General features: G+C 38.7%; 11 protein-coding genes across 17 annotated transcripts; all 11 read left to right on the plus strand.

Annotated features, from left to right (window-relative positions):
• Window positions 1-1,192: 1,192 nt before the first annotated feature.
• LOC109147768 (myosin-11-like) lies at window positions 1,193-3,196 on the plus strand. Its single transcript, XM_019295426.1, has one exon. It carries the CDS (start codon window positions 1,193-1,195, stop codon window positions 3,194-3,196), a length of 2,004 nt encoding a protein of 667 aa, XP_019150971.1.
• Window positions 3,197-16,258: 13,062 nt separating this feature from the next.
• Window positions 16,259-23,092, plus strand: LOC109148095 (centromere-associated protein E-like). 3 transcript variants are annotated; one of them, XM_019295873.1, is made up of 4 exons: window positions 16,259-16,621; window positions 18,460-18,643; window positions 18,837-19,356; window positions 19,471-23,092. In XM_019295873.1, exons 2-4 carry the CDS (start codon window positions 18,553-18,555, stop codon window positions 22,745-22,747), a joined length of 3,888 nt encoding a protein of 1,295 aa, XP_019151418.1. In that variant the 5' UTR covers window positions 16,259-16,621; window positions 18,460-18,552; the 3' UTR covers window positions 22,748-23,092. The 3 variants fall into 3 exon arrangements, with proteins under 3 accessions (XP_019151418.1, XP_019151416.1, XP_019151417.1); XM_019295871.1 differs by having other exon boundaries at window positions 16,260-16,621; window positions 18,837-23,092; XM_019295872.1 differs by having other exon boundaries at window positions 16,260-16,621; window positions 18,473-18,643; window positions 18,837-23,092.
• Window positions 23,093-36,129: 13,037 nt separating this feature from the next.
• Window positions 36,130-39,101, plus strand: LOC109147697 (protein trichome birefringence-like 23). Its single transcript, XM_019295331.1, has 3 exons — window positions 36,130-36,619; window positions 37,420-37,706; window positions 38,081-39,101. Exons 1-3 carry the CDS (start codon window positions 36,382-36,384, stop codon window positions 38,888-38,890), a joined length of 1,335 nt encoding a protein of 444 aa, XP_019150876.1. The 5' UTR covers window positions 36,130-36,381; the 3' UTR covers window positions 38,891-39,101.
• A 5,122-nt stretch (window positions 39,102-44,223) lies between these two features.
• LOC109147769 (uncharacterized mitochondrial protein AtMg00810-like) lies at window positions 44,224-45,138 on the plus strand. Its single transcript, XM_019295427.1, has 3 exons — window positions 44,224-44,694; window positions 44,776-44,931; window positions 44,977-45,138. The coding sequence occupies exons 1-3, from the start codon at window positions 44,224-44,226 to the stop codon at window positions 45,136-45,138; spliced, it is 789 nt and encodes a 262-aa protein (XP_019150972.1).
• A 1,320-nt stretch (window positions 45,139-46,458) lies between these two features.
• On the plus strand, window positions 46,459-48,651 carry LOC109147973 (high mobility group B protein 6-like). 2 transcript variants are annotated; one of them, XM_019295661.1, is made up of 6 exons: window positions 46,459-46,976; window positions 47,059-47,175; window positions 47,278-47,561; window positions 47,634-47,976; window positions 48,050-48,229; window positions 48,342-48,651. In XM_019295661.1, the coding sequence occupies exons 1-6, from the start codon at window positions 46,518-46,520 to the stop codon at window positions 48,462-48,464; spliced, it is 1,506 nt and encodes a 501-aa protein (XP_019151206.1). In that variant the 5' UTR covers window positions 46,459-46,517; the 3' UTR covers window positions 48,465-48,651. The 2 variants fall into 2 exon arrangements, with proteins under 2 accessions (XP_019151206.1, XP_019151207.1); XM_019295662.1 differs by having other exon boundaries at window positions 48,053-48,229.
• A 3,499-nt stretch (window positions 48,652-52,150) lies between these two features.
• Window positions 52,151-55,819, plus strand: LOC109147974 (probable GABA transporter 2). The gene is made up of 7 exons (XM_019295663.1): window positions 52,151-52,426; window positions 52,565-52,795; window positions 53,686-53,783; window positions 54,130-54,316; window positions 54,481-54,611; window positions 54,753-54,989; window positions 55,210-55,819. Exons 1-7 carry the CDS (start codon window positions 52,342-52,344, stop codon window positions 55,597-55,599), a joined length of 1,359 nt encoding a protein of 452 aa, XP_019151208.1. The 5' UTR covers window positions 52,151-52,341; the 3' UTR covers window positions 55,600-55,819.
• Window positions 55,820-60,438: 4,619 nt separating this feature from the next.
• On the plus strand, window positions 60,439-65,152 carry LOC109147976 (protein SEH1). Of its 3 annotated transcripts, XM_019295665.1 has the most exons (10): window positions 60,439-60,640; window positions 61,151-61,168; window positions 61,262-61,485; window positions 62,148-62,259; window positions 62,377-62,477; window positions 63,284-63,361; window positions 63,946-64,101; window positions 64,351-64,463; window positions 64,555-64,681; window positions 64,824-65,152. In XM_019295665.1, exons 3-10 carry the CDS (start codon window positions 61,327-61,329, stop codon window positions 64,953-64,955), a joined length of 978 nt encoding a protein of 325 aa, XP_019151210.1. In that variant the 5' UTR covers window positions 60,439-60,640; window positions 61,151-61,168; window positions 61,262-61,326; the 3' UTR covers window positions 64,956-65,152. The 3 variants fall into 3 exon arrangements, with proteins under 3 accessions (XP_019151210.1, XP_019151211.1, XP_019151209.1); XM_019295666.1 differs by lacking the exon at window positions 61,151-61,168 and having other exon boundaries at window positions 60,456-60,640; XM_019295664.1 differs by lacking the exon at window positions 60,439-60,640 and having other exon boundaries at window positions 60,950-61,168.
• A 21,414-nt stretch (window positions 65,153-86,566) lies between these two features.
• LOC109147978 (DNA replication complex GINS protein SLD5-like) lies at window positions 86,567-89,500 on the plus strand. Of its 2 annotated transcripts, XM_019295669.1 has the most exons (7): window positions 86,567-87,008; window positions 88,044-88,166; window positions 88,451-88,533; window positions 88,633-88,742; window positions 88,893-88,968; window positions 89,058-89,180; window positions 89,297-89,500. In XM_019295669.1, the coding sequence occupies exons 1-6, from the start codon at window positions 86,826-86,828 to the stop codon at window positions 89,155-89,157; spliced, it is 675 nt and encodes a 224-aa protein (XP_019151214.1). In that variant the 5' UTR covers window positions 86,567-86,825; the 3' UTR covers window positions 89,158-89,180; window positions 89,297-89,500. The 2 variants fall into 2 exon arrangements, with proteins under 2 accessions (XP_019151214.1, XP_019151213.1); XM_019295668.1 differs by lacking the exon at window positions 89,297-89,500 and having other exon boundaries at window positions 86,568-87,008; window positions 89,058-89,284.
• Window positions 89,501-97,271: 7,771 nt separating this feature from the next.
• Window positions 97,272-101,571, plus strand: LOC109147770. The gene is made up of 5 exons (XM_019295428.1): window positions 97,272-97,620; window positions 97,700-97,844; window positions 97,946-98,062; window positions 98,198-98,528; window positions 101,473-101,571. Exons 1-5 carry the CDS (start codon window positions 97,272-97,274, stop codon window positions 101,569-101,571), a joined length of 1,041 nt encoding a protein of 346 aa, XP_019150973.1.
• Window positions 101,572-108,509: 6,938 nt separating this feature from the next.
• On the plus strand, window positions 108,510-110,212 carry LOC109147980. The gene is made up of 2 exons (XM_019295671.1): window positions 108,510-109,084; window positions 109,984-110,212. Exon 1 carries the CDS (start codon window positions 108,541-108,543, stop codon window positions 109,069-109,071), a length of 531 nt encoding a protein of 176 aa, XP_019151216.1. The 5' UTR covers window positions 108,510-108,540; the 3' UTR covers window positions 109,072-109,084; window positions 109,984-110,212.
• A 7,289-nt stretch (window positions 110,213-117,501) lies between these two features.
• On the plus strand, window positions 117,502-121,422 carry LOC109147772. Its single transcript, XM_019295429.1, has 2 exons — window positions 117,502-119,376; window positions 119,479-121,422. Exons 1-2 carry the CDS (start codon window positions 117,502-117,504, stop codon window positions 121,420-121,422), a joined length of 3,819 nt encoding a protein of 1,272 aa, XP_019150974.1.
• The last annotated feature ends 3,817 nt before the right edge of the window (window positions 121,423-125,239 follow it).

A 125,239-nucleotide genomic window follows, 5' to 3' on the forward strand; every position in this document is an offset into this window, starting at 1 on the left:
ATTCATAATGATGCAAAAAAAAAATAGCTGCTTTTAATTTTCATGTCTTCCCTGCAGATTATAATGGGCGCATAGCAGCAGCTTTTACATGAAATTCAATAATCTGCAGCAAGAACTGTAAGTAACGAATTGAACCGGATTCTTGAAGGCCGCATCATATCATATAATATACAGTGTGTGAGAATTCTGAGGATTATTGAAGATGCCGAAGAAACGCTGGAAGCTATCCGTGAAGAGGTTTGCCACTCACATCGACCCGCAGAAGGAAGAAGAGCTGAAATGGATCAAAATAGGTAACAATTCAACTTCACAACAACATATGCATGCCTTTAACTGCAGATGTATGTTGAAGTTTTTTTTGGGGTGACCAGCTTAGGAAACCCGCAGTCACTACTAAAAATATGTAGTAGGTAAAATCGATCTTGTGACCTTAGCTAGTCGGCAAACCAGCCTAGATTGTTCATAACTGACTGGCTTAAACAAAGAAGTTGATCTCATTAGGATCAAATTTGTAAATTGTAACTTGTGGTTATCAAGTTAACAGCCAGACAAACTTGTCTAGGGTTGTCCTGAAGTTTTCATACCCCCATACCCCTACAACCCTTCTGACTGTGAGTAAATCCAGCCCTGGTGACTCTAGCTGGCAAAGGACTATAAGGAAGTAAACCTACCTAGCTAGATTACTAATAGCTGACCGTCTCAAATCAAATTAAAAGATAATATTCAAACTCGTGACCTTATAGTTACAAGTGTGATGTTTTGATGGTGTTTGTTTGTTGCAGAAATGGAGAACAAGGTGAAGAGGATGATAAAGCTGATAAAGAGCAATGTAAACCAAGGCAATCGCGATTCAAACCAGAAGAAGAGATACGAGCTGATTCAGCTGGTGGAGGATTTGAACAAGCAGTACCAGTTTCTCTACGACCAGTACGATAATCTGAGAGGGGAAGTGAGGAAACAATGCCGCAGAAAAGACGACGACGACGACGGCTCTTCTTCCGCTTCCAGTTTGGATTCCGAGTCATATTTCTCGCCGGAGGAGGCCAGCCGGGGCGGCTCATCCAGCGGCGACCTCCGGAGGAAGGCCAGCAACCGCAGCCTCAAGGCGGCTGCAGAAACAACGCCGCCGCCGCCTGACGCCGCCGAGAATGTCATCCTAAAGGACACATTAACATCCACCACGGAAGTAGTGATGAAGGAGACCGTAAACGTGGCTACCGTTTCCCGGCCGGGATCGCCGACGTCGGTGCCGGCAACGGAACAGTTCATCAAAGACCTGGGCGTTCAATCTGAAGTAGCGGAGAGCATGACGAAGAAGCTGAGGGAAGAATGCTCCACCTTAAAGGACAAATTGGCGGAGAAAGAAGAACAGATTTTGTCTGTCACCAAAACATACGAGCTACGAGCGAAGGAATTAGAGGATGAAGCTGCCAATTTGAAGCAGAGTCTGGAAACCTCCATGGCTCAAACCAGAACCCTAGAGGAAAAATTGGAGTCCAAATCAAACGATGTAAAGCAATTGGAAGAGAGTAAGCTACAAACATTGGCTCAGGCGAAAACTCTAGAGGATCAAGTTGCAGGTTTGAAGCACAAACTGGACACTTCATCTGCTCAGAAGAAAGATCTAGAGGAACAAGTTGAAGATTTGAAGCTCGAGCTGGAAACTTCATCCGCTCAGAAAAGTGACCTGGAAGAGAAAATGGAATTCAAATCATATCAAGTAAAACAGTTAGAACAGAACTTGGAAGAGTCGCGCGTAGACAAGGCTGAACTGGATTGCAGATTGCTCGAACTGAAACAATCGGAAGAAATCAATTCCATATTACAAGCCAAGATCGCAGAAATGGAAATAAGATACGAAGCAAAAGAAGACGAACTTTTAGATTTCATAAGAAAACATGAGGAAAACCAGAGGCGTTCAATTTCCAGGATTGATGAAATGACAAGAGAGGCAAACAATCTGGAACAACAACTGGAATCTCTACGTCTAGAGAAGATCAAATTGGACGAAAAACTCGAGACTGTAACCAAGGAAAAATCCGATCAAATCCAGGACTTATCAGAAAAAATGGAGATTCTGCAAGAGGAGCTACTCTCACTGGGAAACCAGAAATCAGAGCTGGAACAATCCCTTAAGAAGAAATCACGCCAAGTATCCGAATGCGAATTGGAGATAGAAGCACTGAAACAGAACATAACAAGCATGTTATCATCATCAGAAGAAGAAGATGACGAAAGCCTTGAAATGCAGGAAACTTCCATGGAAACAGAAGATAACAAAACCCCAACAGAGAAGGTGAGTAATCTCCAGAAAGAGCTAATAACCATAGAAACCGAGAAAAGCATCCTGCAACTAAAACTGGAGAAAGAGAGACAAGAATCCACCCAGGACCTCACAGAGATGGAGAAGAAGACAAGAGACTTAGAAACCAAAATCTCAGAGCAGCAAACCCTAATCAACAAACAACACCACACCATAAACAAACTAAACAGACAACACATACAAATGCAGGCCAAACACGAAGAAGCCAGCACCAATTTCCAGAACGCAGAACGCAAAATAGACGAAATGTTAGAAGAGCTACGCAAGAAATACGAAGACAGCCTGAGAATCCTAAGCAGAAGGATCCGAGTAGCCGAACAGCTCCACACAGAGAACAAGGAATGGTACCTCCAAACCCGAGAAAAATTCGAGCAAGAAACCAAAGAACTGAAACAACTCACAGAGAAACACGAAATCGGAGTCCAGAAGATCAAGGAAATGTCAGCAGTGGCCAACGACGCACTCACTTCACTCGACACCGTCTCTCTACGCTTCGAGAAATGCACATCCAACTTCATAAACCGAATCTCCAGCATGTCCTGCGAGCTCAACTTCGCCAAGGAATGGGTTTCCAGGAAACACAAAGCCATAGCGCACGTGAAGGGGGACCTGGACTGCTTGCTGGCCCAGCTGGACGAGAAAGAAGAAGAGATATGGCAGTACAGGGAGAAAGTGTGGAAGTCGGAGAACAAAGTGAGGGAGTTGGAGAAGATGATCAAACACAGCGATGACGCCATGTGTGATCTCAAAGAAGAGAAGAGGGAGGCCATTAGACAGCTTTGCGTGTGGATCGATTATCACCGGAGCCGCTGCGAATACTACAAGAAAAGGCTCGTCGAAGTTGGCTTCTTCAAAGGTCCATTAGGATTTTAAGAGTATATATATATATATATATATATATATATATATATATGCATGCATGGGTACGGTACGTGGTTTCATTTGCTTTTTTCATTTTTGATTATTTCAATTCTTCATCATTCTGTTAGTTCACAGTTTCTTTTTGCTTCTTTAAACAACACATACAAGACAATTAAGCTGAATAAGCAGATTTAGGCTCTTAATTGTCTCAGCAGATTATTTCTGATGTTGTAGTTGCATCATATCAAACATTATTTACTGATTTAATCAAATTCTTGTTTGCATTTTTACCAATTTTTATCACCACTTTCATTCTTATATATTACCTTTATTGCATCAGCAAAACTTAATCATATATCTTTCATTCTCATATATTACCTTTATTGCACCAGCAAAACTTAATCACATTTTTTTTTTTTTTGTGTAACCTTAGAAATTCGCAATCACTATCTAATTATGTGTAGGGGTAAACTGGTCTTAATTATAGCAATTTCATTTGTGCATTTTGGAGATAAAAGAGGTTTTTTCAGGAGGAAAAAAAATGATAGTTTTTTAACAAATGTGAAGGTAGGTTCTTAAGGGTTTTTATCGGTGCAAATATTAAGGTTTTCATGCGCCCACTTGTTAAGAAAATTGGAGAAAGAAATGTGCAAATGCCGCGTGAACTGCACTTCACCGCGTCCAGCTGGACGCATGCACTTGCTCTTTTCATGTTTTTTTTTTCCTCCTCATTTTCTCTTTTCTTGTTAATTGTTATCCCAGCAAAAATTCACAAAAAAAAAAAAAAATATCAAGTAATAAACTTTCTCTTATAATTTTAAAGTTCTACTACATAGACTCCTAAAGTTCTACTCCCTCATTTATACTCTCTAAGCTGGCAATCTAAGATTGATTATTTTCATCATGTGGATCCACAGAAAAATGTCTACATTAAAAGGAGGGAGTACAAGTTGAGAGTTTAAAATGGAAGTACACAAATATTTTTCATAATTTTAACCAACAAAATTGTCTAGCTGATAAGTTCAAATAAAAAAGACCAAGGAACCGTTTTTATGAGAGTCAGGTCAATAATTTGACGAATGTCGTTTGAATTGTTCCAAACATATGTGTTCTTTAATGTTGTATGAATTGAAGCTGAAGAAATTATTAATTATTATTCTTTTAACAGAAAAAAAAAATGAACATTCGTTACCAAATCACCGTACTATTAATAATAATATAATATTATAATTCTTGAAGTCACATCGATATATGCAAGTTATTTTAGGATATGTAATATTATAATCCGTACAGAATTCAAAGGGGCTGTTGACTTGATGAAATACATGTTGAAATTTGGAGCATCCCGAAATCTCTCGAAAACAATTATCCTAAATATTGTCATTGACAGTTGTCCTGTCATTACCAAAATGCCGCGTTTGTATTTTGTAAATTGTAACTAGCAAATCCAAGAAATTCAACCTTAACTAGGTAGTAGATGGATGGCGATGTTGCCGGCCGGAGCTATTAATCTTGAATCTTGAATTCGAAGAATAAAAATTAAAAGAATAATTATTAATTTTAGAATAAATTTCACTTTTAGTTCGTGACTCGTATACATGAACCACATTGAAGCTTTGATTATTAGAATTTTATAATATGTAATTTGTATTACATTTGGTCTTGCCGTTTAATTTTTCGACCAACTATCATGTGCTCCTTTAAGAAGGAACACTTCTGGAAGGAGCATTGCATTTGCTTCTTTCAATTCGAAAGGAGCATTTCTATAAAAGCACTGGATTTGCTTCTTCCGAGAGCTAGGGAGGAGCAATTCTGACAATAGTTGATCGAGAAATTAGACAGCATGACCAAATATGATACAAATTATATAGTCATGCACACACCTAATTAGAAACTTTTAGGGGTCGTTTGGTTCACGGAATGTCTGATTACCTTAGGGAATGTTAGATTGCTGGGAATGTTAGATTACTGGGACCTGTGTTTGGTGAAAATTGGGGTATGTAATATAATCATGTTTGGTTTAAGGTTATCTTTTATACACACTATAATATCCTTAACATATTTTCATATATTTTAATAAATTTAAAAATTAAAATAAATAAATAAGATAACGGTATCATATATAATTACATAATTTTAAAATATTAACTAAAATCTTGAACTAGAGAAACAAAATTATTTTATATGCTAACCTAACATAATAAAAATAAAAAATATATATAATTACAAAAATAATTATATATATATATATATATATATATATATATATATATATATATATATATATATATATATATATATATATATATATATAATAAACTAATATAACCAATGTTATCTTACATTACCTAACAGGGCGTTTAGTTGGAGGGATTTTAAATTCCCTTCCCACTTAATTCCCACCTAATTCCAAAGACCATTAAATTTCGTAGTTTGGTTAGAGGGAATTGCAATTCCCCCACTTTCATAGAATTAAAATCCCATGTCCCCCCGGGATTTTAATTCCTGGGAAAAAAAAGATAGTGATGAGTCAAAATTACCCCTTTATTTTTTAACCTAAAATTAATGTCTAACAACAATAATGGACATTTTTTACTTTATACTACTTATTCCCTTTCAATTCCCACGTATACCAAACATTGGAATTGAAATTCCTAGTAATTCTATTCCTGTCAACCAAACACTGGAATTTAAATTCCCACTTTATTCCCAGTAATTCAACTCCCATGGAATTACAATTCCTTTCCCACATAATTCCCCCCTCCAACCAAACGCCCTGTAAGATTTTGAAGGGAATCACATTCCCTTCAAAATCCTATGTGGAGGGAATGTGACATTCCTTGGGAATGTGACATTCCTTGGGAATGTTAGATTCCCTAAGATAATATGAACCAAACACCGGAATATGAGCTTTGGAATGTCATATTCTCTTGGTTATGTTATATAACCTGAACCAAACGCCCCCTTAATAATTAAGGACCAAATGTAATCATGTATAATAGTTAGGGTCCAAAAGTAAAATTTCCTCTTAATTTTAAAGTTGGTGATTTTTTTAGAATGTGAATGGAATTGAAAATTTTAATTGCATCTTATGCATGGTAAATTATTGTGTGGACTATGCATGCAATATACATTTTTAATATATTAAAAGTACATTATTTATGTACTGAATGTACATTATTTGATAATATATTAAAAATTATGTACTTTATGTACACAAATAATATATTTTTAGTATATTAGAAATGTATTTTTTATTTATGATTCACACAAATGTGTGGACGACGGTTTATAGAATAATGATTGCTTATAAATGCATTGTGCTCACTCCAAGACGGAGTCACCCCACGGCCCAGGGTAAGTCAATGTGGGCCAACTTGATCTGAGGAAGTTGGGTCACTAAAGATGACTACGGTCGGCTCGAGATCAATGGCGGAGTCACAATGGAGACAGTGGGGTCAGTTGTCCCTCCCCCTCCTCCCTCTTTTTGTGTGTGTGTGTGTGTGTGTGTGTGTGTTACTAAGTAGTTTAGTTGCTCGGTTGGTTGAACCTTGAATTTGACATTAAATGTCATGGGGTTGAACCCTATTTACAACAATTTTGACCCTATTGTTTTTGTGTGTGTATTTAGCTTCTTTTCTTTATTTAAACCCTTCTCACCCTTCAATAAATTAAATAAGTCTATATTTTTTTTTTGTCTGAATCATTTAGTTAATGTAGTCAACAAGTTTATAGTATCTTTAATCGTATTCAAATTAATTTAGAAAAATTTAAGTTGATCTAATTAAAAGGAAATTAAAATTAAAGTATTTATGAATATAATGTCTTTTCTATTCAAACTATTTTATCTAATCGATTATGTTTTATATTTTGCCATAAATATTTTTATAACATTTCAATGTGTTTTTAAAATTTCACCCTACGCAAGTATAGTTTTGGCTCCGACCTTAAATATCATGTAGTCTATCATAAATATTGTTTTATAATTTATAATGTATTTAAACCATATTAATAAAGGTGTTTGATATTTTATTATTGACAATTCTAAAATCATTTTGAGTATGTCCCTACTCACTCATTTTCTAGATCCGTCACTGCTCGAGATTGTTGTAACCACCTGCTTCATATGAGGGACGTTCAAATTGTGCAAAAGATTGTTCGAGTAGAACATGTATAACTAGCTATCTATTTGTCCCATTTAGACAATTTATTATCTCATTAGAACACTACTCTTATTATCCATTTGTCCCGTTTGGGGCAAGAACACTACTCTTATAATCTTTTAACAATAAACACAAAAAAAAAAAAAAAAAAAAAAAAAAACACAAAAAATTTGTGATTCTCTCACTCTTATTATCCATTTGTCCCATTTGAACCAAGAACACTACTCTTATAATATCTGAGCAATTAATACAAAAGATTTGTGATTCTCTTAACTCTCTTATCTTGTTCAAACATACTTCTTTCTTGTTCTTTACACTTCTTTTGTACTTTAGTTTAATTGGGTAAATTAACGTGAGCCTCCCAAGGTTAATTTTCTCCATAAGCATCATATTTTCATTTATCCTCTCAACAGTCAACACAATGCCTTTGATCTCCTCATTTTGGATCTTAATTTGTATCTCTACATGCACACTAAAAAAAATTACACTCAACTTGAATGTGCACTTAGTTAATAGTTATCAATGAATGTAGAGTTTTGGCACTTTTGGTCCCACGACTATGGTGTCACTAACAACTTTGATCCACGACTTTTAAAACTTGTAGAATTGGTCCACGGCTATGACTTTCTTAGCAAATTTGGTCCTTCCGGTACATTTTTCGTTCAATTTTTGACGGAACCCCATTTTAACATGGGTAATATTGTTTTTTTCATCTCACAAACTAATGACACAAATAAATAAATAAATAAATAAATAATTAATTAATTAATTAATTAATTTTGGCGTTTAGCGAGTAGGGTGAAACTGAAAGTGGAATTGGAATTGAGTGACTTTTAATTTCAATCACTGTACCACTGGCAATGTTTAATTAATTAATTAATTAATTAATAATCTATGTCATTAGTTTGTGAGATGAAAAAGACAATATTACCCATGTTAAAATTGGAAGTCAAATTTTTCGACAAAAATTGAACGGAAAATGCACCGAAAGGACCAAATTTGCTAAGAAAGTCATAGTAGTGGACCAATTTTACAAGTTTTAAAAGTCGTGGATCAATGTTGTTAGTGACACTATAGTCGTGGGACCAAAAGTGCAAAAAACTCAATGAATGTATTTTAAAACTTGTCTCCATGCACAGACGAAACTTGTAATAATAGGAAAATGTCACCATATTTTTTTTTCTCATTTTTATCTCTTTTTTTTTTTTTTTTTTTTTTTTTTTGGTCATTAGATATCCCAAGATAGATGAACGCGATTTGCCCGCACTTCTCATATGAGGCAATATTCTCATCACTTGATCCTAATTATATATACTAATCCAAATTCACATATATACATTGACAATCAATTTATCGTTCACATATTAACTGTATGAATCTAGAAATAAAATCATATTCTCACGGATAATCCAAATCCATATGATTTGATAAAATTAGTTAGTAAATCTCACTCAATATAATCATTCATATGTCAATTTTTCAACAAGTGCTAACTCACAAAGTATTTGAAGGCAAGGGTACTTTAACAAGCTGAGTGCAATTAAGGAAAAATTCAACTTCAATCAACTTGTGCAAAGCAGTGCTGTTACTCTCTGATCTGTTAGTGGTTAGGGAGAGTTAACTAATTAAATTACTTATAATTTCTCCGCAAAGAGAAGATTTTAGAGTTGAATATTATCACCCGGCCTGACAGAGCATTTGAGAGGATATAAATCACGGTAACTTAATGACTCAATAAACAGAATCAAATGTGCCACTTTGAACGTAATCACCACACTGTGTCGCTGTCAAAATCTAAACATTGATCTTTTCTCCCATATATTATATCTACTGAATCAATGAGCTAAACCCGTACGTAATCATCACCTCAACCTATTTGACATAAGTAGTGGATTGTGATTTTGTATGTCAATTATATTTATTGATAGAGTCGGTTGTTTGACTTTTTTCTTTTTATAATTAAAATAAAGGTTTGATTGAAATTGTACACCAATGTTTTAAATTCGAATGTGAAGTCATCACCAAACATAAAATAACAATTTAGGTCCAAAAAGTATACATTTTAGTCATTTAATTATTAGTAAAGTAGCGTTTTTTACTTTGAAGTATATATACATAATAAATAAAATGAGATGGAAGATGTTGAAAACCTGATTTTCTAAGGACAAACATTCATGTAATTCTATGCCTATTTTTGTCTTATCCTCAAACAGTTTAGGGTGTGTTTGAAAACCCAGAAAATGATTTCTGAAAATCATTTTTCGGGTTTTGGTGTTTGGCTAGGCTGAAAAATAAATGGTCAAAAGAAAATGAAGAGAAGTCAATGGAAAATGAGCCCAAATTTCTGGAAAATGACTTCCCCTTTTTTTGGGGGAAGTCATTTTCCATCTTCTTCACACACTTACTTATCTTCAATTCCGCCTCCTCCTTCAACGCAGAAACAACTCCATGTCTCCACCAACAATGTTTCCGGCGGAAACCTCCGCCGGAAACATTAATTAGAAAAAGAAAAAAAAAAGTGAAGATGGAAACCAGAGAGAACTTCTCTCTGGTTTCCCTCGCCGGAAGAAACCAGAGAGAAGTCCTTCTCTCTAGTTTCCGGCGAGGGAAACCAGAGAGACGTTTCCGGCGAGGGAAACCAGAGAGAACGTCTCTCTGGTTTCCCTCGCCGGAAGAAACCAGAGAGAAGTTCTCTCTTGTTTCTTCCGTATTCTTTTTTTTTAATTTTTTTTTTAAACTTTTTAATAATTAATATTATTTGATTTTAAAAAATATATTTTATTATAGTTTTTTTATTTTAAATAAAATAATTAATTATATAAAATGGTTAATTATACAATTCTATCTCATTTTTCGAAAATGAACCAAACACACAAAGACTGTTTTCTGCCGTGCTGCCAAACACAAGAAAGGAAAATGTTTTTCGAAAAATGACTCATTTTCCAGAAGTCATTTTCCTGCTTTCCAAACGGACCCTTAGTCTAATATATTAATAAACATGTGAAAGACTATGTATTGAAGAAAATTAGCATAAATTGACATTTTAAGTGATAATTTTGAATGAGGTCAACTTTCAATTTGGATCGATTCAAATTCTAGTTGAGATGATAAATTTGACATATTATATGCTCAAAATAGATGGTGGGATGGGTGAAAGCTTGTGGTAAGATTAACGACAACGTCCGAATTCTCGTTGTCCACCACAATCATAGGTAATTGCCTATCCCCTCGGTTAGGCTCCAGGCGAGATAGGAGGGGGGGGGGGGGGGGGGGGGGGCATTTGGATTAGCCATACCGACCATCAATTCTATGTTGGCAGTATAGATAAAATAGTCATGGTCCGTTGGGATCTACTAGTTACCTGAATCATGATTAGATGAGTGGATTTCAACAACCTCTTTCGCCCCCTAGCATTATGTGGGGGTGCTCACGACTCATTTGTGGCATAGTCTGGCAGCTATTCACGAAGACCAAAGTTGCTTGAAGAAAATATTGGGTCTCTTGCTTACAGGGCCTCGAAGATCTCGACTTACATGTCCTTCATGCCCTTGTAGTAGTTATCTTTTGCAACCTCCATAATGTAAGTGGTGCCCTCCTTAGTGCTCAACCACTCATTGGCCAATTCAGCTAGTTAGCATCTAGCCACCTCTAGTGCCTTAACCTCATAGCGAGGGGAACTCTTGTAAATAATTCAAACAATACGAATAATATCAATGGGTAAAATAATATTGGCTACCTTACCTCCTAAATCATAATAGGATAGATTTGGATAGTTGATAGTCGCATTTGAAACGATTTTAGATAATAGTGAAATTCTCTTGCTTGATACTCAATTGTGTGTGTATGAGCATGCATGTACATTAAATAGGTTTTGAGGTGATTTCGAGTTCGTACTATATGAGTATGTAGTGTCAAATAGGTTTGGAATGCGTATGGCCGGTATGCGTGAAAGTTGAGTTTTATTGGAAGGTTTAGTGTATATTAGATAGTATCCTCACACCGAATATCATCTCACGAAGTGGACTGAAAGAGGGTTGAATAGTAGGTGGTTAAGTACAAAAGTGTCTAGTGTTTTGAATCTAGCTCGAATCATTAGCTTGAGAGTGTAAATGCAAAGTAACAAGCAAAGCAAATCACAAGCAATAGGTAAAAGTAAGGGCTTGGATTAAGCTACTCTTGCCTAGATGCCATAGAGTTTCCTAGGATAGCAGGGATCATGCAATAATTTAACAAGTTCTCTAGGAAGAGGTTACTAAGCGCCATTCTCATGGCCATTGGACTACTAATTAGATTGAATCACATTCTCATGGTAAGAGAATCTAATTGGAGCGTTTTATCAAACACATATAGTGTTCATATATTCTTTCAACCTCATTTTCTCAAAGCAAGATTGAAAATGCGAATAGTGTGTCTATAATGTTGTCGCATTCTCATGGTAACAACAACATTTATGATTCTCGTATATAATTGGGTCCTAATCATACAATAATCCATACAAAGCACATACGACTGACAACAAGAATGTTGGAATTTTAGCATAAAATGACATAGAAATTGATTTTTGTGGTACAAATATATTTGTGTTCACTTCTGATTTGGGTCGGGACAAAACATATTTGAGTTCTTCGTAGTAAGACGAAGAGATTGATATACTGTACGTTCAAAACGGATAATGGGTGAATGAGAATTGATTCTCAAAGTAAACCCATTTGAGTTGAAAATTAAGGTGGAAAGACTTTGTAAAAACACTTTTCCCAAATTGGTTGGGAAGTGAGTTTGCACCACTATATATACAAGAGCTTTTTAGATGCATGTTGAATTGTATAGCATAAAGGCTCTCTCGTGCGCAGGGAGGAGTGCAAATCAAATCTCAAATGAGCTTGAAAAGAGTCAAAAGACTTGACTCATGCGAGCTAAGTTATGCCAAATTTTCATATATATTTTCCAACCTAGAGCCACTGTCTGAGTGTAAACTCTGTTTTACCATTCGGAACGTTGAACGAATAGTCACCATTCAGTTTTGTCACCATTCGGACTTGACTATTCTGTCGAGTAGTTACCATTCGAACGTGACTTTTCTGGACTAAGCTACTCTTACCTAGATGTCATAGAGTTTCTTAGGATAGGGGTCATGCAATGATTTAACAAAGTCTCTAGGAAGAAGTTACTAAGCGCCAATGCCATTCTCATGGTCATTGGACTACCAATTAGATTGAATCACATTCTCATGACAAGACAATCTAATCTGAGCATTTTATCAAACACATAATGTTCATATCTTCTTCCAACCTCATTTTCTCAAAGCAAGATTGGAAATGTGAGTAATGTGTCTATAGTGTTATCCCATTCTTATGGCAACAACACAGATTCATGATCCTCGTATATAATTGGGTCCTGATTATATATAAGAATCCATACAAAGCACATACTCACAATAAGAACTCTATCTAAGTCATAACATCATCCTACTTTGCAATTCAATTACTCAAGCATTAATAACAAGAGATCTTAATCCAAATCTCTAAGAGAATCACTTGATTTGGACATTTCTACACTAAGATATGATTAAAATACCGAGACGTCACTTGGTTGAGGAAAATAGAGCATAATGCATTGCGTTCACACTCATGAGCATGATAGGCCTCGTAAGTCCTGATCTTCACTCTCAAATGCACCTTTTTCATTTCATTTGTTCATTTGGATCTCCGGGTCATGTCATGATACTTTTAACTATTTGTTCATTTGGATCTCCAGGTCATGTCATGATACTTCTAACACGATATTTTCACTTTTTTTACCTCACAACTCTCGAGATACACATTTTGTGTCAATATGACTTCAAGACACATTCGATTGAGCTCCAATAACATGCAAAATCGATCCTTCTTGCTTAAAAAAAAAAAGAAGAAGAAGAGAAATTATACCTAATTGAACAAATTAAGCAAATGTGAATCCTTTTAAAACATAATATCTACATTTAAAGCACAAAATAAAAGATAAACACGGGGTAATACGTGATAACTTATCAACGAGTAATATTCATTCATATTCAGGTAATTCTAAATGTATTATGATTCAAATTTGAAAATAATTAAACCAACAGTACAATTACCTACATATTATCATTCCTTATAACATGGGTAGATTAAATATTATATATAGTCATAGTGGTGAATATATAGATCATGTGAATAATAACGGTGATGCTAAGGTAATTAGTAAATATAGGTGATAATAGAATAGGTAGGGGGGAGTTAAATGCCTTGTGGACGAGCGACATAGCTGTGACCCCTCAAATGAGAGGTCTCAGGCGTGGGGCATTGACTCTTTGTGCTTCATTATGTATGTATGAACAGATACTGCATTCTGATAGAGTTAATAACATTCAAAAAAAGAATATGTAGGATTGATGGTAGATATATATTGATAGGTGGTTAAGTAAATGATATAAATAGATAGACAAGTGAAGTTTGCACATAAAATGAAGTTATGTGTGATTTTGTATTTGAAAAAATCTTTAAAACAAAGAAGAAATGTTTTTCAAATCTTTTGTTAAATTAGAGAAATGGAAAAACACTGTTCCAAATGAAAAAGTGTTAAAGAACACATTTAGCTATTTTCTATGGAGTATTTTTTTTTTTATATAGAAAAAACAGAAAGGTCCAATTTGGTAAATGATTGTTAGCTGATAACTGTTAGCGGTTAGCTGATTGGGTTAATTAGATGATATAACTAGTTGATAATATTAGCTGATTGTAAAATGATATTTGGTAAATTGATTGTTAGCTGATAGTTGTTTGGTATAATTTCTTTTCTCAAAAAGCTAATTGAAAAAGTTGTTTGGAATAGCTTTTCAAAAGAGTTTTTTTTTGCACTTTTGGTCCCACGACTATGGTGTCACTAACAATTTTGATCCACGACTTTTAAAACTTGTAGAATTGGTTCACGACTATGACTTTCTTAGCAAATTTGGTCCTTCCTGTACATTTTTCGTTCAATTTTTGCCAGAAAATTTTACTCCATATTTTAACATGGGTAATATTGTCTTTTCCATTTCACAAACTAATGACATAAATAAATAAACACAACTAGTGAAACGGTGATTGAAATTAAAAGTCACCCAATTCCAATTCTACTTTCAGTATTTTGAAATTGCAGACTTTGAGCTTAATTGCAGTATTGTGAAATTTTAGGCTAAAAATTATTGAGAAATTGCAGGCTTAGTTAAAAATTTTTTACATTTAGCGAGGAAGGTGAAACTAAAAGTGAAATTGGAATTGGGTGATTTTTAATTTCAATCATCATACCACTGATTGTGTTTATTTATTTATTTATTATGTTATTAGTTTGTGAGATGGAAAAGACAATATTATCCATGTTAAAATAGGGAGTAAAATTTTTCAACAAAAATTGAACGAAAAATGCACCGGAAGGACCAAATTTGCTAAGAATTGAAAGTCATAGTCGTGAACCAATTTTACAAGTTTTAAAAATTGTGAATCAAAGTTGTTAGTGACACCATAGTTGTGGGACTAAAAGTGCAAAAACTCATTTTCAAATTTAACATTTTAGAGTTGCAAAAAACTAATGAACCAAACACGATTTTTTAACCAAATTAAACAATTAATAATAATCAAATAAGTTAAAATTGGGTTAACTATTTACCAAACAGGGTCAAAATCTTTTCCAAAAAGTAAACGCACCTAAATAATTACGGAGTATTTCTGTTTGATTTTCCTTACCAATAATATTTGAATCGGATTTGGATATATTTAGCATTGATTGATTTAATTTCATTAATGGGTGAGGAACTTATAGTAAGTACAAAAAGCACTGCAATTAGCCTAACTGGCACCAGTCAGATAAGCATATGATTGCGACAATAATTTCGCGTTCGCGACCCAGCCGGCCAGCCTGCCAAATTAACAACCAACCAAAATTCAAATTCTAACAAAAACAATAATTCAAAAAAGGGCTCACTTAACTATTGTTTGGTTAGATATAATTACAATTCAATTACAATATAATTTTTTGGTCACTTGAATTACGTGTTTGATTAAAGAAAAAAAAAATAACTCTTTTACTCTTGATAATTCTTTATTATTATACAAAGGATATTTTAGTTATTATATCACTTTTTTTTTTTCAATTCTCAATAATTATATTCCTGCTTAGGACATCTACATCTGTAGATTTTGTAAGGTTTTTACACGGTTTTTAAGAAATACAAAGTGATACGGAGGAGTGATAATATGGGGAGAGAAGAAAAATACCCCCGACAAGGTATTAGATGTTTGCAAATTTATGGGTCCCAACATTTCTATTTACTGAGCATTTAATGTCACGCGAATACCAAAATTGCGCCCAGCAAGCACTGCACGCGTAGTTAGGCTTGTTAAACAAGCTAATCAATTTTTTATTTTTTATTTTTAATTTCAACATTGTTTTGTTTTTTTCTCTTCTATCATATTTTCTCTTTCTTAATCACACTTATCAAATTTCTCAAAAACCATTAAAAGAAAAAACGCACTATTACGGATGCTTTTAAGAAATAATGTAATTTGAATTCATACTTTATTATCACCTTATTCTTTTCTTACCGAATTATAACGCTCTGTTACGATTTACTTTTGGCAACATGGTAGAGATTTGATTCCTATCACGAATATTATAAATTCGTGTATGAGTTGAATTTCTTATAAGCATCAGTGGATAATTTGCTGTTGAGTCTTAAAAAAATGATATTATATTTTCAAAAAAAGAAAAAAAACGATATTAACTTAATTTATTTCTTCCTAAACTCAAGGGTGAGTTTATAGAGTTGAAGATATAACTCGGTGAAGTCGAGAAACTTGATTTATCAAAAAAATAAAATTCGGAAAATGGCAATTCTGCAATAACACAAAAAATCCAAGCCCTATTTGAGAAACAGAACCTCCAAAGATTCCATCCCCTTGCCGATCGGAATTCTGTCAAAATCACCAAGAGAGGCTCCCATACCAGACAAAACCACTTTTTCTCCACTCATTTTTCTTCATTTTTCTTTTTCCACCCCAGAAAAGGTGATCTGTTATTCTATTTCGTATTTATTTATTTTTTTCTGGATTGCAATCTCTCCCTCTCTTTCTTTCTCTGTCCGTTTTTTTCATTAATTTTGGACAGAGCTTTTCGGTGTTTCATCTCTATCTCTCTTTCCGGGTTGATGTCTGTCTGTTGACTGATCAAGCTTCTTCCGGAACTCGAAAATCCGAAATTTTCGAGCTCTGATTGTCAGGTAATAGTTTGATCACGCTTTCAATTCCATGTCTTGAGCTTGGTTGCTGCGCATGATTTGATGCTGAGTTTAGTTGATCACTTTAATCTGTTTGTTTTCTTCTGATCTTTTTTTCGTTTATTTCGTTGTGATTCACGTGAAGGATGTTTATATGGTGGAGCTTGAGTTTGAAGCTCGTTCAGTTCTTCTGTGATGCGATTTTTAGTTTTTTTTTTTTCCTAGTCTTGTAGTATTACTTCTGGATTCGTTGGATTAAGGGAAAAATCACGTTATTCTTTTAATTATTTTTATTTTATTTTGTTTTATTTTATTTTTTGTGGTTTAACTTACTCCCGTTGATGTTGAAGGGGATATACTTAATTCAATGATTCAGTAGGTAGTATTTGAAAGAAGAGACCAATGTTTGAATCTCGGCAGCAGTGTGGGGTTATGTCCAAAGTAGACAGATCCCTTGTGTTCACCGGTACTTGTCCCGGTCTGTCGAGTCATTGAGTCATCGTGATTTACCTCCTATTTGTTAAAGATATGTGGCTGATATCTTTTGTTATTATATTTAGTCCTAGTCTAACTCCTGTATAATAGTTATTAGGCTAGTTGTTGTAAATAGCTATCTTCTCTCTTTGTAAGGCTATTTATAGCTGCATGTGGATTCAACCTTTTGGGAGAAAAAGAAATTAACATCATTAATTTATATTGGTGTTTTCATTAATATTTTCTCCCCTTTCTTTTCCTTTTTCTGTTTTTTTTTTTAATATTTTTGGTTGGACTGAGAATTTAAAAAATTAGTAATTAGTCCCACTTGAAAAAAAAGGGGATCTGTCCTTTGTAGCTCGCCAAAACCAGTGCATGTGTTCCGAATATAAGTATAATTGTGATTGTGATATTGGGTAGCAGCACTTTTAGTAAACTATGAGATTTGAATTTTTCAACCACTTATTTCAGTAAAAAAAAAAAAAAAAAAAAAAAGGAGAGGCTTGGATGTTGATTTGAGCATGGAAATTAAATTAAAGGAGAAAACTAAAAGTAGTCATCAATTCTTTACTTTTGTGTATGTTGGAATGGTGACATTTTCCATAGCTTTTTGGATTAGATGGGTATTAGAAAAGAAGTGGTTGACATGTCATGTGTGTGATAATCAAACTGTCTTTTCTTCATTCAAAATATTCCTTTGTTATTGTTACCTTGAGAAATTTGAATGCCAAACTAAAAATGTGTCATTTCTGATGAAGAATACTGTAAAATATTACTGTAGATTGCTTGCTGGATTAAATTGAGCAAACAGTTTTTTTTTTCCCCTGTTCAATATGGCAAAAAATGGTTAATTTTTCTGAACCATATTATTCTTTTCTGTTTAGTTTTGCCATTTGTGAGAATTGAACTCCTTGTGGTCTTGTGGATCATATGATCATATGCTTAATTTGCATCATCTGTTTATGAGCTAAGTATTTATTGAGCTTAACTTGTTATTATTGAGTTCCCACTACAAGAGCTGCTTTTGATACATGTCTTTTACAGTCATATTCACAATATCATGCTGAGTAGTATGGCTTTATTGTGCTAGGTCACTGACATGGTGACATATCCTTCCTTTTTTTTTTTTTTTTTTTTTTTTTTTTTTTTTCTTTACTGATCTCAAGAAGGTATTTCATCAAAATGACTTTCTGTTGAAGCACTTTATGCAGGGATATCCTTAAAAATTTCTTGTACTAAGCTCTTGGTTGAAGTTATAATGAGTTTCTGCATATTTTCTTATTAAATAATTAGCACCCTGTTAGACTTGTTTTATCTTCATCTCTAGATATACATGCTTCTTCCATCTCTAACAGATAAATTTGCAGTTTCGTTTACCAGGCTGCAGCTGTGGCCTGTTGGCGTCGAGATTGAGGCAGCCTCCTGAAAGTGAAAAAGAGAGAAGCTGAATACTTAAAAAGATGTCAAAACACCGCTTCAGGGAAAGAATAAAATCGTACTTTGGAAGTCATATTGATCCCCAAAAAGATGAGCTGAAAGGAACTAGAGAAGGTATTATGTTATTTAATGGCACGATTGTCTTCAAAATCACTAGAACTGTTGAGATATCAATTTCTTGGCTATTATAAATAACGACGAATTGAGAAGAACTGAAGTTTGGAAGTTGCATATCAGCTTATTCCCTCTCCCCCAAAAGAGATTAAGGCTAGAGAAATTATTCTGACATGCTTTCTGTGTGTTGTAGATATTGACGGCAAAGTTCAGACAATCTTAAACCTTCTGAATGAAGAGGATGGCAGTCATGGAAAAGAACCTGTGATTGATTTAGTTAGGGATTTCCACAGGCATTACCAATCCCTTTATGATCGCTATGATAATCTCACAGGATACCTAAGGAAAAAGGTACACGGAAAGCAGAAAAAGGACCACTCTGCTTCTAGTTCTGATTCTGATTCAGATTCAGATTATTCTCCTAGGGAAGAAGATGGTAAAAATGGAAAAGTAGACCATGAATTAGAGAAGGTAACAGATGGCATCAGGCAAGAACTTGAAAATGCAAATATTGAAGTTTCTGAATTGAGGACGAAGTTGACATCTGCAGTGGAAGAAAAGGAAGCAGTGAAATTGGAATGCCAGCAAGCTTTGAGCAAACTGCAAGAACTTGAAAATGCAAATATTGAAGTTGCTGAGTTGAGGACAAAGTTGACATCTGCAGCGGAAGAAAAGGAAGCAGTGCAATTGGAACACCAGCAAGCTTTGAGCAAATTGCAAGAACTTGAAAATGCAAATATTGAAGTTGCTGAGTTGAGGACAAAGTTGGCATCCACAGTGGAAGAAAAGGAAGCAGTGCAATTGGAATACCAGCAAGCTTTGAGCAAATTGCAAGAAGCTGAGGCAACCATCAGCGAAATTAATGATAAAGCTGAAAAATGTGATGAAGAAAGATCAAAACTTGTGGATGAGAATGTAGATCTCAGCTTAAAGTTGGAGAATGCTTGCAAGCTAGAAGCTGAACTAAACCAGAAGCTAGAGGAAATAAATAGAGAGAGAGCCAGCATAGTTTTGGAGAAAGAAGAGGCTCTGAACAGTGTTGAAGAGGGAAATAGAACTATTGAAGATTTAAGGACCACCATTTCTCAGTTAAAGGATGAGAAAGAAGCCCTACAGCAAGAAATGGGAGCCCTACAAGGGGAATTTTCTACACTGCAAGAGAAACTCAACTCTGCAGAAAAAGAAATAGCTCAGCTAAGTCAGACACAAAGCGTAATGGAAGAGGAAAATCACTCTCTATCCTCGAAGATTATACAGCTCTCAGATGCTTTAAAGGAAGCTGAAGAAAAGATTCAGGACTTTGTCACTGAATCTAGCCAGTTAAAGGAAACATTGTCTGCAAAAGAAAAGGAGCATTCAATTCACAAGGAGATGCTGGAGTCTCAACATAATGAAGCTTCTACTCGGATTAGAGGCTTAGAAGTGGAGCTTGATTCATTGCATGCCCACAGAAAAGAAATAGAAAGACAGAAAGATGAGTTTATTTCACTGCTGAAAAACCAAGAGGACAAGGAGAAGGATTCATCATCTCAAATAGAGGTTCTGACAACAAAGACCAACAATTTGCAACTTGAGATTGAATCTTTGCAGACACAGAAAGTAGAGCTGGAGCAGCAACTGGAGAAGAAAGCTCATGAAATTTCTGAGTTCTCAATTCAGATAGAAAGTCTAAAGGAGGAGATAGAAAACAAAAATGCAGATTGTCAGAGAATTGTAGAAGAGAAAGAGAACCATCTTTTACTGATGAAAGACAGAGAACTGGAACTTGACACAATACACAACCTAAAAAGTGGATTAGAAGAGCAGTTAAGTGGTAAAATCCAGGAGACTGCTCAATTGCAGAGTGAAAAAACTGAGATGCAAGATAAAATTTTTGAATTGGAAAGAGCAGTGACAGAAAAAGAGAATGAACTGTCCTTTCTACGAAAGGAATCTGAAAACAAAGAGTGTGAATTATCTTCTAAAATCACAGAGTTGACATTGCAGGTGACCAATCTGCAAGAAAAATTGGATACTTTACATGCTCAGAAATGTGAATCAGATGCCTTAGTTGAAAAGAAGATTGTAGAGATATCAGAATACCTTGTTGAGATGGAAAATCTAAAGGGGGAATTAGCGAGTAAAACTCTGGATGTACAGAGAATGATAGAAGAGAAGGAAGGTCTGTTGGTGCAGGTAAAGGACCTTGAAGAGGAAGTGAAGTGTCGAGGTGAACAGATTCACAAATTGGAAGAGCATACAAGGGAAGAGGAGGCTGGTTTACACAGCAGAATAACTCAGACTGAGAAAACATTAATGGAGAAAGTCCAGGAGATTGCTCAATTGCAGAGTGAAAAAACTGAGGTTCAAAATAAAATTTATGAGTTGGAAGAGCAGTTAAGTAGCAAAGTCCAGGAGATTGTTCAATTGCAGAGTGAAAAAACGGAGATGCAAGATAAAATTAATGAAATGGAAAGAGCAATAACTGACAAAGAGAATGATCTGTCCTTTCTACGGAAGGAATCTGAAAACAGAGAGTGTGAAGCATCTTCCCAAATCACAGCATTGACATTGCAGGTGACTAATCTTCAAGAACAACTGGATACCTTACTTGCTCAGAAATGTGAATCAGATGCCCTAGTTGAAAAGAAGATTGGAGAGATATCAGAATACCTTGTTGAGGTAGAAAATCTAAAAGGGGAATTAGCAAGTAAAACTATAGATGTACAGAGAATGCTAGAAGAGAAGGAAGGTGTGATAGTGCAGGTAAAGGATCTTGAAGAGGAAGTGAAGTCTCGTGACAAACAGATTCACAAATTGGAAGAACAAATGAGGGAGGAGGAGGCTGGTTTACAAAGCAGAATAACAGAGATGGAGAATACACTAACTGAGAAAGGGGTTGAAATCTTTGCACTGCAAAAGAAGTTGGATGATGCGCATAGTGAAGACACCACCCGAATTTTTAACTTGACAGAAGAGATTGACAATTTAAAGAGGGAGGTGGACTTCTTGCAGGCTGAGAAAGTTAAGTTAGAGATACAACTTGAAAGAGGCAAACAAGAATCTTCTGAATGTTTGGCTCAAGCGGAAAATCAGAACACTGAATTAGCACAGAAGATTGTAGATCAGGAAATACAGATGAAAGAGCAAGCAGAGGCATTCAGCAAATTGGCTGATGAGCACAAGCAACTTGAAATTGTGCTCCAGGAGTGCAAAACAAATCTTGAAGTTGCAGAAATGAAAATAGGAGACATGACAGCAGAATTCCAGAAGAATCTCGACTCCAAAGATCAGAAGATAAATGAAATGGAGGATGAAATTGAAGATCTGAAGAGAGATCTGGAGATGAAAGGAGATGAAATAGGGACTGTAGTGGAGAATGTCCGCAATACTGAAGTCAAGCTCCGCTTAGCCAACCAAAAGCTTCGGGTGACAGAACAGCTACTCGGTGAAAAGGAAGAAGACCATAACAAAAAAGAAGATAAGTTACTGGAACACCAAAGAACTCTGGTAGAGCAGATTGCATCATTGTCAGGAATAATAGTTGCTTATAAAGAAACCCAACAGAGGATAATGACAGATGTTTCAGACACAGTAACCGACACACTTTCTGGAATAGACATGTTTAACATGAAATTTGAGGAAGACTGTGGCCACTTAGAATCCCGCATTTACGAAATCCTGAATGAGCTTAAGGTAGCTAAGAACTGGATCAAGGAGGCTGGCCATGAAAAGGAGCAGCTAACAAAAGAAATTGAATCTCTTGCTCAGCAACTGAGAGGCAAAAAAGAAAGTGAATTGGTGTTAAAAGAGGAGGTTAGGAAACTAGAGAGAACATTGCAGGAGGATGGAGTTGAAAAGGAGAATTTGATGAAGACCATACACAAACTTGAGGAGAAGATGGAAACCCTTCAAAAAATGGTTGATGACAAGGATACAAAAATGGGAGAATTGGAAAGGACAATGAATGAAAAAGACAAGGGGATCACTGACCTTAGTGAGGAGAAGCGAGAGGTCATACGACAATTGTGTATCTGGATTGAGTACCACCGTAGTCGTTATGATCATCTCAAGGAGACAATATCAAAGATGACTAGTGGAAGAAGACAAATAGCAGCTCAATGAACATGCCATGACATTGAGCTGATCCTAAGAAGACCAGTAGAAGCAGCAGCACATTAGCAACTCAACTTTTCATGAACCACTACAACCATCTTGAACAGATGACCCAAGGTGCATCATGCATGAATGCAAGTATACACTTATATTTTCTCAGTGTTTTGTCATTTTTTATTAAATCTTTTTCTCTCATCAGTACTTAAGTTGGTCAACCATTTTTCTAGCTGATAGAACCATTTGTATATCTTTTTTGTGCACCATTCTTTTGGCTTTGTATCTATTGTAATTGAGTTGGTTTGCTTGTATTTATTCTTTTAAAGCCAATCTATTTGGCTTATTAGCCTGATTCAACCTTTCTTTTTGCACATATACTGTTCACTGACTACATGTATAGGCCGCACAGAAACTGGGGAAAGAGAGACAGCTGATACACAACCGACAACCTGCTGAAAATTGAACAAAGTTCATGTTTTCTCGGTGTGCTTTTTCACCCTTCTCAATACAACTAACTAGCTTTCATAAACTCAAAAGTACTCAAGGTTACCTCAACTAAGTTGGTGTTGAATTGGTAATTATAAAATTTTGAGATAAGGATCAAATAGGCCATTCAATTACACACAAAATTGCAATTAGGCCACTGAACTAAAAAAAACTATAATTGAATCCCTGAACAATGCAAATTAATGTAATTTGACCTAAAATGATTTGTTTACCTGTTAACGTGCTAACGTGTCGGTTCCTTTATTTAAAAATATTTTTTAAAATTTTATTTTAATAATTTTAAATAAAATAATTATAATTATTTTAAATTAAAATAGAGTTAATTCCAGCAATGGTCCTCTGACTGATATTTCAAAATTAGTCCTCGAGTTTTAATTTGGACATTTTAGGTCCCTTGACTTTCAATTTCTTTCCAATTGAGATCCTTTCGTCAGAATACGATTAGTTAGACTTTAAATGAAGGGGGTAAACTCGTCTTTTTACATGCCTATGTATTATTCTTCGTATTTCGATGTTATACCTTGTAAACATCTCAATAATGGAGAAACGCACACATGAGTAGTCAATAAATGGGGAACGGCGAGGAACATTCTAGGACTTTGACTGAGATTATCTTCATATATATCGCTTATACAAGGGAGAAATATGAAGAATAATACATATATAGGCAGGTGAAAGGACGAGTTGACCCCTTCATTTAAAGTTCAATTAATTGTATTCTGACGAAAGGACCTCAATAGAAAAGAAATTGAAAGTCAAGGGACCTAAATTGTCCAAATTAAAAGTCGGAGTTTAATTTTGAAAAATCAATATAGTCGGAGGACCATTGCTGGAATTAACTCTTAAAAATAATAATAATAAGAAGCCCCAGGCTTGCCGGAGACGAAGGAGACTGCTTCATCTCCGTTCCGACCATGGACCGTCACCATTCTAGATGGTAAAATTGTCCTCTAGTTTTTCATTAAAAAAAATTATAGAAAACAAAATATCAAAGGGAGGAATGAAAAAAAATTTTCCTCGTTTGAGAAAAACCATTTTACAGTTAAAAAGATTTTCTATGAACTAAATGAAAGAAAATCTAAATTTTTTCAAATTAAAAAAATATATATTTTTTCTTTGAAAAATGTTTTTCATCCAAACAAACACCACCATTAATCAAATAACAAAGGAGAAATGAACCACAAAAATGCAATGAACTTTTTAGTACCTACAAAAGCTAATGCATTTAATACATGTATAATATATTTTTTTTTTTTTTTTGAAGGGAACATGTATAATATTTATTAAAATCAATGAATATAACAATACGGCAGTCAAAATCTAAATAATAATTTACCAACCATATAATTCTTTTTAGATCACAAAATATCCTAAGCATACCATAACTATAGGATGTACCTTCAAATCCGTAGTATATTCAAATTAATTTTCGTTTGCACCAAACTGACTTAATTAAATAATAAAGTACTGGTCAAGTTAATTTTTCAATAGAGTTTTTTTTTTTTTTTTTTTTTTCAAAATAGTCCCTCGACTATTGCTCATTCTCAATTTTACATTTCTTTCGATTTTCAATTGCACCAAATGTGGTCCCTCGACTTTTAAAAACTCACCTAATTTAGTCCCCCATTAGGTTTTTCATCTACTCAGTGTTAAAATGAAAGACATTTTCGTCTTTTTACGTATTATACGCCTAATATACATTGAGAAATAGTTGAGGGACCACTTTAGAAAAAAACTCTTTTATTCATTTCATTTTTGTTTATTTTCATTTTAAAACTCTATCAAATTAGAATTTTTATAGATTTTTTTCTTACAAATATAATAGATAAAAGAGAAAATTACACTTTTGGTCCTATGACTATATTGGTCTTGTTAATTTCAGTACTTGACTTTAAAAACTAACAATTTAGTCCCGTAACTATGCAATTTTTAACACATTTGGTCCTTCCGGCCAAATCACCGGCCAAATGTCGCCGGAAAAATATAAACAATTTTTAATTATTTAATTATGTGGATAAATTGGTCATTTCAAATCATTTCTTCTTCTTCTTCCTTGCTGCACCTGCACCGTTTGCTATCATATGTTCCATGGCATCTTCGTTCTTCTTCTTCTTCGAGATGGCCATGGCATCTCACGACATAGAGAAAACCCCAAAAAAGACGGTAGCCCATTGACTTTGATCAAATCTGTACGTTTTTCCGTCTTCACATCTAGCAAGGCAATTACTCCGGTGTAGGATGATCAGTAAATCCCCAAGACACAATCTACTCTGTTAGCACCAAAGCAACCCACCGGAAAAGCAAAGCAAGGAAGGGGGTACGGTACCAATTTAACCCAGGCAAAACCCACCTTTGAATGATTTTATCAAAGAGAAAGCAAAACCCAAGCAAGAAATGAGGAAAAGAAATGCACAAATCTAAACCTCTATCAATGAACTCGATAAGCAATCACAATAAAATCCAGGCCACCGGTGATAACGCCGGAGACCGCAACTGTCGAACCAAACAAAAATCGCTTGAGATATTTATCATTTCCAAGCTCCGGTTAGGCAGTGCAAATTTCTAAATTTCTCAACTTTTTTCACCGGAACTCATAAGAGTAGCCGGAGAAAACACCATGCGAAAAACCGGTATAAGCATAACATAGACCCAAGTCGCTCAAAACCTCAAGCTGCTGCTCTCTAAAACCAAATAAAATTTAATCAAATATGTGACCAAGTCACAATTTGAAAGGACCAGACCCAGATGATGGGAAAATCCAAAAATAAGATATGTTTTCATCTTTTAATCCAATCTAAAGATTAATTCGGCAGTGGAGAATGCAAGGAAAACAGAGCTCAAGCCGGTGAAATCCAAGCCAACTTCCCCCCCCCCCCCCCCCCCCCCCTTCTTTTTTTCCACCTAGAATGACCATATTGTCCCTCAAATTAAACAATTTAAAATGAATTATAAGATTCCGGCGACATTTGGCCGGGAGGACCAAATGTGTTAAAAATTGCATAGTTACGGGACTAGATTGTTAGTTTTTAAAGTCAAGTACTGAAATTAACAAGACCACTATAGTCATAGGACCAAAAGTGTAATTTTCTCTAGATAAAATCACACAATCTAACTTCAAAATTTTAAACTTTCACTACAAACTTTTTCCCTCCGTCTAAGCATACAAAGTTTTCTTCTATCCCTATCAAATTTTACAATAAATTTCATAACTAACTTTCATAAATACTCATATACTTTTTATTTTCTATCTTTTTATGTTCATATATAAAATCATATTAAGGGCATCTTCAATAGTGGTAGGATTTTGAGGAGATTTTGCATGTGTGATTAGGAAAGAGAAATTGGTGAAAAGGAAAAAAAAAATCAAAAATTGAAAAAAAAAACCCCCCAAAATCCCAAAAATCCTTAAATAACCTAACAACCCCAACCTTCTCTCTCCTCTCTCCTCCAACACATCAACTTTTTCTTAAAATATGTGCAAAATCCTCCTAATGGGGATGCCCTAATAGTTCAATAAACAATCAATTATTATGTATCACATTAAATATTATTTTTATCGTTGAAGATAACATTTTTATTTTTTTTTACATACCTTGGTAAAAAAGTTTCGCTTTCAAATATAAGTTTATTAATATTATTCATATATAAAATACAAACAAACTTCAAAATGACAAGAATTTGTAATTTTGGTAAAGGATGAGATTTTAGGTTTAGGGTTATTACAAGTTATTGTCATTTTGAAGTTTGTTTGTATTTTATATGAATAATATTAATAAATTTAAATTTGAAAGCGAAACTTTTTTACCAAGGTATGTAAAAAAAAATTAAAAAGTTATTTTCAACAATAAAAATAATATTTAATGTGATACATAATGATTGATTGTCTATTGAACTATTAATATGATTTTATATATGAACTTAAAAAGATAAAAAAAAAAAAAAGTATATGAGTATTTATGAAAGTTATGAAACTTATTGTAAAAGATGAAAACTTTGTATGTTTAGACAGAGGGAATACGTTTGTAGTAAAGTTTAAAATTTTGAAGTTGAACTGTGTGATTTTATCTATTATATTTGTAAGAAAAAAATCTATAGAAATACTAATTTGATAGAGTTTTAAAATGAAAATAAACAAAAATAAATAAATAAAAGAGTTATTTTCAAAATGGTCTCTCGACTATTTCTCAATGTATATTAGGTGTATAATACGCAAAAGGACAAAAATACCCTCCATTTTAATATTGAGTAGACGAAAAACCTAGCAAAAGACTAAATTGAGTGAATTTTAAAAGTCAATGGACCATATTTAGTGCAATTAAAAATTAAAATACAAAATGAAAACGAGAAATATTCAATGGGCCATTTTAGGAAAAAAAATCTTTTTCGATATGATATGGGTACACTAATCATTTTTTATTCATCTCTAGTTAAGCTGTGTGACGATACAAAATAAATTTATTATTATTTTGCGTTCCTCATACTAATCGCACACTTGATGAGAAACATGAACAAAGGAGAAGAAAAACACCGTCAAGAGTCTGACGGCGTTATTGGGAGTGTATGGGACTGCGGGAGTCGGTTATATGATTCTTATGAGATTGTGGCGGTGGCGCATCTTGTGGAGCGGAAGATGAGGCGGCTGTCGTCCAGCGTCGGCAGTTTTCACGAAATCCAAGGATTTCGGAGAAGACAATGCAGCCGCAGTGGTGACGTCAATAAGGTTAAGAAAATGTTTCATAGGTTTTTAAGTACAATCGGCTTCAACAACAAATAGCATTCGTTCATTCATTCGTTCCAATTATTTCAAATTCCCAATCGGCTGCATGTGTTTCTTTTCTTTTTTTTTTTTTTTTTTTTTCTTCCAGAATTGATCATTGGGCAAAATACTATTAGCCTGATTTTGGTATTGGAAAAAGAAAAATATTGTGTATTATTTGTTCTTTTCATAGAGTAAATAAAACAAAGAGATCACAAAAAATAGTGATAGTGTCGCTTTAATTCAATACTAACCGTTGCAATAATTGGTCTCATTTCACTTGAAGGATGGTTTAGAAAACTTAACCGAAGTTGTCCATCCATTTACATGTGTTGTCATCTAATTTTAGTAGTCAATACCACTCTCATTGTAAATCGAACACATAACTTTACATTTGAGAGAGTCACTTCGTGACATTAGACCATAAGGTAACATTAATATGATTATGCACGTACATACTAGATAGTAGAGATAGAAATAGGCCAGGTCCATTTGTAGGGGTCTATGACTTAGCCTAATTTGGGCCTAGTTTGGCCTAACCTATTTAGTGAAAATGTCAGGCATAGGCCTATTTTAAAACTTATTTAACTAAATAGGCCCAGGCCTATATGTACGGCAAATTTTACTATGGACCGTGGTCCAAAATACATTATGGTATAGGCATCAAAACGGTGTCGTTTCTTTTAATGAAAAGAAACGGCACCCGTTCCACGCCGTTTCGCAAAAACTAACCCTATTTGTATAACATATGTAGTTCTATTTTATATACATTGCAGTTTCATTTCAACACAACTACAATTTCATTTCGATATAACTACAGTTTCATTCGACATTATACACTCAAATATGTAAATCTGTTATTCAGTTTCATTTTTTATACACTATGGTTTCATTATAATACAACTACATTATCATTTCAATATAACTACAATTTCATTGGACAATATACACTCATATATGTGAATTTGTTATTCAGTTTCATTTTATATACACTGCAGTTTCATTTTGATATAACTACAGTTTCACTAGACAATATACACTCAAATATGTGAAAGTGTTATTCAGATTCATTTTATATACATTGCAGTTTCATTTCAACACAACTACAGTTTTATTTCAATTCAATTATATATAGTTTCATTTGATAATATAAAAACAATATGTGAGGCAGTTTCATTTCAGAAACATTGTAGTTTCATTTTGTAATTAACACATAAAAAATACACGCTCCATTAACTAATATAATTTTATATTTACAATATAACATTTTAAGTATGTATGCGAATTACCAAACACTAACTATGTTAGTTATGTATTAGTTTGTGGTGATATACTTATGTTAGTTATGTATTATTGTATTATATATTTTTGAGAAAATGGTCAAATACACCCCTAAACATTATAGGAAAATACAATTAGGCTCTCAAACTTTTTTTTTAAAAAAAATGTCAATTAAACACATAAACTTCATAAAATCAATCAAATAGGTCCACTTAGCAAGTACCCAATAGGTTACCGATAACTATATCATCTTTGACCATCATCACCGCCATTGACCGCCATCTTCAACAGTAATCCCAAAAAAAAAAAAAGTACACCGAGAACCGCCGCCAACGTCCAACGGCCTCCTTCTCCAAGAAGAAGGCGAATGGTTGCCTTCTTCCAGAGGAGAAGGCGACGAGCGTCGCCTTCCTCTTGGAGGAGGAGGCGACGGGGCGACGTTTGGTCACCTCCTCCTCTAGGAAGAAGGCGACCAATCTTCTTCCCCAGTGGAAGAAGGCGACGTTGGTTGCCTTCTTCGACTGGGGAAGAACGCGACCGGTGACCGATTTAACTTTGTGATGTTTAATTACCGGTAGGTGAACGGCTATTGGATCTCAATGCATCAAAATGATAAGTTTATGTGTTTAATTGATTTTTTAAAAGTTTGAGGGCCTAATTGCACTTACACATATATATAGGCCTTAAAAAGACTGGTTTTAAATAAGCTCAAAGCTTATTTATGACTTACTTTGAAACTTTTTTCATGGCCCACATATTAAATACACTTTTAAAACGGCTTTAGGGCAGACCAAGTCAATTGTAGGTTCAGGCTTGAGCATAATAGAAAGGAAAATTATGTTGTGGACATGGGTCCACCTTGCAAGGTGAACCCAAGTCATATTTACAATTTTTGAACTCTATATTCATAATTTTAAAACTGAAACATTCACAATTTTAGATCTCAATATACAAAATTACAGAACTCAATATTCACAATTTCATAACTCTATATTCACAATTACAGAACTGAATATTTACTCGCTGAGTTGTTTTCAATAATTAAAAAAAAAAAAAATCATTGGCTGCGGAAACGGTGCCACTAACGACACCATTATTTTCAGTAATTGCGCCATTTTGGATCTAGATCCACCTTGCAATGTGGACCCGAATCAACTATTGTAACAGAAAGCCTACATATATACAGGCTCATACCTTAGATTTCTATAATAGACCTAGGTCTAATTATCTAAACCTCGATTCAACCTAGCCTATTTTCATTCCTACTTAATAGTTAATATCACATCTCCAATCTCATCTTTTACCAATTCTCGAATAACTCTTAATTACAGGGTGTTTGGTTGGAAGGAATTTAAATTCTATTCCCACTTAATTCCTACCTAATTCCAAAGGCCATTAAATTCCTTAGTTTGGTTGGAAAGAATTGCAATTCCACGGAATTGCAACTCTCTCATTTTCATGGAATTAAAATCTCATGTTCCCCATGTGATTTTAATTCCATGGATTTTAGGAAGAAAAAAAGGTAGTCATGAAACAAAATTACCAATCGTTATACACTGCACCCCAGTTCGGGGGGCGCGGAAGAGAGTTGACATGATTATGTGTATTTATTTATACAATTATGTCTATTTTTAGAGGCGCGGAAGAGAGTTGACATGATTATGCGTATTTATTTATACAATTATGTCCATTTTTATAGAGTTATGTGTGTTTGTTTATACAATTATGTGTAATTTTTATACAGTTATGTAAAACGACGTCGTTTTGCATCATGGCGCACAATGCAATGCGCGCCCTGGTGCACGATATAAATTGCCCAAAATTACCCCTATCTTTTTTAAACTTAAAATTGATGCCTACAACAACAATAGACATTTTAGACTTTATACAATTATACTACTTATTCACTTTAAATTTCCATGTGTACCAAACATTGGAATTAAAATTTTCAGTAATGATATTCCAATAAATCAAACACTGTAATTTAAATTCTCACTTTATTCTCAATTATTCATCTCCCATGAAATTATAATTCTTTTCTCACGTAATTCCTTCCTTCCAACCAAATATCTCGTTAATTCGTGAAAATGTCAAAATAAATAAGTAAAAGAAAACATTTAAATATACCTTATTCGTACATACTATGTTTCACGAGCGCTTATCAAGCCGAAGGTTATGGCTGCCATTGTTCCAATCAATGTTGGCTCGTGTGCATGAATAGCGGGTAATTACACATTTTACCATCACGTTTTCAGCTACCCAATATATATATATATATATATATATATATATATATATATATATATATATATATATATATATATAGATTAATACCCAAAATCGTTCTCGACTATAGTGATTTTTCTCAATTTCGTCCTAAACGATTTTGGTGACCTAATATCGTCCCAGACTTTTGTGTTTCGCTCAATTTAGTCCTAAACTTTTGTGTTTTTGCTCAATTTAGTCCCTCATTTGTTATTCTGTCCATTTGGTGTTAAATAAATAGACAATTCAGTAATTTTAATATTGGCATCTCTTTACTCATAGACATGTGAACTGCGAAATCTCTTTTTTTTTTTTTTTTTTTTTTTTACGAATTACTCCTAAAACTGCGAATATAAAATTTGATTTGCAGGTCCGGGAGTAATTCTGGGTGTAATTCGTACAAGAAAGAGGAATTTCACACTTCACAAGTTGAAAGTAAAGAGAGATCAATATTGACATTACTGAATTGTCCCTTTTATTTAACACCAATTTGACGGAATAACAAATGGAGGACTAAATTGAGCGAAACACAAAAGTCTGGGACGATATTAGGTCACCAAAGTCGTTTAGGACGAAATTGAGAAAAACCACTATAGTCGAGGACGATTTTGGGTATTAACTATATATATATATATATATATATATATATATATATATATATATATATATATATATATATATATATATATATATATATATATATATATATAATCGCAATCAGGTGCGAATGCTTCGCCCAGGCGCGAAATAGGAATGAATTCTGTTCGTCCACGTGTCCAGATTTAATGGATGAGAAACACTGATTTTTTTAAAAAACACAGTGGCATTTTCGTAATTAATTGAACATCGAAGTGCAAGTAAAATGTATTACAAGTGCATGTAAAATGTATTATAGTTGCAAGTAAAAATTTACACTGAGCATCAATACTTAGTTGCACCTATAGTGCTAAGTAGTTATACCTATAGTTCTACGTAGTTGCACACATAGTTATAAGTAGTTGCACCTAGGTGTATGAATGTTTGCGAGTGGTTTTCAGGGGTATTACTACCCGCTGAACTCAGATCAATGAATGTTAACAAGGTAAAATTACATGCACTTATAGGTGAAAGTAGGTGCACCTATAGTTATAAGTAGTTGCACCTATAGTTATAAATAGTTGCACATATAGTTATAAGCACACCCAAGTGCATGAATGTTTGCGGAAAGTGAATGCTAACAAGGCAAAATTACATGCACTTATAGGTGAAAGTAGGTGCACATATAGTTATAAGTAGTTGCACCTATAGTTATAAATAGTTGCACATATAGTTATAAGCACACCCAGGTGCATGAATGTTTGCGGAAAGTGAATGCTAACAAGGCAAAATTACATGCACTTATAGGTAAAAGTAGGTGCATTTGTAAGTGATTTTACTTGCACTTCGATGTTCAATTATTTACGAAAATGCCACCGCATTTTTTTTTTAAGTTATTAGATATGGACACGTGTCGCGCGCTGATTCGTTCGCATTTCCCTCCTGAGCACTTATTCGCACCTGAGTGCATCCCTATATATATATATATATATATATATATATATATATATATATATATATATATATATATATATATATATATATATTAATGATAAGAGGAACGTATAATCACTAATCAAAGGTGTATAACGGATAAATTTCATTCAAATGTAATAGTTTACAAATCACATAAAAGAGGTAAATCACATTAAAAAGACTTTGTATGCCAACTCAATCAACCAAGAGTATAAATTTATTTTTATTTTGATTAGCTTAATATATCTAATGTAGGTGAAAGTTGAAGTTGTAATTCTCTACAATCTACAAAATATTTGGTGATATTGCATTGAATAGAGTTATAGTATATTTACTCTTATTTTCATTCATCATATATTTGTTTTCTTACAATAAAACTACGACATGTAAGAAATTTTACTAGTTAAGTCATTGGGATATACTTATTATTTTCCTATCAAATGATATTAGTTGTATGCAATACGTATCATAGTCCTTTATATTTACCAATTATCTGTTAAAAATAAACCCATCACGAGTAAATTAAAAAAAAATATATTAAATCTAATAGTTTAGACGGTTGGTAAGCGGATTGCTAATACAAATACAAGATCCGAAGTAAGCTAGTCAAAAATACATTAAATGTTTTGTTAATAAAATCTAATGCAAATTTTTATCGTCCTAAGAAAAACTAATAATATTTTCCTTAATCTCTTCTCACAAAATATTGCATTACCTAAGGTGACTAGCGAAGCCAAATACTACAACATTTGATATTCATTAATTATGCATTATTTGGCGGATACCGTTATAAAATAATTAACATTACTTCCTAATATGTTTTCTCTCTCACAAAAAAAAAAAAAAAAAAAAACATTACTTCCTAATATATGACATCATTTAAATTTTGGAAAAGAAAATTTGTTCATTTTTGTTGTATAGGTTAATTTAAATTTTGATTTGGTATATTTTATTATCTTCTTACACTATATAGACTAGGCTAAATTACCTTATACTAACCAATATCAGGCAAATCTTTCAATTTTCAAGTTTTACAAGTTATCATCTGGTTACCATGTTAGTTGGCTGTCACGTGGCGTTTTAAATTACCTTGTCACGTTGCTTTCTTCTTCGGCCTTCCTCTGTTTCGTCCCTGTTTCACATTGCTACATCAGAACAAACAACTATCACGATGCGCTCCACAAGAGCATCATGTTCTTCGAAGGCCAATGCTCCGGCAGACTCCCCAGACCAACGCCTTCGCCGGTGTGGCAGGCATCCAAGGAGCACTTTGGGGACCCACCGGAACGTCTAGATGACGAGGGAGACGTGGTCATGGACCTCGAGGAGATATCTGCGCAGCGCAGGAGTGGAGGTATCATGGGTGCTTAATGAGCACCTCCGTGTGAGTTTTCTTCTGTTTTGTTTGTTTTTTACTTTGTTTTCCTTTCTTCCCCTGTTTTGTTTATGAATTGTATTTTTTGGAACTGTCAAGATGCAGGTGGTAAGCGTTTCCTCCGCGCCCTTAAACATCTTATCCAGAGTCACAGACCAAGAATGAAATTCAAAATAATGGATAAACTATACAAGTATAAATAGTACAAATTTCCAAAAAAAAATAGTATAAATAGTACAATTGTAGGGTCAAACATTCAATTCGGCGGTAAAAGAAAATTGTCTCTGTTTCAACTTTTCATTTGACTTCCTAAAGCAGAAATTCAAAGATTTCCCATCTTCTTTGCAACTGTAAAATGTTTATTTTTTATATTGGGAAAATGACACATTTTTCCTCTGAAATTATAAATTTACAGTATTTATTTTCTCTGAATTATTCATGTATCTATATTAGTTTCTTAAATTAGAGTTTTTTGCACTTTTAGTCCCACGACTATAGTGGCACTGGCAGAATTGATCCATGACTTTTGAACCTTGCAATTTTAGTCCACGACTATTGATTTTTTTGCAAAAATGGTCCTTCCGGCCACTTTTCCGTCAAAATTTCACCGAAAATAAAATTCTCCATTTTTAGCCGGGTTAAAATTGACATTTTACTTATCTCAAAAAATTAAAAGAAAAAAATTAATATTTGACTACATACAATATTACTGGGCTACATACTACTGCCCCAGGCGGCGGAGTTCCTAGAGTAGGCAGGGCTGTCAGTAAGCGGCGGAGCGGCCGTGACGTTCCTCGGGCTCCGACAGTAACATTGGAGTGGTACATATACTCCGCCATTAGATATCTATGAATTGACTGATGTTATTAATTTTTAATGAAAATTAAAATAATCAAACAAATATTACTTCTCCCTAAAGAAAAATTTTGAAAGGATAATAGGATTACTCTTTCCACATGTAGATAGTCTAAAAAGGTGATAAATTTAATGATTGAGTGATCGGCCAATGGTCACGGACTCAGGGGCTCAGGGCACTGGGACAGATTTGTCTCCACAGACCACAGGAGACAAATGAATTTCCCTTCTATTTATATCTTCTCCCAAAAAGTTGAATCCTAAGGTCCCACACTCTAAACAAAGTATTTAAAAAGATATAAATACTCATTGATCTTGTTTGGTAAAAAATTGGTTTATAAATTAATTTTGATTTATTTGACTACTATTAATTGTTTGATTTAGTTAAAATATCAATACACGTATTTGGTTAATTTACTTTTTGCAATTCAAAAATGCTAAAACTCAAAAAGCTACTCCAAACAATTTTTTCAATTAGTTTTATGAGAAAAGAAATTATATCAAACAGCTATCAGCTAACAACTAATTTACCAAAGATTTTTCTACAATCAATAATGTTATTAACTAGTTATACCTTCTAATTAACGCAATCAGCTAATAGCTAACAGCCATTTAAACCGGGCCAATGACTCAGCAGACAAGTCAAAATTTATTTGAGCACAAAAGCTCTGCTTACATTAAAAATAATCTTCACGTAAATTTAAATATTGATCTTTTCTCTCAAAAATTGATTGAATCAGTGAAATAAGCCCGAGTGAGGTAAGCCCTTTCGAGCTGCCCCTTATTTATATCTCAACACCAATTGGATGACTCCTTATTTACTAGTGTCACCTTCCTTCCGAATTTCCGCCAAAATTTGTGCTTACAATTGCCCCACTCTGTACTTGGCTATACATTTACATTTCTCAGGAACCCAAATACATTCTTTTGGACTTTTCATCACAGATTTGGGCTAGGCTACCATGTCTCTCTTAACACAATCCCATCACATATTTCACCCAAAAATTGCATCTTTATGCATCTTCTGTTAGAATTTCAGTGGAGGCGATTAAGAAAATGATGGTGTACTGGAAGTCCTGGTTGCGGTCTCTGAAGAACAAGCAGAGTCTGTTGGTTTTGAAGTTGGGGCTCTCTGTTCTGGTGGTCAGTCTTGCTTTTAGGATACTTTTTTCTGGAACCACTCCGATTCTTCAAATCCCTCAAACTACTCCGATATTTCTTGGTTACTCTTTGCCTTCACCATTGCCTGTTCATCTTCGTTTGCCCCAAACTGTTCATCATGATTTCCCTCAAGGTACTCAATTTTGCTTTTTTGCTTTTTTTGGTGCTTTGAATACTACCTTTCTTGTGATAGATGTTTACTTTGCCCAGCTTTTTCTACATCTATATATAAAGGGGAACTGTGATTTGATGTGTAGTTTGCTTGTTTGTTAGACTGAAAGCACAATAATGATGCATATACAACTTTCAAGTTTTTGTATAAATCTGGAAACTTTGCAATTGAAGAATGGCAAAATGCAAAAAGTAAATAAAGAAAACCAATGCTCTTAATAACTCTCTGTTTAATTTGTTTTTTTGGATTAGTAGTTTAACTTGCCCACAAAGGCGAAATTCCCTGACCCCCAGCCCTTACACCTTGGCCTGACAGTGACAGTATAGTAGAGTAGAGAGGTAAATCAGGGTTACTCATCGATACATTAGGTCGGAGGACCCGTGCCGGGGCCCACACCACACTGCGGTTACCCATGCTCAATCCTATGTCCTTGTCCACGATCTACCACTCAGAACTAACTGAAATTGTTTTTGTGTAATTGTGTGTCTGTTTGTATGACAACTGACACTGTTCATGTGGGAGTGAGAGTAATTAATTAATTATCATTAGGATGTGATTGTAATTATCTTTATATGGTTTTGGTTATGAATGGATTGAAATGAACATGATGAAGATTTGCTACCTGCATTCTTTTACAGACATTGTTTTTGAGGAATTCGTTTGTTTTGAAAAAGAACAGAAAATCGTCATTCTTTTGGGCTACAAGGTTATCCATATTGTCACAAACTGAACCAAATTTGCTTTTTTGGATATGTGTATAGAGAACACAGAGACGTGTGATCTCTTTGTTGGAGATTGGATTCATAATCCAGATGGTCCTTCTTACACTAATGAGACATGCAGTTTCATTGGAGGCCATCAAGATTGTATGAAGAATGGTCGACCAGATACCGAGTTTCTTTACTGGAGATGGAAGCCACGTGATTGCAACCTGCCTCGCTTCAAGCCAAAGAAGTTTCTTGAGTTAATGAGGGACAAAACCTGGGCATTAATCGGTGATTCAATATCCAGGAACCATGTTCAATCCATTCTTTGCATGCTCTCCAAGGTAAAAGCCGTCTGTCTGCTTGCTAGTAATATGATGAAGTAACACGATAACTCACTGAAATGATTCGTTTAAAAGATTTTCCACTTTTTATGTTTTGCATCTTAGTTGATTTGCTTCCATCACATTTTCGAGAGGTAAAGTACTTGACTTGACCCTTAACTGATCTCCACCCAACAATCCCGCTAGCCATTTGACTTGGTCCTTCACCGGCCTCTGCCCAACAAATCATATTGTTGAACCCATGACCTATAGTCTAGGTTTGACTCGAATATTGAAGAATGTGTTACTTCTCAACTAAAAGTCAGGCCGATAGAGTACAGTTATAGTTGGACTACACATTTATATTTTTATAGTAAAGATGTGGATTTTTTCAGGTGGAACAACCTATTGAAGTGTACCATGATGAGGAATACAGATCCAAAAGATGGATCTTCCCTGCTTTCAACTTCACTGTTTCAGTCATTTGGTCCCCATTTCTGGCAGAAGCCGCCATTTTTGAGGACTACAATGGGGTTTCCACGTCTGAAATCGAGCTGCATCTCGACAGGCTTGACAGGAACTGGACTCAGCATTTCGATAGCTTCGACTACATGATGTTTTCCAGCGGCGAATGGTTTGTAAAATCAACAATCTATTTTGAAAACGATACAGCATTGGGCTGCCACAACTGCCCCAAAAGGAACTTGACACAGCTCGGGTTCAACTATGCTTACAGAGAAGTTCTGAGGCACGTCTTCAGCTTCATCATATCATCAAACCACCGGGGGACGATCTTCTTCAGGACTTCCACACCGGATCATTTCGAGAATGGTGAGTGGCATAGCGGAGGGAGCTGCAGAAGAACAGAACCTGCAAAGGAAGGCGAGTTTGAGTTAACCGAGATCAACAAGATTCTGCGCCGCATTGAGCTGCAAGAATTTGAGAAGGTATTGGCTAATGCTGGTGAAAAGGGGGTGAAGCTTAAACTGTTTGATGTGAACCCGCTTTCGCTGTTGAGGCCCGATGGTCATCCCGGTCCTTATAGATTCTTCCAACCATTCGCGAAAGGCAAGAATGAGAGTGTTGGTAATGACTGTTTACATTGGTGTTTGCCTGGGCCAATAGATTCCTGGAATGATTTGCTAATGGAGATGGTTGTCCGTGATGGGGAGGATCAGTTTGCTGCTGCCATTGATGTTTCTTGAAGCTCATTATGCATTTGCCATTGTGGATGACTTCTCTGTTTATATATACTTCTCATCATTCATCAACATAAACTGGTCTTCATATATTATTCATCTTTTCAATCTAACTTCATAGAATGGTAGCATAATATTTTTTGATGGGTCAAGCAAGGCGTACAAATGTTTTTTCTCTTTTTGCTTACTCTAATACTAAATCAAAATTTGTCTATGGGTGGATCTCTTGTATGTTGGTATAGTCAAAGACTATTTGCTTTTAACTAGTTTCTTTATTAGCGTTTTCCTTTTATATATCAAATGGTTTGCGAACCATGTTGTTGATAAACGTGCTAGATCTACACTATTACCACTAGGACTTGAGGAGTGGCTTTCAAGCCCTCCCTCGTGTACAAGGTAGGCCAGCCTTGGCCTAAACCATGACTAGGACGAAGGTACATGGCATCTAATTTTTAGAGGTCCAATTTTTTTAAAAATAATTTATTTATGATTCATTATTTTTATATGGAGTACTTAATAATTTAAATTGGTTTTAGAAGATATAACTAGTTGATAACATTAGTTGATGGTAGAAAAAGTGTTTGGTAAATTAATTGTTAGCTGATAGCTGTTTGGTATAATTTCTTCTCTCAAAAAAGTTAATTGAAAAAGTTGTTTTGAGCAACTTTTTTAATTTTAGCATTTTAGAGTTACAAAAAGTTAATTAACCAAACATTTATATTGATTTTTTAAATAAGTCAAATAATTAATAGTTATCAAATAAGTCAAAATTGACTAATAAACTAACTATTTTACCAAATATAGCTTTTTGACTTCGTGGATTCAAGCAAGCTATTTAGATGATGGACTCTGGTTTAAATGGGTATGAGGTCGAGCTTAAGTGGAGGCGGTGTTGACTCTTTGTGTTTCAATAGGTTGAAAAAGTATAAATGGACACATACTACAATGACATAGAGTCAGTAGCATTCAAAAAATATAGGTATGAGATTGATTCCTTTAAGATATGTGGTTTGGGGTATTATTAAAAGATTTTTGTTTAAAGGGATTTTGCAGTAGTTTAATTCTACAAATTAATATGACGATTAGAATTAGATATTGAGGAGTAACAAATTGCAATATCAAACAAATAAGAAAATACAATACTATCCGTGAATCATTATCATTTATCACCACGCTTATTGTGATGATGTTCAAAGAAAAAAGTTGCATACATTTTCATTTTTGTACTCATTTGTTAATTTGGTGGAAGTAAATGGGTGATATAGTGGCATTAGCAATGAATGCATTCATGATCCATTATTACTGTTTGGACTTCTATGCAGGGACGGAACCAGAAAACTTGAGTTGGGGGACCGGTGTAGTAGAGAAAATTTACAATGTTAGTCGACATTATAATTAATCGCATCATATTATTATAGAGTAAATACCTAAAATGGTCCATAGACTATAGCTAAATTCACAAATTGGTCCTTGACTTTCAATTTCAACCAACTAAGTCCTTAACTTTGCAATTTTGACACGATTTGGTCCTCCATCTATTTGACCGTTTGTTGACTGTGATTTTTGAGGATATATATGTAATTTCATGGTCCACCGTCGGTTTTTTAAGGTTCCGGTTGCATTTCCAGACCGCACTGTTACATTTGAATCCACTGCCGAAAGCAATCTACCAAATGTGGTCGCCTTTCTTCATCCTCCCTTTGGATTCAATGTAGTTGAGTTCGTACTAGAGCGAAGAAGACGGCGTGTTTCTGAACCAGCGCAACATCATCCTGGAGGCCTCCACGTGCTCCGACGAGAGCTGAAGGTTTTTCTGGAGATCGTCGATCACGGTAAACAAACGGTCAAATAGATGGAGGACCAAATCATGTCAAAATTGCAAAGTTAAGGACTTAATTGGTTGAAATTGAAAGTCGAGGACCAATTTGTGAATTTAGCTATAGTCGAGGGACCATTTTGGGTATTTACTCATTATTATATTTACCATACATTATTGTGATTATTATTGATAATGATTTCTAATTATACTATGTGTAATAAAATATGAAATACATAATTATATGAGTACGATCGACATATGTGTCAATCATTACTTTAGAAATTTTTCACATACCACAAAATATAATCTTAATTATAATAAAGTCATATGGTCTTGTGAAAATTAAATGCTGATATTAATGGTTAAATGTTGGTATTAACAACATTTAATTTTCACAAGACCATATGGTGTGTGTGTGTGTGTATATATATATTAATTTATGTTATTTATATTATTAATTATTATTATTATTATTTTCATTAATAATAATAATAATGAAAATAATAATAATAATAATTAATAATATAAATAAAATAAATTTATATATATATATATATATATATATATATATATATATATATATATATATATATATATATATATATATATATATATATATGAATTGTAACTATGTTGAAATTAGGTTATGTATTTTTTTTAATAAATAATATTATTATAATGTTGTCCAATATTCATTCCGTGCATTGCATTGGTAACATACTAGGAGTAGACATACTCAAGATCAAATATGTATACCACTAGCTGCGATTAATAATAGTAACTTTTTGTATCATACTATTTTCAATTATTAAATTAAATATTGTAAATACAATATCATAATTATTTTGTCATATACTTAGTAAAAATGTAATTTTAAACAATTAAATTGTGGTTCATGTTTTCTTCTTCTGTACTTCAAATACCATTATTAAAAATATTTTTTACCTATTCTAACATTACAAACAAATCTTTAATATTTAGTCCGTGCATCGCACGGGACAATACTAGTAATAACAATAACAACAACATTTATTTAAATACTAGTTTTTTACGCGCATTGCGCGATTGGGATAATGCCCAATTTTTTTTTTTAAATAAGTACTTTAAAGTATATTAAGAATTTGCGTATTTAAATAGGTAATTCTTCTCCCAAAGGTTGAGTCCCCAACCCTAAGGGCCCCCCACACTCCGACCCGACAGAGCATTGTGGGAAGTTGTAAATCACGGTGACTCAATGGTTCAGCAGACAGGACCAAATGCCGGTGCGAACAAGGAATCTGCCCACTTTGGACATAATTCCCGCACTGCCGCTGCCGAGGTTCAAACCTTGGTCTCTTCTCCCAAATACTGCCCACTAAACCATTGAGCTAAGCCCGTGCGGGTTAAATAGGTAATTCTAAGTTTACAAATGCAAGATAATATAGTCAAGATTGATTATAATTGTCAATAAAATAATTGTATAGGTATGGTTGAAACCAAATACGGGACATAAGGGAGAACAAATAAAAATTAGGGCATAAAATATTAAATATATACTAATATTGTTTGAGGAGATTTCGACATTAGGATTTGTGGTTAAGTTCTATTAAGACTTTAATATTAGAATTAGATTAATGGTGTAATTATAATTCTATATTAGACGTTAATATTAGAATTAGACTAACGGTGAATTAACGGAAAAGTTAAATGGATAATCATATAATTAAGGATAAATTAGAGAAACTTTAAAAAAAATAAAACCTGAACAATTTGAACTATTCATTTGATTTAATAATTTGGCGGTCATTTTTTCTACCCAATGTTAATAATTAAATAAATTCGTCGGTCAAATCCGCTAATATAATCCGCTAACTGCGGATTGTCAAACAAGGACATTGCAAGATAGTTCTCACTTCAATTTGTTGTGTGATTTGAATACTCTCTTTGTCACAAAATCTCTCAAGTAGTTAATATAGTTGGTTTTATTAATTATATTTTTTTTTAATTTTTTCATGGTATTAATAAAATACTTGGTAAATAAATATATAACATTATTTTGTATTATAACTTTGATATTTAATTAGAAAAATAGTGCACAAAAAAGATAATAGACAATGTAGTGAATATAATCAATTGATGAATTTGAATGTAAAAATTTTTACATTTGAGAAAAATAAAGACAATATAACTAATGAAAATATTTCTCTTAATTAATTTATTGATAATGAATAATTTTTTTTCACTGAATTAAGACATTGTAAGGACAATGTAGCGAATATAATCAATTAATAAATTTGAATATAAAGAATTTTTATATTGTAGAAAAATAAAGACAATATAACTAATACAATTATTTCTCTTATTTAATTTATTGATAATGAATAATTTTTTTTTTGAATAAAGGCATTGTGGACACATAATTCTAAATTAAAGAAAAGCATATCTATAATTTTTTGTTGTAGCTACTAAATTATTATTTATATAATTTAATAAGAGTAAAATAGAGTACTAATTATGTCAATTTTTGATTGGGATGAGGTTCGAACCTAAGACCTTTTTTTTTATTGAAATCAATGAGTAAGTTAACGGTGAATTATCGGTAATTCTTAAAATTTTAACGGAATTAGTAACGGTGTGTGGGTATTTTAGGAAATTTTAGTGTAAAATTTAAATCTTATCCATCTTTTAATCAATCTGAGCCATTCATTTGATTAAAATTTGTGACTGCCATTTTTTTTTACCCATTATAGGCCTAACTCTCTTGGGCTCTTATTAGTATAGTAGATAAATTCTCACTTAACATTAAATAAAAAAATTTTGTCAATTATTTTGTCACCAAATATTTTCATAATTAACTTATATTCATTTTACTGGTTAACTAAATATTTCAAAATTTAAGAGATAAAGACAAAAATCAAGACGAATTAAATAATCAATATTAATTTGTGTCAATTTCAAAACTAATCATTTAAACTAGCAAATGTACATCTTAAAAATGTAAATAAATGATTAAAACACACAATAAATCACTAATTAGTTAATCAACATATATAACTAATAAAACCAAAGCATATATCTCAAATTTGGAGATTTTTTAAATTAAAATGTATACTTGATGTCATTTATTATTAAAATCTTGATAAAAGAAATAAGATAATAAAGAAAAATGGTCACTTTAATTATTTGATTGATTTCTTTTTATTTAATGAATTTTGACATTTAATATATATTTTGAGTTCATTTAATATCAACATAATAGATTATTTAAAAAAAAAAATTAAAGGGGGACCAAAAGTGTATTTTATTCTCACTATATCAATATATACATACATATTTACAAAAAAAAAAATTAAGGTGAGAGTAGGGGTGGGGGTGGGGGGCCAGGGCCCCCTAACCCCAAAGGTAGTTCTGTCCCTGCTTATATGTTAGTCGTCTATTAGGACTCTAGTTATGTGTCCTCTATATTATTTTTGTACCTGACTGTTATGATTTACATCAGATATTCTAGCCTCATCTGGTACTCTGTTATGGAGACAAAGTGATGAGCAGAAGACAAACTGGTGGTAGGAGGAGGAGGGGTGGCAGCCACCGTAGGAACAGTCCGGTTGTAAAACCTACAATAGTTCGGCTTCTTTTGTCATTGGCTGTGTTGCGGGGTTGGTCAGTTCGGCTGTTGGACATCCACAATGCATTCTTGAATGATGATTTGGCTGAGACTGTGTATATGCGCCAGCCACCCGGTTATGAGGACAAAACGTTGCCTAATCATGTGTGCTTATTGCAATGCTCGTTGTATGGGCTTAAGCAGGCACCTCGTGCTTGGTTCACGCGGTTGCATAATTTTCTGGTAACGGTTGGCTTTACTCCATCTAAGACTGATGTGTCTTTGTTTATTTATTCTCACAGTGGTGTTCAACTCTATTTTTTTGTGTATATGGATGACATCTTAGTCATGAGTTCTGATCTGGTTCGTGTAGCCGACCTTGTGGCTAAAATGGCGTTAGAGTTCAAGGTTCAGGATATGGGTGCTCTGTCCTTCTTTCTCGGCATTTAGACTGTTCCGTTGTCTAATGGGATGCTTCTGTCCCAACAGCGGTACATGAAGGACATTCTTAAGCGAGCTGGCATAGTTGACTGCAAGCCAATCTCTACTCCTGTTTCTCTTGTTCGGTCTGATGATGCTACTCTGGTTCCTTTTGCTGACCCTACTCATTATCGCAGTTTAGGCGGGGCTCTCCAATATCTTACGGTAACTTGGCCTGACTTATCTTTTGCTGTTAATAAATTGTGTCAGCATATGCATGCGCCTACTACTGCGGACTGGAGCATGTTGAAGCGTGTGTTGCGTTATGTGAAAGGCACTCTGGGTTTTGGTCTTCGTATTCAGAAATCTATGTCTGTTGATATTCATGCCTTCTCTGATTCGGATTGGGCTGGCAATCCAGATGATCAATAATCAACGAGCTGTTTTGCAGTGTTTTTGGGCAGCAACATGATTTTGTGGACGTGTAGGAAACATCGTACAATTGCTCGATCTTCTACTGAGGCTAAGTACAAGGCATTAGCTGATGTCTCTGTATAGGTCACTTTGGCTTGTTTCTCTTCTGCGGGAAATTGGTCTGCCGCAGGTGTCTCCGCCCAAGCTTTGGTGTGACAATCTAGGTGCTACATATCTTTGTGCCAATCCCGTGTTTCATGCCAGGACCAAGCACATTGAGATCGACTATCATTTTGTTCGTGACAAGGTCTCGAAGAAGGAGCTGCTGGTTCACTTTATTTCCACAAAGGACCAGTTAGCTGATATTTTTACTAAGGCTTTGCCTTCTATTCGTTTTTGTTTCTTGAGAGACAAGCTCAATGTTGCTAGCAACCCTGTGCTTGAGGGGGAGTGTTAGGACTTATATGTTAGTCGTCTATTAGGACTCTAGTTATGTGTCCTCTATATTATTCTTGTACCTGACTCTGTTATGATTTACATCAGATATTCTAGCCTCATCATTACCCTATAGAGAATTTTTCACTTTTCTTTTCCCACCAAAATGTTAAATCCCCGACCCTAAATGCCTCCACACTACGACTCGAAAAGTATTTGAGATGATATAAATTATAGTAACTCAACGGTATATTAGACAAGGCCCAATGTTACTGCGCACAAGGAATTTATCCACTTTGAGTATAATCCCCAATCCTCACACTGCCGATGCCGAGTTTCAAACTTTAGTCTCTTTCGGTCTTTTTCAAATACTATCTAATCAACCAGTGAGCTAAGTCTGTATGGACGAATTTTTCACTTTTTGAACCCACGATTATTGAACAATTTTCACATTTGGTTCTAACTTTTAATTTTTCACATTTGATGCAAGATTTTTAAAACTTTTTCGTGTTTAGTCTATTTGACCTAATTTTTTTTGTCATCACTCATCAATAACCAAATTAAATCATGCGCTATATAAGTTATTTATACTAAAAGACAGTTTCTATGTCAATCAAGATATTAAATTACATAGCGCATAATTTAATTTGGTCATTCATGATTAGAAATTAAGTTGAAGAAATTGGATGTGACAAGGTTTTTATTTAAAAAATGAATAATAAGAGGACCAAATGTAAAAATTGGTAAATAGTAACCTTTTGTTGGATAATAATAATGTTCCGTTTTATTTGAAGACATTCCCATTTGATGCAATCTGCAACGGTTACATTTATTTGAATTTCAAAAATTTAACCGTTACGCTCCTTTTAAAATATATAAGCCCCTCGGCCCTCCCTGTTTGTGAAGAAACGAAAATCACTGCAACTAGCCGTTTCTCATTTCAAACTCCCTTTTTCCCAGCCATGGCCGCCATTGCAGAAATGCCCAATCCCATCCCTGCGAAGAAAGCGAGATCCAGAAAACCACTGAAGCAGAAAAACGCTTCATCAAGCGAGGCCAATGTCTTGGCCGCCGCTGCCTCCCAATCCCCAGACGTTCCCCTCCCGGTAGAAGAGTCCGCTGGGAAAGAGAACCATGAGAGTCTATCTCAGAATCAGAAGAAATCCAAGAGAGGAGGAGGGGGCTCGAAGGCGAAAAAGCAGTCCGAGGAGTCGTCTTCGTTCGAGAAGGAACTCCAGGAAATGCAGGACAGGCTCCAGAGACTGAAGATTGAGAAGGAACAGACGGAGGAACTGTTGAAGGCCAGGGAGGAAATGCTGAAGCAGAAAGAGGAAGAGCTTGAAATCCGCGGCAAAGAACAGGAGAAGCTTCAATTGGAACTCAAGAAATTGCAGAAGATGAAAGAATTCAAACCCACTCTCGTACGTTTCTTGATTCTTCACCTAAAACGTGATATAGAAATAATCTTTATAATTGTTCATTAATCTTGATAACTTTCTCCAGAACTTGCCAATTCTGAAATCCCTGGAAGAGAAAGAACAAGGGAAGAAAGGCAAGAATCCCGGAACGAAAAGGCCGGCAACACCTTATCTGTTATGGTGCAAAGACCAGTGGAATGAGGTAATTCGATCAATTCATGCTCCAAAATTATATATCTATATACACAATCTCCATGGATATTTTCTGAGAATTTAAAAATGGCGAAATTGATGATGGGTTTAGGTAAAGAAAGCGAACCCAGATGCGGAGTTCAAGGAGATAACAAATCAGCTTGGGGCAAAATGGAAGACGCTCACCCCGGAAGACAAGAAGCCGTACGAGGAAAAGTACATGGCCGAGAAAGAAGAATACTTGAAGGTTGTCGGAAATGAGAAGCGTGAACAAGAAGCAATGAGGCTCTTGGAGGAGGAGCACAAGCAGAAGACCGCCATGGAATTGCTCGACCAATTCATCCAGTTTCAGCAAGAAACAACAGCCAATGAAAACAACAACAAGAAGAAGAAAAAGTAAACCCCCCCTTCCCTTTCAAGATCTTCTGTATATATGTCCCAAAATTGATCTCATTTTGTTGTATACAGGAAGGAGAAAGATCCATTGAAACCAAAGCAACCATTGTCGGCTTTTTTCGTGTTCACGAATCAGAGGCGCGCTGCTTTGCTTGCTGAGAACAAGAATGTGAAAGAGGTGGCAAAGATCACAGGTGAAGAATGGAAGAACATGAGTGATGACCAGAAAGCACCCTATGAAGAAATTGCAGCAAAGAACAAGGAACAGTATGTTCAAGAAATGGAGGTTTACAGAAAGATGAAGGAGGAGGAAGCTGCCAGCCACAAGAAGGAAGAGGAGGATATGATCAAGCTCAAGAAGCAGGAAGCTATGCAATTGCTAAAGAAGAAGGAGAAGACAGAAAATCTCATTAAGGTATGTAGTTTTCTCTGCTGGTTTACAGCTTTGATTTTGAGGTGCAAAATGATTAAAACATTTTGCAATGCAGAAAACAAAAGAGAATCAAAGAAAGAAACAGAAGGAAGAGAAGAATGTAGATCCCAACAGGCAAAAGAAGCCAGCTTCCTCGTTCATTCTGTTCAGCAAAGAGGAAAGGAAGAAGATAGTGGAAGAGAAGCCTGGAACCAACAATACAACAGTTAATGCTCTCATTTCTCTCAAATGGAAGGTATAAAATGATTCCAACTCTTTTTTATTTTTTAATTTGTTATAAACTATGGGAAACTATGTGCAAGTTCGACCTCTAGAACGATGTAGCATTATGATTGGTTTTGTTGCAGGAGCTGAGTGAAGAAGAGAAACAAGTTTGGAACAGCAAAGCTGCTGAGGCCATGGAGGCATACAAGAAGGAATTGGAGGAATACAATAAATCTGCAGCAGAGTGTCAGAACAGCAAGAAATGAACAATTTCAGCCCCCAATGTTCAATTTGTTTGTGTTGAACATCTCTTTCTCATTTGTAGTTGTAATGTGCTTATTTGACTTGACTTTTAGTTTTTTTTTTTTTTTTTTTTTGACTTGACTTTTAGTTAGTTGTACTAGTAACGGAAGAATTAATTCTCTTTGAAATGTGAAAAACATTTCATATTTATTGCTCCTTACCTACCAAATTCATCAACCCAAGTTAATAATATTAATCAAGTAAAATAAAAATTGACATGATTAATAATTGGCATCATATTAATCAAGTAAAATACCAAATTGGCATTTGTGGACTTGTGGCATTATAAAAAGATTTGTCTTGTAATTGTTTCCGAAAAGGTTGAACCTACAACCTGCTAACCCCACGCCTAGTTTGGCAGAGTACTTGGAAAGATTTAATCATGGTAACTTAGCTAAACACATAAGCTATACATTTGCTTATTGTTCATTGTTACTGGTGAGACTCGATTCCGAGTCATTGTTTCCAAACTTAACGTCTGAACTATTCATGCTTTGAGTTAATGGTTATGGACTTATTCATAAATTAAATGTTTAAAATAATTTTAGAAACCATAATTCTTTATCAAAAATTAAGTGTGTACCTTGAATTTTTATTTCTTGCACTATCTAGGGACAGAAATACTTGTTTTAATTTTTGTGTCTTTATTTCAAGATTACTTCCACTATATTACGTTGTCTTGTGTCTCTGTATTTCTGCCAATAATAGAAATGACGCCGATTCCAATTCATCTTGCATCTAAATATCTAATCTATTGATATATTTTTTTTTTTTTTGAGAATAACATAACTTCATCTATTGATATTTGTTAGAAACTTAAATTCATTGTCGTGTTTGTGTGCATAAAACACCAGAGAGGAAATTTTGAGGGCTTACGAAAATGAAAAATAAGAAAATATAAGATAAACGTTACGAAATATGAAAGACATGTACGAATAAAAATAATAATAATAAAAAAGTTTTCGTAAGGTTTTTGGCTATATATCCCTGGAGTACTATGAGTAAGTCCTAACATATTTAAATTTTTTATATCAATTAATTCCAATTTACACGCTAAGTTTGTACAAGGGGCCATGGGAAGAAATATATTTTAAATGTTGAAAGTTGAAACAGTTACCTATTTAAAAATTTTTGAGATCATAATTTGAGGGGAAAATTTGAAAAGATAGTTAAGATAAATTATGTTTGGACAAGAATATTGAAGAGCTATAGACTTTTGAACTAACAAATCTTTTTTTTCTTTTTCCCTATCATCAAACTTTAAATTTTAAATTTATTTTGTATTAGTTAATCAGTTGAACTGTGGATGTAAACATATATGATTCTATGTATTTGAGAATAATAATAAATAAGTAAAATCTAATGTAGTTACGGTTGTACTTCCTTCATCCAGACTTAAGCCCATAAGCTGTCCTTCTCATGCAAGAGCCTCCAACCTATTTTTGCTTAAAAAGCAAAGATTCATGGCTTCCATTTTTTGGATACCTAAGCCACCATGGGACTTATTCTTCGTAATTAAATCACATCTCACTAGATGACACCTTCTTCCACCTTCATTACTACTCCACAGGAAGTCCCGGATGAGCCTCTCAATAGCAAGACATACTCCGACGGACAATAAGACTGTCTCCATGGAATTGATTTAACGCATATTGAGCCAATACCTGTCTACCAGAGGGACAGAGTTTTGGACTTCCATCTCGCAAGTTTTACTTTTAATCTTCTTAAGATGCTATCAAAGGACTCTGAATTCAGTCTTCCATGGATCGAAACATTTTTATAAATTTGATATTTATATTTTAAGATAAGAGATAACTAACATATAACTTTAATATATAATATGTATATTATTATTATTATTATTATTATTATTATTATTATTATTATTATCATTATTATTATTATTATTATTATTGAAGAAGAAGAAGATAAAAAAATATATGGTGGATGCATGTGTATAGTAACAACAGTGGAAAAGATAACAAAAGTTATAACGGCAGGGATATGTTTATCTAAAATATTGTATAATACAACTTTTATAGTATAATGTATAAAAAAAAAAAAAAAAAACTTAACAAAAAAAATAAATATAAATGAAAAGTATAACATTTATTCACAATTATTATGTTTTTAGATTGTTGAGTTTATTTTTGTATCAATGATAATTGAGTGAATTCTTAACTTAAATATTTTTGTTTAAATTTATTCGAACACCCCCTCCTCATCCACAAAGTCAAACAAACCCACCTCCCCAACCGTTATAATTTGTTTTGAAAGAAATAAATTCATTTTTCCCTATAAAAATAATATCTATAAATAAATTGTGGTGCACATTTATGATGAGGACTAGCTATTTTTTATTTGTTGGTTTCACACTTTCACATTCACCATAATGATTTGTCTATAAACGTGTAATGATAACATTTTTGCCATTTAACTTTTCTTTTTCCCCGTTAATAAAACCCTACTCGATCTCAATATAGGAAGAATTTAAGAGAGTGATTTTTTTTTTTAATAAAAGATTAAAAATTTGTTTCAATTCTAATTTTATGTTTATGGTTTATGTAATATTAATAAAATATTTTTAAAATTATCAACAATATTAATGTGGATCATACTAAATGCAATGAAGTACTATTGGAAATTATTATTAATAGTACTATAGTACCTAATAATATATATAATTGTACAAATATTATCCGGACTGATATATAATATAGATATTTTTTGGAAATATTATATGTATTATAGAAATTTTTTGAAATACTATAAAGGGATAAAAATGACTGACTAATAGATAATTTTATGTGAGAAATTTAAGCGTACTCAAGGAGCCAAGTTGTTATATTGGTCTGGGTGTTGCTCTGGGCAAATTATGCTGTGCATCCGTATGCACCATATATGCACCATGTATGGTGCATATGGATGCAAAAACGACGTCGTTTTATTAAAAATGCGCATCTCACTTAAAAAAAATTCAGTTTCGATTCCTAGCAACAACATTATATTGTGTATAATTTAAACTATATATCCAGAATCAATGAACTAAAATTCCAGAATCGATGAACTAAAATTCCAGAATGAATGAACTAAAATTTCAAAATTTATGAACTAAGATTCCAGAATCTATGAACTAAAATTTCAGAATGAATGAACAACATAATGCTGTTGAGGAGAATCGATACTGATTTTTTTTTTTAAAGTTGGATGCGCGTTTTTAATAAAACAACGTCGTTTTTGCATCCGTATGCACGGATGCACAACATAACTATTGGCAAATTATTGTGTAGATTATGGTGCATACAATGCTATATGAATCATAATAAAAATTATATATTTTAATATACTAAAAGTATTTTGGTGCATACGGATGCACAACATGACTATTGGCAAATTATTGTGTAGACTATGGTGCATACAATGCTATATGAATATAATAAAAATTATATATTTTAATATACTAAAAGTATTTTATTTAATAGTATGATTTGATTACTGCTAAATTGTTGGCTAGTGTCTGCTCCACCGTGGCATCAATATCAATATGAAATTATTATATATATAAATTTACTAAACTGACCCCAGCATACAACTACCAACTACGTATGAGCTTCGATATTTATAGTTTATATTATATATATATATGTAAGAATGACGTTCAGCTGTCATCTTCTATTCTTCTTCTTCCCATAACTGCCAATAAACGTCTCTGTAGAGTCTTATCGACGCATCCGCCTCCGCCTTTCCGTCCACTCTTCTTCTTCTTCTTAACTGCTTATACGGAGTGAAATCGAATAGCGCGTATAAGTTTGTATTTGTACTGATCAACAGGGCGCGTTTATGGCGGAGCCTCCTCGGAGCGACGCGTTTCTGGAAGAGCGCCGTGATAACGACGCCGGAGCGGTGTTCGTGCTGGAATCCAAAGGTATTGTTATTTTTATCGGTCTTCTTTTGTTTTAATACCTGTTAGTATGTAACTATGTATTAGTATGTATATCGTTTTCCCCCATTTTTTTTTTTTTTTTTGATTCCCAAACGTGACGGGAATTGTGTTGGAGAACAGGGGAATGGTGGCACGCTGGATTTCACCTGACGACGGCGATAGTGGGGCCCTCTATACTGACTCTGCCTTACGCGTTCCGGGGGCTGGGTTGGGGCCTGGGGTTCCTCTGCCTCACCGCCATGGGAGTGGTGACCTTCTACTCCTACTATCTCATGTCTCTGGTGCTTGAACACTGTGAGAAGTCCGGCCGTCGCCACATCCGCTTCCGCGAGCTCGCCGCCGACGTTTTAGGTGCGTAGTACTAAAGTGCATTCATTAATTCCTACTTTCAATGGCTCATGGGAGCTCCTTTTACCGCTTTTAACTACTACACAGAGACTCGTTTTTCCACCATTTTGGGTAACATAGTTTGATCGCTGCGAAAAAGGTAAATTCTATGTGGTAATGAGCTAAACATGTGAATTACAAACTGTTCGATCTCAATGCTTGATTATTTGGTTGTATAACTGGGGTGAACATTAACCATTTAATCACATCTCTATGGTAATTCGATGGTAGGATGCTGAATTCGCACTCCTATGAAAATGTTCTTTTGGGGGCTGAAAAGGAAGACTTTGTGTTGAGGATGGCATTGGACATTTTGAAAGGCTCATCAGTGTGAAAGCATTAAATCCATGGCGGATATAATAAGCTTACTAGCTGGCAGCCGCATATCCTATTGGGGATAATTCCTGGTTCACATGTAACTATAGGAAAAAGATCTAAAAGATATTTGATCACCCTCTTGTGGGGTAGCTCCTTGTGGACACTTGATTCACCCTCCACAATCCTTTCGGGTTGGAGTGAGGCCTTAAGGGCGAGACAAGTCACCCGATTCACCCTCCACAATCTTGTCGGGCTGGGTTGTGAGGCCCTTGGGGCGAGGAAAGATATTTAGATTGAATTTGTGGTCCCATGGTTCCATCCATTTCATACTTAACAACTCCATATTTGTAATTAGAAAAGCAAGTCTTTACAAATCTTTATTTTTTTCCCCTTTTTATATCCTTTAACATTAGTTACTTTAGACCTTAGAAAAATAGTCATTTTAACAGTGATGCTGGTAGGTTGGTAGCAATGAGCTCTTTTTGGTATAGAGAAGGTAGTTTATTATGGCAGCTTGCTGATCTGTTTTCTTGCAGGTTCTGGATGGATGTTTTATTTTGTAATATTCATTCAAACAGCCATTAACACTGGAATTAGCATAGGAGCAATTTTGCTTGCTGGAGAATGCATCCAGGTATACAGTGTAGTCTCTTTATAGGATATTACTGACTTTATGCTCTTAATGGAGACCTTTTAAGTGATTACCATGGGTTACTTTGTCCATATATAGTTTCTCAAAAGTAGTTCTACAGGAAATACTCAAGCACAATGGAACATTTTGTAGCTATATTGATTTGAAAGCCCTGTTATATAGTGATTTTAGTATAAATATTTAAACTGGTCCTTTGTTCAGATTATATGATGGAACACAGCATACCAATTGCCAAGTAGATAAATGAAGCATTCTGTAGCTCTTTATTCTGTAACTATATAATATTGATTCTAAAGGCAGTCTTTTGTTTTGTATTTGGTGGTACAAGATCATGTACTCGAACCTTTCACCCCATGGGTCGTTGAAGTTGTATGACTTCATAGCAATAGTAACGGGAGTCCAGATAGTTCTCTCGCAGTTTCCATCCTTCCACTCCCTCAGGCATATCAACCTGGTTTCCCTATTCCTGAGTTTGGGCTACACTTTCCTTGTAGTTGGTGCTTGCATTCGTGCTGGTAAATCCTTTGCAGTAATTGTCATTACAATCATGTCCTAATTCTACCAAATTTACCTGCATTTCGTGTCTGAATGTTTGACAAGATAGAAGAATGATAGAAATGACTTATTCATCAATATTTGATAGTTCTGATATGATCTAAGCATTTCCACTGTAATGCAGGAATGTCCAAAAATGCACCTTCAAGAGACTACTCATTAGAAACGTCGGAGTTGTCTCGAGTGTTCAGTGCATTCACTTCCATATCCATTATAGCTGCCATTTTTGGAAATGGTATTCTGCCTGAAATACAGGTCACCTCTTTTACTCCTAACTGAACTTCACTAAATCAAATACTACTGTTTAAGCCTGTAATTCTTGCATATTGATTTTCTTCACATATAAGAAGCATTTTTTTTTTTTGGTATCTTATAAGATTCGCTTAATTAATCCAGGCAACTCTTGCTCCACCAGTAACAGGAAAGATGGTGAAAGGGCTCACAATGTGTTACTCTGTGATTCTTGTCACCTTCTATTCTGCTGCGGTGTCTGGATATTGGGCATTTGGAAACAAGTCCAATTCAAACATCCTCAAGAGCTTAATGCCAGATGATGGACCTTCATTGGCTCCAACATGGGTATTAGGTCTTGGGGTTATGTTTGTTCTTCTTCAGCTCTTCGCTATTGCCCTGGTAAGTCTCATACATATATATCCATTCAAAACATACAGTTAGTTCCATTTTCGAGACTTTGGGTGCTACTGGTCTTTGCCCAACAATCCCCCAACCACCTTACCACGGGGTGCTAGACTTTGGCCTTTACTGGCCACCGCCCAAAAACAAGTTATCATCATCATCACTATCATCATCAATATAAGGTAATTAATTTGAGATATATATGATGATGATGCAGGTGTATTCTCAGGTGGCCTATGAAATAATGGAAACAAAATCTGCAGATGTGAACAAAGGGATGTTCTCTAAGAGAAACTTAATTCCGAGGATAATTCTCCGGTCACTGTACATGGCACTGTGTGGGTTTTTTGCAGCTATGTTACCATTCTTTGGGGACATCAATGGCGTAGTTGGAGCAATTGGGTTCATCCCTCTGGATTTCATTCTCCCAATGCTCCTCTACAACATGACTTTCAAACCCTCCAAGTCATCCCTAACCTTCTGGATTAACAACTTAATCATTATAGTGTTCACAGGTGCAGGACTTCTGGGCGCATTCTCTTCTATAAGGAAGTTGATCCTTGATGCCAATAAATTCAAGCTGTTCAGTAGTGACGTTGTGGACTGACAACATTGTTGTATAAATTTGTCTCTATAAATAGAAATGAATGCTCTGATCTTAGCTAGCTAGCTAAGCTAGCTTGTGCTTCATGTAATGTAATACTTAGCTCTAAACAGTTTGAATGTATAGACGTATAGTATACTACAAAGAAATGAGAAGAAAATGGACGGTGCATGGTGTAGAGAGTTTTGAGGTGAATACACGCAATCATGCAAAAATTGTGGAGGAGTTCACGTGTAGAACAATTGACTCCTTCAATTGTTGAATCAATTTAAGCCACATATTATATTCTCAACAATTTCCACATTAGATTAAATTTAACATGAAATCAATCACGTCAACAATTGACTAAATTTAAGCATTGTTTAAACTTTTAGTAATATTAATAGGTAGAGGCTTAGTATTTATTAGATTCTCTAATAGAACCTTATGCACAACTACTAACGTCGCGGATGAAATGGTATATGACAACAATGTTGATACGGTTAACTACCCTATGTATGCAAAGTGTATCGTGTATGTATATATTGAGAGTGTACATAAAATGTATGAATGATAGAGTAATCAAGAGAAGTAGCTTAACGTGATCTTTTTCTTTTTCCTTTTTAAATAATAAATAAATCTCTTATTCATTGATGTTCTTGTATCTTTAGGGAGGGTTCTAGTCTCTAGAGAGAGAGAGTGTGTAGTGGAGGAGAGGGGAAGGAACCTCTAACATGAAGGGCTAATGCCCTTTATATAGGCTCAAGCACTGACGGGCTTGACTTTGACCCGTGGACCACTGGACCATGACCCGAACTGTTTGACCGGTAAATTATTGTGTGTACCATGGTCCACACAATGTTATGTGGACCATAACAAAAAAATATATTTTTAATATACTAAATGTACATTATTTTTGTACTGAATGTACATTATTTAATATAATGTACACTCATAACAAAAATAATGTACATCCCATGAATACAATGTACATTATTTTAGTATTGAATGTACATTGTTTTCGTACTAAATGTACATTATTTTACAGTAGACAAAATATGGTCCACACAATAATGATTGTTGTTTGACCCCGATCCGACTACAAAACGAGAGCATTGACGTATAGGGAAGTTCAAATCGGGGTATATTCCCCATCAAATGTGTTTGATTTTGGCATGGTATGTATCATTATATTCTTGGCAAGATAGATAGCACTCCGACTATCTGAAAACACAACAATTTAACATTGTGAAATACCAAGCACCATAACCAAACCTCATACCCGTGCTATAATGATCATATGCATGACATCCAAAAATTCTTAAGATAGAATAATCAATAGAATTATGTGATGAATTCAGAGATCTATTCACCAAATAATAACATAGAGTAAAAACGACCTCAACCCAAAAAAATCATGTCATTTTCATAACACAACATTAGAGCAACCTCAACCGTTGGTGTTTTTTCTCCAATTTTTTTATTGGCCCCAATATCCACTATCTCACTCAAACTAAAAAATCATTCTTTCCAACAATTTAAGTTTTTTGTGCACCCACCAATTTACAAAAACCATATTATAATTATTTCTTTATTTATTATCATTCTAAAAATTATAATTGTAATTATAATTAATACTATTTATATTTAAATTAAACATGTCAAAATTTAATTTAATGTACAATTATAAAATTCCAATTCAAATAATATGATATCAAAATGGAATAAAGGTCAAATAGGTCATCCAACTACACACCAAAATGCAATTAGGTAATTGAACTCAAAAAACATGCAATTGGGTCCATGAACAACATAAAATGATGCAATTGAACTAAAAGTGACTTATTTACCTGTTAATTTGCTGACATAGATGTTATCATATTCAAAAAACATGGGTCCCTGAACAACACAAAATGATGCAATTGAACCAAAAATGACTTGTCGTCTGACATGGATGTTATCATATTCAAATAATATTTTTAATTTTACTTTAATAATTTTAAATAACAAAAAAAAAAGGGTGGGGAGAGGGGGGAGCTTCGTCTCTAAGCTGTCGGAAGACACGTAGAGACCTCTTCGTCTCCTCCGGCATGGAGACAAAACCCTTCGTCTCCAAGCACACTCGTTAGTAGACATATTTTACACTATTGTTTTATGTACATCTTTATATATATATATATATATATATATATATATATATATATATATATATATATATATATATTTGCATTAATTATTTATAATTATATAATAACTATTTTTTTAAAGTTTAATAATCAATTAGTTAAATAAGTGTTTTATTAAATGCCTAGTTAATAATTTAAGTATTATTATTTGGTCCAATTCATTAGCATTAAGACAAAAGAAATAAAACATTAACATTGTTTTTTGTTTCTTCAATTCGTACAGCAAAGCAGCGGAACCACTTCGTCAAAATGATGCGCAAATCTTGACTTTGAGCGATGTCTGTGGAGGATCTCGTCCTACAAGGCTGAAATAGGAAATGAATGGTAGAAAATAATTAAAGAGGTGTATGAATATTGAAAAATTCTCTTTTTGAGGACGCCAATTCTTCTTCCTCTAAATTATCCTAATTCTTCTTTCTTTGAAGTTGTTATCAATATCTCTGCAGCTAAATTTCTTTAGCTTGGTTTAGTAAATTGATAACAACTACTTCAAAGAAAGAAAAATTAAAGATAATTTAGAGGAAGAATCGGCGTTCTCAACAAAAAAAATTTCCACTATTTATACACCTCTCAAATCATTTTCCACCATCCATTTCCTATTTCAGCGCCATAAAACGAGATCTTCCACAGACGCCGCTCAAGGTCGAGATTTGCGTAGCATTTTGACAAAATGCTTCCGCTGCTTTGTCGCACGTTCTAAAGAAAATTAGTCACGCAAAACCATTGATGCAAGAAGAATATATATATACACACACATACACGTGAGGAAAATAACACATTAAATAAAGATGAATTGTAAAATGAGTTGATGTTGATGAGTGATAAGGGGCCATTACAAAGCAACATACTAATCTATTTATATATGAAGAGAAGGAGATAATTGCGCCATTAGCATGCATCGTGGGAGAGGAATGCGGCGAAGACATGCAACGTGGAAGCTAGGTGGTGGATGACTCAGTCTTCTTTGCTGTTGTGCCGCACATTCTATACGAATTGAAGAAACAAAAAGCAATGTTAATGTTTTATTTCATTTTTCTTAATGCTATGAATTGGACCAAACAATAATACTTTAAATTATTAACTAGGCATTTAATAACGCTTATTTAACTAATTGATTATTAAACTTTAAAAAGAAATAGTTATTATATAATTTATAAATAATTAATGTAAAATTATTATAAAGATGTACATAAAATAAGAGTGTAAAATATGTCTATCAAATTTCCGCGCACTAGAACGTTTGCTTGTCCCCAAACAAAAATATTATTTGCGAAATAAATTAAAATGAAATTCTCAAAACACATAACACATCACGAACAACAATGCGAAGCATCTTGCAATTAATAAGTTAACACACATGTTCAGAAATGGAGAGAACTAAAAAAGTAAGCCATCACAGGAATATCACTCATCACTCAAGAGTAAGTGATCCCCCTCAAACTTATTCTTCACAAACTCACGTAGGTTACAAAAATAAAATCTCTGCTCCACTAGTTATTCAGCTAGGTCAATGCATTCTTTTTTTTAGACATAAAAGGCTTATAATGTAGTTCAAAATAAAGAATGGAATGACCACAAAGCTCAAAGTGGGTTAACAAAGGAAAATAAATCATAGAACAAACCAGTTATTTGGCTAGTGAAGCTCAAAATCAAATAATGGTCTTAATCACACTTGAATCATGCATGGTCAAATTAGCTTTCACAGAGAATCAATGCAAATTCTAGAGAAACAAAATTATGGAAAAAATCACACAATAAAAAAAAAATAAGACCGAAGTGTCAGTCAATGTCTCAAAACACTCACATGTTTATTGCTTACTTAATCTAGCCACTACATATCAAACAAGAAATGCTAACAAACTAATCACAACTTGCCAGACTATTTATTCAATCATGTTATGAATTTCGAGAAATGAAAGTTTTTTTTTTATATAAAAATAATAATACTTATTTTGCAGAATATACTAGTAAAAATATTTTTGAAATTTTTTCCATGAACAAATAATAAACCCAAATTCCTTCCTCCACACTTATTATCAACATTGTCCCCAATGTTGAATAAAATGCATAGAAGAAGAAAAAAATAAATAAGAATAGTGAATAAAAGAAAAAGAATGGAACAAATGCCTCCCAAACAGCGCCTTTGTTTATTGTCGTTGACTCGACTTATGGTTTTAGTATTTCTTTAAGTTTTCATCATCTCTTCGAGTACCTTTGATGATTACGATTATTCTAATAAACAGTCCCTTACTGCAAATTACCACTCAAAAATAATTTATTATTTTTTTCTTTTTTATTCTCAATAGACGCAATTTCATCAAATTTAACAAGTTTCAAAAAATCAATAAAAATTGTAAAATTATCATCACTAGAAGATTTTATGGTATCATAATTACTAAAATTCACAAATTTACCATTAAACTCCATACTAAGCATGCACTATGAATATCAATTTAAGTTTTTGTAGTTTTTAAGAATGACCTTCCATACTATAATAATATACTAGGGCCAAAGAAATGTTTTGGATAAAAAAATAGAATTAACTATTTGAGTTATATATAGACATGCTCAAATGAAAACATGGTAAGTGATGATTGGTCTTACCCGTCAATCAGGATTTATCAATTATTGAGAGTTTTAGTTAGAAAAAATATGAAGTCAATTTTATAGTTAGTGAAACTTGAAAGTTCAAAACCCTAAAATGTAATTCTAAACACACCTCCTCCATCTCCCGCCCTCCCCTGCAATTCTGCGACTCCTGCGAGCAGCCGACGAGGACAGCGACAGCCGCCGACAAGGACTCCGCTTCCCCTGCGACAGCCGACCAGGACTTCGCCTCCCTTGCTACAGCCGACGAGGACTCACTTCCAGAATTCTGGGTAGGTCTTTCTTAGCAGTTAGCACCTGTTATTTATCAGATGGGAGATGAAATATTCATGTTCTTGATGTGATTCTGCAGTTAGCACCTGTGTCTTGGCCGTGCCATTTTGGCTGCCTTATGCAGCCTTTGGCACGGCTGTGTCCAGGCCGTGTCGCGACGGACAGTCAGTGACACGGCCATCGAGCTTGAAACTTCAATTTATATTATTAATTGTAGCATGGAATTAAATAGGTCCAACTCTAGCTCAACTCGAGCTTGAAAGTTCAAGCAATCTGACTCAAACTAAGGTGATATTCATTTTGGTTGTAAGATTTTAGGAGTAATAGATTGCTAGCAACTTCAATTTCTGCAGCTAGTTTCATCTATGCTGTGTTTGGACTGAAAAATATTAAATGTATTTATCTTGGTGTAATATTATTTTTTCATTTTATTCTGCCTTTAGCATTATGTTAACTGTAACACTGATCTTTCCTTGTGGTTCTTTCAATGCTTCAACTCTGCCATACAGTACCAGCAGGCATTTATGGTAATTTCCTCCCACTTTATGCATTTATTTTTTGAAAATGATTTTCATCTTTGGATTATGCATTCTGACTTTGATATGCTGAATCTGAAACAGCAAAGGTGAAGTCTGGAACTTCACTATCCAATGCATATATATTGAGAAAGAGAGAGGGAGAAGGGATGGATAAGGCTCTAGTGACGCTGGAAAAAGGCACGACATGCTCGGCATGGAATTACAGCGGGCAGAGATTAGCATCTGGTTCGACTGATGGAACTGTGGCTATCTACGATTCTAACGATCCAGATTCCTCAGTTTTTACTTGCTCTTCGAAATTTAGGGTTCGTAAATTTTCCTCCTTGTTTCTTGCCTCAAATCAAAATTTGCCCTTTACCTTCCTTTATTTGCTTAGTTTGTTGGAGTCTATCATTTCATTTTGAGATGAATGCAGTGTGGTTAAAATTAATAAATCCTTAGCTGTTACTAATTATCGAGAAATTCCAATTGCACCAAAGTGGTTCTAGTAATGTACGTCAGAATTAGGGTAGAGAAATTCAGTTGGATATGTCAAATGGGTATTGATTTAATAAAAAGTCTTGGTTGTGTTTCTTATTCGAACCTTTTGTTGTGGGTTTTGCAATTCCTTTTTACACGGATGGCTCCATGGAGATGGAATGAATGTATTTTGCAGTTCTGTGACTAGTAGCATTATTATTATTATTATTTTTTGAAGCTAACTTTGAGGATCAATTGTAACAAAAGCGTAAAGTAACTTATTTTAGATTTTCCAGAGGTAGACGTTGATAAAAAATTGCTGTTTAGTTTTTATATATGACCTTTTAAGGTACTTGACTGCTTGTTTTCATTAGTTCATGTTCATTTTGGTTTTCAGACTAACTGCTATTCATTTGAGCAAGAAAATTCTATGAATTTTTTAATTAAAATTTTTATTTTGGTAATTGAAATTTCTATTTGTAATTTCTTCTGTCATTTAATGTTAAAGGTCCATGAGACTGGTCTGATCAAGATTGTCTGGGTTCCACCAGAGTATGGAGATGGAATTGCATGTGTTTGTGATGACGGAACTTTGTCATTGTGGGAGGAGGTGTCAGAAGGTAAGCCAGCAGTTTTATGTGATTGCATTACCTGGAAAAGTTATGTCTGCCTTTGCTACCTTTCTTCTGGCTGGGACTTCAGTGTGTCATATAGTTAATTCATTTATCATTTTCTAGATTTGGAGACAGTTCAATGGAAATCGTGCAAATCCTTTGATAGAAACTCAAGTCGTGTTTTGGATATTCAATTTGGAGCCTCTCCCACTAGCCTGAAATTGGTAAGTTGGTTTTGTTTGCTTAGGGTTTCTATCTTTTCATTTGTGGGTCATAGTAATAGTTAGAATTGTCAAAGGAGGACTAGGAGGTAAAGAAAAGAGAAGCCTATGCCTTGCTCAAATTTTTTACTTCAGTGTAATCTTACTGGATGGTTGCAGCTGAAGCACCATTTTTTATAAGCCTATGCCTCACTCAAAGACTGTAATATACTGTGAATTTGGTTACCTTGGTTTATGCTCCATCTACATATTGCTAAATAAAGTTTTATCTGATATTGATTTTTGGGATAACTAGAAAATAAGCACCATTTTTAAAGATATAGGATGGATGCAAAATGGACTACTAGCTTCTTACCTTACATAGAACATGTGGCATAGGATGTGTATGTATTGAATGTTTCACCAAAGTTATCCATTTGATGGAGTTGTACAAATATGTCTGGAAGCAAAGAAGGGGAGCATCTAGAAATTGGGATGTTGCCTGATACAATCTTCCTAAATTAAACCTCAATTTTCAGCTTGTTGTACACGAGCTAGTTCTTCAAGTATTTGCATTGAGGGACATACTGAAAACCCTTGGATGATGCTCTTTGCTGCTATCTCTTATGAAAGAACAGGATTGGCATTGGCCTCATCAATACTTTATTGGGAACTGTTTTATAAGAGCACAAAAAATACTTTTATCTGTATTGTTTGCGCATGTAATCTGGTATACATTCTGCCTACGGCTGTTGAGTGTAGAAGTTCTTAGTTTAAATATTACTATATGTTGCTATCTTTACGATGCCGTTGCTTTGCTTCATATGCAGGTTGTTGCATATTCTGACGGCCAAGCAAAAATATTTGAGCTTCAAGATCCTTTAAACTTGAACAATTGGCAACTTCAGGTTTGCTATTGTGTTCTATTTTACTTTATTTTTTAGCTGATTGGGCAATTGAATGTGCTTGTACAGTCTGGCATTAAGCAATAACCTACATTTTTATTTTCAATTGATTATTGTTTGCCAGAAGTAGACCTTGCTTGCTTTACATTTTTCTCATATATTAACAAAATTTTTGGCACTTCATCACTTTTTAATTAAGAGGACCTAAATACTGACTCGTGCTTTTGTATTTTAAAATATTGAAACAATGGCTCTTCAACTTCTCTTGCTTAAATGTGAAATGTCCAATTAGCTTACTTAGAGTGGGGATAAGCTAATTAATCCAGCTTTCTCACATGTCACTTGAATTCCTTGCATAATTCACTCTGAACTTCCCTCCAAGTGGGGGATTGTTATCCTAGTTGATGCCTGCTGACATTAGTGATATGTTTTTCGTTTATTTCATGTGGTAATTTTCTACTTGATTCCTGTTATTCTAACTATTATATCTGGTCAGATATGCCACTTTTTCCATGTATCATATATTGGTAAAACTACAGAAATGTTATACTCTTTATAATTTAAATATTCTAAGATTTGTTTTGCAGGCTGAATTTCAGAATGTCATTGATTCTATATCTAAATTTGGGAAATGTTTATGCCTGTCTGCATCAATTGCTTGGAACCCATCAAAGGGTGAAACACAGCAGTCAAGCTTTGTCTTGGGTTTTAATTCTGATATCCCACAGTTGAATTCCTCTAAGGTATGTGAACCTTTACATGCTTAGTTTATGCCAGATAAACTTCCTGATGCTGTTTGGACTACTACTGCTATTTGGCTATATTTTTATGCAATTCTTTCATCTATGGTTATATCTCATGTTCCGACATCATGATTACTATTCTATTTTTTTCTGAATTATGTTGTATAACTTGTATTATTCCCTTTTAGTGAAATGTTCTAATCCATTGATTGATCTTATTCTGCAAACATTTTTTTCTCTTTTTGTCAGGTTTGGGAATTTGATCAGGATCATCAGAGATGGCTTCCAGTTGCAGAATTAGCTCTACCAGCAGATAAGGGTGATCAGGTTTTTGCAATTTCATGGGCTCCGAACATTGGAAGGTAGCAAACACTGTTAGGATATGATGGAAGTTATCTCCCTATTAGACGTTTGGTTCACTATATGTAAACTCACTGTACTACTATTGTGTAGGCCATATGAGGTAATAGCTGTGTCTACTTACAAAGGGATTGCGATATGGCATGTTGGATCAGAACCCGAGCCTGATGGAAGGCTTACGGTTGAGAAGGTTGCACTGCTTTCTCCCCATGATAACGAGGTATCAATATATTAAAGCCCTCTCATTAAGTTCCTTTTTCAATATCCATCACAATAGACGAATTATACATTTATAATGTGACTACTTGGTAACATGAAGTCGCGACTAAACCCAACATGTAACTTTGGATGTAATTTTCAAGGTATGGCAGTTGGAATGGGACATGAGCGGAATGACCCTGGCTTCTACAGGGAGCGATGGCCTTGTCCGATTGTGGCAGTCCAACATAGATGGCATTTGGCGTGAACAGGCAATATTTGAACCCACAAATTAGTCTGTATCACATCTCATCACCGGATGTGATTATGATAGTACTATTTCTTTTGAGTGACGAAGGAAACACGCAGTCAATACCTGAGAGTCTGATAGTGCTATTTTGTGATATGGTTCTTAACTTCAACTCATAGACTTCAATTTTTAAGTGATGTTACTATACATTTATTCATTCTAGTATTGTTAACTAAACTGCAATAACATAGTATCCTTAGAGCATGCATAATAGAGAAGAATATGGGGTTAATGTCAGATTAAATATTTTGGATGGGGTTATTTACAAGTGTGGGGTGGGGTTATTTCAAGAAATAATTGTCTTGTAAGGGTTGAGATATTTCTCTTCCCAAGGGAAGAGAAATATCAGAGAAGCATGGGCTGCTAGGGGTGAGCATCGGTCAATTACAGTTAATAACCGACAGATAATCGAATAACCGATGGCATTTTATAAATCTCCATAACCGATTGAAACTGACCGAACATACACTTTTAAATTGAAACTGATTATATCGGTTTCGGTCGATTATTCGGTTAACCGAATAACCGAGCATCCACAAGTATTATTACAAGTAATATTATAATATATTAGTTCGGTAAATCAGCATATATAAAGTAACGAAATAAACTTTATTGTAAATATGTATATATATATATAGTGTAAGGTTCCCATGCGGTTGTGCGGTTGATTAATGTGCGTGCGATTTGTACTCAATGTCCGTGAGTATTGTGCTTAATGTGCCTGAGATTTGTACTTAATGTGCGTGGGTGTGTAATGAGATTTGTACTTAATGTGCGTGGGTGTGTAATGTTAATGTGCGGGAGTTTTGAACTTAAGGTGTGTGAGTTTTGTGCCTAAGATGCGTGAGTTGTGTGCTTAATGTGCGTGACTGCGTGAGTTGTGTGCTTAATGTGCGTGACTGCGTGAATGTGTTCTTCATCCACTGTTGTGAAAATTATGCGCATCCACTGTTGCATTTTCTTATTGTTTTTTTTGTTTCGAAGTGGTGGAGGAATGGATTTTGTCTTGTTTTTAACATAAAATCAGAACAGCCATATGTACGTTTACATATATCTACCCATTCACACACAATCAGAAAAGCTTCACCCACTTTCTCTTTCTGTTCTGCTTCCTTCTGAGCTCGTAATTCTGAACTCAAGTCACGCACATTAAGCACAAACTTCACGCACATTAAGCACAATACTCAGGCACATTAAGTACATAACTTACGCACATTAACATTACACATTCACGCACATTAAGTACAAATCTCAAACACATTAAGCACGCGACTCACGCACATTAATCTACCGCACAACTGTACGGGAAGTCACAAATGCACCTGATCCCTTCCCTATATATATATATATATATATATATATATATATATATATATATATATATATATATATATATATATATATATATATATATATATATATATATAGGGTGGGTTCTAGTGAGGTTTATGTCTAAGGTGAGGTCTGAGGATAAAATCCCACCATCAGATGAGAGGATCTAACAGTCCAAAGATGATGGCTGGATGGAAATCAAACGCCCCGAACACGGCTTAATAACTTAATGTGTAATTAAGTTGGGGGTAAAAAAGTAAATAGATTGTTAATTGTGCAAGACTTGGATGGAAAACCCCTTTGTTTACGGGTCTTAACGCGTAGGGTTGTAACGTGCTAATAGGAAGGAGGTCTGTTGGATTTGCACATTGGAGACGCTTGGAGCAGACGAAACGGCAGCAACAAAGACCAACTCCTACTGGCGACTTCAACACCGAGACCAATGGCGGACGGAACACCAAGGCGGAGCAACCGGCGTGCGTCGATCGAAGCAACGAGCAGACTGCGTAAGTGTTTTTTTTTTTTTTTTTTTTTTTTTTTTTTTTTTTTTTTTTTTTTTAATAATCACTCAGATTTTTTATGAGCGATTGAGTGCAAAATGCAATTGCATGTATGTGTTAGTTCATTAGGGGTTAAAAAACTGGAAAATGGTGGGTTGGATTTGGGAGAAAAAAAACAGAGTGGTTGAAGTTGATTACGGTAGCGATTCTGCTGGAATCGGAAAAACCGGCAAGCCTGGGGAGAAGTTAACATAGGTAGGGGGGTATTAGTGGGCTGTTTCCGGGGAGAACCTTTTAACGCCGTGTTTTAAGATGGGTATTCTGTATGTGTGTTAATTTTTTTTTTTTTTGTTTTTTTTGGGAAAGATTAGAAAGACAGGAAAAAATATGGCTGTGTTTAGTTACCCGTTGGTGAAGAAGCACGGTGTTGATATGCTATCATGCACAAATGAAACTGGCATATTTTTTGTTTGGTGTGCATAATAATCTAGTTGTTTTGAAACTATGATGGAAGGGGTGTATAAAACTTACGATGGGTGTTCTGATTGTGTGTATTGGTTTTTTTTTTTTTAATTTTATGTTTAGTAATGATTAGCAACAGTGGAAAAATCATGACTGTTTAGTTACCCGTTGATGAAGAAGCACGGAGATGATATGCTATAATGCACAAATGAAAATTCCATGTTTTATGTTTGGTATGCATAGTTTTCTGCCTGTTTTTGAAACTGTGATGGTAGGGGTGTATAAAACTTAAGCATTGTACAGATTAAATAATGAGAGGAATGGATAATGTTGTAGTAATATTTTGTCTGATTCTGTGACTGTGTGCATATGTGCAGTGTAGACAATAATAAGAATGGATAATGTTGTGTAGAAAAAGAAATTAAAAACACATTGCATGAATACATGATTGGCTGCAAATTTAGGAAAAAGTGAATTGGGGGACCACAAAGGAGCAGATGGGGAAAGAAACAATTAGGGTATAGGGCAATAAAAGATTGACCAAAATTTGTCTTTAACAAAGTGTCTTCACTTAGAAAGCAATTAAAAAAAAAAAGAATAAATGGGACCCCCTGCCTGCACCATAAAAAGCAATTAAAAAGGGTAATAAATGGGACCCCTTAACTGCAACCTAATCTAAATAAAGTATGAAATGTGGCATGTGGCATTTTGTTGCATACTGAGCTATGCCATTTGTGTTTGTTCCTTGTTGGTGAATATGTGTGCAGGGAAGAAGGCAAAAATATCAAAGGTGCAGCCAAGTGTTGTGAGTGATCCCAACCTTGATGAAGACTTCGTAAGCCCACCAAAAGGAGACCGGCAACCGCAAAGACCGATTGCAAATGAGTGCTCAGAATACGAACTACTACCTGAAGAGGAGGCACGGTTTCCAAAATTCGAAACCCGGGCTATGGCAAAACACCTCGTTGAACCCATGAAAAAATTTGGATCGCTGCAAAGGAATGCAGTTAGGGAACTGGGTTTTGGGGATTTGTTGAAACTGAAGGTCGAAGACACGCCTCTGCGAATGGGGCATTGGTTGATGAAGAACTTTGACGGGAGTTCAAAAACGTTAAATTTAGGAAAGGGCCGGTTGCTAAAGACAAGAGAAGAGGATGTGGAGGCAGTCCTTGGATTTCCACGAGGACCCCGGCAGATTAAAAAGAGGGGCCGGAATGCAAAATGTGCCGAGCTCGATGCATGGAGAGCACAATACGAAAAGGGGGACCACACAATAACCCCTTACATGATAGGGTTGTTGTTAAAGGAGCATAACGATGGTGGAATTTGGTTCAAGAAGCACTTCACAGTCCTAGTGGCAAGCATCCTAATTTGCATTCAACAAAATGGATATGCAAATCAATCAATAATGCACGAGCTCAAGGATGTGAGCAAGATAAGGGAACTGAATTGGTACAAGTATTTGATTGACGAGCTAGTTGAATGTCACAACAAATGGGTGACAAAGCAGCACAAAAAATTTACTGGACCATTGCTATTTATAACGGTAAGCTCAGCATTCTGTGTGTAATTATTTTTAGTTTTGGCGTAAGGTTAAATGGTAATATGTGTATTGCGTTTATGATTATAATAATAACAACTGTTGTCATGAGAAATGAAAATGCAGATGTTGTACGTGGATAAAGTTGTGAACCCATGCCGATATGTCGAGCGAAACAGACCATCATTCATAGGCTGGATTTCAAAGCTGTTAAACGAGCGTGAGTTTGCGGAGATTAAGAAGGGGGGTTTGGTTTAGGAGTGATTGAGACAAACGGAGAAGAAGACGAGCAATTGAACGAGCACAACACGGTCGAAAACCAAGAAGATGAAGACGAAGATGCAGTAAAGGTAAAAACTTATAAGGTTAATTTAATAAGAAACTTTAATTGGTTAAAAACAAGCAAGTTGATTCGGTTAGTACTTACAATCTGGAACACGAAATGGCAGGCCATGGAGGTACGGTTTACAGATGATGCAAACCAAGTTATAAATAAAGTGCAAGAACTCAGTAAACTTGCGGATGAAGCTGGAAAGTACACACTGAGTCATACGACCTTCGAGAAATTAGTGGAGGCGGGAAAGTTGCTGTTAAGAGTAGGACAACGATATGTGGCAGCGAGAGCAAAATGCAATCACAATCAAGCACACCCCGAAACACAAGGTGCCGAAGAGCCAGTGAGCAGTGCATCAAAAAGTAACGATGAGGAGGGGGGCGAAGCAGATTTAGGCGACAAGGAGACAGAAGTACAAAATGAGATAAACATGCATATGGGAAACAACAAGGCAGCAGATGAAATGCCATCATTCAGTCTAGGCTTAACCCAGGAGATGCACAATCTACCGGTGGTGAGCGAACCAAATCAAGACCCCGTGATTGAAGATGATGCTCTAAGTAAAAAAAGGAATGTGATACTGTTAATTACTACGTAAGCAATAATTAAACACACTCGAGACCAATTAAAGCAAGTAAATATCTTTATTGATCGTGGTGAAGGCCCCAAGTACAATCTACTTGGTTGCTCTGAGTACCGACTGACTGCGGTCGAGATTCTCTAACAACAACCTATCGATCGTCCAAAAGTCCCTCACACTGTAGCTACTGTGGGTATTTATAGCCGCTGCGTCGGAGACACAAATCCGGTCGTTCGGCATGTTCTCCATGTAGCCACCACGTGTCATCCTCCCGGGTGCCCTGTCTGTCGTCGCAAGGAACCGCCACGTGTCCTTTGTCAGCTCTCTCGCCAAAGGGCTACCGCTCGGTGGTCGACACTGCCACTCGGGCAACTCCCGGTCGGACCCCGACCGAGTTCTTCACAAGAAGCCCGACCTGTTACCTGCAAAGACAAGAAAAAGAGGACGAAGGCATACCGGTCGAGGTAAAGCTATGTCGGTCGGGATATTCCCTACCAAGAGCCCCCCCAGCCCGAGCCTTTTTGACCGTCCGGGAAAAAACGGGACGGGATGAAGAAGCCCAACCGTCAGCCATTAAACCGACTAGCCAACTGTCATTCCTTCCCTCGCCACGTGTCGGCCACTGCCGGCCTCTGCGACTGCAACAGTCGCCTCGGAATCAGCGCGGGTCATGTCACGCAAGTGGACTCGTTTCCCGCCTAAATGTCCTCCTATAAATAGGCCTTTGAGGCCCTCATTTGAACTTTCTCCAATCTATTGCTTCGATCGGTATCCTCAGAGAATCCCGAGCAGAGCATTTCAGCAAGGCAACCAAGCAACAGATTTCAAGACTCTTCACAAAGCACCTCCAATCGGTAAGTTCTCAGCCCCCTCTCTTACTTTGCATTTACATTCATACGTAGAACTGGTAGGTCGCAACTAACTGTCCCGGACGTCTCGAGTCCTTTACTAACCCGACCGACCTTTAGGTAGATCGAAATGACGAACTCTGACAGCCAAAACGCCTCGATCGCGGACTACGACGAGGAAGTCGAACACCTCACTGATGAAGAAGTGGACATCATGTCCTACTCTCCCGAAGTCGTCCATCGACCAGTACAAGCCCTCGAGCGGGCCCCCGAACAAAGAGAAACATCAAGCTCAACGAGGACATCGGGGTCGAGTTCCAGCGGGTCGGGGAGCGACGAAACGTCCACGAGCGGACGAAACTCCCCGGCTGAAGATGCCAGGGGAACGCCTACGAGGGTAATAGGGGATTACCCTCAGGCCGAGCCCCAAGAGGGCAACCCGGCAAACGACGGGGAGGCAATCGAGGAAAACTCGGCTGGACCGGCAGCGCTAGACGGGGACGGGTTCGAGTTCCTCAATAGCGAGAGCGTCACAACCCAGATGAGCTTGCTGATAAAGGGAGAGGCAAGCAAGATTGCCGCAATATTAGCCGGCCGGGTCGAGTTCGACACCAGCAGGCAGCTCGGAAACATCATCGAGCGGCACCGGGAGAAGTGGCTCGGGATGCATTACGACTCCCTGATGGCCCCGATCACTTTCCCCTTCTCAAGCCTTCTTACCGCATTCCTGGGTTACTACCAGGTCGTACCCGGTCAGATCTGCCCGAACGCGCATCGAATGATCGCATGCTTTCCCCAAATTTGCAACCGGCACAACTTGGCCTACACCATGGAGCTATTTAATTTTGTCTACCAGGTGAAGGTGCTGGCAGCAGCGTATGGGGGCGGATTCTTGATGACCCAATCCCGAGCAGATATGTGCTCGATCGAGAGATTGCCCGGGAATAACCGGGGGTGGAAGAACCGGATCTTCTCGGTAAAGTACGATCCGTGGATCCTCCCGGTCGAAAGGGTCTGGAGTCAACACTTTCGAAGGCAAGTCATCCCGACCGAGACCCAGGCCCTTAAGGACGCCGTTACTAAGATCTCGGGCGAAATTTACGAGTACCGAATCTTCAAGTCGGCCGAGTGCTACGAAGCGGCCCAGCTGCCCGATCCGGTATATGATCTGACCGAGAAATATAAACCCGAGCCGGCGGGTGTAACAATTGCAAGGATGCCCGCTCGGGGCAAGAGGAAGGGTAAAGGTTCGAGGCTAACCATTTTCCCCGACCCTTAACATCCCGATTGCTCTTTATTTTCCCGACCTAACTGCTTATTTTTCCATTTTGCAGAGATGGCCGAATTCGGAGATGACGATGCTCCTCTTCCCCCGCCCACTAAAATCTCACTTGGCAAGAAGAAGCCAAAAACCAGACCAACTGGGCAGAAGGAAATCCCGGTGGCCCGACCCCTCGGGACCTCGACCATCACGACGGCCGAAGGCTTTGTGGTCGAGCCGAGCGACGTATTGGTCACCCGGGTAGAGGTTGCCCGGGGAAAGGAGAAATTGCCCGAGGTGGGCGGTATCAAGCGCCGCAGGGAGCAGCGTAGCCCGAGCCCCTCAACCGGGGGAAGCAAGGACGAGTCGTCCATACTGGCCCGTATCGGCAACGCCGGGCCAGTCAGAGAAGATCTGGGGAAGATGACCCCAACTCAAGTGGCCGAAAGGATCGGCCACGACCTGGCCGAGGTAAGCACCTTGTTCTCTTAAATTTTTATGCAAGTGCCTCTGATCGGGCTGACTGTGGACACCTTTTACATTGCAGATCTCCCGAGCGGCTCAACTTCTGCAAGGTCGGGCCATGCTGTCCGAGGAGGCCGACCGCCACAAGAAGACGGCTGCTCGACGCCTTCAGGAGGTCAAGGACATCCAGGCCGAGCTGGAGAAGGTCCAGAAGGACCTGAAGAAGAGTGAGGAAGATCGGGTCCTGGCGGAGAAGGTCGCCCAACGGGCGATCGGGGAAAATACGGAGCTGAAAGCCCGATTGGAGAATCCGGACGAGCTGGCCCAGTCAGCTTTCAAGGACGACAAGACGGGCTCGGCCTTCCTCACGGCCGCTCGACGGACTAAGATCGGGGAGGACCTGATCCTATCATTTGGTCGGTGGGCCTTCAAAGCCGGCCAAAGGAAAATGCTCGAGAGGGCTCAAAAGCGACTAGGGCAAGCTCTTGAGGGAGACGACCTCCAGCTCGTTCTGTCTGCACTCCCTCCCGACCTGGCTGACCCCGGTCCTTCCCCCTTCGCCCCAAAGGACAAGGCGGCCGACCCGACTGCGTCGACGGCAGCCACCCCGAGCGAGGCAGGCGCTTCTAAGAAGGGCGAGGCGAAGGAAGTGAAGAAATAGAATTAATGCTTCCTTGTTTTGTAATGATCTTAATCAGGAGCCCGGTCCCGAATTTGTACCGGGCGCCATCCTTTTAATCAACGAAGTTGACTTTTTGTCCAACTTGTGTCATTTTTCGCACTTTTATTTTTAGTTAGTCATGCGTGTGCCGACCCTAAATGCTCGACCTTGTGGCCTTTTGGCCCGGTCATGCACTAGTCGACCGGTTCGACACCCGACCTTGTGGCCTTAAGGCCCGGTCGTGCGTCCATAGCTTTGACATCAAACTGTCCTGCCCGATCAGGTTTACCCGATCTATTGGCCTTGTCGAAATTTTGAAAATGGGTAAGCCTCCACGGTCGGTTTTTCCCGAGCGACGGGCCTATAGATACTTCCTTCATCCCAGCCCCCACACTATTGTACCTTCGAGGCACGAGTGGGTGCGATAGTGAAAGAAGTTGGACGGATCGGGGAATTGTGCTGAGAGCTCCTAGCTTTCCCGATCAATGGCGTGACCCACATGTCCGCCGAAGAGGAGCGCATTTGACCGGTCGATAGACTCGCCCGGTTGATGTAACTTGACGATGGATTGATCTGCGCGCAATGAAGGTAAAGGAAATAACCGACCGGGCCGCCGTATGCAAACGGTCGAGCAATCACCGATCGTATATACATTAAACCTTCCCGCTCGTAGGCGGTTAAATAAATATTTACAACAATAAATTTAATCACAAATGACGACCGGGACTAACTCGCAGGTCGAGCCCCCAATTCGTCCAAAATTACAAAAAATAGGCTAGTGCCTAAACATAACGAGGTGCTCGGAATTCCAAGTCCCCCCGATTTCCCGACCGGTTGTTGTCTCCAGTCGATATGTCCCCGGCCGTACGATAGCGCTGATGATGTACGGCCCTTCCCAATTTTGAGCTAGCTTCCCTCCTTCCAAAGGTTGACTGGCCTCCCTTCGTCATAGAACGTAATCTCCCACCTGAAAATAACGAGGGTTGACCCGGACGTCCTTTGAACTCTTGACTCGCTTCTGATACTCGGCCATACGCCGAGCGGCTAGCTCTCTCTTCTCTTCGACCCCATCGAGATCCACGACCATCGCATGTTCGTTCTCCTCCTCGTTATAAGTTCTCTCTCGATCGGTCGGGATCCAAGCCTCGATCGGGAGTCGGGCTTCTGCTCCATAAACCAGGGCGAAAGGGGTCTCCAAAGTAGCCTCCCTCGGGGTCGTCCGATAAGTCCATAATACATGTGGCAACTCATCGACCCAACTACGACCGGCCGAGTGTAGCTTCTTTTTCAGACCTTCCAAAATCGTCCGGTTAGCATTCTCTACTTGTCCATTTCCCTGCAGGTAAGCCACCGACGACCGGACGTGGGTCGTCCCGATCGTGGCCAAGAAGTTTTGGAAGTACTGGCTTACGAATTGACGGCCATTGTCGCTGATGAGATGCACAGGCACGCCAAAGCGGGAAATTACATTGCGCCAAAGGAACCGAGCACACTGCTGAGATGTGATCGTGGCTAACGGCTCAGCTTCAATCCACTTAGAGAAGTAATCGATGGCGACAATCACGAACTTTCTCCGACCGGAGAGCTGTGGGAAGGGGCCCAAGATGTCTACCCCCCACCTAGCAAAGGGAATTGCAGTCGTGACCGGCTGATAGAAGGTTGCCGGTCGTCCAGGCATCCGGGCGAACAGTTGGCACGTCTCACATTCCCGAGCTAGCTTCTCACAGTCTAGCTGGAGGGACGGCCAATAATACCCGATCAGCATGATACAACGGGCTAGTGAACGGCCTCCTTGGTGTGAAGAACAAATACCCGAATGCAATTCCTTCATGACCAGATCGGCCTCAAATGTGGTCAAGCAACGCATAAGAGGGCCTCCGTACGATCGCCTGTAGAGACGACCGTCCAAGACTTGGAACCTCGGGGCTCTAAGCTTGGCCTTCCGAGCACGTTGAGGGTCGTCCGGAAGCCAACCGTGCTCGAGGAACTCCTTTAGATCGGTGATCCAATTGTCTTCTACCGGTCGGATTGGATTGACCGGCAAGCGATGGATGCTGTGTCTTGGGATCACCAGAATCCGAGCTATCTTTGACATGTGTTCCGGGGCGTCTTGAGCCAACTTAGACAAGATGTCCGCGTCGGCATTATCCAATCGGGGTATATGCCGGACGGTATACCCCCGGAACTGAGCAAGCTTCTCCATGGCTAGGTCTCGGTATAGCTGTAGACGCTCTCCATTGACTTCATAATCTCCGAGAACCTGCCCGACCACGAGCGCAGAATCTGTTTGAGCTCGAATGTATTCAGCCCCCAGGTCCCGAGCGCACTGTAAGCCATTGATGAAAGCTTCATACTCGGCTTCATTGTTGGTCGGATGGAACTGATACATAAGAGCAAAATAAACTTTGAATCCTTCTGGGCTCGTGACCACCACTCCTCCTCCTGCCCCTTTCTTGCTACTCGACCCATCAGTAGCCAGCGACCACCACTCTGCCTCGGGATCCGCAACCTCAGGGGGTCGGGTATCCCGGGCGGTGCACTCGACCAAGAAATCAGCAAGGGCTTGACCTTTGATGGCTGGTCTCGGTCGGTATTCGATCGTGTACTAGGTCAGCATTAACGCCCACTTGACTAGGCGACCGGATGATGAAGCAGTTCGGAGGACTGGCCCGATCGGCTGATCGGTCAACACGCGAATTGCTCGACCCTGGAAGTAGGGAGCCAACTTCTTCGCGGCAATGTACAAGGCGTAGACGACCTTCTCTAACCGGGAGTATCGGAGCTCGGGACCATATAGCGCGTGGCTTACATAGTACACCGGTCGCTGGACCCCTTCCGGATCGGTTCGGCACAATACTGCGCTTACTGCATGATCGGAGACGGCGAGGTACACGTCTAGCTCTTCTCCGAGCTCGGGCTTTGAGAGCACGATTGGTGACATGAGATACTCCTTCAGCTCATCAAAAGCCGCTCGGCACTCTTCATCCCAGACGAATCTATTAACTTTTCGCAATACCTTGAAGAAAGGTAAAGCACGCTCGGCTAACTTTGAGAGGAACCGGCTGAGAGCTGCCAATCGACCGGTCAATTGCTGGACCTCCCGAACGGTAGAAGGTGGTTGCATGTCCAGAATCGCTTTTACTTTGGCCGGGTTGGGCTCGATTCCCCTCTTGGTCATCATGTAGCCGAGGAACTTGCCGGTCTGAACCGCAAATGTGCACTTGGTCGGGTTCAGCCGTAACTGGTACTTCCTCATGATCTGGAAGCATTCCCTGAGATCCCGAGTGTGGTCGGATCGGTCCCGACTCTTGACCAGCATGTCATCAATGTAAGCTTCCATCGTTCGACCTAGCAGATCAGCGAAGAGCATATTGACCATCCTCTGATAGGTCGCTCCCGCGTTGCGAAGGCCGAACGGCATCACTCGGTAGCAATACAGCCCGTCCGGAGTTACGAAGGCTGTCTTGCTCTCATCTTCATGGTGCATCATTATTTGATGATACCCCTTGCATCCATGAAACTCATCAACTCGGCCCCGGCCGTCTCGTCGACCATCTGATGGATACTCGGTAGAGGATACGGGTCGAGCGGACAGGCCTTGTTGAGGTCGGTGAAGTCTATGCACATCCTCCAAGCTGGGGGGCTTCGGAACTAGAACGATGTTGGCCACCCATTCGGGATAGATCACCGGTCGGATGTGCTCGATCGTCGCCATCTTCTTGACTTCTTCTCTAACAAACTCGCGGCGATCGGAAGAAAGGTGCCGGGTCTTCTGTACCACCGGCTTTGCTGCGGGATCGACGGCTAACTTGTGACAGATTACTGATCGATCGATCCCGGCCATATCTTCGGGCCCCCATGCAAAGATATCGGCATACTCCCGGAGTATGGCCAAGATGTCCGCTCGGAGCTCGGGGGTGAGGGCCCGGCCAATCTTAATATTCCTGTCCGGTCGGTCCTCGGACAGGGGAACTTCCTCTATTTCCTCGGAAGGCTCAGGTTGCTCCTTCCGATCCTTAGCCTCCTCCTTGGCTATGGTATTCACCTGGGAAGACTGACCGAAGTCGCGTCTGTTGACCGCTCGGGTGTAACACTTCCGGGCGGATTGAACGTCGCCGCGGACTACGCCGACCCCATTCGGGGTGGGGAATTCATGCACAGGTGGGGCATAGAAATTATCCCACCGATCTTCATAATGGCGGGTCGGCCTAAGATGATGTTGTGGACGCAATGGAGGTTGACCACAACAAACTCAAGCTCCGTCTTGATCGACTTTGGGGATGTGCCGATCTCAACCGGGAGCGTTATTTTTCCCTCGGGGTACACAAGAGCCCTGGTAAAACCCGACAGTGGTACACCGACCGGAGTCAGCTCCTTCCTATCAAGTCCAAGTTTCTCGAACACGTCCAAATAAGGGACGTTCACACTGCTGCCAGTGTCCACCATAACCCTCTGGACATCCGTCCCTTTCACATCAATCGTGACCACGAGCGCCTCCATGCCATGGTCACCGTTGTTGGGCCGATCTTCAAGGGTGAAGGTTATGGGCTCCATCTTTTGCCTCTTCCCGGTCTCCCGGGAATCCACTATGGCGACCGGGCAATTACTCCTCGATCGGGAAGCGTCTTCCAATCCACCCAAAATGACGTGGATGGTCTGCTTTCCTGATGGTCGGCTTCTAGACGGAGGGTCAGAGTCCCGTCGGTCATCGCGACGATCATCTCTTCGATCGTCTCTTCGGTCCTGACCTGACCGATCGGAGCGTCCATCACGATCAGAGCGATCGGAACGGTGATGGGAACGCCGGTGATCTCTCCGATCGGTGTTCCTCTTGGGGTCCTCTCTCTTCCCCACGCACTTGTCCAACTTCCCAAGATTGAGCAAATCCTCCAACAGTTGGCACAAGTGGGTTTGATGGTAAGCGCAATGCTTACTCTTGTCGGGGCCGTCTCGATCGGGATGGGGGAGTTTGATGAGATTGCAGGACTGAGCGTACTGCATGGCCTCCGCTGCGGATCGATTCAGGGCCGTAAACTCACCAGGCCTGGTGCGGGATCGGGGATGATCATCACCCGATCGGTGTTCCGCCCGCCCGGCCGGTTTACGGGATGAAGACCCGACCTCCTGCGAGCGCTTTACGGCATTCGCCTCGCCGGCGTTGGCATAATCTGTGACCCTTCGAAGGGCCTCCTCATATGTGGCCGGGGGGTGTAGAATGAAATCCTGGTACAAATAACCCGCCCGGAGGGAGATGTGGAGCATGTGGGTGGCGGTCGCATCATCCATGGGCTCAACCTCCCCGACCGCCGCCTTCCATTTGACGAGGAAGTCGGTCAAGCTCTCCCCTTCAAGCTGCTTGGCCTTCTCCAGATACATATAGGGCTTCCTCACCACTTTAGAAGTGATGAACTTCCTCACGAACTTGATCGCCAAGGTGTTAAACTTTTCGATCGAGCCCGGCTGTAAGGTTCGGAACCATTCCGCCGCTCGACCGGTAAGCGTGGAATAGAAAGCCCTACACATTACGGCGTCTGATACGCCCTTCAGCATCATATTGCTGTAGAAGTCATTAACATGGACCTCGGGGTCCGTACGACCATCGTAACTTTTCTCTTCGGAGACCTTTAAATCAAGCGGGTAAGGCTGAGCCATCACTGCCGCTGTAAAAGGCGTCTGGTGTAAGGTCGATTGGTCGACCGGGGGTGCTGCAGGGTGTGCGTTTCTGAATTGCGCAAACTCCGCCTGGAGGTTGTAGAGCAATCATCGGGTCTCGTTGAACTCGGCGGCTTGGGCAGCTTGGGCTGCGTCCCGAGCGCGTCGTCGTCGGTGAGATCTCGACCCGCTATGCCCGGATGAAGCCTCCTGGCTGGCTTCCTGCATCTGTACGTCTTCCTGCTGGCGGTTCGGGTCTTGGGGCCCCAAACGTTGCCGCATCTCCGGTTGAAGACGATCGAAAGCTGCCGCTCGGGCAACTTCTTCGGGGTCCTCCACTTGGGTGGGAACCTCGGCTGCTTGCTGGGCCTGCCGTGGTGCCTCCATCGCATCAGCACCCCCCGACCCCAACCGCGAACGAGCCGAGCGTTAAGCCCGGGAAGCGGGCTGATGCTGCGGCTCTACTTGTGCGGCCGGGTAAATTGGAGGGGCGACGGCTGGAGCCGTGTACGCAGGCGTGTATGGTGGATAGCCAACCGGGGGCGTGTAATACATCGGTTGGCCAGGCCAATACCCGTATGGCGGAGGTGGGACCGGGTATGGATACTGGCCGGGATACATCATCGGTTGTTGTGGATATGGCTGACCGGGTGTTGGGTACCCCGGTTGAATGTAGTTCACCAGCTGTTGGGCGGCCGGGTATGTGTTGGATGGATGTGGTGGTGAGAGATTGAGGTTGAGGTCCATGGTCTGACCTTGTTGTTGCGTTGCCTGGTGGTCGGATGAACTCGCTGCATCCGCCTGGTCGTCAGCAAAGAGGTTTTGTGCCCACGGATACATTGTTGATGAAGGATTGGGTGCTCGTCAAGACGTTTGCTTTCTTGCACCGATCCCCACAGACGGCGCCAAAATGATACTGTTAATTACTACGTAAGCAATAATTAAACACACTCGAGACCAATTAAAGCAAGGAAATATCTTTATTGATCGCGGTGAAGGCCCTAAGTACAATCTACTTGGTTGCTCTGAGTACCGACTGACTGCGGTCGAGATTCTCTAACAACAACTTATCGATCGTCCAAAAGTCCCTCACACTGTAGCTATAGCCGCTGCGTCGGAGACACAAATCCGGTCGTTCGGCATGCTCTCCACGTAGCCACCACGTGTCATCCTCCCGGGTGCCCTGTCTGTCGTCGCAAGGAACCGCCACGTGTCCTTTGTCAGCTCTCTCGCCAAAGGGCTACCGCTCGGTGGTCGACACTGTCACTCGGGCAACTCCCGGTCGGACCCCGACCGAGTTCTTCACAAGAAGCCCGACCTGTTACCTGCAAAGACAAGAAAAAGAGGACGAAGGCATACCGGTCGAGGTAAAGCTATGTCGGTCGGGATATTCCCTACTATAGCAGGCAAATTCTTAACATTGACATCTCCAGATCAAATGCAAAAGTTCCAACAATTTCATGACATCCAGCTCCAATACTTGTCCAACATCATCTATCATTCACTTTTTCATAGTGAAGATTAAGAGCATGATGCTGAGGAGACATGTTTTACAACCATTTTACAGGAGCAACCACTTCAAATTGAATACTAAATATCTTTGCATGTATCTTGAGCATTTGAAATAGATGAAATATTAGCCTCCTTTATGACTACTCACCTATCTTGTAGAACTAACTTCTTGATTGAACTTGTAATGATGCAGAAAATTTGAAAGGGGAAGTCACATCAATTGTTTTCTAGTATATAAAAACTCCATAATTGGAAAATTTTAGCAAAAGCAACAAAGCAAGGTTATTTTATCATGCATGAGCTTTACTGCCTTTACACATCAACTAGTAATTAATGAAATGGCAATTTCTACCAAGGATATTTTGTGCAGTTTGGTCTTTTGGTCTGTACAGATGGGTTTTAGTTACTTGTTATTTTTTTTGCATTTCGATATTACTACGACGTGCACTCATATGTTGTACTGAATGCAGTTACTTTATCCTTTACGTTTTTATGTATACCATTATTAATGCAGGTTGTAAATGCGAATGTGTATGCACAGGCTATTTCATTTTTGTGCACAAGCCTAGGGCAAATTCTTCACACCTTCACGTCTACATGTACGCAAAACCATCATTTAAAATCATTTTAAGAAGCTATCTCAATGGAAAAATCCTTCTAATTCGCAAAAACGCACCCATAAATCGGCATGCCACATTATCCTGCTCACATTAAACTAACACTCTAAATCGCACCAACGCACCCATAAATCGGAATGCCACATTATCCAGCCCATATTAAACTAACAACTATTCACACACTGCTCCATACGCTAACGCATACACCTTTTTGAGCAGTTTACACATACATTTGTGACCGTCATCCAACTCAACCTACTACACTTGCACTAACCGCGTGATTCCTACGCACAGACCACCAAAACCCAACAACACTGCCCCTTAATTTGTTCTCCATGACTTATTACGCAGTTTTATTTGGTCGCACATGATGCACGCATGTACAATTCGTCGTCTAATGGAGAATTTATCAATTTATAATTGTTTGCCAATCTCAATAAAGGCTAGGGCATATTTCGCCTTAACTTGCACATGCAACTACCCTAACTTGCACACCCTAAAACAAAATTTGTACACACTATTAAGCTTTATTGGAAACGCTAGACTAAACATACAAGACATCTTGCACAGACATTATGCTAACATGCATACGCTAGAAACATATAACTATCACATAGCCTCCACTCGTATTAAAATTGAATTGCTCATAATACAATCTATCATTAAAATTGAATTGCACGGTATTACAAAACACTTTCACATATCTTGCACTCTCATTACGAATACAATGCATACACTTTACAGTAATTTGCACAGGCTACTACACAAACTTGCACATGCTATTACACAAACTTGCACAACTAAAACATAATTTCCACACGCTATTAAACTATTTTGGACACGCTTACCTAAATATGACTGACATCTTACACAGACTGTATTCTAACATGCAAACGCTAAAAACATATAAGTAGCACATACCTTCAATAGTATTAAAATTGAAAAGGCTAAACTCAATTACCGAGAAATCTTGCACAGACATAACACGAACTTGCACAGAGCACATGTAGACTTCAGGAACACACACTTCATGCTACAAAATGAATAGCGTTTGTTACTATTAATATATATCTAATCATATTACCATTCGGATGGTATGTATCCCAATTGATTTGTAACCAAAAATAGTTTAAGAATACAATGACTAATTCACCCTTATGCTTAGACTACTACCTTAAATATATAAGAAATCTCATTCAATCTCAACCTTCTATTTGTAATGATTTAATGGATGGGATGAGATCTCATGACCTCATCCATATAAGTGACCTCATGGGATCCGGAGCCTATATATATATAGGATCATATGAGAACATGTGTTTAGGTGAGAACGTGAGAACACATCATGTGCATCCATCCAATATTTTTTAATGGTCTAGATTTGATTAAGTGTGTGCGAACGCGCATTAAATGTGTGCAAACACACTAAATCGCATTTGCACACATTTAATGCGCGTTCGCACACACTTAATCTAATCTAGACCATTAAAAAAATATTAGATGGATGCACATGATATGTTCTCACGTTCTCACCTAAGCACATGTTCTCACTGGAACCCTACGCTATATATATATATATATATATATATATATATATATATATATATATATATATATATATATATATATATATATATATATATATATATATATATATATATATATATATATAATATTGTCGGTTATTTAGTGATTACGGTTATTACACCTTCATAACCGATAAATAACTGAATAGCCAAATAACTGATTTTTTTTTGTCTTATAACTGATAACCGAAATTATCGGTTTGGTTATCGGTTTTGTCTGTTTTTCGGTAATTTTGCTCACCCCTATGGGCTGCTGTGTGCGTTTCGCACACAGCAGCCGCCCACACGGGCGCTTTATATTATTATTATTATTATTATTATTATTATTATTATTATTTATTTTTTTAATAAAAAATCAGTTTTGATTTTTTTCCTCTTTCCTCTCACATTCTCTTTCCTAATCACTCTTACATTCTCCCCCTAATATCCCCAATTGATAATGTTGTTCTTATGCTTCTTCTCAGTGCTCAGATGTCATAATTGTGTCTGTTAAGAAATTTCATTATTAGTACTAGCAATTGAACGACTCATGCACGAATTTTAGTGTCTAACACTTAAAAAAATTGTATTTTGAAAGGGAAAAGTGTCAAATTGGCTCTCTAAGTCGAGTTGATAGTGTAATTGGGTCCCCTAAGTCAAAAAAGCTTCATTCAAATTCCCTAAACCGGTAAAATTGTTCAATTAAGTCCAATATGACTTGTTTATCAGGTTAAATCGATATCTTGTTGACACGTGTCCTTCTTATTTTATTTTTTAAAACAAATGTTTTTTATTTATTAAAAATTAAAAATATTACAATTTATTATTAATTAATTAATTAAAATAATAATAATAATAATAATAATAATAATAATAATAATAATAAGAATAATAATAATAATAATAATAATAATAAATTTTAAAAAAACAACTACTAGCTGTCCGCGCCGAATAGCCACCAGTTCCCTCTGTCTGGAACGAGGGCAACGGCCAAGGCCATAGCCCTCGTCCAGATCTAGAAGACGGCCATAACCATCTTCCTTAGACGACCATGAAGAAGGAAGACAGCCACCGGTTGTCTGGCGTGGACAGTCGGTAGCGGTTCTTTATTATTATTATTATTATTATTATTATTATTATTATTATTATTATTATTGTTGTTGTTGTTGTTGTTGTTGTTGTTTTAATTAATTAATTAATTAATTAATAATAAATAAATAACATTTGTTTTAAAAAATAAAATAAGAAAGACACGTGTCAACACCATATTCATTTAACCTTATAAACAAGTCACATTGGACTTATTTGAACAATTTTACCAATTTAAGGGACTTGAATGTAGCTTTTTTCACTTTAGGGTACCCAATTGTACTATCCACTTAACTTAGGGGGTCAATTTGACACTTTTCCCTATTTTGAAATGATTTTAATTGTATTTATATTAAGAAAAAGTAATTTGAAATCAGTTTTATAAAAAGAATGTTTAAAGAAATTTTAAATGCAATCAAATAAATAAAGAAGGTAATGCCAATGATCTTTGGTTTAGTGGCACCAAGTTGATCCCTATATGGGAGGGTGTGAATTTAAGTCTCGGTGGAGGTGGTATGCATCAGTAGATTAAGAAAGTAGTTATAAATAGATACCTATTGTAACAGAGTCAATTATGACTTTATTTGACACGCAAGCATCCACACTAGTAGTTATTTAGGAGTTATTTCTACATGAATTCTCTCCACTCAAAGTTAATAGCTGATGTGGGGAGGAGTTATTTCAAAAATATTTCTTATGCAAAGTATGGTATATTTGTGGTCCCAATAAGTAAGAGAAATAATTAAAATATAGTGAGTTAAATGGTGGGTGCATAAAAAATTGAGAAATAACTCAAAATTGATGTGGAGAAGGGTTTTTTGTAATTGAATGAGATGATAGAGGATGAGGTGGATGCTGGGACCCACAAATAACTGAGAAATAACCTCAACTGATAAGGATGCTTTTAGTTGAAAAGTTAGTATAGTAGTTAATAAGTTAATTAATTAAAATTAAAGTGTATTAATAAAATTAATTGTTGAATTAGTTGATAAGTGTAAATAATAAACTAAGGGCTTGTTTGGTTCACGAATTTTTTTTAAGGGAAGTGGAATTGAAATTCCGTGGAAAAACAATTACTATGAAGATGAATTTCATTGTTTGGTTGGTGGAAAAAGAATTATGGGGAATACTAATTCTATTGTTTGGTTAGGTTTGGAATTGTAAGCCCGGTAAGGAATAACAAGTATAAAGACCTATATGCCTCTACAAATTAATAAGACTAATATAATTAAAAAAAAAAAAACAAGGGTAAAATAAGCAACCCATATCACTTTTTCTTCCCATATTCCACAGAAAACAACCAAGGATTTTGTTTGTTTGTTTTTTTTTTTTTTTTCCTCAAATTTGAGGAATTCATTTTCCAATGGAAAATGAATTCCATGAACCAAACACCAAAAAAAAACATTTTTCTCCATTTTAAGAAAAATATTTTCCTTTGGAAAACAGTTTTCATGAACCAAACATTCTCTAAGATATTAAAATTTTGATTAATGAAGAGTGGATGGCGTCATTTTTGTACATTAATAAAGATAAAAAAAAATTAAAAAGTCAAGAACTTATTTTGAAATATTATTTGGGATAATGTCAAACAGAGTCTACGAGTATATCTTAAGAGAACTTATATTGATAGTTTAATTTTTATTTTTTAGTTAATACCCAAAATCGTCCTCGACTATAGTGGTTTTTCTCAATGTCGTCCTAAACGACTTTGGTGACCTAATATCGTCCCAGACTTTTGTGTTTCGCTCAATTTAGTCCTCCATTTGTTATTCCGTCAAATTGGTGTTAAATTTAGGGACAATTCAGTAATGTCAATATTGATCTCTCTTTACTTTCAATTTGTGAAGTGCGAAATTCCTCTTTCTTGTACGAATTACACCCAGAATTACTCCCGGACCTGCAAATCAAATTTTATATTTGCAGTTTTAGGAGTAATTCTGGGACTAATTCGTAAAAAAAAAAGGGATTTCGCAATTCACATGTCTATGAGTTAAGAGATGCCAATATTAAAATTACTTAATTGTCTATTTATTTAACACCAAATGGATAGAATAACAAATGAGGGACTAAATTGAGCAAAAACACAAAAGTATGGGACGAAATTGAGCGAAACATAAAAGTCTGGGACGATATTAGGTCACCAAAGTCGTTTAGGACGAAATTGAGAAAAACCATTATAGTCGAGGACGATTTTGGGTATTAACTCTTTTTTTTTTTTTTTAAATCCACAAATATTAAGTACAATACCATGGGAAAGGAGCATAAAGAATGGGATATTACTTTCTTCCACTTTATATATAGTTATTACTTTCTTCATACTTATTAACTATGATGATGAATAATTTCTATAGTTTAAAAAAATATTATTTTATGCCAAATAATAAAGAAACAATTTACTTTGAATAATTTGATATTACAATTCACTCCATATTTTATTTAATTTTTTAAAATCTAAAAAAAATAGGAAAGAGAAGAGTAATATATTCAGTTATTCACCAAATTAAATCACTTTTGTTTTTTGTTAATTAATAAAAGTTCTATAATGATGACCATAAAGTTCTGTAATTATAAATATAAAATTTAATAATTGTGAATATGAAGTTCAAAAATTATGAACATAGAATTTTATAATTATGAACATAGAGTTCTGTAATTGTGAATATACAGTTCAATAATTGTGAATATAAAGTTCAAAAATTATGAATATAGAGTTTTATAATTATGAACATAGAGTTCAGTAATTATGACATAGAACCGTGTATACCTTGCAAGGTGGACACGGTTCCACGGCATTACAATTGCGCAAGTAGGGCAAATTATTGTGTGGATCATGGTCTACATAGTGTTATGTGGACCATAATAAAATGTACATTTTTAATATATTTAATATACTAAATGTACATTATTTTTGTAGTGTATGTACATTATACAATATAATGTACACTCAGTACAAAAATAATGTACTTTCCCTGATTACAATGTACATTATTTTTGTACTAAATGTACATTATTTTTATGCTGAATGTACATTATTTTACTGTATACAAATATGGTCCATACAACTTATATAGACCATGGTCCACACAATAATGATTGCGCAAGTAGAAAATGGGCCATTTTAGTAATTTTTTGCTTAAAGGGCTTATATACTAGGTCTGGTCCATATTGCATGGGCCCAAACACCATCATCATCTTTGCATTTGACTTCACTGAATGAAAGATAGAGAGGCTAAAAAGCGAGGGAAGGATTGAAGGAAGACTGAAGGCGGCGGTCATTTTGGTGGTGACCGGCGGAAGGGGCGGAGATCGACGTTTGGCGGCGAACTGCGGCGAAATCCGGCGGAGTTCTTGTCGGAACGGCGGCAAATTTTCAGTTCTCTTCATCAGCAGAGCTGAGAGCTTCCCTCCCAAAAGAGTATACACTAGAAGAAGGGGATAATGGATTCGGGTTCGGGGGATGGAGGGTCAGGGTTTCCGACGACAGACGACTTCGAATCCCTGATTTCGACTACCGACGCGGAGCTGATGAAGCGAGCTTGGCGGAACGAGAAGGGTGCTCCCGAAATTCTTCAATTTGAGGCTGCTCTTGTCCAGAGATCCCGGGAACAGATCCAGTTGATGGTACATCACTGTCTTTCTCATTACCTTTTAACTTTTCTTTTTCTCTATGCATTTATTTTTTAATTTAGTTTAAGTTTTCTATTCGATCCCTGTTCTATATTTTGCATACTGAAGATCTGTCTCTGTTTGATTTTATTTATTTATTTATTTATTTTGGTCGAATTGCAATGTTTAAGCTATTTTGATAATTTTGAAAGATTAGTACAGTGAGCGAAGCTCTCCCGTCGTTCTAGGTCTGCCAAAGAAGAAAAATGTAACTTACTCAGATTTTGAAAGCTTTTTCTACTAAAAGAGCTTAGGATTATTATTTTGATTATAGTGGATCATTATTGTGGTATTAATTAACCTCTCGTATAGAGAAAGGTAAACACTGTTAATCCCAAAAATTTCCCCAGAGAAGAAGAATTTATTCTTCGAAGACCATTTCTTTAATGTCTTAATTTCAAATTGCTATTAACAACATTATAAAGTATAACTTGTTTTATACGTGGAAAACTGTAGCTGGCCCAAGATAAAACAATCTAAATACAATATCAAGGTCTATGGTACACGAATATGAATGGAATGAAGAGATGACTGAGGTGAAGTTTGCACAAAGTCTTTTGTATAAATAATGCTCAGATTACAAATGAATGTTGTGTGTGCTTGTACTGCTGAAATGTAAGAGAACCCAATAATGTTTCATTAACCACAATACGCCTCTAAATGGTATTCTAATAATGCCTCTATCCCATTTTACCTGTCTTGTTTACTATTCTTTAGAGTTTAGTCAAACCAACTTTTTCTACTTTGCTTATTTTCTTCAGTATTTTTTAATGATTTTTAAATTTGATTTTTTGTGCTTAATAGTACTTAACCAAACCAGACACATCAAATGGGATGAAGGGAGTATAAAATTTCTCAGCTTGTGTGATATTGGTTTAGAGCTAGGGCAATCCCTGGTTGACCATTGTGATAAACTGTATCTATTTCTAGTTCGTTGGTTTTCTTGTGTTAATGTCTTCTCATGCCTCACTTTTTATGATGCTTCTTTAGGAGGAAACAGTGGAGGAATACACAAAAAGTGGTGTTGATCCACTCACAGTATCGCTTTACCAGATGGACCTGGACAGAACTATGTTTCTATTAAGATCATATCTGAGAACTCGTCTCCAAAAGGTAGCCATGAATTATCTATTTTGGTATGTAATTTTTAAGCTACTGAGACGTTCTATTTGCTTGTTACTATTTTTTTTTTTTTTTTTTTTTATGTTTAATTTATCTAGGTTAAATATCTTTAGTTACAGACCTTGCTGTATACATAACATTCATGATTGATCATTAATTTTGGTGACCCCAAACTATCCAAAGTTTGACATGCCTTTTGCATGGAATGTCTTATACTCTTATGTAAAAGGCTTTGTATTGTGTTTCTTTGCTCACACTGTACGTTAACTGCACAGATAGAAAAGTATGTGTTTCACATCCAAAAAAGTGATGAATTTTGGAACCGTTTATCTAAACAAGAACAAGAATTTGGTCAAAGGTAAATTGTTATATGTTGGTACCTCTGTTAGTAGAGAGAAGTACATTATTTTTAGTCGTCATGTAGCTACTATTCCTACTAAACAAACAATGCTGACAGGTGTGCTGAAGATCTACAGACACATTTTGAACAGTCTGTGCTCTCAAAATTGCCACCAGGTTTCAAGTCTCATTTGAAGCAATCTTCCGTAAGTGAGCAGGATGACATGGGTAGGTTTGTCTAACCAAGCACATTTTGTGTGTGCATACTTGCTGGTTTCTGAAATTTGGATGTGAAGTTGTGAGGAATTAGTTAATATTTTCTTTGCATCCTGCAATTTCTTCCTTCCTGCTTGAACTGATTACGACTTGTTATCATAGTCCCCGAGCCACGGCTGGAGCATTATGTGATTTGCAGGAGCAAGAGGTTTTTGGGAGCTTTTCAGCTGGATGACAGGTAAACAAACGACTACTCCACTCACTCCTAATTGCTAATTTACATAATCTAGCAAATAGTCATTTTTGGTTTTGGCTACACCTCAACAGTGGGGAGGATCCTGTAAGCATTGAAGCGGACGATTTATATGCTTTGCCTTACAAGTCTGTAAAGCCGCTGGTTGAGAATGGGCAGATAGATATTGTATGAGCATTTCAGAGCAGAGCTTTGCTGTAAGTAAATTGTATGAGCATTAAATCAAATTCAATTTGTATTAATTATTAGTCGACTTAATTAAAGCTAATTACTCTGTATTAATTAAGCATGTATTCTATTACATGATTAATAGGCTAAGCATATACATGGAGTATTTGGTTGAGTTTTTCCACGCCTCAAAATCTTGCCAGATTTATCTCCTCCTTCTCAAAAGTTCTTCAAACCAGTTATTACTCGCATTAGGTATTTAGGTGTGCCACTATAATTTGGTACACTGTAATTTGGTTGTAAAGGAATTGAAATTCAATGAACAGGGTGAATTACATTGTTTGGTTGGAGGGAATTGCAATTCCTTCTTTTTGTTGAATTGCAATTTATGGGGTACCCTCATGAATTGCAATTCAATGGATGTGAGAAAGGAAAAATAAATGAAATGACACTATTACCTTTGGTTATTATTACTATTATTATTATTTCACAAAGGTATTTTAGTCTTTATACCATTTCTTTTCTTCCCCATTCCAATAATTCCATTTCTCTATACCAAACAATAACGTAATTTGAATTTATACTTTATTCCCACCGAATTATAATTCAGTAATTCCTTTCCCTCATAATTCTTTCCTTCCAACCAAATGCCCTCTATAAATAGTAGAAGTAATCTCTTGGCAACTACGGAGTATGTACAATGACAATATATGTATGTGGTCGAAAGGTTAAGTGTTGGTATAGTGACTTAACAAATACTCGTGTTCAAATTCTCAGTGGGGGATGATACTTCATTGAGGTATATCCTGCGATTTAAACTTAAGTAGGCTAATATAAGTGCTGGACCTTTGTTAAAGCTTTGGTGTTAGAATATAAGATTTTATAACAAATTACAAATTGCCTGTTGAGTAATTCAGTCTCATTAGCAAAACAAGATACATTTAGATGATAAACATTTTAACATATGGAGTATTACTTAATGTAAAAATGATACAATTTTTTTTTAAAACCGTTTAATTTCATGAAGGCCTTAAAATTTCAACAACAATTCAATGATTCAAACCAAACTTGCTCTATTCAATTTGATGAACAAATAACCAGAATATTTAAAAAGACAACAAAATTTCTGGTGTTTTATTATTCCCTTTGTTATTAAGTATTATGGGTGTAGAATAAAACGCAAAACATGAAAATTGTAGATGGTTCTCTTAGCTTTTAATTTATATAGAGTCTTGAATCGCATCAATCTGCCATCGTACGAGTAAGAAATATGATCAATATACTAATGCATGAGCGATCTATTTTTTAAAACAGGAACGTAGCAGGTCTAAACTTTCATTGAGTCCAATTTCACATAATTTAATTACATTAGGCATATATATAACAGTGCATTGTGGACCCTAGTGTCCAATACACATAATTTAACTTTATAATGTACAAAATTTATGTTCATAATACATAAATATGGTATAATGAAGACATATAAACACTTAACATAATACAAATAATTTATATTCATAATGTACAGAATTCATGTTCATAATGCACAGAATTCATGTTCATTATATCATGTTTATGTGTATGTATATGAACATAAATTTTGTGCATTATGAATATGAATTCTGTACATTATGAAGTCAAATCATGTATATTGAACTAGGGTCTATAGTATATATATATATATATATATATATATATATATATATATATGACTCTTCAATGGGCTTAGAAGTTTTTATCTTTCCACTTTGGCAACCTCTTTGGTCCTTTTTTTTAATAATTCTTTCTTTAAAATAACTTGATGAAAGCTAGGCTATTCTATACCTCATCAAACAACACTTATGTCATCGAATCTATGCATCTTGTAAGGTAGACTCGGGATCAAAATTCACAATTTATATACTGAGTGTTCACAATTTACATATTGAATGCTACATCTCATCAAACAACAGTTATGCCATGGACACGGGTCCACCTTGTAAGGTAGACCCAGGTTCAAAATACACAATTTATACACTGAATATTCACAATTTGAATTGTGAACATTCAGTATGTAAATTGTGAACATTTAGTATGTAAATTGTGAACATTTAATATATAAAATTATAAACGAGTTAATACCCAAAATCGTCCTCGACTATAGTGGTTTTTCTCAATTTCGTCCTAATCGACTTTGGTGACCTAATACCGTCCCAGACTTTTGTGTTTCGCTCAATTTAGTCCCAGACTTTTGTGTTTTTGCTCAATTTAGTCCCTCATTTGTTATTCTGTCCATTTGGTGTTAAATAAATAGATAATTCAGTAATTTTAATATTGGCATCTCTTTACTCATAGACATGTGAACTGCAAAATCCCTTTTTTTTTACGAATTACTCCCAGAATTACTCCTAAAACTGCGAATATAAAATTTGATTTGCAGGTCCGGGAGTAATTCGTACAAGAAAGAGGAATTTCGCACTTCACAAGTTGAAAGTAAAGAGAGATCAATATTGGCATTATTGAATTGTTTCTTTATTTAACACCAATTTGACGGAATAACAAATGGAGGACTAAATTGAGCGAAACACAAAAGTCTGGGACGATATTAGGTTACCAAAATCGTTTAGGACGAAATTGAGAAAAACCACTATAGTCGAGGACAATTTTGGGTATTAACTCAATTATAAACATTCAATATAAATTGTGTATTTTTTAACCTGGATCCACCTCGCAAGGTGGACTAAGGTCCACCAGGCCAAAGAGAAAACAACAGACTAAAACCCTCTTCTTCGAACCTAATGGTTAAAAAAGTATTATTACTGAAAATAATCTAAATTTTCAAACGTTTATAACTTATGGAGTGAACTCTATGATATTTCAAAGACAAAATAATAGAATTTATTACCATTGATACATTTTTTACTTTACCAATTAATGGTTTCATGCAATTAATAATCTAAAAACAAGAAAGTTAGAAAAATAACTCATCATATGTTTTGCATTATTAATAAGTAAAAGAAAATAAGTCTCATATAGTGTTGGTGAGTCCCTTTATTATTTATTTATTTATTTATGTGACACCATTTTATTCAACCTTTTTTTTATTATAAATATCTTGGCATTATGAACGGGGAAAGATTTTAATTTTTAATAGTTTTTCATTTTTATGTTTTGAGCGCGAGAATTGGAAATTTGATCGAGGCAAATGGGACAAATTTTGAAGTGAAAAGGTAAAATGAATGCATGTCGATATCGCAATAATTCTTTAACTAAAGGTCCAATAGCTAACTGGCCAACTAGGCGGCCTAGTCGGTCGTCTAGACTACCGATTATGATGATACGCTAAGCAGTCGGTCGACGCCTAGGCGTGATTTTTGTAACAATGGTCTTCGGTATGTTATATGTTACAAATATGCAATAGTCTTTTTACTTGAGATGGCATAGTTGTGTCGTATATATGATGGACTAGTGTTTGCCAGTATGCGTCTTTTGTTCCCTTATGGGGCTATAAGTGTAATTGGTGGCATAGTTCAGTATTGTACGGAGACATGTGTGCATTCAATAGAGGGTCCACCGCATTGAGGTAGGCCTGCAAACGAGCCAAGTGGAGCTCGAGCTCGAAAACTGAAGCTCGGCTTGACTCGGTTACAAAATGAGCAGGTTTGAGCTCGAACGGAGCGGCTCGACGAGCCACAAGCCTAAAATATTTGAACTCGAGTTTGGCTCTAGCTCGAAGTTGACCGAGCTGCTTGGCCCATTTACACTGCCCCTACCTTGAGGTAACAAGGTTGTTTAGTCTATTTAATAATCTTACAACGAGAATCTCTGGCCAAAGTATAACAAAGTTGGACTTCAGGTTAATACTTTTGAATAGACATTTTAAATCAAGTTTATAGGTTTGACCATGACATTTACCTAGTTCGGAACAAGTGTTGTGTGGAAGGAATGTTGCATGATATTTGTAACGGAAAGGTTCAACATAATATATATACATGTATTTCATTACCAACTAGGTAGTCATGACATTCTGTTAGTGTCACTGATGACTTATGAATTATTTAATAAGGAGTTATTAAATTTTACTCGTTGCTAGTTTGACTATGAACCTAGAAAGTCACACTAATTGTCCGTGGTAATACTGAGAACTTATAAAAAAAATCAATGAGTTATTAAAATTGAATTAATACATTAATAGCTGATTAATGAATTAAATCAATATTGGGTAGTTTTGGAGTTTTAAAGGCTAGCACATTTTGACCTAACTCAGGCTGTCTTGTCCATTTCAAAGAGAAGAGAGAAAAGAAGAGATTTTTTTGCAATAGGAAAAACAGTTTTTCACGAAAAATCTAGAAAAAGCGATTGATTCTCCCTTGCGTGTATGTATATTTTTCTAACATGTATATATATATATATATATCCCTACCAAAAATATATATATATATATATATATATATATATATATATATATATATATATATATATATATATGTATGTATGTATGTATGTATTAATGAGAAATACATAATACTATTATATCAATTTCACATTATATTCTTCAAACTTACAATGTAAGCTTTGATAATATAATATAGTATGTACTCCAAAAATCATTGCGTGTGTGTATATATAATTATATATTCAAATGGGAAACAAATTAATTAAAATATTTGTTTAGTTATATATCAATTTGTATGAGAGACGTGGTACGGTGCGATCAATCCACTGGATTATATATGTAAGAAACCTAGTATTATTGAATCATCATAAACAAGGTCAAAGAAGATATAACTAAGCAGCAGACAAGATATGATATTTTAAAATTTACAATTCTTTTTTTTTGAATGCTTAAAATTTACAATTCATTTTGTTGTCTGTACTAAATATATGTAGTAGATAGATTATATTAGTATAGATCATGATGATGATGATGATAGCGATAACGTAATTTTATCGATATGTAATAATTTATTTATTGTTAATTTTCTTATTGATATACCCAGTGCTAGCGCTAGCAAGCTTCACCGATGGACATCTGATCTCATGCATTGTACGCGTAACGTTCTTATGCAGTTTGCTTATTTTAATCTTTAATTCTAATATTGACTCAAAATTAAAATATAATATTCTCGTAAGCAACAAAGATCGCATATCAATTATATATTATTTTTCTTCCCGTATAAAGAGTATTTTGTTATATTTTAGAGTTAATTTCACTTTTGATCATATGACTATTGAGATCTTGTTAATTTCAATTCACAATTTTTAAAATTATCAATATAGTACCTTAACTATTAATTTTTATCAATTTTAGTTACTCCGGTCAAATTGCTCCCATTGGACTTCAGATATGGATCAAATAATAAATATTCCTTTTTAGGTGGTCTACGGGCAACTGCTCAATCAATAATGGAATGAAACCCTTATTTTATTAGGGAATGAGTTTTTTAATTGAGGGGATAATCAAATATGATCTCATAGTAGTGCTCTAGAAACCTATCAACCAAACAATAACAATGACTTTGATTCCCATTCCTGATAGCTAAACCCATGAACCAAACACACCCTAAATTGTCTTGATTTTTTGTTCTTGTATTTTTAAAACCTTTATTCCCATTATATATATGATCATACATAACCAAACAACAAAATTGTTAATCATTCCAATTCCACCCTAACTAAGACTAAACATGCAAAATACTTTCACCAAAACTCATTACCATTACCAAGTATTTGATTCCCATTCTGATTCTGATTCCCATGTGTGAACCAAAAACACCCTTATTCTAATATAAAGACATCCAAAGCATCAATATAAACAAAAAATAAAAATAAAAACAAAAATCTAAATGCACTAATCCAAACTTAAAAATAAAAATACCAATTAGGAGAGGGAATAATGGAATGAAATCCTTATTTTATTAGGGAATGAGTTTTCTAATTAAGGGAGTAATCAAATTCCATAGTAGTGTTCTAGAAACCTGTCAACCAAACAATAACAATCACTTTGATTCCTATTACTGATAGTTAAACCCATGAACAAGTGAATCATCGTCTTTTTATCTGTTATGTAGGACAATTTTTCAAATTAATTCGTTTGTTTTTTTTTTTTATTATAATCTTTTGGGTATATCTATCCTTAAATATTATAATTGTTGGACGTCGACTGGATTGGCTGAGTTCAGCCCCTTCTCGATTTGAGACATGATGTTGTGGCATACCATGGAGGGATGTAGTTAAATGATTAGTGTCCACCTATTCATCACCAATTAGTTTTAAGTAGGATGTGACAACCAGATAGCCAAAGAATTTTGTGATTAAGCGTGTTTGACTTATCGCGTTGTGGCTTACCATGGAGGGATGTGGTTAAATGGTTATCCCGGATGGAATGTGGGCGTAGGTCTACGCAACTGGGTTTGGTGTTCAAAGGTTGCCACATGTGTTGGGAGGAGGATTGTTGGGCGTCGACCGGGTTGGCCGAGTTCAACCCTTACTCAATTCAAGACGTGGCGTTGTGGCTTACCATGAAGGGATGTACGTGGTTAAATGCTTAATATCCACCTACTTATCACCAATTGGTTTTAAGTAGGATATGACAACCAGATAGCCAAAAAATTATGTGGTTGATGGATATATTAGGAATGGGTTCGGGGAAAATTAACCGGGGAAGGTGTGGTGCAAGGGGCCAAGGGCCCCGAGGTGGTCGCGGTGCGATATGAGGGGACTTTGGCGACCCCAGTGGGGGTCGACCTCGACGTCAGCCTTGGTTGGGGCCGACATTCGACTCGAGCTACTCTCTTTCGTTGACGAAGACTCGGAACTCAGAGAGTGGGGGACTCATGATGGATATATTAGGAGAAGGGACTCGGGGCAAACCGACTCGGGGGTCGCGGCGTGATGCGAAGGTCCTGGGAGACCCCAACTGGGTCCCCGGCGTAGACCTCGGCTGAGGTCTACTACATGGACCCCAGTTGGGGACGACATCAGCACCGGCCAAGGTCGGAGTCAACCTCGGCGTCAGCCTCGGCCGGGGTCGACCTCGTGGTCGACCCCGGTTGCGGTCGGCCTCGGCCAGCTGGGGTTAGGCGGTCACGCAGGGCGTCCCCGCGTGACTCAGTCAACTAAGATCCAACCGCCCGCCCTATTATCTTGGGGTCGGTTGGGAAGATTATTTAGTATAAAAAGACATCTCATTGTCTTGTTAGGACATCTACATCTTGTCTTGTTACTATATTCTCCTTGTAATTTTCCTATAAAAGACTGTCAATACGAAATTTGTCCCCGCGACATATACATTCTTTGCCTTTTCCTATTTATCATTTATTGGATTTAGTAATTCGGGTCTACCTCGGGTAATTAAATCCATTAGTGGTTAAGCGTGATTGATTTACAACAATTTGGATGACCTACTTGAAAGTAAGCGTGCAGCGTTGAGAACCACCAATAACTGCTAACAATGTATTTAAAATATGGGGAAGAAATACTCAATTACTACACGAGAAATTTTTTTATTTTTTATTTTTTTATTTGAGGGGTTGAGTGCCATGATTGAAAGAAGTATGGTTGCGGGCGGATTGCATGGTGTTTCGGTTGCGAGGGGTGCGCCTTCTGTGTCTCATCTTCTCTTTGCAGATGACTCCTTCATGTTCCTTCTGGCTAATGAAGAAGAGAGCGTTCAAATGAGGTATGTGCTGGATACTTATGCTAGGGCTTCGGGCCAGCATGTTAATTACGATAAATCTGCTACATGTTTTAGTGCTAATGTGCCACAGAGTAGAAGGAATGAGGTGGTTGATGTTCTGGTCGTAGAGGAGGGGGAGACTAGTGGAAAGTACTTGGGTTTGCCTTCTCTAGTGGGAAGGAGGAAGAAGGTTATACTGGGGTTTCTGAAGGATCGTATACTCACCAGGGTTCGTTCTTGGAATGCCAAGTTCCTATCAAGAGCTGGGAGGGAGGTTCTATTGAAAAATGTGTTGCAGGCAATGCCAGCATATGCTATGATGGTGTTTCTGCTCCCCTTGGGCCTTTGCCGGGAAATTGAGGTAGTATTGAACCAGTACTGGTGGTCTGGTGATGTGAGTAATGGTCGTGGAATTTGATGGCGTTCTTGGGAGGGTTTGTCGAGGCCAAAAGCGTGTGGTGGAATGGGGTTTAGGCGCCTACATGAGATGAATAAAGCTCTTCTAGGAAAGCAGGCTTGGAGGTTGATTTCCAACCCCACGAGTCTAGTGGCACGTGTGTTTAAATCACGCTATTACCCTGACTGTGACTTTTTTGATGCCAGGGAGGGGAGCAATCCGTCCTACATATGGCGGGGTATGTTAGCAGTAAAAGAGTGCTTGAAGGAGGGATGTAGAAGGGTAATTGGCGATGGTAATGGGACTATCATTGGCAGGGATCCTTGGCTACCAGTGGATGAAAATCCATTTATAGAAACGGAGCTGCATCAGACAGTTTATCAGGCCCCGGTGTCCTCCTTAATGAATTTACATGGTAATGGTTGGGATGTGGAGTGTGTTAAGGATATATTTAATACCCGTGATGCTAATTTGATTTTGAATATTCCTCTCAGTATTCGTAAGCCTTGTGATCAGTGGTTTTGGCAATGGGAGCAGAAAGGAGCGTATTCGATTAAATCTTGTTATAAGCAGCTCACTTTGGTGCCTGCAAGTGATCGCCCTTGGGCGAGTATTTGGAGTTTGCATGTCCCTCCAAAGGTGAAGAGTTTTTGTTGGCAGTTAGCATCCCACTTCCTTCCAACACGTGACTTGTTAATGACTAAGAATGTGGCTTGTTTATTGAATTGTCATATGTGCAGACAAGTTCAGGAGTCGGCCATGCACCTTTTTGTCCAGTGTGGGGAGGCAGTTCGGCTTTGGAATAAGCTAGAAATGTCGCATGTAAGTGCCTACGATGGTAATAATCTTGGAGATTGGTTTTTTTGGGCCTTGGGCACTTTAGATTTATGTTCAAAACCAAAGTTTGTTATGGCTTGTTGGGGTGTGTGGACCAGCAGGAATGAGAGTGTGTGGAAGGGTATTGATTTTGATTTGTGTACTATGTTGCATAGGGCGTTGCTGTTTCTGGATTGTTGGGGAAATGCGAATGAGAAGCTGCCAGCTGGTGTTGCCCACTCAGATTCGCATGTTGTGGAAGGCTGGGCAAGGCCATCACATGGGAGGCTAAAACTTAATACAGATGCTGCGCTAAATGTTGAGGATAATGCTATGGGTTTTGGATGGGTCTTACGTGATGATGTTGGAAATTTTCTGGCTGCCAAGAATATAAGAATGCCCGGGTTATGTGCGGTTAGGGAAGCAGAGGTGCTATCTATTCGGGAGGCATTGAGTTGGTTAAGGGATACAGGACTGGGTGCGGTGGATGTGGAAACAGATTGTCAGGTTGTTTTTAATGCAATTTCTTCAGTTTCTTTTTTTTTTTTTTTTTTTTTTTTTTTTTTTTTTTTTTCCAGTTTTTGGTTATTTAGTTGATGATGTAAAGAATTTATGCCCGCATGGGTAGCTTAATTGGTCATAGAGGTGAAACTTTGGAATAATGACCAGAGATCGAGTCTCACCAGCGGCAGTGAGGGGGGCTCCTTGTGCGCAGTGAGCACCAGTCTAGCCTCTATGGTTCATGTTTAGTTGAGTCACCATGATTTACATCCTCCCAAAATACTCTGTTGGGCTGGGGTGTGGGGACCCTTAAGGTTGGGGTTCTACACACAACCCTTCACATATAAGATGGATCAAAACAATGTTCATATAAAATATTTTCAAGATCAAGCAGGCAAGGTGGAGAAACATCTTGACAAGGTAATCAGTGTGTTTCTTGAAAACATATCTTTATTATTTTCCTCATGTGTGTACGTATATGATAACATTAATTAGATTTAACATTGTAAAGTAATGAAAAGACTTAAGTGAATAGGGTGATTATATTGTTTCAATTGTTTAGTAGAAGTTTTGAGTGTGCCCCTGTTTATTACACTAGTTAAGAATAATCATATTTGTAATTTCTTTAGAAGTTTTTGCAGAATATACCAAATACCATTGGACTACAAGGTCCTTGATTTTTTTTTAATACTTTTTTTAAGTTTTTATCACCGCAAAACCAATTTTTTAAAAGAAATAAGCGCAAGCCGCGTGTTTTGTGCACCTCTGCACCCAACCTAGGGCGTGAATCCTTGTTTTTTTTTTTGTTTTTTTTTTTTTTTGCTTTTGTCAAATTATTTTTTCCTTTCTTTTTTTCTTTTCTTTTTTCTTCATCCCTCCTCGACTCCTCCTCTCTCCTACAAGAACTAACAAAAAACAAGCAAAATCTTAGACTATTGAGGTTGCTCTAAGTATATATATATATATATATATATATATATATATATATATATATATATATATATATATATATATATATATATATATATATATATATATATATATATATATCGTTAAAAAGCTAAATTTTAAATCTAAATCGTAAATGCTAGATCCTAAACAGTGAAAAAATGACCCACTAAACTTAATGGATTTAATTAATCCGGGGTGGACCCGAATCAATAAACCCGGATAAGAATATATAATAAGAATAATAAACGAAATATGAAACGATGTCGTAAAGGTCGCGGTGGACCGTATATTATATTAATTGCCGTAGTGTTTGGCTATTACAAAGATTCGGTAGGACAAAAGTGTGTAATAATCGTATAATGTGGAATGAATTGCCCTTTGTTAGGACAAGGAGGGGGGGGGGGGGGGGTTTATACAAGCAAACCCCCCAACCGCCTCCCCCTAAATCGGGGGGTGGTTAGATCTCAGCTTTGACCGGGCCCGGGTGGACCGGGTCGGGTCAGGTCCCGAGCTCGGGTGGGACCGAGCTCCCCGACCTGAGCTCCACGTAGGTCGGCTCGCGTCGGGGCACCTCCATGGTGCTCCGGGTCCGCGTTGCGCTTGGGCACCTCCATGGTCCCCCGGGTCCGTGTTGCTCTTGGGCACCTCCGTGGTCCCCCGGGTCCGTGTTGCTCTTGGGCACCTCCGTGGTCCCCCGGCTCCGTGCTGCTCTTGGGCACTTCCGTGGTCCCCCGGGTCCGTGTTGCTCTTAGGCACCTCCGTGATCCCCCGGGTCCGTGTTGCTCTTGGGCACCTCCGTGGTCCCCAGGGTCCGTGTTGCTCTTGGGCACCTCCGTGGTTCCCCGGGTCCGTGTTGCTCTTAGGCACCTCCGTGGTCCCCAGGGTCCGTTTTGCTCTCGGGCTCCACCAAGGTGCTCCGGGTCCATGTTGCTACCCCGGGTCGGGTCGTGGGTATAATATATCCATCATGAGTCCCCCACTCTCTTCGTTGCGAGTGGAAGTCAACGAATGAGAGTATCCGTACGCCGACCCGAGCCCCCTGGGTGGAAAATCCCGAGCTCCAAATTTTCACTGACCTCCTTGGAGGAGTACGCTGCGGAGTGCTAGGCCAGTGATGCTGCCCGCGGTGGCCCGGATGCGAGCACTTAGATTTGCTTTGATTCCTTGTTTTGGTGTTTTTTTAGCCCATGAGGCCAACACTTGCTGCTTTTGATACGTTAGACTTGCTATTTCGACTGCTTCTAGCTAGTATGAACTTATTTCTTCTTTTTGCTATGTGTCACACTTGGATGTTATGACTGTTGCGCCTTTGCCTCGGTGATAGGTGCCACCTCTTACTTGCTATTGCCCCCCTTTGAAATACTTTTTTTTTTTTTTTTTGGCCACCTCGGCACCAGCCGAGGTCGACCTCGGCAGCACCCCGAGCTGGGACCTGTTTTTTTTTTTTTTTTTTTTTTTTTTTTTTTGCCATGTGTTAGCCTCTTCAACAAAGTCCTACGAGACTATGTCATCGGACTCTCCCGTCGGGGTTAGTACGCGAGGCCGGACCTCGTGCTCCCTTAGGGTACGTTAGCCTCTCGGGCTAAGTCCTTCTGGACCACGCCACCGGGCTCTTCCGTTGGGGTTTGTACGCGAGGTCGGACCTCGTGCCCTCTTAGGGTGCGCCAAACCGCTTGGGCCCAGTCCTGCCGGACCAAACCACCGGGCTCCTTCGTCGGGGTTTGTACGCGAGGTTAGACCTCGTGCCCCCTTAGGGTGCGCGTTAGCTGCTCGGGCACAGTCCGACGGGACTGTGCCACCGGGCTCTTCCGTCGGGGTTGGTACGCGAGGTCGTCCCTCGTGCCCCCTTAGGGTGCGTCCTCCGTCGGGGTTAGTACGCGAGGCCGGACCTCGTGCCCCCTTAGGGTCCACGGGGGGGGGGGGGGGGGGGGGGAGAAGACATGAGTGAGCACTCGTTCCCCCCCTGTTTCATGATTTTTTTCCTTTTTTATTTTTTAAGGGAGATAAAATGCATGAGAACCAACTTTGTAACAAAAAGGTCATGCGCACAATGTGTTCTGTAATATGCGATTTTATTCCGACTATTGCCGCTCACTAAGACATTATTAGGGGAGGGGAATGGTCCTCCTCCTAGAATAGCAACGCCAAGACCCACCTCTCACGTGGTAGGTCTACTGGTAAAATTTCAGCAGGTGTTCTGAGTTCCAGACCCTGGCTATCATCATCTTTCCTTTGTGAGTTTTGAGCTTGTAGCTGCCCGGGCGGACCACGGCTGCTATAATGTACGGGCCCTCCCAATTAGGGGCAAACTTTCCTCCGGCTTGGGGCTGGCTCGCCTCCCTTCTCCTGAGCACATAGTCACCTACTTGGAAATAGCGGGGTCGGACCCGCTTATCGTGGTATGACTTGGTCTGCCTCTGGTAGTTTTCAGCTCGAATCGCGGCTGCTTCGCGCCTGTCATCAATCATGTGGAGGTCAATTCTATGGTGTTCCTCGTTCGTGTCAGGGTCGCAGTCCTCCTCCCGCCGGGAAGGTATGACTACCTCCGCTGGAGCTCGAGCTTCGAAACCGTAGGCTAAGGAAAAAGGTGTCTCCCCAGTAGCCCTCCGGGGGGTGGTGCGGTAGGCCCAAAGAATGGCATCGAGCTCCTCCACCCACGCTCCCCCCGTGGATTCCAGTTTCTTTTTCAGGCCGCCCACAATGGTGCGGTTGGCATTTTCCACCTGGCCATTTGCTTGAGGGTAGCACACTGCTACCCGGCTGTGAGTAATGTGCCATTCTGTACAGAACCCCTTGAACTCTTGCCCCTCGAATTGGCGTCCGTTGTCGGTGATGAGTTGCATCGGGACCCCAAAACGGCACAAAATATTTTTGTACACAAAGTGCTTGCAACAGGCACTTGTTATGGTTGCCAGCGGTTCCGCCTCTACCCACTTAGTGAAGTAGTCCACTGCTACTATGAGGTACTTCCTTTTTCCCGACCCCATGGGCAGAGCTCCCACTAGGTCCACTCTCCACCTGGAGAAGGGGATGACCGAGCTGATGGGGGTGTAGCTCGTGGCTGGCCGGCCGGTGGTGACTTGGAAGTGTTGGCAGGTCTCGCAACCCCGGGCATAGTCGGCGCACTCCTTGGCCATTTTAGGCCAAAAGTACCCCTGTAAGATGGCCCTCCAGGACATGGCGAAGGCCCCCTGGTGGGCTGAACAGGTCCCTTCGTGGATTTCTTCCATGACTGACCTGGCTTCGTCTGGGTACAAGCAGCGCAGCAAGGCGCCGTTATAGGACCTCTTGTAGAGTGTGTCCCCCATGACCACGTACGTGGGGGCTCGCTGTTTCACTAGCTTAGCGTCGACCTTGTCGGGAGGTAGCGTGCCTATCTTCTTGTACTCCTTGAGGTGGTCCAACCAGCAGGGAGGTCGGATTTGCACGGGTAGGACCGGGTAGGCGTCCAGGCTCGACCTCTTGAAGTCTTCAATTCGGGCTATTTTTGATATATGTTCCGGGGCCCCTTGGGCGAGCTTGGATAACATGTCAGCATCTGTGTTCTGGTCTCGGGGTACCTGTAGGACCTCATAATTGATCAGCTGCCCCAGTAGCTGGAGCACCACGTCCCGGTACCTCCTCATTCTTTCATCACTTGCTTCAAATTCGCCTGTGACCTGTCCCACCACGAGTCTAGAGTCACATCGGATTTTGAGTTTCTCCACCCTCATATTTAGTGCGAGGCGGAGCCCTCCCAGGAGTGCTTCATACTCGGCCTCGTTGTTGGATAATTTGAACGCGAAGCGGAGGGCGTAGTAGGCCCGAAACCCCTCCGGTGTTATGAGGACGACTCCACCCCCGCAGCTTTTGGTGCTGGAGGACCCGTCCGTTGAGAGGGTCCACCACTCCCCGTCTTCGTCCCTGACCCGCTCCGTTGCCTCCCGGGCAGTGCACTCGACTATAAAGTCAGCCAGCGCCTGCCCCTTGATGGCGGGTCGGGGCTTGAACTGGATGTCAAACTGGCTCAGCCGCATGGCCCACCTGACCAGCCTGCTTGCCGACCCCGAGGCCCTCAGTACTGCGTCTAGTGGCTGGTTGGTGAGGACCTGCACGGGGTGGGCCTGGAAGTAGTGGTTCAGCTTCTTTGCCGTCGCATCTACTGCAAAAATGGCCTTTTCCACGGGTGTGTACCTGATCTCTGCTCCCCGTAGAGCTCGGCTCGTGTAGTATACAGGCCGCTGGACCCCCTCGTCGTCCCGGACCAGCACGGAGCTGACCGCGGCCTGCGAGATGCCCAAGTACAGATATAGGACCTCCCCCTTAACGGGTTTGGCCAGGGGGGGGGAGCGACATCAGGTACGTCTTGAGGTCCTCGAACGCCTTCTGGCACTCCTCGGACCATTTGAAGCCCTTAGTCTTTTTTAGGACTCCAAAGAACGGCAAGGACTTCTCGGCCGACCTCGAAAGGAAACGGCCCAGGGCTGCCAACCGCCCGTTGAGGCGCTGGACCTCCCGGAGGGACCTCGGAGGTTCCATGTCCAGGATGGCCTTGACCTTGTCAGGGTTGGGCTCAATGCCCCTCTTCGAGACCATGTACCCCAAAAATTTCCCCCCATGCACCCCGAAGGTGCACTTTTTGGGGTTCAACCGTAAATTGAAGCGTTGCATAATTGAAAATACCTCGGTAAGGTCATCTGTGTGGAGGTCGGCGTCGGTGCTCTTGACGATCATGTCGTCGACGTAGGCCTGGAGGTTGCGACCGAGGACCTGCTTGAACACCTTGGCCACCATTCCGGTGTAGGTGGCACCTGAATTTTTCAGTCCGAAAGCCATAACCTTGTAGCAATAGACCCCATCTGGCGTGGTGAAGGCTGTCTTCTCCTCGTCAGCCTCCTCCATGAAAATTTGGTGGTACCCCCTGAACGCATCTAGGAAGCTCATAAGGGCACAACCTGCAGTCTCGTCCACCAGCTGATCGATGTTGGGGAGGGGAAAGGGGTCCATAGGGCAGGCCTTGTTGAGGTCGGTGTAGTCCACGCACATCCTCCAGGTGGGCGGCTTTGGGGCGAGGACTACGTTGGCCAGCCAGGTGGGGTATATGACCTCCCTAACATGACCAATCTCCAGCAGTGTGTCGACCTCCTTTTTGACGGAGAGGTACCTTTTGCGGAGAGGTACCTTTTGCGTTGCTGGATTGGCCTGACCGCGGGGTCGACGGCCAACTTGTGTGTGATCACGTCTCGGCTGAGGCCCGGCATGTCCTCGGGACCCCATGCAAAGACCTCCTTGTAGCTCCTGATGGCGTTGATTATCCGTGCCCGGAGCTCGGCCGGGAGGCTGACCCCTACCTTCACAACCCGGTCGGGTCGGCTGAGGTCGAGGATGACCTCCTCTGTCTCAACTACGGGCTCGGCCCGAGGTCGACCTACCACCTCCCGAAATGCCTTCTCGGCGATGGTATGTACCTTGAGGTCCTTTTGACCAATCTGGCGGCACGCCTTCAAGTAGCAGCTGCGGCTTACCTTTTGGCCCCCCCGGGCGACCCCGACCCCGGTCGGTGTCGGGAACTTGAGACACAGGTGCTCCATGGAAATTACGCACCTGAGGTCCTCCAGGGCGGGTCGGCCGAGTATTATGTTGTGGGCGCATCTGATTTTCACGACTACGAACTCGACCTCCCACCTCCTGGTGTGAGGTGGGGTGCCTATCTCTACCTCCATACTGATCGACCCCTCCGTCTCAATTGAGTCCCTCGTGAACGCGGACAGGGGGGCGCGTACCTGCTCTAGCTGCCCTCTTGAGAGTCTCAGCTGGGTGAACGTGTTGTAGTACATGACGTTCACCGAGCTACCCGTGTCTACGAGTACCCGGTGCACCACCACGTTGTTGATGTCCAGCTTGACCACCAGGGCGTCTCGGTGGGGGAGGGGCCCATCTGGCAGGTCTGCGTCGGTGAACGTGATGGGCTCCCTCTTTGGTTTCTTCTCGTGGGGGGTACGTGTGACCTCCCTTACGTACAAGCTCCTCGCCCACCTCTTCCGCTCGGCTGGCGAGTCCCCTCCCTCGGGCCCCCCAAAGATGACGTAGATGGCCCGTTTCTTCGGGGGCTGGGAGTCCTCCGTCGTCTTCTGCTCCTCCTCGGAACTGTGGTCGTGGTGGTCCCTCTTGCGGGGGGGAGCCGAGGTGGATGGCGCCTGGCCACCCCCCTTCCGCCATACATTGCTCTGCTTCTGGCGCTGGGGCCTGTTCCTGCGCCTGGCCGGGCTTCTTAATGAATTGGCCGAGGTAGCCCATTTGGATGAGCTGCTCGATTTGTCTTTTTAGGAGGATGCATTCGTCTGTATCGTGTCCTTTCTGCCGGTGGAACCTGCAGTACTTGTTGGGGTCCCCCCCTCGCCGATATCTTCATGCACTCCTCCTTCGGGAATACCACGATTCCCTGGTCCTCCGCGTGCGCCAAGATAGTACCCACGGGTTGTGTCAACGGGGTGAGATAGCGTGTGGGGTTCATCCTGGGCCCCTCAGCGTACTCACGTCGGTGTGGGTTGGGTTGGTGCCCTTCCATCGTCGTCACGCTGGCGGTCTCGGCGGGAGTCCCCTCTTCCCCGCCTCTCCGATGGTCGAGGCGAGTTGACCTCCCCCTGGGTGACAGGTGCCGGGGGCGGTCGGGTGCTCGAGCCATTGCGCCCCCGCGGGTGGGAGGAGGCGGAGGCGACGCCGGCGCCCCGCCGGTGGCGCCTAGGGCGGCTTGTTCCTCTGCCTGGAGGCCCGCTGCGACGCGCGCCAGCGCGGTGGAGGCTTGTTCGAAGACCGCCACCCCTTTCCGGATGAGTGCGCGAGCCGGAGCGGGGGCGACGGGGGGTGGTGGCGGCGCACCACTGCTACGGTGGTTGGTGAGCTGGGCCCTCAGATCCTCCCCCGACCTGGTGGAGGCGGCCGGTTGGATGCTGGGGGCGGGGGCCCCGTTGGGGCCGTTCCCGTTCGCGACGAGCTGGGTGCCGCGGGAACCATTGGTATGACGAGAGTTGGATCTCGATCGTGACATCGCTGTCGATGAACAATAGTGGGGAGAGCGCTTAAGCTTGTACAGCAGCTCTCAACAAGAGCACCAATAATGGATTTAATTAATCCGGGGTGGACCCGAATCAATAAACCCGGATAAGAATATATAATAAGAATAATAAACGAAATATGAAACGATGTCGTAAAGGTCGCGGTGGACCGTATATTATATTAATTGCCGTAGTGTTTGGCTATTACAAAGATTCGGTAGGACAAAAGTGTGTAATAATCGTATAATGTGGAATGAATTGCCCTTTGTTAGGACAAGGAGGGGGGGTTTTATACAAGCAAACCCCCCAACCGCCTCCCCATAAATCGAGGGGTGGTTAGATCTCAGCTTTGACCGGGCCCGGGTGGACCGAGTCGGGTCGGGTCCCGATCTCGGGTGGGACCGAGCTCCCCGACTTGAGCTCCACGTAGGTCGGCTCGGGTCGGGGCACCTCCATGGTGCTCCGGGTCCGCGTTGCGCTTGGGCACCTCCATGGTCCCCGGGTCCGTGTTGCTCTTGGGCACCTCCGTGGTCCCCCGGGTCCGTGTTGCTCTTGGGCACCTCCGTGGTCCCTCGGCTCCGTGCTGCTCTTGGGCACTTCCGTGGTCCCCCGGGTCTGTGTTGCTCTTAGGCACCTCCGTGGTCCCCCGGGTCCGTGTTGCTCTTGGGCACCTCCGTGGTCCCCCGGGTCCGTGTTGCTCTTGGGCACCTCCGTGGTCCCCCGGGTCCGTGTTGCTCTTAGGCACCTCCGTGGTCCCCAGGGTCCGTGTTGCTCTCGGGCTCCACCAAGGTGCTCCGGGTCCATGTTGCTACCCCGGGTCGGGTCGTGGGTATAATATATCCATCAAAACTAAATAAAACAAAAAATTCAGTCATAAACTCTAAAATCAATACCCTAAATGCAATGCACTTTCAATTCGCATTTTTGCAAGTGCAATCTTTTAATACTAAATGTGCAATATGTTAATACTCAATGTACAAACCTGAAAAAATCTTGTAAGTGCAAATTTCAGTGTTCAAGGTTGCATTTTAAGGTTGGTGATAATTATAAAAATGCCACTACATTTTTCTAAAATTTGATCTGATCCGTCCGTTTTTTCGAGATATATGGCTGAGATTGGTTCTTAATTTTCTCCTAAAGACTTGTTCTCATATGATCCAACACACACACACACACACACACACACACACACACACACACACACACACATATATATATATATATATATATATATATATATATATATATATATATATATATATATATATATATATATATATATATATATATATATATATTAGAGAGAGAGAGAGTATAATTAAAACAATATAAATAGAAGTAAATAAAAGATGAGTTACGCTAATTGGTAAATTATACATTTAACTTAAGAATGGTAAAGTGTTCAAATTTACTTACTTTTTATTGTGTCCTGTAATTTTATTTGTTATGAAAACTTTTTTACAATGTTGTGATATATTTTATTTTTTGCTCATATCCAATAATTATCCTTCTTTTATATATATTAATACTAATGAGATATATGTGTGCATGATTTATAATCTGTTTTATATTCGAATTATTTTATCAAAATAATTATGCTTCATATTTGTAGATATACAAATTTTGTATGCTAATACTGAACTTAATATTATGAAAAAATTAAATTAAAAATAACTCCGGTCAAGTCTCATTAATCAAACTAGATACATACAATGAGACAGATGGAATATTTAAGATGAATTTTACATGAGAATGAGTTGCTACGTAAAAGACTTGATGGCCAAGCATACATGGAGCTCTCATAAATGCGGAACAGTTTTCCTCCAGTGGGATCCTGTGGTTTCCATCTTTGAAACCGTGAAAAAACTTTCCTTTGGGCTTATTGGTCAAACCCAGTACACGTACTCAAATCTCACACGCCACTAACGTATATGGGGAGTGTATTTTTTCAGGAAATCCGACACGAAGTTACAATTTTACCCCTTCCTCGTCTAATATATAACTACCTCATTTCTACTCCATTTCGATCAAACATGGATAAAAATAAAACTGCTCAGACGCCGGCAAAAGGGAAGCCAGCCGACGACGAAGACGCGGCGACGAAGCCGGTAATATGGGACTGCGGAAGCTCTCTCTACGACTCGTTCGAGCTGAAGTCATTCGAGCGCCAGCTCGACTCGGCTTTGGCTTCTAGAAGCCTCTCGATGCCGCATTTATCCGACCGTCGGATCGTTCATGATCTCCAACCGCCTCCGCCCCCTTCTCAGCCTAAGCGATCGCCTTCGTCTTCGTCCAGGATTTCTCGGTCGCTCCAGAAGCTGCTCAAATCCGTGTTCCGCCCCAAACAAACTAGTAGCGGCGGCGGCATAAAACATCTCTTCCGTGTTCCAGAGCCGTCTCGCGGCGGATCATTCTACGTCGTCTATGATAAGTCCGGCGAGGCGCTCTCCACGATTCCGGAAGTACCGGAGTCTGATATCCTCTCGCCGGAGATGAAGTCATTGGTGCGGCGAACGGCCTCCGAGCGGTTCACGGCAGCTTCTATTGGCATTTCATGTGCTTGATGATAAAATTAGGGTACGTATTAGTATTGCTTACAAAAAAATTGACAAAATTGTCAAATGGATTGAAAACTTTGGGGTAAAATGCGGAACGATCGATCTCGATCGTCGGATCGGTTAGGTAGCTTCTGTTATCTTCTTTACCAAACACTCCGTTTTTGTCAAATATGCTCTCTCGTTTTTCCTTTTTGTTTTCGCTCGTCTCTGAAAATCTCAGATTTGACTGGGAAATGAACCTCGGCCCTTTCAATTCTTTGAGTTTTGGCTAACGTTCTTTTAGCTTAAGTAGCATAAACTATTCATTCAACGTCGTCTCTAATAAGTAACCTAAATTTGACTTTTAACGGCATCTCCATCTCCGTTTTCGACAATAATGCACATTTTGGTTCCTTTAATATTTTTCTTACCATACATAAAATAATCTCAATTTATAACTTTTGAAACTCGTATGTAATGATTGATATTGTTTCTTTGCAAACTCATATATCTAGTGAAATAGATTAATTGACTCTTATCTAATTCATTTACACATTTATTTTTAAAGTACGGTGTCTCATTATATATATATATATATATATATATATATATATATATATATATATATATATATATATATATGGAGAGAGAGTGTGCGTGTGAGGTTTATGTGCGAACAATGCTTCATGTATGTTCACTCACTATTAGGTACGCATAAATGCATCACAAAGTGTTCAGAAATGCACAATTAAATATGGTGCAGTGTTGTGCATTAGTGAGTGAACGCACGGGAAGCAATGTCCGCACTGCAGGAACGTGACACTATATACATGTCAATATTTTGCGTAACTGCACAAGTTTATAATATAATGTGAAAGATCAGTCTTAGCTTGTACCAATTCAAGTATGTGTATTGATTGGAATTTAATTCCCTTGCAGGACAGATTGCATGATCAATTAAGATAACATGACCATGGTTGTGGGCATGTTATCCTATTAACTGAGACTGTATGGGCATATGGCCGGAGCATTACTACTAGCTAGAGATGACAGTTTGCATTTACAACCTGGGTACTCACTTTTATTTAATTCGTCTGAGTCGAATTTGAATGTAAAAATTTTCTTATATGTAGTAAATCTATCATGTAGTAAATATAAATTTTATTTATTTTGAGATACTTTATATTTTTAATATTCAAATTATATATATGAAATTATTCAAATTAAAAGAACAGTTCGAATATTAATTAAGTTATTGAGTCACGTAGAGGGTGTGATTGAGCAATGGCTGACACGGATCAGGTTACTGAGAAGTTGTCCGGCCTAGCTATTTCATTAATGTTGGTGTCGTGGCCAGAATTGAATGCTCAAAGTGTCCAGACCGGACATGTCAGATTGAAAGCAACCTACCGGGAATACAAGGGAATTGCATTATATTGTCACCGCCCTGCATGGTTTGCAAGGATTAAGGTTCAACATCAACTAATTAACTGCTTTAATCAACGTAGCCAATAGCCAGGCCACCCATATACAAGATACATGTCTTCCATATTCAATGTTTAAAATATTTTATTCAAAATTATTTTGGATAAGAGTCGGTGACAAGCTCCGCAGCTACACATAACTGTTGAAGTTGTAGTTTAATATAAGAGTTTTTTTTGAGAAGAAAAGATTAATGCATTAAATCACGTGATAGGTGCGGTACAAGAAAAGGAGGTGGGATATCAAACCACTCTCCACAACCTGCAGTAGAACATACCTCTCTAGCAATCGTATGAGCGACATAGTTCGCAGATCGTTTAACAAAATAGAATCTAACATCATCTATCATAGATGCTAATTCTTTAACATCATCTACTAAACAACCGAAAGTAGAATCAAAAGAAGTTGCCTGTAGAGAATAAAATACATTCTGTGAATCCATCTCCACATCCACACTTCCCATACATGTGTCCTTCAACCAGCTCAGTGCCTCCCTCAAGCATATTGTCTCTGCCTCATTTACTGTATATATCCCTTCCAAGTACACATTCTTCGCAGCTAAAAATAAGCCTGAATGATCTCTCAGCACCCACCCCAACCCCATAGAGTTGGAGTTCGGTAACACAGAAGCATCCATGTTAAGTTTAATACGTCCCGCCTCAGGCCGTTTCCAGCCTTCATCCCCTGCTGCTGTTTGTTCTGCCTGGCCGTGGGTATTCACACTCATCCAACTAGACCAGAAACTGAGTGCCCGGTGAATCACCAATTCCACATTAAAAGCAATACTGTTCCAGACACATTCATTACGGATCTACCACACACCCCAACAGATCATAGCAAACTTTGCCACTAGATCACCATGCAAACGAGACAGTAAAACAAAAAACCAATCAATTACATTACCAAGAGCATCCCCCACTGTCGGCACACCCGCAAGAGTCCAGACACGTGCCATTGCGCTGCATTCCACAAACATATGATAAGCACTCTCAGTGACCCTCCTGCACATGTGACACATCAAAGCGCAGTGAATATTCTTTGCCCGTAGAGCATCATTAGTAAGCAAAAAAGAGGAAGCCAACTGCCAGCAAAAGTGCTTGACCTTTGGCGGTACTTGTAAGCTCCAAATCCGAGACCACGGCCGGGCATCCAACATCTCACCCTTCAACCGTCTGTAACACGACTTTACAGAATATTCACCCCTCTCTTCCCAATACCAGTACCATGAATCCCTTGGCCTTCGCACAGAAATTGGTATGTTCAGAATCAAGCTGGCATCCCGGGCGTTAAAGACACTCCGCACCCGTTGCACATCCCAACCTGTATTTTTAGCATCAAACAAAGAAGACACTGGTGAGTTAAAGGTCTCCTCATCTACTGGTGTAGTGATGAAAGGCTCATCCACACATGGTAACCATGCATGCTTACCAATCACCGTATCGTGGCCATCTCCAATACTCCTCCTGCACCCATCCCGAATCACTCGCTGGACCTCAAGCAAACCCCTCCAAATGAAAGATGGGTTGCTGCCTTCCACCGCCTGTTCGTAGGTGCTATTCGGATAATACCGTGCTTTGTAAACCCGGGCCACTATTGAGTTTGGTCTTGTGACCAACCTCCACGCCTGTTTCCCCAGTAGTGCCAAATTTGTCTCATGCAAAGAACGAAAACCCATTCCCCCAACTGCTTTCGGGGCTGTTAAACCCTGCCAAGATCTCCATCGTATGCCTTTTCCACTCCCCACAGTTCCCGTCCACCAGTACTCATTCATCAATGTCTCAATGTCCTTACAGGTTCCCCTTGGTAGCAGGAAAACCATCATCGCATAGCTAGGCATTGCCTGAATGACATTCTTAAGCAGCACCTCCCTCCCAGCCTTCGACAAGAACCTTGCATTCCATGTTCTCACCTTGGCCAGAATCCTGTCCTTCAGAAACCCCAATATCTGTTTTTTCCTTCGTCCCACTATTGACGGCAGCCCTAGATATTTCCCCGCTGTATCCCCTTCGATTACCCCCAACATCTGAGTAACCATACTCCGGTGGGCAGGTTTAACATTGCTGGAAAAGCATACCACGGATTTTTCAAAATTAATCTTCTGTCCGGATGCTTTTGAATAGGTGTCCAGCACATATCTCATACATGCAGTCTCATCCTCATTTGCCCGCAGAAACAGGAAGCAATCATCCGCAAAAAGCAAATGAGATATCGGTGGCGCTCCCCGAGCAACTCGGATACCATGCAAACGGCCCATACTCATATATCTGTCTATCATAACACTCAGCCCTTCCACCACCAGCAGGAACAGATAAGGTGATAATGGATCACCCTGACGTAACCCCCGCCCCGGCAAGATAGGCCCCAGCTGCCGCTGCTCATACAGAATGTGATACCTGACAGTTCGGACAGACTCCATCAGAATATCAACCCATTTCCTTCCAAAACCCATCTTCAGCATTACCGCCTCAAGAAAAGCCCATTCGACACGATCATATGCTTTACTCATGTCAACTTTTAAAGCTACCACCCCCTCCTTCCCCTGTGTCTTCCGCCGGAGATAATGGTGAGCTTCATATGCTAGCATTATGTTATCAGTGATTAAACGTCCCGGCACAAACGCACTCTGTGCATGCGATATAATCCCCTCCAGTAATGGTTTCAACCGGTTAGCACAAACCTTGGCCGCTATCTTGTACACTACGTTACAAAGCGCTATCGGGCGCAGGTCCTTCATCGACTCCGGTACTGGTTTCTTTGGGATCAGGACGACATACGTATCGTTTGCCTTCTCCGGTAAAGCAGTATTCTGGAAATAATCTCTACAAAAACCAGTTACTGCGTCTCCTACAATATCCCAGTAATGCTGGAAAAAACCCGGGCCCAACCCATCTGGCCCCGGTGACTTATCTGGATGCATTTGAAAAACGGCCTTTCTCACCTCATCCATGCTCACAGGGCGCAATAACCAGGTATTCTGCTGGGCACTAATTTTTGGTTGTATTGCATTAATGATTTCAGACATCTCCCCCTGCTCAGACTCAAACAACTTCCCGAAGTACTCTTGCATCACATTGCCAATCTCATCCTTAGTCCGTACCCAGTTCCCATCATCATCCTTCAACTTAATAATCCTATTCCGCCGTTTCCTTGTTTTCACCTAGTTGTGAAAAAACTTACTATTTAAATCCCCATCCTTATACCAATGTTCCTTTGCCCTTTGTTTCCAGTAGAGGTGTTGTTGATTCAGCAAAAATAGCATCTCCCGTTCAGCATTAGCATATGCAACTAGACTTTCATCATCATCCCGTGGCCTCCAAATCTCCATATCCCGCCTGCATAAATCAATACGCCGCTGAAAGTCCTTATTATAGGACCTCCCCCAGCGCCATAAATCCCTTCCGCAAGACTCAATCCATTCCAACACTTCAAGACCCGCCGTACGGCCCCAACTCTGAGCCACAATCTCTCTACACATCTCCTCCCGTAGCCACATATTATCAAACAGAAACCTCCTACATCATGTAGTTTGAACCACAGCCACTGGTATTAGTAGTATCGGCATGTGATCACTGTACGGACAAGTCATCGACATAGCTGTTGCCCCCTCAAATATAGACAACCAACTATCCGAAACTAGTATCCTGTCCAACTTCTCCTCCACCATATTACTCGTTCCCCTGCGCCTTTTCCATGTAAACTGGTAGCCCTCAAACGGGAAATCCTGTAACCCACAATCTGCAACCGCTTCACAGAAACAATTAATCAACCATGGGGGTGTGGGGCCCGCCCCCGTTTTTCTGTTTGGTTCATGAGATCATTATAATCTCCCATCACAACCCAGGGCATAGTACTCAAACCTGCAAGCTGGCGCAATAATTGCCATGATTCCCGTCTCCTTGTTCTTTGTGAAAAACCATAAAACCCCGTATAACGCCACACCGGGCTACCAACATCTAAACATACAGTAGTATCAATGTAATTATCACAATAAGCCGTTACCTGGAGATCCACCGAGTTCAACCACATCATTGCAAGACCCCCACTATGTCCAACCGCATCTACCACGAACACATTGTCATATCCCAATTGGACCCGCACAACCTCCATCCTCTGAGTATCCACAAACGTCTCCATCAAAAAAATCACCTTTAGCCGCTTCGTGCGAACTAAGTCCGCCAGTACCTGAACTGCCGTTTGGTTGCCAAGCCCCCGGCAATTCCATGCCATTAGACTCATAATCCTCGGCGGGCTTGCGTCGCAAGACCCACCTCCCGGCCGTTTTTTGTCACTGTATTCTCAGTTTCCATTGCATCAGTTGTGATCACATCTGCCTGCCCATCCCCCTCAACACGCTTCCGTTTTGCATCAGAAGCTGCCAAGTCTGGACCGTCCACCACAGTTTGTTCCAGCTGTCCTGCCAACATTCCAGGAGCTACCCAACCCCTTCTGTCCTCATCCAACTCCGGTGCTACCCAGCGCTGGCCTGCCAGGGGAGCAGTCCGTCGTGCACCTGCTCGCAGCCCCGCATTAAACGGTTTCTGAGCATTCACGTCAGCCCCATGTGCTATCCTTGGATAGACCCTATCCCCATGTCCGATCACCCCACAAAGAAAACAAAATGTTGGTAATCGCTCGTACCTGAAATCAACAATCGCCCATGTTCCATTGTCTTTCTTCAGCTTCATCTGTTTTTTAAGTGGCTTGGTGATGTCAATAGCTACTCGAACTCGGTAATATGTTCGCATAGAACCCCCAAAATTCTTGTCATCAGTTGTAATCAACGTGCCCAGAAAAGAGCCAATCGCAGAGACCACCGCACTCGACCGGAGACCGGCCGGCAAAGCATGTATCTGAATCCAGAATTCTGCATGATTCAGTGGCGTTGTTTCTGGATCCTCCTCAGGTTCAACCTTCTTCATCACAAGCAAATTCTGCTCATACGTCCAAGGACCATCCCTCAAAACCCTTACCAAATCCGTCTCGTGATAGAACCGAATTAGGAAGCGTTGTGGCTGCCAAACTGACGCCATTGTGTCCTGGAAAAACAAGAACTTAACCTGCTTATTTGTGATCAGCCTTCCAACCGCGTAATAGCTTGCGCCCTGGGCTTCCCGCACGACTTGGACATTCGGCACCTGCAAAGCCGTGTCCTCATCATCTACATCCGCAAGTGTTAGATTCGCACATAGGTCCGCTATACTGACTCCGTCACCCGCAGCCATGGTGAAAAACGCTACCGGAACCCTAAAGAGGTAAGGTTAGAGAGAACTCGCGAAGCTTAGCGAGAGAAAAACACGGTAAATTTTATTCCTTAGTTTAATATAAGAGTTAATTACAAGAATATTCTATTATTCACATTTACCAATTTTATTATTTGACTTTTAATTGAATCATATAAATGATCTATTGACTATTGATCTTTATCAATTTTCGTCATCGACTTTTAATATGATCATAAATGGTCTTTTGACTATTGATTTTGTTCTTAATTTGGTCTTTTATTTAAATATTTATTTAATAAACATTAAATTTAAAAATAATAATGTAAAAATTAGCTTGTTGTTGAGATGAATAAATTAGTTTCATAATTTTAATACATTGAATTCATTATTGTGTGAAGAACTAATTCTTTTTAATATTTGTTATTATTATTATGAGAAATTATATCTCTCTCTAGGGTAAAACTAGGGTTTCAGAATTCTCTCTAGGGAAACCTAGTTTTTTGACTTTTCCGATCGTTTCTACGGCAAGAGCTGTCGGTTTCCAGTGGCGAGGAGCGTGCTGGCTGTTACTGACGTGAAGCATGGCAGACGGACGCGCGGCAGACATGGCGGGGGAGAACAGCGACGTCGAACGGTTGACAGCACGGTGGGAGGGGTTTGATTTGGAGGATGAGCAGGATGAGTTCGTGCCGGAGGGGGTTGGAGTCGGGGAACTCCAGGTTGATGATGATGAGACATGGGCTGTTGTTGGCAGGTTCCTTACTACGAAGCTGGTAAAATTGGAATTTATGAAGCAAGTTATGGCATCCGTATAGCAACCGGTGAGGGGGGTGCAGGTTACGGAGATTCAACCGGGACTTTTCTTGTTTGTCTTTTATCATAGGACGGACATAGATTACGTCTTGGATGGGGGTCCATGGGGTTTCGAGAATAATACTTTGGTTTGCCGTGAGGTGGTGGCCCGAGCAGTGCCGGGGGAGGTGGATCTGAATACAATTGATATGTGGGTTCAGTTGCATGGATTGCCGATGGGATATACGTCGGATACAGTACTTGAGCAGGCAGGGAATTTTATGGGCAAGTTTGTGAAACATGATGAGAGGTTTGCGGGGGCACCATGGCTTACATTCTACCGAGTCCGTGTAGCTATTGCGGTTGGGAAGCCGTTGAGGCGTGGTATGAAGTTGGTGAAACGCGATAAATCGGTAAGTTGGATAACTTTTCGGTATGAGCGGCTGCACAAACATTGTTCGTTTTGTGGGATGTTGGGTCATGTTCACATGTTCTGTCTGAAAGCACGTGAGAGGCCGACGCCGGTTGAGATGCACCCGTTTCTAGGGTTGCGGGCCGGGGGGAGTAAGGGGGCACCAAGGGCGGTGGGGGAGAATTGGCTAGTGCCGGTTGGGGGAAAACCGAAACCAAGGGTGAGGGAGGAGGCGGGGGAGGGTGTGGAAGGTGGCGGTGTATGGGGGCGGGAAGAGGGGGAAATAAGGGAGGGAAGTATGGGGGTTGGGGAGAGGGGGGAGGGAGTGGTGGCAAATGTCAAGCGCCGCCGGGGTGTTGAAGGAGAGGATGTGGCTATGACCGATGTGTCAAAAAACTTGCGAGTGGCGGGAACTGGAGCCCAGTCCCGCCCATCATCATGAGTACGATAAGTTGGAACTGTCGTGGCTTGGGCAATCCACGTACAGTTCGAGAGATTGTGGACCTTGTGTCCGGTAAGAAGCCTGACTTTGTATTTCTAATGGAAACAATGGTGAAGCGAGATCATGCAGAGAGATTGCGGGTGAGGATAGGTTTTGAAGGTTTGTTCTATGTGGATAGTGTGAGGAATGGTGGGGGATTGGCTTTGTTGTGGAGGAGGAATAATACAGCTACACTACTGGGCTATTCGAAAAACCATGTGGATATTGAGGTCCGTATGTCATCAGAAGAGACATGGCGTATGACGTGTTTCTATGGCTTTCCTAAAAGTAGTCAAAGGAGAGAATCATGGGAGTTGCTTAAATCTTTGGTGGGGAAATCTCCCCTTCCGTGGGTTGTAATAGGGGATTTTAATGATCTCTTATTCCAGCATGAGAAAAGGGGAACCAATCCACATCCAGATAACTTTCTCCGGGGTTTCAGTGAAGCTGTGGATGACTGTGGATTGCGTCAGTTACCTATGAGGGGGTATCAGTTCACATGGGAAAAGTATAGTGGAACAGATCAATGGCTTGAGGAGAGACTAGATAAGGTACTGGCAACGATGGAGTGGTGTGATGTGCATGGAGGGGCGGGGGTGGAGAATATAATTACTAGTAACTCGGATCATTCGGCTCTATTTCTTGATATGAATGCACGAAAAAGGGGAGGAGGAAGGATTCCTAGGAGGTTCAGGTTTGAGATGGCATGGCTGCTTGATGAGGGGTGTAGAGAAGTGGTGGAAACTGCCTGGCAAGGGGGGAGGACAGAGGGGTTGTTGAATTGTCAGCAACGATGTGGGGATAGGCTGATGCGCTGGGGCGGTGACCATTTTCATAAGTTTGGTGAGCATATCCGGCGACTCCGCAGGGAGCAGGGGCGGATCCGTGGTAGGAGGGATCCGGCATCTTTGGCTCAGTTCCAGTTGTTGAATAACCAGATCTCCCAGTTAGAAGCCCAGGAAGATGTCTTTTGGAGGCAGAGAGCGAAGCAGCATTGGCTTTGTGGCGCAGATGCGAATACGAAATATTATCACAGGTATGCTTCTGCTAGAAAGAAAAAGAATTCTGTTTCTAAGCTGTTGAATGAGAATGGGGTATGGGTGGAGGGACAGGATATGAATAATGTAGTAATCAATTATTTCAATACAATTTTTGCTACTAGTAATCCTGTGTGTGAGGATTCTTTATTTGATGAGTTTGGGCCCCGTGTGACAACTGACCAGAATGAGGCATTGTTGTGTCCCTATGATGTGGCCGAGGTCAAAACTGCTTTATTTGCCATGTATCCTGACAAGGCACCGGGACCGGATGGGATGAATCCTGGATTTTATCAGCGGTTTTGGGATATAGTTGGAGAAGATGTGTCTGCTTTTGCTGTTAATTGTTTGAATTCAGGTGAAATCCCGGGTGATTTAAATGCAACTAATATTGTTTTGATCCCGAAAAAGAATGATCCTACAACTGTGGCGGATTTGAGGCCTATTGCCATGAGTAATGTATTGTACAGGATTATGGCAAAAATGATCGCCAACAGATTGAAACCTATGCTAGGGGATCTGATTTCAGAATCTCAGAGTGCCTTCATCCCAGGTAGGCTTATAACGGATAATATACTTGTGGCGGCAGAGGTGGGCCACTTTTTGAATCGTAAACAGTGTGGAGTGGCTGGGTGGGGAACGCTTAAACTGGATATGGCGAAAGCCTATGATAGAATGGAGTGGCCATTCTTGAAAAGAATGCTGGAAGTAATGGGTTTTGATGGAAGGTGGATTAAGCTGATAATGACATGTGTTACCACTGTATCATACACTGTGATGGTCAATGGCGTGAGTGGAGGCCAGGTGCAACCAACAAGGGGTCTCAGACAGGGAGATCCACTTTCACCTTTCTTATTTATTATTTGTGCTGAAGGTTTATCCATGCTTTTGCAGAAAGAGCAGGCAGTAGGATCTATTCACGGTTGTAGAGTGGCTAGGGGAGCCCCCCCAATATCACACCTATTTTTTGCTGATGATAGTTTATTATTTTTTAAAGCAAATGTCCAGGAAGCTATGGTGGTTAAGCGGTGTTTGGAGAGGTATGGGGAATTATCTGGTCAGTTGGTAAACTATAGTAAATCTAATATATGCTATAGTAAGAATACTGCGGAACAGATGAAAGAAGAGGTGGCCGAATGTTTGGGCGTGGAACAGGCAAGGAACTTTGGAAAATATCTGGGGTTACCCTCTTTTATAGGGAGAAATAAAAGGGCTGTTTTCTCTTATATAGAAGAAAAAATCAGACAAAGAGTTTTCTCGTGGAACAAGAAATTGTTATCACAGGCTGGCAAAGAGGTACTTTTGAAAAGTGTGGCTCAGTCTATGCCCACATTTTCAATGAGTGTTTTTTTGCTCCCTGAATCAGTTTGCGAGTCGGTACAAAGGGCCATGAATAGGTATTGGTGGGGGAAAGGGCCAGACAGAGGAATCCACTGGAAAGCATGGAACAAATTGTGTATCCCTAAAAAGTTTGGTGGATTGGGGTTTAAAGATCTGAGGAATTTTAATCTGGCAATGTTGGGTAAACAGGCATGGCGTTTCTTAACAAATCCAGGATCTCTGCCAGCACGAATATATAAAGCAAGATATTTCCCTAAAACTTCTTTTGTTGATGCAACGATGGGAAATAATCCCAGTTTTTGTTGGCAAAGTATTATGGCTGCTCATGATTTTGTTGTTGCCCACGTCCGCAGGAGAATTGGAAATGGCCAGGAGACTTTGATATGGGGTCATCCGTGGTTGCAGGATAATCCTAGTCCACTGGTTCAAACAGTAATGCCTGAACCATTAAGGGATGCAGTTGTTGCAGGTTTAATAGATCAGCAAACAAAAACATGGGACCCTCATATTTTAACAGATTTATTTGAGCCTGAGGATGTGGATCGTATTTTGAGAATACCTGTGAGCCCAGACTATAAAGACACATGGTATTGGCATAATGATGCGAATGGTTGCTACACTGTAAAAGATGCTTATAGGCGTCTAATGGGAGAATTTAATCACACATTGGGAGAATTTGATAGATGGATTACATTGTGGAAGTTGAAAGTCCCCCCTAAGTGGAAAACTTTTTTATGGAGAGCAGTGTGTGATATACTCCCAACCACAGCAAATTTGATTATAAAGAGGGTAGATGTGAACCCAACATGCATGTTGTGTGGTCTTACAAATGAGAATGTTATGCACTCATTAGTTTTATGTGATTATTCTAGAGCCGTGTGGAATATTTCGGGATTGCCTATTATGAATATTTCTTCAACATCTTTCCCGAACTGGCTTATGACTGTTATGGATATGCTCACAGGAGAACAGGTCAGACGCGTTGTGGGGGTCCTCTATTTTTTATGGATGGCCAGAAACGAGGCGGTCTGGCAACATGCGGTACGGAGGCCGGAGGTGGTGTGGCGCCGTGCAGCTGCGGGGGAGGCGAGCTACACGGCACTTCATTCTCGTCCAGAAGCGGCACCGGCCGGCGAGGTGCAGACAGTGGCAGCCAGGCGGACGACGTGCTACGTCGACGCCGGATACGATCCGGGGACGGGAGATGCAACCTATGGGGCGGTCTTACTCGATCCGAATGGTTTGTTCAAAGCAGCGGCAAACGGAAAACTCCCGGGGTGTTTAACTCCTCTTATGGCAGAAGCACTAGCATGCAAGGAAGCCTTGTCCTGGCTTAAAGACCGAAACGAGAACGAGGTCGATATTCTTACAGATTGTCTTGTCTTCAGGAATGCGGTTCATGCAGTAACTACACCGAACTTATCTTATGTTGGAATTGTGATTGAGCAGTGCAGGATAGCTATTAATAGTTTCGTTTTTTGTTCGCTTAGTTTTATTCCAAGAACTCTAAATTTACATGCGCATACTCTTGCTAGATTAGCCCATGATCAGGATCATTCTATGTACTGGGATTTAATCCCTCCTGACTCTATCATTCAATTTTTGAATTAATATACTGGTACGCCATATTTCAAAAAAAAATTCTTTTTAATATTTTAATTCCTAAGTGCGATAGATTGCTATCTAGTGTAACTTCTAATTTCATGCACAAGTATGTGATTAAACTATTCAAATCCAACTCTTGTTACAACTCACAGAGCTCAAAAAAAAAAAAAGGACAATAAATGTATAGTAAGTCCCCTATAAAATCACATATTATCATGTGGTGCACTGGTGCCTTCTAATGTGCTTGTGATGCCTAAATTAACACCACTCTCGTGTGCAATTAACAAGCAAGAATAGCATACAATTTGATGAGTTTTATGCAATTATTAATTAAACCACATAAACACAACACTTAAAGAAATATAAATAATATAAAATCAAAAATTTAAGATCAACAAGCTAGATCAAAAAAAATCACACAAATTCAAACCCTTAAAGAAAATTAGCCCTCATGATGACAAATAAATCACGAATGTCCAAAGTAAATATCTCAATTAAAACAAGAAAAAGAGATTTTAATTAATTAAAAAAAAAAAACAAAACAAAAAAACTTAGGGGTTGATCATCCTTGAAGCTTCGTTATCTTCCTTCTGATCCCTTTCTTGATATGCTTAAGACCAAACTCTAAGCTTCTTAGTGCAATTTCTTTCCAAATTTGAAGTGTCTAAACTCTAAATTCGTCCCTCTACAATTATCTCCCCCTCTTGGAAGAAAACATTTACATATATGGAGTATATAGGAAGAAAAAGGTTGGAACAATTTTTAGAAGTTGATCGGACGAACTTTTTAGACTGATTCACTAGTTATCTTCAGCCTGATTTTTTACCTTCATAAACTCAAAGGCTTTAATGTCTTTAGAAAAGTTATAGTCTTATGATAATTTTTATTTTTTAAAAAATATAGCTTGGTCACAGTGACAGCTCGCTACCATGGCGGCCAAGCTATTTTAAATTTTTTAAAAATATTTTAATTCTTTATAATGGCAGCTCGCTATCATGCAATTCCGCACTATGAACCATAAGCGATTCTTCATGCCGCACCCTGACCTTTCATAACTGCTGTTTCGATTCACAAACCAAATTTTTTTGTCGCCTAGCCTTTTTTACAGGTTGCCCTGTAAACTTGATGATATGGAGTCGCTAGTATCTGATGTGGCCTTATTAATTTTAATTAAAAATGAGAGATGGGGTCATGTAAGCATTTTTAATTTATAAAAAAAAAAAAAAAAAAAAAAAACTGACACCACCAGCATGCAAGCAAGCAGCGACGATGGCAGCTCCGGCGTTCCCTTCTCGTGCTTCTCTCTTCATCTTCGCCCCTTCCTCCTCGTTAATGGAAGCACGGCGCCAGCAACAAGCAGATTCGGCTACTCCTTAGCATCCTCTAGTCCAGCGTGAACAGATCCGGCAGTAGCAGTGGACGGCGGTGGTTGGTGGCATCTAGAAGCAGCGATGGGACGAGCTCCGTCCTTTTCCCCTCTCCTCTCATTGCTTTGTTCGCCGGCGGCGATGGGTACCTGTTTGACGGCCCCACCAGAGTCCTGGCTCACGCTACTGCCCGTCCCTTATTGACGACGACGTCGTGGGGTGGTTCGGTCCTTCGGAAGTCTGAAGGTCGCGAAGGGTTCTTGTGACCTGGTTGTGGAGGTGTCTGCCTCCCCTTTCCTGGCGGTTGTTGGCTTGTCTGATTAGAGTAAGTCCGATGGTCACATAGTCTCTTCCAGTGTGTCCACTGAGTTCTCTGACTCACCCACAGCTTTTCCGGTGAGAGGAGCCTCTAGGGGATGTCCGGCGTTGTGGGCTAAGGTGTTGCGATAGTCGTGAAAGTTGACGTTGATAAGAAGCTCTTTGGTCCATAAACTTGGGTTCATTCATGTAAAAGGTAAGTTCTTTTTGCTTTCCTTTTCGTACTGACTATTTCTCAATCACCAGATAACTCGGCTGTGGAGACCGGTCTTGTGATAAATTTGGTCGGATAACTCGCCTGTGGAGACTGGTTTTTAAGCTTTATTATTTGGCCAGATAACTTGCCTGTGAAGATCGACCGTTACTGTTTTCCCTTTTGTAGGCTAACTCGTGTGTGGAGTTCGGCATACAATCTGTTATTAGACTGGGTTCAAATTCTTCGCCAACGTTAATAAAATTCGTGCATTGAAGATGATTCTTTGAGCGAAGGAGCAACGGCAGTGACCGACCACCTTGGATGATTATGATGAAGATGACGAGTTGATGAGGATGATTATGATGGATGTCAACAAGCACTAAACAGGTTGGAGAATACATGTTTCTAGTGTTCGTTTGATAATATTTGTTGGGTCTAAGTTCATGATAATGTTACTTAATTGCATATTCCCTTGTTTTCTAATTAAGATATCGTTTACACTTGTTTTGAATGTTTTACGGTGTTTGTTAGTGTTTTGGAACCATTGTAGGTCAGTTGCAAAAGCAAGGGAAGTTCTAGGACAAGTTTGGAGCTAAAACAAAGTCAAGGTGAAGCTGAGGAGGTAGCTAAAATGCTTCAAAGAGAGCCAAAGAGTCGTACTTTCAATGGACTTGATTACAAGAACAAAACAAGGGAAAAGTGTAGCAAAAGATCAAAGAGTTGTAATTGCGTTGAATTTGGCGACACCTTAGTATTTTGATCATATCTCACTCTAAGAATGTCCGACTCAAGTGATTCTTGCGCCATTGGAAAGAAGACTCGAAGGGCTACAATTTGGTATGTAGCAACAAACTCGACGCATCGAGAAATTCTAGTAAGTTGTGCACGAAGACAACAGAAAACTCGACGCGTCGAGAATTCTGGGCAGATTTTGGAATGTTTTGGGCGCGGAAACTTCCTAATCTCTCCCCGCTTGATTCCTGCTATAAAATCCCGCCTTCCTCAATCCTAGAGAAGTCTAAGCTGCATTTTGGAGACAAGAAGAAAGAGAATCAAGAACTATAAGTTGTCTTTGGAAGCAAGAAGAAAAGCTAGGGAGATTTGGGAGAATCACTTGGTTTATTCCGCTACTTACTTTGATTATTTGTAAACTCTTTATTATAATTGTTATGAATAATTTAGCCATGCTTGGCTAAATTCCCTTAGAGATTCGTGGGTAAAAGTATTTATGAACCTATGTGCTTGTTTCTCATATTCTTAATATATTGATATTTGGGTTTTATACTTGTGTTGCAATTGTGTTTTATATCGTTGTTGCTAGTAATTTAGGGCCCGAATTACTTGTTTCATAGCTATCATTTATGTCATAATGGGAGTTAGACATAATTGAGAGTACTCACAATGGCCCTTATGTGTTGCACATTGAGAGATGGCATATATATTAGAGAGTTTAATTCTTAATTATTGCACATCGGGAGATGATAGTAGTTAGGAATTTATTATGAATGCATGTTCCTTTATTGCTGTGTGTTTATATCGCGGGAGCGAATATTCACATAGGTTAGAGATTACGGAAGTAACTCTATACCATCTTTGCATTCTCACACTTGTTTAAACCCGGATTTAATATTGTTCATAAGGTTGGCACTAGGTGATTAAATACTTGAATCCCAGAAATCTCATTCTCTCTCTATTGTTTTCGCAAACCTGCTGCTTTGCTTTATTAGTTTTATGTTTATCAACCATCCATGATAATCGATAGGATTAGTTTCACAAGAATAAATTAGTAGCTAGTGCTTGATACTCCCCACTTCCCTGTGGATCGATAACTCGTTACTCTGAGTAAATTATTTGTTTGAAAATATACCGCAATCAATGGAGGGCAAGAAAACTGTGTTGACTATGTTGATGAAAAAGAAAAAAAAAAATCCATGTCAGCAAA

This window comes from Ipomoea nil, unplaced genomic scaffold (genome assembly GCF_001879475.1).
Source record: "Ipomoea nil cultivar Tokyo-kokei standard unplaced genomic scaffold, Asagao_1.1 scaffold2036, whole genome shotgun sequence".
Classification (NCBI taxonomy): domain Eukaryota; kingdom Viridiplantae; phylum Streptophyta; class Magnoliopsida; order Solanales; family Convolvulaceae; genus Ipomoea; species Ipomoea nil.

Coding starts and splice junctions, on each gene's coding strand:
- LOC109147768 (XM_019295426.1), top strand. CDS start 1,193: ATGAAGGAGACCGTAAACGTGGCTACCGTTTCCCGGCCGGGATCGCCG.
- LOC109148095 (XM_019295871.1), top strand. CDS start 18,553: ATGTCAAAACACCGCTTCAGGGAAAGAATAAAATCGTACTTTGGAAGT. Junction 18,644..18,836: donor GCTGAAAGGAACTAGAGAAG/GTATTATGTTAT, acceptor TGTGTGTTGTAG/ATATTGACGGCAAAGTTCAG.
- LOC109147697 (XM_019295331.1), top strand. CDS start 36,382: ATGATGGTGTACTGGAAGTCCTGGTTGCGGTCTCTGAAGAACAAGCAG. Junction 36,620..37,419: donor TCATCATGATTTCCCTCAAG/GTACTCAATTTT, acceptor ATATGTGTATAG/AGAACACAGAGACGTGTGAT. Junction 37,707..38,080: donor TTCTTTGCATGCTCTCCAAG/GTAAAAGCCGTC, acceptor GGATTTTTTCAG/GTGGAACAACCTATTGAAGT.
- LOC109147769 (XM_019295427.1), top strand. CDS start 44,224: ATGAGCAGAAGACAAACTGGTGGTAGGAGGAGGAGGGGTGGCAGCCAC. Junction 44,695..44,775: donor AAATGGCGTTAGAGTTCAAG/GTTCAGGATATG, acceptor CTGTCCCAACAG/CGGTACATGAAGGACATTCT. Junction 44,932..44,976: donor GGGCTCTCCAATATCTTACG/GTAACTTGGCCT, acceptor AAATTGTGTCAG/CATATGCATGCGCCTACTAC.
- LOC109147973 (XM_019295661.1), top strand. CDS start 46,518: ATGGCCGCCATTGCAGAAATGCCCAATCCCATCCCTGCGAAGAAAGCG. Junction 47,176..47,277: donor GCAAAGACCAGTGGAATGAG/GTAATTCGATCA, acceptor TGATGGGTTTAG/GTAAAGAAAGCGAACCCAGA. Junction 48,230..48,341: donor TCATTTCTCTCAAATGGAAG/GTATAAAATGAT, acceptor GTTTTGTTGCAG/GAGCTGAGTGAAGAAGAGAA.
- LOC109147974 (XM_019295663.1), top strand. CDS start 52,342: ATGGCGGAGCCTCCTCGGAGCGACGCGTTTCTGGAAGAGCGCCGTGAT. Junction 52,427..52,564: donor GTTCGTGCTGGAATCCAAAG/GTATTGTTATTT, acceptor GTTGGAGAACAG/GGGAATGGTGGCACGCTGGA. Junction 54,612..54,752: donor GTATTCTGCCTGAAATACAG/GTCACCTCTTTT, acceptor TAATTAATCCAG/GCAACTCTTGCTCCACCAGT.
- LOC109147976 (XM_019295664.1), top strand. CDS start 61,129: ATGCTTCAACTCTGCCATACAGTACCAGCAGGCATTTATG. Junction 64,102..64,350: donor CACAGTTGAATTCCTCTAAG/GTATGTGAACCT, acceptor TCTTTTTGTCAG/GTTTGGGAATTTGATCAGGA. Junction 64,464..64,554: donor TGGGCTCCGAACATTGGAAG/GTAGCAAACACT, acceptor ACTATTGTGTAG/GCCATATGAGGTAATAGCTG.
- LOC109147978 (XM_019295669.1), top strand. CDS start 86,826: ATGGATTCGGGTTCGGGGGATGGAGGGTCAGGGTTTCCGACGACAGAC. Junction 88,167..88,450: donor TGAGAACTCGTCTCCAAAAG/GTAGCCATGAAT, acceptor TTAACTGCACAG/ATAGAAAAGTATGTGTTTCA. Junction 88,743..88,892: donor AAGTGAGCAGGATGACATGG/GTAGGTTTGTCT, acceptor TTGTTATCATAG/TCCCCGAGCCACGGCTGGAG.
- LOC109147770 (XM_019295428.1), top strand. CDS start 97,272: ATGGGGTTTAGGCGCCTACATGAGATGAATAAAGCTCTTCTAGGAAAG. Junction 97,621..97,699: donor CTCCTTAATGAATTTACATG/GTAATGGTTGGG, acceptor TATTCCTCTCAG/TATTCGTAAGCCTTGTGATC. Junction 98,529..101,472: donor ATGTGGAAACAGATTGTCAG/GTTGTTTTTAAT, acceptor TTATTTTTTAAG/GGAGATAAAATGCATGAGAA.
- LOC109147980 (XM_019295671.1), top strand. CDS start 108,541: ATGGATAAAAATAAAACTGCTCAGACGCCGGCAAAAGGGAAGCCAGCC.
- LOC109147772 (XM_019295429.1), top strand. CDS start 117,502: ATGGTGAAGCGAGATCATGCAGAGAGATTGCGGGTGAGGATAGGTTTT. Junction 119,377..119,478: donor TTTTGCAGAAAGAGCAGGCA/GTAGGATCTATT, acceptor GCAAATGTCCAG/GAAGCTATGGTGGTTAAGCG.